The following is a 139,850-nucleotide window of genomic DNA, read 5'->3' as shown; positions in this document are numbered from 1 at the left end:
GGTAGACAGGCGTGGCACTGGAGCAGTAGCTGAGAGGTTTACAACTTCATCCACAGAGAGACAGGGGGAGAGGGGGAGAGAGGGAGGGACCTGGCATGAACTTCTGAAACCTCAAGCCCACCCACAGTAACACACCTTCTCCAACAAGGCCACACCTTCCGTACAAACTTCAGCACTTTCCCAGCATGGGATTCCTGAGGAAATTCCAGTTTCCTGGAGCCAGCATTTCAATCATCAGATGATCAAAGGGGCCCAAGTGTCCCTGTTAGTGTCCCTTCCCTACTGCCAGGCCACATACACATCTGGTAGCTAACAGGCCCAGATCTTGACACCCACCCATTCTTCTCCAGACCATGACTTTTGTTTGTTTTTTGGCTCTTAGCTCTTTACTGTTTACTCTTTGGGAACCCACCACTCTGCTTCCAAATAAATCCACACAGAGGCTTATTCTTACTTATAAATGTCCAGCCTCAGCTTGGCTTGTTGCTTGCCAGCTTTTCTTAACCTTAAATTAACCCTTGGGGTTGGGGATTTAGCTCAGTGGTAGAGCGCTTGCCTAGCAAGCACAAGGCCCTGGGTTCTGTCCTCAGCTCCGGAAAAGGGAAAAAAAAAAAAAACCCTTAAATTAACCCATCTGTCTTTTGCTTCTGGGCATTTACCTTTCTCTATTTTTGTATATCTTTCTTTCTTACTCCATTGCTGGCTGTGTAGCTGGGTGGTTAGCCCCTAATGTCCTCCTCTTTCTTTCACTCCTAGATCTCTTTCCTCCTAGATTTCTCCTTCTATATATCCTCTCTACCTGCCAGCCCCACCTATCCTTTCTCCTGCCTCGCTATTGGCCGTTCAGGCTCTCTATTAGACCATCAGGTGTTTTAGACAGGCACAGTAACACAGCTTCACAGAGTTAAACAAATGCAACGTAAACAAAAGTAACACACCTTAAAATAATATTCCCCAACAGATTTTGCTGAATGTGGAAGTGACATTTGTTGGTGTATTTTTACACAGCAGAAGAAAACATGCTTCAGTAAAAAGTTTTAGATTCTGGTGGGTTTTGTTTGTTTCCTTATTTTTTTTAAACTTCTCAAACCATCATAGTTTTATAGATTAGTTGGAAAATCAGTACAGAGAATTTCTGTAGAGCCTTCACCCAGCTTCCCTGAATGTCGGCTTACATAACTGCCAAGTATTTATCCAAACTCAAAAATTAGCATGGGTCCAACAATATTACCTAAGCGACACACTTCACTGGGATATCACAATCCCTACCAAGGCCCATTTTCTGTCCCAGAATTTCTCATATATGTGTAGGTGTTGGGCTTTTTAGTCAGCTCTAGTCTGGCTATGATTTCTCAGTCTTTCTTTGTTAAGCATGAAAAACACTTTGGAAAAGTACTGGCCAAGAGGCCCAGAAAGACAACACAGTATTCTCACTTGCATTTGGATTCAAAACAATCAGATTCACAGAAGCAGAGAGAAGAATGGTGTTTACCAGAGGGGTGTGAGTGTGTGTGTGCATGTAAGAATGTTGGTACAATGCTTCAGTGAGACCAAAGGGATGAATTTTAGTCCTTGGTGGCACAGCATGGTGATCATGATGGTATTTTGCATGTTTTATATTGTTGAGGGTAAGTTGCAAATGCTCTAACTACAAAAATAGTATTTGAGGTGACAGATGTATTAATTTGACTTAATCATTTCATTTTTTGTGTTTACATATGTATATATATTTATATATATTTTGTGTTTACATATTTGCATATATATAATTACTTAGCACCTCAATATATGTATTAAATTTATTTATTTATTTATTTATTTTAGTTTTTTGAGACAGGGTTTCTCTGTGTAACTTTGCACCTTTCTTGGATCTCGCTCTATAGACCAGGTTGGCCTTGAACTCACAAAGATCCGCCTGCCTCTGCCTCCCAAGTGCTAGGATTAAAGGCTTGCACCACCACTGCCCTGCTTTTTTTTATGTATTAAATTTATTTTGGCCCATTTGCTATATTTAATATTACTGTGTGTGTAGTCAAAGGACAATTTGTTGACATCAGTTTTCTCCTTCAACCTTTAAGTGGGTTCTAGAGATGAACTCGAGTCACAAGCCTTTCAGGCAGGTGATGAAGCATGAATCTAATTAATATTATCAATTAAAAACCCGGAGTCAGTTATTAGGGTGAAAGCTGAAAGATCAGAGAATCAGAGCAGCTAGCCAACAGAACCTTTTTACCTCTACGAAATCTTGGACTGAAATGGGGGGAATCCTGTCTCTACAAATCCTTTGACTGAATGGGTCAAGATCTTGTCTCCACTCACCTTATATTCCTGTCTCCACCTCCTCATTGTGCTGGGATTAAAGGTGTGAGCCTCCACTGCCTGGCACTGCTTCTCTTTTAGACGAGCTCAATCTCATGTAGCCCATGGTGGCCTTGAACTCTTGATCTTCCTGCTTCCTCCTCCCAAGTGCTACCATTGCCTGGTCTCTATGGTTAGCTGGTAGCTAGCTCTGCCCTCTGATCTCAGGTAAGCTTTATTGGTCAGAACACAAACAAAATATCATACAATAAGGTGCCTTTTCCTGAGAAACCATCCTATAGGCCCCCTTCTCCCATTTACTATAAAAGACTTAGTCCCTCAACTGCCAAAGCTACTTTAGTTTTATATATATATATATATATTTCAATTTTGAAAGGAATGAGCTATTGTAGAATTTGAGGACATGTCCTGAAAAGAAAGAAAGAAAGAGAGGAAGGAAGGAAGGAAGGAAGGAAGGAAGGAAGGAAGGAAGAAAAGGAGGGTGTGGAGGCAGAGGCAAGTGGACCTCTGGGAATTCAAAGTCAACCTGGTATACATGTAAAGTTCCAGGCCAGCCAAGGTTACATAGTGAGACCCTGTTCCCCACCCAACCCCAATCCAAAACAAACAAAAAGAAAAGTACTGTTCAGGTATTTTGTAGAAAGTTCCTTAATTTGGGTTCATCTGATGATGATTTCTCATGACTACACAGAGGTTGTGAATTTTTCTTTCTTTTTTCCTTAAGATTTATTTTATTGTTATTGTACATGTTATTGTTTGTTTTGGCTCTTTGTGGTCCTGGTCTTTTGGGGGTCCTGCCACCCAGCTCCCAAATAAATCACACACAGAGACTTATTCTTAATTATAAATGCCCAGCCTTAGCTTGGCTTGTTTCTTGTCAGCTTTCCTTAACTTTAATTATCCCGTCTACCCTTTGCCTCTGGGCTTCTGCCTTTCTTGCTTCTGTATATCTTACTTTCACTCTTACTCCATGGCTGGCTGTGTAGCTGGGTGGCTGGCCCCTAGTGTTTGCTCCTCCTTTTCTTGCTCCTTCTTCTCTTTCTCCCAGATTTCTTCTATGTATTCTCTTTGCCTGCCAGCCCCACCTATCCTTTCACCTGCTTCGCTATTGGCCGTTCAGCTCTTTACTAGACCATCAGATGTTTTAGACAGGCACAGTAACACGACTCACAGAGTTAAACAAGTGCAACATAAAAGTATGAAACACATCTTTGCATCATTAAACAGTGTTCCACTTTGTAAACGAATGTAACACATCTTAAAATATTATTCTACAACATTGATGTGTGTGCCTATGTGAGTTTTTTTTTTTCTGGTTTTTTGAGACAGGGTTTCTCTGTGTAGTATTGGTGCCTGTCCTGGATCTCACTCTGTAGACCAGCCTGGCCTTACAGAGATCCGCCTACCTCTGCCTCCCAAGTGCTGGGATATAGGTGTGTGCCACCACCGCCTATGTGAGTTTTTATGTGCACCATGAGCGTGTAGGTGGCCACAGAAGCCAGAGAGTATGGGATCTCCTGGAACTGGAGTTACAAAATAGTTGTGAGTCACCTGAGGTGAATGCTGGAATTTGAACCTTAGGCTGTTTACAAGTGCAGCTCATAACCGCTAAGCCATCTCTTTATTTGCCTGGAGTTGTGAATGATGGGAAAGGAAATCATATAGGCAATATGCGGTGCCAGAGGCATCATGCTAAGTGCATATGTGATCTGCACAGGACTTTCCGTAACACTTGGTTTTGTCTTAAGTTGCCATCTCCATGTTTATCTTAGTTAGGTTCTATTGCTGGGATAAACACCACCGCCCAAAAGCAACTAGGGGAGGAAAGGGTTTATTTTGCTTACGGTTCCATAGTACAGTCCACCATCTAGAGAAGTCAGGGCAGAAACTCAGGGCAGGAACCTGCAGGCAGGAGCTGATGCAGAGGCCATGGAGGGGTGCTACTTACTGGCTTGCTCCCCGTGGCTTGCTCAACCTGTTTTCTAATTTTTTTTTTGTTCCTCAAACAATGATAATTTTATTCTACCATTTCCGCCTTGTCATGTGCCCTTTTCCCACCACTTCTTGTAGGTTGTTTTGCTGAGCATGGCATACACTTGAACTCTTCAACACACTTGGCAAGTGTGCTGAAAGATTTACATTCTGATGCTCTAGCAAAAGTGCCCACAATGCCCAAATCACTCTGCATGGTACTATAAGCCTGAAGGAATGAGGTTAAATCCAAGAGGTTTACTAGGTCATTGATTTGTGAATGGGAATAAAATTTTCACTTGGGTCAACCTGTTTTCTTATAGAACCCAGGACCACCAGCCCAGGGGTGGCACCACCCACCATGGGCTGATTCCTCTCATACCAAGCATCAGTCAAAACAATAAGTACCAGGATTGTGGCAGGAATGTGACAATGAGCTGTGTACCCCAAGGAGGACAAGGGGGGCCATAACTGCCGTGTGCATGCCTGAGCTGCAAACACCAACAGAAAGTCAACAACAGCTGTATCTACATCAACAAAATCAACACAGGAAATGGATGAGAGGACCATCCATGCCAGAAGCGGGGCCACAAGCAGGTGGTGTTCTTCCATATAGTGCCCAGGCTCAGGATGCCAGGAGCCTGTACCATGTAGACACTGTCACCGCACACTGTGGCCACAGCCTGGGGAGTGACCTCTTTCTCCACCTATAATAAATGCTAGTTTCTGGAGAGAGAGAGAGAGAGAGAGAGAGAGAGAGAGAGAGAGAGAGAGAGAGAGAAAATGCAAATATACCACAGGCTTGCCCACGGGCCGATCTGGTGAGACATATTCTCAACTGAGGTTCCCCTTTCCAAAATGACTCTAGCTTGTGCCAAGTTGACATACAATCGAGGCAGCACAATGGTAAAGGCACAGTTTACCCCCTTCTAACCTGGATCACTTGAGGAGAGTTCTTTTTCCACCAGAGAGTTACAAAGGAATCATCCGTGCTGTCTGGGCATGCTGGCAGGGGAGGAACTGTACTGTACATCTGAAGGAGGAACCTGTGGGCTACCCCGGGATTAATCAGCACTCAGGAAGGAGGTACAGAAGGCTTTAAAAGATCACATTTTTCTCTAAAATCTTTACTAGTGACTTCAGTGTTAACCAACCTAAGCCATAGCCATGGTTCTACTTCCCTCCCTCCCTCCCTCCCTCCCTCCCTTCATATTCCTTTTTTCCCCTCCCGGTCCCCCTCGTCCTCCTCTCCCCTCCTCTCTCTCCTCCACTATGCACACTCTTCTTTCTTTCTATCCTCTTTGCCCACTGTCTTCTAAAGATCTGTTTTCACCACTCCAGCTAACTCTCCGCACCTCCTCTTGAAGCTGGTGGATTCCCACCTCCATTTGCTACATTCATTTCTGGTTGTAGTGTGACTTTTTTTCTTGGGAGCTGGGGAAAAAATAAGTCTGTTCACTCAAGATAGGGCAATGATGACAGACGAATGCTATGAGTCCCCCAAGTCTAGCTTGGGGATGATTTTACATGGGAGCATGGGAGAGGGGTCACTTCCAGCAGCGTGGGGGACTCAAAGACAGCTGTGGTCACAAAAATGCTGAGCACATCAGTGGTGACCCAGGCAAGGCGTGTCCCTGGAGCTCGCTGCTCAATCTGGAGGCAGCCACTAGGAAGCTTTGTCTCCCCAACGATTGTTACTTGCTGCTTCTGGAACTGTGGGGAGGACGCTGAATCTTGTAACTTCCTAGGGTTCCTGAGTGGCTAGGTTGCATGTTTACTTTCATTTCCAGCAGACGGTTGCATGTTTACTTTCATTTCCAGCAGACGATGTTTCAGTTCAGGAAGAAAGGGCTACACATCCCTAGTTTAGTGAGATTCATTGTTTCTGAGTCTCTGGAAGCCTACACAGAAAGCTTGGCCGTGGGGGCCACCTGTTCATTGATCAGTCCAGATGCATGTTATTGATGACCTTCAAGCGACAAAGAAAATCTGGATTCAACTTCCGCCAGGGGAAACATGGACTGATGTCGCAGGTCATGTAGAAGGCTCAGAGTACCACAGTCGGAAAAGATCAGGCCTTCAGGGAACAAGGAGATACACAGTCTCTGTTGGTGATGGCATTTCTGTAAGATCATTCAGATTGACAAGTTTCTGTATGCAAAACAGAGTGGACCTGCTGTGTTGGACACTGAGAGGTGCAGGTAGAGAGTGCTTCAGAGGTGGCAGAGGAACTATTGAAATGGCCCAAGTAGCCCCACAGCCTGTCTGTACTAACTACCTTTGGGAGACTCTTAGGTGGGACACACACTGCTGTGTGCAATGATTCAGCTAAAGATAGTTACCCTCCCGAAACCACAAGGTTCTGAAGGAGGGATTATTTCTGTTGGCTTACCACTGTGAGCCTAGCACAATGTCAGGCACATGAAAGATATCATATAATAGTCGTTGGATAAGTAAACTCATAAGTATGATGGAAGTAGGGAGGTCCACGCTTTCCTTACAAAAGTCTTCACTTCTTATAATTTCAGTCACTGAAGTCTTACATATATTGGTTAGATTTAATTGTCAACTTGATACACTGTAGGATCACCTGGGAGGAGAGTCTCAGTGAGGTATTGCTAGATCAGATTGTCTTGTGGGCTCCTCTGTGGAGACTGTCTTAATTTATGTGGGAAGTGATCAGTTGGAGCCTCTGGCTCACCCCTGCACAGCCTGGGAATCCCCACTTCTGTCTCTCTCTCTTTCTAAGCTCCACCTGCTCGGAGTCTCTGAACAAAGGGAAGGCACCCAAAAGCCCAGGTCTGCATTTTTGGCGGCTACTGCAGCAGCTCCTCCCCTGAGTCATCAGCTGCTCAAGTCCCCACCTAAGCACCCAGCTTCTGACCACAATTGGGCACAAACCTAACTTGTGGCAGACACATCATCACCCCTCGCCTACAACCTATATAATCTCCCTGCTTTAGTTCGATCATGTGGCTTCTCCGACCTCGATCTCTGGGGCTGGAGAACCCACCCAGGCGTTGCTTTGCTCAAATAAACCTGTTATTATTCTTTTACAGTTTGGCTTAATCTGGTTTACTGCATCAGTGGAGAAACCTATTATTGGGGGAAGAGGGGGGGTTGTCAGAAAACCTATTAGGAAGACCCAGCCCACAGTGGGCAGCACCATTCCCTAGGCCTAGGGTCCTGACCCCAATAAGAAGGGGGAAGTGGAGCTAAGCACACTCAATCAAGCAACAGTATGCATGCACTCATATCGCTCTGCCTTTGACTGTGGATGTGACCAGCTGACTTCCCTGAGATGGACTGCGACGTGGAATTGGGAGCGTTAATAAACTCTTCCTTCCCAAAAGTTTTTTTTTGGGGGTGTGGTGGTGGTGGCGTCAGGGCATTTTATCTCAGCAACACAAATGGAAATAGGGCAATTATCCTCCGTTGTGTCCTTAGAATGCCATTGTGCTTCCTTTACATTTTCAAATAAAAGAGACACTTGTGACTAGACTAGAGGTTGAACCCAGCTGTAGAAACTGGGGGGCATTGTTGCTGTTGTCTGTGGTGCTGGTGAGGGGACCCAAGGCCTCGAGCATGCTAAGCAAGCTCTCTACCACCAAGCTTCATTCCCAGCCCTAGAACACAGTGAAGGTTAAATTGACTTCAAAGTCTGTGTTTGGGGTTTTCAGTGGCTGTACTGAGGTAAAAGAAGCTGGAGGCGTCAGTCTTGGAAAGCAGCCCAGGGACAGCCCTCCTAGTTGTCATTGTGGAAGGCATCACGGCAGGAATTCATTCGAAAGGGAGATCCAGTAGCCAGACGCTAGAGTGACTGAGTCAGTAGACACAGTCCCTTATAACTATCACCCTCCTGAGAACTCTGTCGGGGAACCTCGAGAGCTATTTTAGTTCCTTCTGAAGGCACCACCACCCCACCTCCGTGACCTACCTTTCTTCTGTTACGTCTGGGTTCTTTCTACCACCTCTAGATATCACCACACTGGGGGGGCCAAGCTTCTAACATATGCATTTGGGGGCTGCCAAACCACATCCAAACTATAACAAGGCCTCCAAGGGCATTGTAGGAAAAATACAGATTGCAGAATCAGATTCGGGTTCAAATCTCCACTTCGTGTTTTATTAGCTATGGAGGTTGTAGAATTTGTCTATCACCCTTAGACTCAGTTCTCCTGAGTAATAAAGATGTGTCATTTTCTTTGCGTTTGCTATGGGGACTAAGTGAAATTTTATACCTAAAGTACGTATATAGGGGTAAGTTTAGTAAGAAATAAGGAGCTGGGCATGGTGGCAGTCACATTTAATCACAGTACACAGGAGGCAGAAGGCAGGCAGAACTCTGCAAGTTCAAGGCCACCCTGGTCTACAGAGTGAATTCCAGGACGGTAAAAGGTATCTAGTGATACCTTGTCTCAAGAAACAAACAAAGAAAATAAAGAAAAATTTCACACAGAGTTCACAGCAAGGCATATTTCAAAGGCTGCCTGAGAGAAAACACTGCAGTGACTTTGGACTGCTGCTCTGTGGGAGCCCACAGAGGCGACCTGTTAGGAACTTACTCAGGGTCAGAGAATCTGAGCTTGCTTTACCCACCAGGGCTGCATGAGGAGATGATTTGGCCACAGGCATGTTTACCAGGTGTTTGGAAGGGTCTACACTTGGCCGTACAGGGGTGGGGTGGGGTGGGGCTTTTGCCTCTCCCTTTGGCATGTTATAGAAAACCCTTTTGAATAAACTTTGGGGATGTTGGGTATTGACCCAGGCCCTCCTGAAGCTGTCCTGTGTCTGTCTTTCTCCTCATCGTCTAAGTCTTTCTATCTGATATTTTCTCATTCTCTCCTCCAACCAAGAAGCCTTCAATAGGTGGGAGCAGGTCGGGGCTGGAGTGTGAGTATTTACCATCTCTCAGAAGACTGAGCGCCTTCTGCCTATGTTGGGCTGTATTTGAAGAGGAAGGAAATGGATCTTGGTCTTTGTTCTTTGTGTGGTGTCTTGGATGAGGGTGGTCCCCAAAGGCTTCTATGTTTGAGTACCTCATCTCTAGTTGATGGAACTGTTTGGGGATGATTAGGTGGTGTGTCTTGTGAAGTAGGTGTGTCACTGGGGTCTGGCTTTGAGGTTTCCAAGGCTGGCCCGCTCTGTTTTCTCTCTCCCTTCTTCGCGGTTGTGTCTCACGATGTGAGCTCTTGCTACTGCTCCAGTGCCATGCCTGCCTGCTGCTGCCATGCTTCCCACCATGACGGTCACAAACTCTAACCCTATGAAACTGTAAGCCCCCAATAAGCATTTTTTTTGTAAGTTACCTCGGTCAGGGTATCTTATCACAGCAATAGAAAAGTAACTAAGACAGTCTTCCTCTAGATATGTATCTATTTTTATTTTGTGGCATGTCACCTCCCCCTCCCAACTCCCCCCAAGACAGGGTTCCTCTGTGTAACAGCTTTGGCTGTCCTGGAACTCACTCTGTAGACCAGGCTGTCCTGGAACTCAGAGAGATCCACCTGCTTCTGCCTCTTGAGTGCTGGGATTAAAAGTGTGCGCCTTTACTGCCCAGCTGCACGTAGTCATTTTATCAGTCAGAGTCCACATTAAGTATTATAACAGAAAGTTTGATTTTTAAAAGATGAAGTGTTTACACTAGGGATTAGGGAATTTTAATCAAAGAGAGAACTGGAGTAATCCCTGTTGGAAGCAGCTATCGTGTTTGGGGTCTGGCTACAAAGGCAAGATGTTGGAGCTATTGCAATCTGGAAGCTTGAGGGGGCAGCCCTGCCTGCTCAGGGAAGAATGCCTGGAGGCAGGGGCTGGTGCCTCTGGGGGTGGGGAGGGGAGAGGACACACAATGAAGCTGGTTCTGGGCGTGCCAAAAAAAAAAAAAAAAAAAAAAAAAAAAAAAAAAAAAAGGGCAGCCAGAGACTGGTACCAAAGGCTTCAGGGATGAAAGCCGAGACTGGAGCCATCAAAGGGCTTGTCTTCCGACTCCAGGCTTGCAGCCTCCCTTGTACTGCTCACTGTGGGCAGAGCCCAGGGCGCTGGCAGCAGGTACAGGGAACTGGCATCCCCCATCGCTGCCTGGCATCACTGCGTGCGTGCGTGGAAAAAGAATACCGGAGCAGCGAGACACAATAGCTTCGCCATCGGCAGGATCCTGCGGCTTCCTTTATCCACTCACACTTTACACGGCCGCCTGGAATTCAGTCATTTAATCCACGTCTCCGTTTTCACGGTGCTGGATAGTCATGTGGTTTCCAAATTTTATTATCTGAAAGGATGCTGCACCGAACAAGCTTTTCTTTTTCTTTGGACCCTAAACTGTAGTCGGGGCTACTTCCTACGGTCATGACTCATGTATTTGAGGAGAAAATGTTCATAGTTTTTATTTTTCTGGGCCTTACTTAGTGTTTCCTTCAACATCAAATAGTTCTCACACATATTGTGCAAACTGGAGTGTTCTAAGCAAAATGTGCCCTGTGTTCACTCTCCTGGAAGGAGGATTGATTCCTACCAAAACAAAGGTGAGCCCCTAGCAGGCACGGGACAGTGTTCAGGGAAGCTTTGGTGGTGGTGGTGACGCCGAAGCAGGAACTTCACCACACCGCCAACATCCCTTTCCTTCCCCTTCAAATACAGCCGATGCAGGAAGCAGGCGCTCGTTCTTCGGGGAGCTGGTAAACACCAAGTCGTGGCAGTCCACAGCCCTGCATTATTTTCTTTCAGGTGGCCTTTGAGCTATCCTGTGCGAGAGCCTGGGCGTGCTTTTGGAATGCAAGGGTGCCACCTTGTGGAACTTTTGTATTGAGTTCTTTTTCTTTGAAAGCGACTGTAGTGATAACCGCAAGCGCTTCATGTCATCACTGTTTTCTCTTCTAGTCTCATTCACTCTGGGACACTGAAGTGGTGGTACCGTGAATTTGCACTCCACATTTTGAGAACATGCATTCTTTCTTACGATGAACCTTAACGTGCCAAAATTAAAGAAGAATTTTAATTAAAAACGTTTTAATTTACTTTGTATGTGGGTGGGAGAGCCAATCTGGAGGTTACAAGGTAACTTTTGGGAGTCAAGTTCTTTCTTTCCACCCTGTGGGTCCCGAGGATTGAACTCAGGTCATCAGCCTTGGTAGCAAGTGTCTTTAGCCACTGAGCCATCTCATAGGCCCCTGAATATTTATTTATTCTTGAGACAGGGTCTCTTTATGTAGTCCTGGCTGTCCTGGAGCTCTCTACATAGATCAGGTGGCTTTGAATTCAAAGAGATCCTCCTGCCTCTGTCTCCCCAGTCCTGGGATTAAAGGCATGTGCTCCCACACCTGGCATCCCTCAATTTTTAAAAGAGTTACAATTTATTTTATTTTGCAGTGCTGGGCTGCAAAAATCAAACTGAGCTCTGGACACATCCGATTCCCTCATGTGTCCTGTGCTGCCCTCTCTAAGGAGCTGTGTGCTTATCTGCAGTTTACAAAGCCAGGAGTCGTTTGAAGTTTCAGAGACAAAGCATCGACACATGTACCTGCTGTTGTGTTGTGGAATTACATTGGACAAACAGTATCATCAGACAAAAAATACATTTTCACACTTTCAGGTGATGATGCAGGGCCGGAGACTGGGCTGAGCGATCTTTTTTTTTTTTTTTTTTTTTTTTTCACATTCATTCACGTTTTTTTTTTTTTTTTTTTCATATATGTGTGTGGCACCCACATGTCATAGTGAACACATATGTGAGGTTATAGGACAACTTGTGGCTCTAATTTCTGACTTACATAAATTGTGGTTGCTTATTATATTGCCTTAAGCTTATTATATTGGATGCATATTCCTGCTAACTCAGGCCACAGTTCTAACCAAGCACTGTCTTCCTTGGCTCATTTTATTTCTGCCTTTCCTTGGTGGTGAACACTGGTGTGGGCAGTCCTGGCAAGAAAGCCTTGGAGCCACCCTCGAGCACATTAGTATGCTCCCGTGGGTGCATCTGTCCAGGAGGCAGGCTTCTTCTAGGTTTCCTTAAGACTGCCTGTAGCCAGCAGGCACAGGGATCTTGTTTCCTAAATCCATGCTAACCTTTGCAGGATCACACTTCTACTTTTTGCCAATCTGACAAGTATGGATTGGTATCTTGTCTTAATTTGTGCTCTGCTTATTAGTGAGCGCAGCTCTCTTAGGGACTTGATCAAGCTGTGCGCTCTCACACCTCACGGTGAATGCAGTCATCAGCTCCCTTCACTGTTTTCTGACATAACATCTCACTGTTGCCCAGGTTTGCCTCAAAACCGTAAACTCACGTGACCCTCTCCTCAGCCTCCCAAAAAGCTGGGATTACAGGAGCACCCAACTGTGTCCAGCCTCTTCGCTTGTTCTCTACCCAGTTGCTAGATATTCTAGAGGCCATTGACTCAGGCTGTTCCAGAAATGTGAATTTATTTAGGGAAACTATTCCAATATAATTGTGCCTGAACTCCTGGTTACACGTTATTTTATTTTATCTATAACTCATGTGTGCTACAGCTTTACAGGTGGGCCCAAATTCAAGGTTGGCCTGCTTTACAGAGTGAGTTCCAGGACAGCCAGGGCTACTCGGAGAAATACTGTCTCAAAAACAACAAAAAACAAAAATTCCCCCCAAAAAAGGAAAAAAAAAAAGAAAAGCAATAATGGAAACAAACAAACAAAATAAATGTGTAGAAAGATTAATAAGGACTGCTATAGTTGGGATATTTTTATATTTAACCCTTTTATCATTTATTTAATTCATGTGTGTGTGTATATGTGTGCATTCATGGGCTACTATATAACTGTGGGAGCCAGTTCTCTCTTTCACTTTGTTTTGAGGCAAGATCTCTCGTCTCTCTGTTGTAGAATATTAAGATATATTACATTTGTTTATGCTGTGGAACATTTCTTTAATGATGCAAAGATATGTTGCATTCTTTTATGTTGCACTTGTTTGATTCTGTGTTACTGTGCCTGTCTAAAACACCTGATTGGTCTAATAAAGAGCTGAACAGCCAATGGCAAGGCAGGAGAAAGGATAGGTGGGACTGGCAGGCAGAGAGAAAAAATAGAAGGAGAAATCTGGGAGGAAAAGAAGCAGGAGCAAGAGAACAAGAAGAGGAGGATGCCAGGGGCCAGCCACCCAGCCACCCAGCCAGCCATGGAGTAAGAGCGAAAGCAAGATTTACAGAAGTAAGAGAAAGATAAAAGCCCGGAGGCAAAGGGTAGATGGGATTATTTAAAGTTAGAAAAGCTGGCTAGAAACAAGCCAAGCTTAGGCTGGGCATTTATAATTAAGGACAAGCCTCAGTGTGTAATTTATTTGGGAGCTGAGTAGTGGGCCCCAAAAAACATAGAGCCAAAAGTTTGTTGTTAAGAAAAACAACAAACAACATTTTGGCATACTAACATGGGGCTTGAATATCCCTCGGGTCTGAGAAAGCTGAAGACAAAAAAACAGAAAAAAAAAAGAAAGAAAGAAAAGAAGAAAAAAATATGGATACCACTCTTAAGAAGTTCTGCTGTACAGAAACAGCCTTTTTCACATTAAATAGAAACAAAAAACTAAGTGAAAACACCTGCCACTGTGCAGGGCACTGGCATTCCAGAGTTGGGGGGTGAATGCAATTCTGGTCCAATGCACCTCTGACCAGGCCATGAACTTTAGGCTTGGCTCTCAGACTTGAGAAGTGGGTGCAGCCAGCGGATAGAGCAGCGAGGAGGATCCAGCTGTAGCTTAGCGGTTTAAAGTTTGATCACACAGTCAAAAAAGACTAGAGATGCACAGTAAAATAGGTCCAGATTTAAAAAGAAAAAAACAAAACAAACCTCTAAACAGGTTTCCAGTGTGTTTTACAATGTATGTAGGCTCAAGAAAGAAATAAAAAGAGTATGGACAGTCATAGAAAGAAATAGTTTGAAATAATAAAGTCTTTAAAGAGAGCAGTAAAGTAAAAAAAACAAAATCCACACAATGATGGAAAATACACCGGGAGTCTGGATCCTGTATGTTATTGTGTTGATTTTGAACTTTTTGAATGCTGATGAGCAAAAGACAGCTGCTAGAAAACATGGGATTGTGAAGAGTACTGCAAAATTGAACTAACCTAGATACTTTAGGGCTATTTTAACTTAAAGCAGAAGTTGAAAAATGTATTTGTAAAATGGAACTTAAAATATGCATTGCTTTGGAGAGGTGGTTTTGCTTTTGTTTCTACAGGAAACAAGAGGCTGTGGATTTGTTCCAGGTTAATATGGATCAAGTTTGATCAAGGGAGACCTCCTGAACCTTGACAGGTGATATCTATCAGCAAAGGTTATAGCTGGTCTTCCAGGACTTGGCCATTATCTTTAATTTTCTAAGGGACCCTAAAGATGCCTTTGCCCACAGACAGAACATGATGCCCACATTCCCAAGAGGGGTGTGGGAGACTTTTGGCTATTTGGTAGGCTATGGATGTTTGCTATATTTAGGGGAAGATAGGAATATAGGATAAAAAGACAACTAGTAATCTCAGATACTTTGCATTGGCATGGATTTTGGTATATTGATATAAATTTAACGTTAATTTTGTTCCGCTGTATATATATTTCTACTTTTGTTTTGGGTATTGTACTTATGCAGTTTATTTAAAAATGCAATGTATAAGTAAGAAATGTGGTTAGTTAATGTATAATAATTAAACTTGTAGTAATTAGGTATGCTTTCAAGGTTAAATAGATATATTTTAGATTAAATGGTCTTCAAATACTTTAAAGACCTATAGAATATGGCATTTACAATGTTTTGTTAACATAAGGTTTTCATGACAATGAGACACATCTGCTCCTGGCACCACCAATTTATTTCAGAGATGATGCTCATTGAAGAAACTCCTTGTGGAGTTTGCTTTCATTGTGGCAAGGTTAGACACTAGGCAAAGAAACTGCTCTTGCCTTTGACTGCTGACAATGTGCTCTGTAGGACATGCAGGACACACAGGAAAAAGACTTTTGAACATTGACAAAACAAGGCAGGACAGTCCTTCAAAATTCCTGCTTCACAGAAGAGTCTGCCAGATATTCTGCAGGATACAGAGGAAAGCAACTGACGAACTTTACAAATACAAAGTGGGATAGTGCTTCAAATTTCCTGCTTCACTGAAAAGTCTGACAAATACACTAGGCCTGTAGGCTGAAGATGGATGCTCCAAAGTTGCAGAGGAACTTTGGGTGACTGTCTAGGCAGCCAGATGTCTCTGTTGTTAGGTAATATTACATCCTTCTGGATATTTGATGGAGTTAAAGACTAAATTAGTTATATTTTCCTTAGTTATGATAGAAAGTAAGTTAGGTATAAAATTTTGGACTAAGATAAGATATATAATGGAGTAGTTTAAATATGGTAAATATAAATGGACTGAATATTGTAAATTAATTCTTGATAACTGTTTTTATTTATGTAGTTCTATTATTTTAAAGTTAAAACCTTTCATTTTTATTTAGACTAAAAGGGGGAAATGTGGAATATTATTTTAAGGTGTGTTACATTTGTTTATCCTGGGGAACATTTGTTTAGTGATGCAAAGATGTGTTTCGTTCTTTTATGTTGCCATTTGTTTAACTTTGTGAAGTGTTACTTTGTGTTATTTTGCCTGTCTAAAACACCTGATTGGTCTAATAAAGAGCTGAATGGTCAATAGCGAAGCAGGAGGAAGGATATGCAGGGCTGGCAGACAGAAAGAATAAATAGGAGAAATCTGGGAGGAAAAGAAGCAGGAACAAGAGAACAAGGATGTCAAGGGCCAGCCACCCAGTCACACTGCCAGCCACAGAGTAAGAGTAAGATTTACAGAAGTAAGAGAAAGGTAAAAGTCCAAAGGCAAAAGGTAGACATGATAATTTAAAGTTAAGAAAAGCTGGCTAGCAACAAGCCAAGCTAAGGCTGGGCATTTATAATTAAGAACAAGCCTCAGTGTGTAATTTATTTGGGAGCTGGGTGGCATGCCCCCCCCCCAAGAGAGTAAAGAGAAAAAGCAATAACATCTCTCACTATGCTACAGGTGTGAAATCATCCTGTCTTTTCCTCCCATCTCTTGTAGGAATGCTGAGATTAGAGATGAGCCACCATATCCAGTCCTTTCTGTGGGTTAGAGAGACTAAACTCATGTCATCAAGCCTATGCAGCAAATGCTTTTATCTGCTAAGCTACCTCACTGGAGAGATCTTAAATGTCCTCCAAAGACCCATCTTTAAAAGTTTGGTCATCATCTTGGTGCTACTAGGATGCAGTGAAGCCTTTAGAAGGAACCTAGTGGGGAGGGCTTTGTGTCATCAGGAATATGCCCCCCAGGGGAGTGAGAGACCTTTCTGGCTAAGAGGTAAGTGTCTTTGTCCTACCATGCACTTCCCATCATTGCCATCTTGGACCCACAACAGAAGCCTGCAAGCAATGGGTCTCTACCTACCTGATCATGAACTGGAAATTCTAAACCCATGAGCCAAAAGACCTTTCTCTTTTTACCAGTTGATTACTTCAGGTATTTGTTACTGGGATAGATAACTGAGTCATAAACGGACATTATAAATATCTGTTAAAGATGGTGGTGGTGACCAGCAAGATGGCCCAGGGTGTAAAGGCAGTTGCTGACAAGACTGACGATGTGAGTTTGATCTCTGGGACCCACATGGTGGAAGGACAGACTTCCTCAAGTTGTCTTCTGACCTCCACGTGCATGCCATGTCACATGTGTGTGCCCCCCCCAAATATATGTAATTGAATTTTTAAAAAAAGTATTAGTGGTTGTGGCGAGGAAAGTAGGAAGGATGAGAATTCCAATTCCAATGTCAATCATTTGTTTTTTCTTGCTATTTCCAAATACTTCTCTCCAATCTATTGATTAATATTTACAGATATATTAAGATATAATTCACATCTTATATTGCTCACTCATTTCAAGTACACATTTAATGGGTTTTGCTATATTACACTGCTAATCTAAAAAGTTGTGATAAAATATATACCACACAAAAGTGTAAACTTTCAGTATTTTCAAATGTGTGACTGACATCACTCACACTGTTATGTAACCATTACCAATACGTGTTCATAAACTTTTTCATGAACTTGAACCTTCAGCTACAAGTGACTGCCCAATCCCCTTCCCCCACTCAACTCTCAGCTCTAGGTACATGACCACAGTACATCAGTCCTTTCTGCTGGCTTTCATTTTGCATACATAATCTTTTCAAGGTCAATCTGTGGTACAGCATGTGCCAGAACCTCATCCCTATATGTGGTGGGGTAACACTGCACTGTATGTATACAAAACATTTTGTGTTTCTCCTTATGTTTTGATGGACACTAGAGTGTTTACATATATTGCCTAAATGTACGATGATTATCAGCATGTAATTGTTTATTTAAATTCCTAGGAGTATGCTGGTTTTTGTTTTTTTGCTCAACGTGACACAAACTAGGATTATCTGAGGAGAGGGAACCTCAATTGAGAAAGTGCTGGGATAAGATTGGTCTGCAGGCGAGTCTGTGGCGGCATTTTCTTGATTAAGATCAGTGTGGGCGGGCCCAGCCCACTGGGGGGGAGTGCCACCCTTGGGCAGGTGGTCTCAGGTGGTATAAGAAAGCAGACCCAGTAAACAGCACGCCTCCATGGCCACTGTCTCCGTTTCTGCCTCCAGGTTCCTGCCCTAACTTTCTTCATGATGGACTGTGATCAGGAGATGTAGGCTGAAGTAACGCTTTCCCTCCCAAGTTGATTTTAGTCATGATGTCTGTCATAGCAACAGAAAACAAACCAGAACAAAAATTGGTACCAGGATCATGGGGGACTGCTCTGACAGACCTCACTAAGATCACGGGGTATTGCTCTGACAGACCTGACCATGTTGTTTTGAGGAGGACTGTGAAAGGAATTTGGAATTCTGGGCTAGAAAATAATTCAGCGTCCAGAGCTCAGTGAGCTGTCCTGGGAGCATTGAAGATAGGAGTATGTGGATATGTAGTTTCCCTAGCATATTTTGTTGAAAACCAAGTTCTTTTACTTAATGTTCTGGGTGCCTTGTGGAAAGCCGTCTCGTCACATCTGTGAGGCGTCTGCTGTCGTCCGTTGGTCTGGCAGGTGTGTACAATCTTTAGGTTGAGACACATCATTGTCACCACGTCCTTTGGTCCCACCACACAGGAGGCAGAGGCAGGTGGATCTCTAAATCAGGGGCATCCTGGACTACGTATCAAGGTCTAGGACAGGCAGGGTAACATAGGAAGACCCTTTCTCAAAACAACCCAAGTGCCCAACTACAACAAGCCCACAAAAAACTCGTAACATTTTGTGATCTTTGTGTTGTGGTGACACCGTTTTTGGTGAGACACGGACAAATGTGCTCACCGGACAAAGGACAGGGTGCTGGAGAGATGACTCAAAAGTTAAAGCACCTGTGTTCTTGCCGAGGACCTGGGTTTTGGTTCCCAGCACCCACATGGTGGCTGGCAACATCCACAGGTATACAAGGTGCACACAGTGTAGGTAAAACATCTACACACATGAAATAAATAAATAAAAAAACAGACCACAGTAACAGTATCATACCAGTCCAGCTTGGTGAAGTAATGGGTTTATTGGGGTTGTACTTCAGGAACATGGGGGAGAAGTTACAGGAGCAGGGGCTTCCACATACATGTACATGCCCACCTGTACACACATACATAAACATGTACATACATCTCCCCTTACCATGATTTCATATTGATTTTATTGCCTACTATTTTATAGTGCCATCTTGAATGTTTCCCACAACCCAATATATCTTATAAGACCTTGATCTTGTGTGTGTGTGTGTGTGGTTAGGAAAGTGTGGTACTCAGCTGTGTCCTATGCAGGCTGAGCCCCCAAACCCATGTGTTTGGGAGAGGGTAATGAATTTATATCTCAAAAGCATGGACAATTTAAAAGAAAGCATATTTTTCTTGTATCAATGTACATACTTTATCCTGCTTCCAGACAAGACACTGTCACATGTTATTTTCAAGGCAGGGAACACACTGCTAAGGAACAGTCACACAGGACAGGACACGGCGAAGAGAAACTGGAGCAAGCGTTTGACTGCATTTACTCCCCGGGAACCCACAGCTTCTGGCATCCATCCCTGTCTTGAGAATGAAGTCCCTTTCCCTGGGGCACCTGATTAGCCTTCTAGAGAGCATTTCACATCCTCATGTCCAAGAGCTCCCTGACGACCTAGAGCGTCCAGCCTACAAAGCATCGCTCTGCATGCAGGCCTCTGACAATGCAGTGTGTGTTTGGAGAGGAACCCTTTGTTCTTTTTACCAAGAACTGACTGAGTCAGAGCTGGTGACTTGGCGTATCTGGTGAGAGCACTTGACGCCCAAGTTCAATCTCCGGGACTCCCATGTAGAAGGAGAGAATGGCTCCCACAGGCTAGCCTCTGGCTTCCACATGCACACCGTGGCACACACTTATTCCCCCGCCCTCCCAATTTCCTGAATCAGAAAATGAGTACATGGCATCTTTACAAAGCAACTCAATGAAGACTTAGAGAAAAACAGTTCATTCTTTGAGAAAATATCACAAATTCTGGCACCTCAAACGATGTAATTGCTACCCATCTCTTCCTTAAAAGGGGCCCTTTCCAGCTTGTTTCCAGGCTTCCTTGACGCCCTTGATGCTTTCCTTCTTCACGCATTTCCAGTATTCTTGCACGCTCTGCTGCTGCGGCACCTGTTAGGCGAGAGAAAGACCAGCAGTCACTGGAATCAGGCTAGACAAGTTCTCCTGTCTTATGGTCCCGCTCATTGCCTTTCCAAACTTCTTAAAAAAAGCTGAGAATGGGCATGGCCTCCTGTCTTTTTTTTTTTCAAGACAAGGTTTCTCTGTGTAGCTTTGGTGCCTGTCCTGGATCTTGCTCTGTAGCCCAGGCTGGCCTTGAACTCACAGAGATCCGCCTGGCTGGGATTAAAGGCGTGTGCCACCACCGCCCGGCATGGTCTCCTGTCTTATGGTTCTGCTCACTGCCTTTCCACACTTCTTAAAGAAAGGTGAGGGTGGGCTATGTTGCCAAATGCATGTAATGAAGACCATATTTATTAATTTCCCCCAGATTACATGTGCTGTGGGAATCGGGATCTCTTTTCTAAGTTGTAAATGAATAATCTTTTTTTTTTTTTTTGGTTTTTTGAGACAGGGTTTCTCTGTGTAGCTTTGCGCCTTTCCTGGAGCTCACTTGGTAGCCCAGGCTGACCTCGAACTCACAGAGATCCGCCTGTCTCTGCCTCCCAAGTGCTGGGATTAAAGGCGTGCGCCACCACCGCCCGGTGTAAATGAATAATCTTATGCTATGAACACAAGCATCAATTCTCTACTATCCCTCTTTCCTGGCTTTCTTCCTAACTGTGTACTTACTGTCTGTGGAGACGCTTAAGACCCAAGTTATAATGCAAATTTCTTTCACGACAGTACATCTTGTAGATGCTAATGCAAACAAAATTCTGGGCTTTATTTGTCCCCTAGTCAGAGCCCAGCACATGACTATGAGCAGCCACAACAAGTATTGAGAGTTCTGTGTGCTTTATATTTAGTCCCTAGTATAGCTATTGTTGGTAAGTCTATTAGTTTTCTTACTTATATAGATGAGGTATCTGAGGCACAGAAAAACTAAGTGGCTTTTCAAGATTCATCAGTTAATACACGACAGAGCAGGATTTGAACCTAACGATCCAAGGTCAGTTCCAAAGTCAGATCTAAGGTCAGATCCAAAGTCAGACTCCAGGTTAGATCTAAGGCTGTGATTTCTGAAGAGTGGTTTTTCTACTAGATTCAGATTTGTGTGTGTGTGCGCATGTGCACATTCAAATATACAAGTGTGTGTGCAAGCATGTACTATGACCGAGGTCTGAGGATAGCCTTGGGTGTTATTCACTGGCCTGAAGCTCAAAAAGTAGGCTAGTTTGGCTAGCTAGCAAAACCCTCAGACCCGCCTACCTCTGCCTCCCCAGAAATGAGATTACAAGCACATGCCACTGTGCCTGGCATTTATATGGTTTCTGGGGACTGAACCCAGGTACTTACTAACTGAACCATTTCCCTAGACTCAGGTTATTTTTAAAGCAAAGAAAATGCTAAATATCATTCTTTGTAAAAAACAGCTCAGTGTTTTGGTTGTAGTTTATAGTTTCTGTATAAATGATTAAGATTCCACTTAACGTATTACATTTGTCCTAAATCCTAGGTTTAATACCATTGTCACTAACATATAAAAACACAGGTTTAAAAAAAGAAAACAAGAAATGAACTAAAAATCTGTTACCCATAAACCTCGATGCATCCTGTTTTTCAATACTCCAAGAAACTCCCCATGGCTTAGGCACTCATCACCATCCAAGTCAAAGATCTTGAAGACGGTGTCCAGAATATTGTTTGAGAGTTCTTGTCCAGTTGCTACTTTCACAGCTCTCTTAAACTCCGCTGAAAAGCAAAACAAGAGACTGCCAACCAACCAGGTAAATTAGTTTAAGTGACGTAACCCACAGTGCCATGATTTGAGAGGTGTATTCAAATCATGCGTTTGGTTGAGAAATGCCATGAGAGTAAAGCAGGCCATTTCCAGTTAATCGAGGCTCCTAGTAACACAGTCAATTCCACTTCCTTCCCTCTTCCCCCTTCTTGAGAGTAAGAAAATAAAAGCAAATAAAGTAACTCTTGAGTAAGTGTGCTGGTGCTATGAACTGAGAATAACCAAGATGCATTATTTTACTGCGGGCTAATCATCTCCTTATTGGTATCATCTACTGAATGGTGAAACTACTTACAGACAATAAAAATTAAATGATCCACATCTTACCCAGTCTCACAGGGCGATGAGCTAAGCTAAACATTTGCATGGCGATAGCAAAGTCTTCCAAATGCGTTGTAAAATGGCAAAATGACTTGAACTCATCCAAACTAATGCTCTAATAAAAAGAAAGTTTTTTAAATTATAATTTTGTATATACATCAAAATCTTATTGATGTTAAGTCTTCTATCCTAAAGCTTGTTGAACTTCGATCTCTCCAAGCAAGTTGATGAAATGTTAAACAGGATAAGAACGGATACTAGATTCTCAGCTGAGAAAGGTCCATGAGAGCAAGGGTACCACGTGCTGTGTGGACGGCGTCCTCTTGACCAGCCCTGGTTTCCTCCTTAGGCTCATTCTGAAGTTCTAACCCCCTGGTAAGGAGGCTGCGGTCACGGGAGGGTTGCAGCCTGCAAGGCTGATGTCTGAGGGAATACTCATTAGTGCCCATTGCCTCTCTGCTTCCCCTTCTCCCTACGTACATGTGCACACACTCCCAAAGAGCAGTTGTGACGACACAGACGACACTGTGTGGAAGCTGAGAGGAATTTCACCACGAAACCAGTTCAAACCCAGCCTTGCTGGCATTTGATCTTAGACGCCACATCTCCAGAACACAGAGAAGACAGGTTTCTGTATTCTGTGACCACGGCCAAGGAGACTATCACAGCCTGTTCAGTGGGCCACTCCTACTTAACCGGTGTACAGGCACTGAGCAAGGTGGCCTATGCTGAAACTTCAATCAACCATCCTTCAATTGCCATCCATGATGTGTGTGACCTTAGCCTAAATCTCAGGCAGGCGCCTCTTAGGTTCCTTTGTCCAAAGTCTATGGATTAGAACAATGAGATAAGAACCCTGGTCTATCTGATTTCAGTATCTATGTACTTAAAAACAAACAAAACCTAAGTTAAAAAGCTACTTTTTCCAGTAAAATGAAATCAGAGAGGGGCTGGAGAGATGGCCCTTCCAGAGGTCCCGAGTTCAATTCCCAGCACCCACATGGCGGCTCACAACCATCTATAGTGGGATCTGATGCCCTCTTCTGTTATAAAGCCATACACTAGATAGAGCACTCATACATAAAATAAATAAATCTTAAATAAAAAAAAAAAAAAAAAAACCTCAGAAAACTCTTCTCCTCCTTCAACTGATGATGCCTGGATTGATCTCAAACTCATTATCCCCCTTGCCTTGATCTCCAGAGTAGCTGGATTATAGGTCACGCCGGCCGAGTCACAGTGTGAAAGTTCTCAATCTTAAAGAAAATTCTTCCAGATCTTATCTCTGCAGGGCCTTTTAGGACCCGCCCTCTGTCCACACATGATCTATGCAATCTCACTGCTTTCAGCTTTTGTGGGCCTTTGTGGAATAATTAAAGTTTTATTTGTAAAAACTACAACAAATTAGAAAGTTTATTGTTTTTCTTGTGTGTATGGGTGTGGTCTGTGTACCACGTACACGCCTGCTGCCCATGGAGGCCAGAGAAAGCTCAAGCTCCCTAGATGGAGTTACAGTTGTGAGCCACCATGTAGGGGCTAGAATCAAACTGGGTCCTCTGCAAGAGCAGTCAGTGCTCTTAACCACTGAGCCACCTCTCCAGTTCCAACAACAACAACAAACTGTGAAGAATATATGACCAAGGTTAAAAAACGTCAGCAGTGTGAAGGATCAGGAGCCTTCCTCCTCCGTCCGACCCCTCTTCTGACCTCACCGCAAAGGCATGGGCAGCACCTGTATACTTCCAGAACTACACAGCTCATACAAAAGCAGCTGTGCACTCCACAACACAGACTGCCTGTCCGACTCGGGAACCACCTTCTCACGCGTTTCTGCACTCCACCTTTTTCTTTTTCACAGTGAATTTGTCAGCACAGTTGTGAACAGGGACCATTTCTCTGTATATCTTATCAGGATCTTAAAACAGGCATGGAGTGCAGCCATTCCAATGCCCACTTCTCTTTCCATCATGCTGAGGCCTGTACTCAGGACCCTGTGCCTGCAAGGCTTTTCCACAGGGGGAAATGGCACCTCATTCCCATCTGTTTTATACTGTTCATATGAGATTTTTCTTCTCGTGACTTTATGTCCTGTCCTGGTGACGGTTATCATTGCTGTGATGAAACACCATGACCAAAACAACTTGGAGAGGAAAGGGCTTATTTGGCTTACACATTTATATCACTGTTCATCACTGAGGGAAATCAGGTCAGGAACTCAAGTAGGGCAGGACCCTGGAAGCAGAAGCTGATGCAGAGGCCATGGAGGGGTGCTTCTTACTGACTTGCTCAGCCTGCTTTCTTATGGAACCCAAGGCCACCTGCTCAGGAGTGTCCCCACCCGCACGGGTACCCTAACTACACAGTGTTTTCCTCAGACAGAGGACTACTTTGCTTATTGCCAGTATAATAACAACCAGGTCTCCTTCTGCAGAGAGGTCAGGAAACCTTGCTTCCAGCCTCTTCTGAAGGACTGATGTGTTTGACTGTGGATGATCTCCTGCACGGTAGCTTTCCTCAGGGACTCTCCCAATCACTGTTAGGGCTTTGGGTAGTAAGGGTAAATTAACACAAACAAGATGCTCACCCTCGTGCTGTGAGTAATGGTTGTTTTGTTTTATTTATTTTTATTTTTTTTGTTCTTTGACCCAATAATCTTGTATCTTCTGTAAGCATCCATTAAATTGTGCAGGGTAATTTGGAAACATAAAGATTTCAGATACTTTGTAGTAGTTGACAGACTGATCTTTTAAATTCTCAAATAAACAGAGAAGTCTCAGATCCTTCTGAGTGTTTGAGAGTCATGGGTTTTAAGAATCCACTATGTGCTAATTAGCTTCAGCTGTCAACCTGACAGGGCCCAGGAGGAGCATTTCTAAGTAAAACACTTGTTTCCTATTCAATACCAGTGGCAGCTCTAAAACCAGCTGTTTCCTTGTATCTAATCAGGTTGTAAACATTTCTCTCCTTTTTTAAATTTTTTTTAATTTGGGGGTTTTTTGAGACAGAGTTTCTCCTTGTAGACCAGGCTGGCCTCAAACTCAAGATCTATCTGCCTCGGCTCTGGAGTACTGGAACTAAAGGTGCGTGTCACCATTGTAAATGTTTCTTCATTTTAAAAATTAAATTCTTTTGTAATTATGTATTTCCATTTCAATTATTAATGTATTGCCCATGTAGGCATGGTGGCATACAGGAGGCTGAGGCAGGAGAATTACAAATACTGGATAACCTTGAGAGAGGGAGAAAAGGGGTCACTTGTATGTTTTTTTTTTTTTAATGACAGGGTTTTTCTGTTTAGTCCTGGCTATGCTGGAACTTGATTGTAAACCAAGCTGGCCTGGAACATGCTCTGTAGACCAGGCTGATCTGGAACCCACAGAGATCCACCTGCCTCTGCCCTCGGAGTACTAAGATTAAAGTTGTGTGCCACCATGCCTGGATCACACATATTTTATCTTTTCCCCTTTGTTAGAAGTAGCTCTAAAGGCTGGAGAGATGGCCTAGCAGGTACTACTATTGGCTGCTCTTACACAGGGCCAGAATTCCATTCCCAACACCTAGAGTGGGTTGCAAACTCCTGTAACTCCAGTTCCAGAGGATCTGACACCTTCTTCTGGCCTCCATGAGCACCACATATATACAAACACACATGGACACACATTAAAAAAAAAAAGGGGGGGTTCATAATTTAAAAAATAGAAATAGTTTTTAAGACCTTATATAAAAATACTTGTTCACGCCAAAACCATTTTGCTTACATAAAACTACAAAGGAAGAAAAAACTGTGTTGACAAACGCCTGGGGTTGCAGCTCCTGGGGAAGCAGAGGTGAAAGACCATCTGAGCTTCCAAGTTTAAGGTCAGTCCCTGCAATATGGCTAGGCACAGATTCAAAACAAACAGAAATAAAACAAGCAAACAAACAATCCCTTGAAATTTCACTACTGGACAGAGGTCTGAACAAGAAGGGCGTCCATGGCTCACAGCTTACATGCTTGACTACCTGGTCCCCAGCTGGTAGAACTGTGTGAGAAGCATTAGGAGGTATGGCCTTGTCGGAGGGCGTATGTCACACTTTGAGGTTTCAAAAGACTTATGTCGTTCCCAGCGTGTGTCTCTCTCTCTCTCTCTCTCTCTCTCTCTCTCTCTCTCTCTCTCTCTCTGCCTCTAACTTGTGGCTTAAGATGTGAGCTCTCAGCTGTTCCGGCCACCATACCTTTGCTATGTCACCATGGACTCCAACCCTGAAACCGGGAGCCCAAGTTAAATGTTCTCTTTTGGAAGTTGCGTTTAGTCATGGCATTTTATCACAGCAACAGGAAGTAACTCAGACACATGTAAAAGCCATGATTGCTAGTTTGGTGATTATCATTTTGTATCTCACACATACATCACACTTTCTCACTTAAAATGTGTACACAGGACAGCCACTTCTACTATACTGACGACACAAGAGGCACTTCACTGAATTCATATTGTTCCTAGTGGTTTTCAAGTGGGTTCTGCTGGGCTTGCTGGCTACAGAGTCAAAGCCAAAGCCTATGTAAACAGAGACAACCACGGCCCCCTTTCAAAGTTTTACCATCTTTACCAACAAACAACCTTGCTCCTTTTCACTGGCTAGGCTCTCCAGAGCAGCAGTCAGCACTGAGGAGAGCCTTGTCTCATGGCGGAGCTGCAGGCTCACAGAGGCTATCCTCTGTGTCTGAGGCAGCTCACGACGGGGAGATCATACACGGAAGAAGTCCCTGACCGGTTTCATGCTTCAGTAACAGGAGCACTGTCTCAAGTAATTCAGAAGTTACTTTCCTCGGTTATAGGAACTTTCTAGTTTCATTTCTATCCCGTGTATAAGAATAAGGCATACCGACCTCTCCTACGGACAGCTTTTCTCTCACGTTTTTCCAGTAGATGTCTTTGTTTTCAGTGTTAGTGAAGAAAAGGAGCCACTCTGCAAAGTCTTCCTTTCTCATGAAATTCAGACCCTTAGAAAACTGAAGGAATTCCATTTCTTGAACTTCTGTTTGTAAATTTTCCATAAATCTAGATATTAAAATACAAAATTGGTATAATCAGCTAGTGGCATCCCACCCAATATTGTAAGTGGGGCTTCAAGGCATCTCTCCCCCCACCAAGTGGCTGGCCTCTGGCAGGAGAGCATAAGGAAGCATCGGGGCTGTGTCGGGGTGCGGAGAGAGCAGCCAGAGAAGCTGGTGAAGTTCAACAGTCCAGAATGTCGGTGCACATTACACCTGGCAACCTAAGCTGGGATCAATGTGAAGGCATAAAAGTTATGCAAAATGTTGCTTTAATAGATCCACAGAAACTAACATCCTGTGGAAAGCATTTTTTCTAATGTAGAAACATCAATAACTGGAAAAATTAAAGTTTAAGAGAGGACATTCCTTTTAGCTTAATAATGAATGGACACCAACACAGGGACAATGACTTTGTATCAGAAGCTTAGGTCTACATTATCTGAGTTATCAGGGCAAAAGTGTGAAGGTCTACAACTCCATAAGCCTTTTCTTTTCTTTTTCATAAAAACAGCCTGGCACTTTGAGCAAAGTCACACCAACAGCTTCCTAGGAAGGTACAGGTTGAATAGATCAAACTTTTACTTTATTGAACAAGAACCTAGAAGAGTTGCACTAGGGATTATTACCCAAGTCAAGTGAAAGCCATTCTGAGCATCCTATGTTTTCATGTGTTGCAATCTCCTTTAAAATAATTTTTATTTGTGTGTGTGTCATACCACAGTTTGAAATGGAATAGATACATGGGATAAAAAAAGACACCTTCAGTCCAGTGGGAGAAAGCACCATTGTTAAGAGCTGGCTTTAGGGTCTGCATTTCTCCTGTAAACTTCCAAGTGTGGAGGGAGCATGGGTGTAGGAGTCTACCTCTGTGATGAGCACCTGTCACCTACAACATTAGCTGAATGTACCAGAAGCACAGATTTTTTTGATACTATGCTTCTTTATGGGTCAAAGCAGAATTCTGCCTAAAACTGAATGCGTTCTGGGTTGAACTTACGGGTTAGAGATATTTTACTGATATAATTTGCATCCTGTTTTACTGAGTTTTATTGTATTGTATACTATGATAATATTCAATTCTTTTTTTGTGTTATTGTGTGCATGTACTTTATTGTGTGTGTATGGATGCATTTGTGGTAGTGTGTGTGTTGGTGTGTGTATGTGTATGGGTGCATGTATGAGTGTTGTATGTGTTAGTGTGCATGTATGGGTGCATGTGTGATACTGTGTGTGTGTGTGTGTGTTTCAATGTTTGTGAAGGTTATAGATTGAAGCCTATCATCTTCCTCCATCACTTTTCCACCTTCTTTTTTGAGACAGGGTCTGTCACTGCTGATTGGTGGATGCGCTGGCCAGCAAGCTCCAGGGAGCCTTCTGTTTCTGCCTCCCCAGCCCTCAGGTTACAGGCATGTGCAGTCGCGCCTGTTTCTTCATCAGGTCCTTGTGTTTACAGAACAAGCACTTCACGGACTGACCTGCCTTGGGATCATTACAGAATCTCTACTTGGAGATGAGTGAGTGTGTAGCAAACGAAGAGATGTGCACACAGAGCTGTGCTGTTCTTCTCACCGTCTGTCTTCTGACATAGGAGGAAGGCGCTAAGAGATGGGTAGGCTGACTGAAGAAACAGAGCAAGAGGCAAAGAACTGTGCTGGGTTGCCGCAGCACTGCAGGAAGTGAGGAACCAAGAGGTCATGAGAAGGGAATTAATGGTATTTGGTGACCAACTGGACAGAGAAGGAGGAGAAAGCAGAGGTGCCGCCTCGTCTGAATGGCACCGACTACGGTTAGGAAAGGGAAGAACACGTATCTCTTCTCACTTCAGCTTCCTTGCAATGCCAAGGGCCTTTTAAAAGAAAACCCTCTGATAAACATACATGAGAACCCGTATAACTTTATGGGCCACACACCTTCACGGGGGTCTCCCCTTATCTACTCCCAACTTCCCACACGGGGTAAAATCACCTCTTCACTGACAGAAGCACTTAGTGCAATGCATCTGAATGGTGTGCGTGTTGTCACATAGCTGGCAAAAGGGACTAGCGTTTGAGACACGGCCTGACATACAACAGCATGTACACATACACACATACACACACACACACACACACACACACACACTAAATCGTAGAAGAAATGCAGTGAACTGAATAAGGTGCAGGCCCTCTGCCTTCCAGATCAGTATTTTTCTGGTGTTCTGATCTGCTGCTTTCTAGTACCCGCTGAGAGACTATTCCAGAGAGCACTACAGGGAGGCCCTGGGAGGAGGTAAGCGGGGCTCCACTGTGTTAATGTCAGCAGAAACCAGATACTCTATTGGCCCAATTTTACAAAGAAATGAATTCAGGGAAGTTAAGTGAACTGCTTAAAGTCAGTGTTAGCATAAAGCTTTATCCGAGACATGGAGCTGCCTGCTTCCTAATGCACTGTTCCAGCTGCTTGCATAATACAGCTGTTGGGTTATACAGATTATGCTGGGCCTCTACAGAAGAGGCCTGTGTAGACCAGAGCTGAGTCCCCACATCTCAGAACAGCTTCAGTGCACAGTAACTCCGGCTGAGATCAGTCAGTGCTGGCCACAGCAGAGCTGCACTCAGGAACACAGCGCATGGACTTGTTTTACCTTCAATGTGGCTGGTTGTTTTTTGTGTTAAGAACAAAATTGCTGGGCAGTGGTGGAGCATGCCTTTAATCCCAGCACTTGTGAGGAAGAGTCAGGCAGATCTCTGTGAGTTCAAGGCCAGCCTGATCTATAGAGTGACAGCCAGGAGTGTAGGGAAAAGGGACTGGCTAAAGAAACCCACCCTGACCCTGGAGCCCAGAACTAGGGAAAGATGGCTCAGATAAGGCCAGTGGAAGAAACACAGTTTGGCTCAAATCAGAGCCATCTCTGCCACTGGCTAACTGACTTGTGAAATCAACCAATCACAGAACAGGACAGTAGAACCCTGGCCCTGGGGCCCAGGACCAGGGAAAGAATACAGCCTGGGTTTGGGACCTGAGCCACAGAAATTAACACTTTATCTCCAAACCCAGAGCCAAGGAAACATGCCCTGACTCTTAAACTAGTGCCAAAGAAACACTCCTGGTCCCCAGAGTCAGAGTCAGTGAAAGAAATGTACCCTGGCCTTAGAATTAGTGTCAAAAACCTAAGTAAGGACAGTGAAAGAAACACAGTTTGGCTCAGTTCAGAGCCATCTCTGCCCCTGGCCAACTGACTTGTGAAACCAACCAATCACAGAGCAGGACAGTAGAACCCTGGGCCTTGACCCCGCCCCCAAGGCATCCTATACAAACTTCCCCCCCCCCTGTCTGATCAGTTAAAAAGAGCTATTCTCTCCACCCTGGTAGAGGCAGCTACTCTCCTGGACTCCTCCTTCCCAAATAAACCTCTTTCTCAAAAGAGTTTTGGGTGTAAAGATCTTCATTCACTGGCATAGAGAAGATCCTCACTGAGATGCCTCTTAGTGGATAAAACAAGGAAGAGCTGAACAGAAGATCCTTGCTGAGATGTTCCCTCAGTGGATAGAGCAAGAAAGAGCTGAAAAAGTAACACTTTTCTCTAGAGCCGGAGGAGATCTTTTTGCAGAGTGAAGCAAAAGAAGCAACATCTTAGGCCAGAGAAGCAGAGCTCTGCTAGGAAGTCCCCTTAAGGGAGGGCTGAGCAAAGCTCAGCTGTAGTGGCTCTCCAGGAGAGGAACAGGACTGCTATATCCTGTGGGGAGACCATCCCCCATCACACCAGGTATAGCTTGACTCTCCTGAACAGTTAGGATACCCCTCCATGCAGAGCTCTTGGCAGCTCCACGCCTGACTCTCTTAAACAGTCAGAAAAACTTCCCTTCCAGGGCTGAGCTGTCTCCTTGCAGCTCCAGCCATCAGAGCTGTCCTAAGCAGCTCCAGGTGTTCAGGACACCTTCAGAGCACAGCTGTCCTGAGCAGCTCGAGGTGTCCGGGATACCTCGCTTTCCAAGGTTGAGCTGTCTCTTTTGCAGCTCCAGCTGTCAGAGCTGTCCTAAGCAGCTCAAGGTGTTGCCTGACTCCCCAAGTAGTCAGGATATCTTTCCCCAGAGTTGGAAAACTCACATTTTGGTGCCAAAACGTGGGGCCAAACCCACAGAGTTGCAACACATTTACTTACAAGGAGCACACAAAGAAACCCTGTCTCAAAAAACCAAAACACCAAAACAAAACAAAAAACCCCTGAAGTAATGCTAGGGGTATGTCTCTTAGTTGCCAGTATCAAGTAACCAAAAAGAACTATTACGTTTTATAAATGACATTATTTTTTAAATAGGCTAGAATACTTGAGAATAGTGTTTTATAGGTTAAGTTCTCAGTGATAAATACTTTAAAGAACCATAAATAGAATCTTGGTCTAGAGCAGTGCTTCTTAGCCTTCCTAACACTGCGACCCTTTAATACAGCTCCTCATGCTGTGCTGACCCCAACCATAAAGTTATTTCAATGATAGTTCATAACTGTAATTTTGTTACTGTTAGGAATTGTAATGTAAATATTTTTGGAGACAGAGGTTTGCCAATGGGGTCATGACTCTGAAGCTGAGAACCACTGCTTTATAGTCTGCAGTTCCAGGAAATGAGGATATTTAGTTTCTTCATTTTTTTCTCTTTTCTTTTCTTTTTTGGCTTTTTGAGCTCTGACTGTCCTGGAACTCATTTTGTAGACTAGGCTGGCCTTGAACTCATAGAGCTCTGCCTGCCTCTACCTCCTGAGTGCTGGGATTAAAGGTGTGTGCCACCACTGCTTGGCCAGTTTCTTCATTTCTTACATATAAACATTTCCCAAATTTTATGTTTACCTTCGAAATTCTTTATAATGAAGTTTTTTTTCTCCTCTTTTCCCAAAGAAACGCACTTGAAGGGTTGTGTTAATTCCAGGCTCTTTCACTGTTGGTTCCTATAAAAAAGGACAAAAAGGAACCTGTGGGTGGGAGCTTGGGGAAATATTCACAAGTGTGTCCTGTAGGACAAGAAGGGAGTGAGGGCAGTCATTCCTGCTTATTCCTTAACTAACTCCCCCCACCCCCCGACATCCTTTTGTGATAAAAGCCCTACAGAAACTAGTACAGAAGGGACATGTTCTAACAGGACAAATCTACAGTCGAAATTATACTAAATGGGGGAAAGTAAAAAATCTAGAAAGAGTCCAGGGTGCTTACTCCTCACCCTCATTCATACAGGTGGGATTACAGGTGTGTGTTACCACACCTGGACTAGTGGTGTAAGCTCCTTCTAATGCTCCTTGAAATGCTTTTGACACTGCTACCCAGAAGGCTCTCTGCAGCCCACACCACACTGGTCTGGAGTCTAGTACCCTATGCTCCTGTCTTCAGTGCTGACTTCTCTCTGTATAGAGCAGCAGTTCAGTCAGGGGCTGTCTAACTCGAATAACTGAAGGACTGGAGGGAGCTCTTTGGCACCTCTTAGCAAAGGCCTGTGTCTGCCCAGGGCCTACAGACAAAATTAGCTGAGAAAGTGTCTTTATTCTCTCTCCCACTGTTTGGCTATGAACTAGAAATTTTTATTTTTAGATTGAAATTTCCACAGTACTAAGGTTCTACATATCTAATGAAGTTAAGGGTATCTGCCTCAGGATTACAGAATCAGAGGACAAATCAATTAAATAGCCAAATCTCCCCAAATTTAAGCTCAGAAAAAAACTGTTTTATTCCCAAAACACTACATAGTATTTATTGGTGGGCTGGCTATTTAATAGTAGCTGACTATTATGAATGTGCCAGTAATCTGAGTAACATTCAACTTCATAAAAATATGATTCTTGTTAATTCTGTGGGGTGTAAGCTATGTGTTTAGACAGAACATTACACTTCCACATTCCCTTCAGAAGGATAGCTTCTACTTTTGACATTTACCAAACATCAGACCAAATGTCAAAGCATGAATAAAAGTTTATGGTAGCTAAAATATTTTTATTAATTCTTTGAGAATTTCATACAATGTATTTTGATCATATTTACCAATTCTTCCCCTTAATTCCCTGGTAATTTTGTTTTTCTAGTTAGATTTAGATTAAGTCTTGCTCAATATAAAATTAAATGAAGTGACAGTCTCACATTACATCTGCTTTAAAGTCAAGTCCCTATTTATGAGTTGCTGATTTTACTTTACAAGTCTATTTTAACTTCTGTTCTTTTGAGACAGAGTTTCTTGTAGCAAGGATGACCTTGACCTCCTGGATATGGGACTGCACCTCTATGCTTTATTTATGTGGTGCTGGGGACTGACCTTGGATTCTGTACATGCTCTGTAAGCCCCTACACCGAGCTGCATTTTCAGTCTCCTTGCCCATTTCCCCTTTTTAAAGATCTGTCTACATGTAGGTCTGCACATCAGAAGAGGGCAATGGATCCTATAGGCTTAGAGTTATAGACAGTTGTGAGCTGCCATGTGGGTGCTGGGAATTGAACTCAGGACCTCTGGAAGTGCAGCCAATGCGCTTAACTACTGAGCCATCTCTCAAGCCCCATCTTTTTTTTTTTTTGAGTTAAGGATCTCACCAAAGCCCAACTTGGCCTTGAAGTTGCAATTCTACCTTAGAGGTCCGGATTCTGAGATTCAAGAAGTACAGCACTGTTTTAACAATGTCAACATACTTTGCTCTAAGCAAACAAATATTTCTAAGTTTTCATTTGTTTCAAGGAGTTTCTCATTCATGTATTATACATATCTGCCTTTGTGTATGTGTGGTGCATGTGTGTAGATGCTCAAGGCTGACAGAGGAGCTCCTTTGGATTACTTCCAACTGCACTGAGGCGGGGTCTAACTGGGTCCTGACTGTCAGAAGCCCTGTATCTGCAAAGCTGTGATCACCGTATGTGTATATGAGTTCAGTTCTTATGTTTCCACACAAGTGCTTTAGACACTGGGCCATTTCCCCAGCTCTTAATTATTGTTATTTTTAACAGTGTTTGTATGTGTGTAGGCCAGAGGACAACCCTAGGTGTTACCCTCAGGAATACATCTACTTCTTTGGAAACCAGGTCTCTCACTGGCCTAGAGTTCACCACTAGGTTAGGTTAGATGAGCTTGCCAGGGAACCCCGAGGATACTCCTGCCTGCCTTCCTAGTGTTGGGATTACAAGTGTGCACTACTAAATAGCTTTTACGTCGGTTCTGGGGATTGAGTTCATGTCCTTGGGCTTCCAATGCAAGTGCTTACCAACCGAGCAATTTCCCAGCCTAGACTAACTGAAGTAAAGTATTTTTTTCTTCCTAAAAAGACAACTTTGGCATCAGGATTAAATCCTCCCTGCTGTGCTGTCAGTGGAGGGGAAGCTGTTTTGGTTTTTGACAGGGTCTCACTGTATCCCAGGCTGGTCTTGAATTCACAGAGCTCTGTCTGCCTCTGCCTCCCAAGTGCTGTGATACAGATGTGCTCCTGGCAGAGGCTGTGATTTTTAAAAAATTTACACATTTTGAAATAGACATGTTCTAAAGATGGAGTGATTCAGAAGTTTAAGAAAATCTCACAGGATGGAGTTATATTTAATAGAACATTGTCAGTCAAAATGTATTGGTATACACCACTGGTGGAAATGAAAATTCATGTTCCACAGGACATACTGGTTAATATTCATCAAAGTCTGTTAACCTTATCAACAGTCACACTCTTGATCCAGCAATTGAATTTGTGGTAAGTTATCCCTAAGATACAGTCACATGCCTATAAAACAGTGTAATCCTAAGATTATTCCTTGCAGCTTTATGAACTATGAAAGAGATATATGCCAAATACTCCACAAAAGGAAATGGCAGCATAAATATTATAGCCATACAACAGTGTACTTTGAAGCCACAGTGAGATGAGATATTGAGCTATGGGGACAGTTTCGTGTGTAGAGTACTGAGCACACAGGGGTGGGGACTGAGTTCAGGTCCTCAGACCCTCCGTGCTGTCAGCACATCAGCACCAGTTCATGATCCCAGCACTCCTGTGCGGAGATGGGAGGTGCAGAGGCGAGAGTCCTAAACAAGGCAGGCAAGGACAGACATTGGAAGTTGGGGTCTGACTTCCACACCTGTGCTGTGGTACACACATACTCCCCACAAATTAAGAAAAAAGTGTGTGTGTGTGTGTGTGTGTGTGTGTGTGTGTGTGATATACAGTATACTACTGCTTATATAAAAATGAAAATCAAACTAGGCATTTTGCACTAGGGAGGCTGATGGAAGATTGCTAGAAGTTCAAGGCCAGTCTGAGCTATGGAGTGAGACTGTGTCTCCCAGAAAAACAAAAGAAAAAAAGCCCCTGGCCACACATAGGAACCTCACTTGCTGCCCAGGGCAGGGCCTGGCACTGGCTGGACAGCACTGTGCATCTGCACATACCTGTGTAGCTTGGTGGTGTATGGGCTAGACACCAAGTCCTTCATGAATCCCACAATGACCTAAGATGACAGCTGTTACTGACCCGTGTATTTGGAAGGGTTTCCTTACATACCTGGTATTCTGTCTCATTAGTCTTCACTGTCTTGAAGTCATCTTGCTTACTTATGATCTTCTGCAGCTGAAAAGATTACAGAAATGAGCTCACAAGTCTGTCTAATGAAGGTTTTGCAGTAACCTGGAAACATGCTGAACTGTCAGAGGGCATCTAGCTGTCTGCGGCTGACTGCTTGCCATGTAAGACTGTAGGAGGAAGCAGGTAGACAGGCCACGCTGGCCACAGTTCTCTGCTTAGCTGCAGCTCCTCCAACAGATTGAACTCTAACGGCTGCAGTCTGCAAGGCTTCTACCTCATCTTCCTTCTGGGCCATTTTTATTCAGGCATGTTTCTTAAACCACTGATAGTTTACAGCCACATTTTCAGATCCATACCACATACAAGGCCATTCCTCTATATATGCGCTTCCTTTTATTTATTTGTAACATGTTGAAATACTTACATTTTTGTTAATTATAAAACTAACAGTTTCTTAAAACCGAGTATGTTAAGTAACCTACCTACCTTTCAGAGTCATTTGTACCAGTCTTCATATGGAAAGCAAATTAAAAGAAAAGGATTAAAGAGAAATGAGATGTACACACAATCTCAAACTATGGTTTAAATCAACTAGGAAAAATCATCAGGACTTTTTTTAAAAATGTGACTTGTTGGTAATTACAAACTGCTAACATTAAATCACAACTTATCAATCTAAACTTGGCACCCCGTTCTATGTTTGGTTAGACAAATGGCTTGTGCTGGGTTCTCTAGAGCCCTCCCTCCCCTGTGCCCAACACCTCTGTGACTTCAGGGAAACAACTGAAAGCTTGACACTGGTTTCACCTTGTGTTGAAAACCCAATCTTGCATTCTGTATCCCTCCCTTTGCCTGACACCTTCACTTCTTTCACGCAGACATGAACATAATCCACTGGACTACCACGTAAGGAGCACTCAGCCTCAGGCAGGAGCACTCTGCCATGCTCGGCTCAGCTGGGCTTCACCTGGTGCTCCCTGCTTGGTTACTATGGACAATGCATCAGAGAAAATTACACACATTAAAACCCAGATCCTAGCCTTGCATACTTGGAAAGTTTTCTCTCTGTAGTCTGTCTGTCCTTCCTGAAGGTCCAATGGAGGCAATTCTGTTTTTTTGCCTCTAAATTAACTTCATCTAGTTTTCAAGCAGAACTGAACACTGCACATTGTTCTCTCTGTGTGTGCCTTTTTTCCTTTCAGCATGGTTGTCTTGAGATTAATCCCTGTGGCTTGTTTCTGTAGACTGCGGAGCTTTGTTGTACTGTCTGACCACAACACATTCAACTTATTCATCTGCCGGTGATCCATGGCTGCAGTTTTGGCTATCTATGAATCAAACTGTCATGGCCATTTTTGTAGAGCTCAATTTTATGGACGATGGTTTAATTTTTCCTTGGCTAGATATGCAACAGGGTAACTGCACTGTTTAACTTTATTTAAAACAAAACCAAACCAAACCTGTTAAACATTTCCAAAGCGAACTGAAGCCTTGGCTGTCCTGGAACTTGCTATGTAGACCAGGCTCTGATTCACAGAGATACACCTGCCTCTGCCTCCCAAGTGTGGGATTAAAGGCATGTGTGCCCAGCCATTAAATGAAGTTCCTCCTCTTTCTCCTTCCTCCTTTTTTTTTTCCCCCCCCTGAGACAGGGTTTCTATGTGTAGTCTTGGCTGTCCTGAAACTCTTTGTAGACCAGGCTGGCCTCAAACTCACAGATATCTGCCTGACTCTGCCTCCCAAGTGCTGGGATTAAAGGCGTGCGCCACCAAGCTGGGCCAATGAATTGAAGTTCTTCCACCCTCCCCACATTTGCTATCATGGACCTCTTTAATTTCAGCTGTTCTCTTGGGAGTGAGGTATGTGTCACCATGGCTTGCATTTCCTTAATGTAAGGAACACTTACATTCCCACATGCTTATCACTCATCCATGTACTTTTTTCTTGTAAAATGTCTATTATAGTCTTGCCATTAAAAAAAGAATTACTAAAGCCGGGCGGTGGTGGTGCACGCCTTTTATCTCAGCACTCAGGAGGCAGAGGCAGGTGGGTCTCAGTGAGTTCAAGGCCAGCCTAGTCTACAGGGCGAGATCCAGGACAGCCCGGACTACACAGAGAAACCCTGTCCCGAAAAACAAAACAAAATTTACTAAGCTATAAACTTATATATATATATATATATATATATATATATATATATATATATATATATATATATATAATATAGTCTATCCCAATCTCTACCATGTCTATTTTCTCACCATGTAGTCCAGGCTGGCCTTGGATTTGAGATCCTCTTGCCTCAGCCTCTAAAACATCAGTATTACAAGTATGTACTCATGTGTGGCCACAGTCATTTACCCTTGGTGTTTTCCAGCAGAAATTTTTCACTGTGAAGACACGTCATCACATGAAGACAAGTCATCATGGCTGTCTTTTGTGGATGCTGCCTTCAGTGCCCTAAGAGACTGCCTTGGGCTGGGGATGAAGTTCAGTGGTAGAGCATTTACCTAATATGTGAGAGACCTTGGGGTTGCATTTCCCCAAATTGTAAACAAAATAAAAGAACCATAACATGCCACACCAAACCAAATTACTCGGCCTCCCCTAGATTCTGAAGATATCTGATGATACTTTCAAACCAGAGGTTTTATTTTTAATTTTCTTTTTATATATTCTTTGTCTCTTTCACATCATGCATCTTGATTCCATTCATTTACCTGTCCCTTTGAATCTGCCTTCTGCCCTTGCAACCCCCCACCCCAAATAAAATAAAATTTAAGAAAAAAAATATCTTGTCATGGAAGCTGCAGTGTGACACAGTGAGTCATGAAGTAAACCCCTTGTCCATATATCTTTACTTGCAAGTGTTCATTGCAAAGTCATTGGTCTGGTTCCAGGCCTCTGATTTCTGCCACCCTATTGATGCTGGTCCCTCACTGGGACTCCTCTTGGATATCCTGTTGTCCTGTGTCATGGAGATCCTGAAGCTTTGGGTCTGCAGGACTGGCTCCTTCATGTGCTCCTACTGATTATGGATGGGGTGGGCCAACTCATAGCTCTGGTTCTGTCAATCCAGAAGTTTATTTTTGTGTATGGCTAATTTTCCTTTCATATATCTCAATTATTCTAGCACAATTTGTCAATTAAAATATTCTTTCCCTATTTACTGACTTGGTGCCTTTACTGAAAACCAAGTGAGCACAAAGTCATTTTGTCATTTGACAAAGTCAACTTTGTCATTTTCTACTGACTGACCTCCACGTCAGTACCGCAGAGCCACAGAGCCCTGTCTGAGTCTGTCAGCTGCTGCCTCAGCCAGCTTTGCTTCTGTTTCTCAAGACTCATGTCTCAGCCTTCTATTCTGACATGTACACTTAATTCTTCTTCTTACTTTATTATTTATTTATTTATATTTTTAAAATAACAATTTATTAAGAGTTACTTATTTTATGCATATGGAGCTCTATCTGCATGTACACCTGCACGCCAGAAGAGGGCATCAGATTTCATTATAGGTGGCTGTCACCCACCATGTGGTTGCTGGGAATCGAACTCAGGACCTTTCGAAGAGCTGCCAATGCTCTTAACCACTGAGCCATCTCTTCAGCCCTATTTTTTATTTTTTTTCCGAGTCAAGGTTTCTCTGTATAGCTTTGGAGCCTATCCTGGAACTTGCTCTGTAGACCAGGGTGGCCTCGAACTCACCGTCCAGCTTAATTATTTTTAACTTTTTAAACTAAGCCTTCTATTGCAGACCTGGGGATGAGAACCCAGAGCTTTGTACATGCTAGGTAACCCACATGTTTCAAAACCACTTTGCCAACGTCTATAAAAGCACCTGCTTTTCATTTGCTTGGGAAGCTGAGTCATCCGACAAGCTCGGGGAGGCAACAGCTCTGCTTACTTTTGCCTCTGATGTTCACACCAGCAACTGGGCAGCACTTTCTTTGCTTGAAGACTGATTTACTTTCGGAGAGTCTGGCCTGTATGAATGTGTGTGTACCACGCAGCTGCCTGGTGCCCATGAGGTCAGAAGGAGGGACTGGATCCTCTGGAACTGGAGTTATGGATGGTTGTGAACCATTACCTGAGTGCTGCAAGCTGAACCTGGGTCCTCTGCAAGAGCCACAAGTACTCCTAGGGCTGAGTCATCTTTCCAGGTCACTGAAGCAACACTTGAAGTTTCAGTGCAAGTTTTCTGTTAACTTACTTGTAACTACGTTCTGTTAGTTCATATTGTCCTAAGTGGAGCTGACTGTAGCTTTACTTTCCAAACATTTCTACCCTAGGAACAGATTTCACTTCTGCACACTAGTTCATTTTAAACGCGCTTGTTCGAGTGGGCTGCACGTCTGTTGTTGGTTCCTCGTGTCAGCTGGAGAGAAGCCACATTTGACTCATTCCATTCCAACCTTTTCACCTGTTTTATTTTTCTCTTCTTGAATGGCTGCTATCACTGGAATGTCTATCAAAACATTGAACATAAGAGTTAAAAACAAACTTCTCTGCTTTGCTCCTGATGCGGTGTGGAAGACATCCAGGATTCCCCACCCTTCAAGCAACATGCTGGGTTTGCTTTTTAGTTTCTTGGTGCTGGGGACTGAACTCAGGGTCTGATGCAATTTAGCATGTGAGCTACTGAGCTATCCCCAGACCCTGTAAGCTTTGGTAAATGCTCCTTATCAGAACGAAGACACTGTTTTCCTACGTCACTGACTTTTCACAATGATTCATTTGGTTAAGTGCCTTGCATATACTGATATGATTAGCTGGGCATGATGGTGCTTGCACAGACCTGCAGAACTTGGAGGTGGAGGCAGGAGGATCAGGAGTTCATGGCCAGCCTGGGTGTTACCTAAGAGCTGTCTCAAAAGGCCAAAGGTCAACAAAGAAACAGCACGTGCATACATGGCCTCACTGCTGTTACTCTGTCAGGATGGTGGCCTGCACCCACTGAGTTCTTCCTGTGGAGCTCATGGTGTTTCTATCTGGACCTCATCTGCACTTCACACAGGGACGACCGGTTTGCTTTTTCTGGGGAAGTGCAGAATTCTGTATTTTGGTTCGTGAGGACAGGACTAGAAATAACTTCTTGGCAGGTCTTTCCCTACATCCTGGGCTTCTTTCCTTTGTCTTGTGTTTCTGGAGGGTTTGTAGAAGTTTGGCATCACCGCCTTCTTAATCCCAGTGAACCCCTCTGCTCTTCAACGCCTCTTTGTGGGAAGATTCTGGGACAGTGATTTCTAGGCTTCTGATAGAGTTGTTCATATTAAGAGACCATGTCTTGTTAGCTGTGTTTAAGACATGAGTCCATTTCTCTGAGCACACATGAATTGGCTGCCACAACACTCCATTTCTGCACTTGGCTATCAGTAGCATCTGTGACACTGTCTCCTTTGATTCAAAGTACTGTTAATGTATTCTTCCTTTCCAGATTATTTATTAATATGAAATTTGTCACATAAGGGGCCAGAGATGGTTCAGGGTTAAGAACACTTGTTGTTCTTGTAGATTCTACAAGAGCAGCGCTTCTCAACCTTCCCAATGCTGCGTGTGACCCTTAAATACAGTTCCTGTTGTGGTGACCTCCAACCATGCAATTATTGTGTTGCTACTTCACGACTGTCATTTTGCTACTGTTATGGATTGTAGTGTAAACATCTGATACGCAGGATATGCAGTCCCTAGGTTGAGAACTGCAGTGAGGATCTGGATTTGGTTCTGAGCACCCACAAGGTTCTAAGGAATCTGGTGCTCTCTTCTGGCCTTCATGGGCACTGCATGCATGTGGTGCACAGAAAATATGCAGACAGAACACCCATACGCATAAAACAGAAATAAATAAATCTCTAAAAAGTTATTGTGTAAATAAGTAAAATTGAAAAAACCACACATGGATGTTTGGCCTAAACATATATATGAGTGCACACCACATGCACTGCTGCCACATACAGAGCCCGGAAGAGGGTGCTGGATGCCCTAAGCTAGAGTTACAGACAGTTGTGAGCTGTCAGTGGGTGCTGGGAATTGATCCGGGGCCTTTGCAAGAGTAGCTAGTGCTCTTAACCTCTGAGTCATCTCTCCAGCCCATAAATAAAAATTTTAAATAAACATTTTAAGATGGATGTAATCAATAAAATGGCTAATTATAAATTTTCTAGAAAGCTTAAAACTTGTTTTCATTATGAAACATTAAGTACAGTTAAATTTAATCTTCATATAGTCTTTCTTCAAAAAGTTACAAAACAAAGAAACCAAAAAACTATGTGATTAGTTAATTAAAGTAAGAGTTTCTTAGGAGGCTTATTATAACAGTGTGAACTTTAGAACAGCAAGGGTTTGTGCTAGCTAAGTCTTCTCGTGTCGGGCTTCACCTAAAGCACTTCAGTTTGGACTCAGAACACTGAAGACTGCGGCGGGGAAAGTGCGCGCTGCCGAGCCGCAGAGCCTGACTTCAATTCCCAGACCCCCAATGGGAAAAGAGGGAACCGACTCTCACAAGTGGTCCTCCGACTTCCACACATAGGTCGTGTGTGTGTGTGTGTGTGTGTGTGTGTGTGTGTGTGTGTGTGTGTGTGTGTGTGAGAGAGAGAGAGAGAGAGAGAGAGAGAGAGAGAGAGAGAGAGAGAGAGAGAGAGAATGAGACTTAAAAAGGATTATATAGGATTATTCAGCTTTGTACTAGCATTTCCATTTGAGAGTATGACTGTAAACATCTCAGTCTGACACTCAGGCCAGAGGGTCTTCTCTTCCCCGAAGACACTGACATGGTAGCGTAGGACCCGGCTCACGTCACAGCCGCATGTGCCTGCTCTGTGGGAGTGCACTGCTGGAGCTGGGGAGACAGCAGTGAGGGACAGAAAGCCCCCGTGCTGTCACTGAACTTCCGTTCTAATGAGCTGAAGAGAGCAGACAAGTAGAGCGATTGCAGGTGCTGAGCACTGTGAATCAAACATTGAAGCGGGGACAGGAGAGACTGCTGGGTGCAGGAAGCTTCCTCCAGGTGGTCCTGCATAATTGAAAGTGCCTGAAGGAGTGTGGCAAGGACATCCAAGCAGAGGGAAGAACAAGGATTTGGGCACAGGGGTGCCAGGTCACAGAAACAGAGAGGTAGAGTTAAGAGTAAATTAGCTGTGGAAGATCCTCAAGGTACCCCTTTGCTAGACAAATTCTGAAGGACTGAGGACATACTGAATCTGAATCTCTGTTGATCAACACTTTCAATTTCAGGCAGAAAATGAATTAGGCAGAGTCAATTTTACTCCTCTTTGCTTCCAAGACAGTTTACATTCGGGAATGGGAGAATCATTACAAAACCAGAGGATAAATTCTACCAAAGGCTTTTCTATGTATTTAGCAGCAACTCTAGCAGGTGCATTTAGTTTGATCAACTCCTAACACTCCTATATTAAGAGCACAGTCCTTTCCACCAATATGAAAGCAGCTCGGAATGAAGGGACCACCTAAGGAGCCGTTTCCCCGGTGAATAGCCTGGTCATTAATCTACTGTCTAGAGAAGCTGCTTAAAACCCTGGCACTCGGCCCACAAGCAGATGCACCATCTATCAAGGTGAAGATTACATGGATCAACTCTCACTGGCTTTGATCACTGTCCACACTGTTTATCACACCTGACAGAGAGCAACTCACGGAGATGGCGAATCTTTCACCAGTTCTCAGACTGAAGAAGTAAGCACCCTGCTTCCTGACACGGCATTTTCATCTGGATGTTAATAAAGCACAAATGCTCACAAGTACTGAAGTTACAAACCGGGGCAATTGTGTGTTAGGACACTTTCACAAGACAGTACAGCAAGGTATCTTATCACTGCACTCCACACCTGGCTCTTTCAAGAATATGAATATGTATGTATGTATGTGTGTGGGTATGCATGGATATGTATGTACGTATGTGTGTATATATATACTACATACTTAGGTTTATTAAAATAAGGACCATGGAGGTGAAACAATTAACACAATTAATATAAATGGAGTTTTCTTCCTTGAAATCTTTCTTCAGAAACTGGCCCATCTATCAATTCCCATCTATCAAGTTCCATTTCTATAGCCAGCACTAAGAACCCACTAGAGGCATCTAAGGTTGGCTTTGTATCTTTAGCCTTCAAACAATCAGTGATGCGACCTAATAGTTTTCTGTTTTCTTTCTATATGTGGTGCCTGTGCACGTGGAGGTCAGAGATCAACCTTGGGAATTCTGCCATTTGTCACCACTGTCTGGAAGTCATCTTGAGTACTTACCGTCTTCTGTAGCTGACAAGATTTCAGACAAGCTTCCATGCCTGACTACCAGCTTTGTGATTTTTGCCTCATGTCAACCCCCCCCCCCCCAAACATCACTAAAGTGAAACATAACTCTGGGCTCTGGAATTGTGATGGTGATGCCACAGTGGAGGCAGAGAATTGACTCCTGTAAGCTGTCCTATGACACATGCCCCATGGCATGTGTGTGCTCCATATATATACCATGCATGTGTATATGTATACATACACAAGTAAAAAAAATCTCAAAGAACTTTCCTAAATTTATTGATAGCAATTTTGCATTTCCTATTTATTTTCCAGTCTCTACCTCTCTTGAAAAAATTTTAAATGATTTTGTTTATGTGTATGAATGTTTTGTCTGCATGTATGTATGTGTACTATGTGTGTGCCTTGTGCCTGTGAATGTCAGAAGAGGGCATAGGATTCCTTGGAACTGGAGTTACAGATGGTTGTGAGCTACCATTAGGTTCTGGGAGCTGAACCTGGGTCCTCTGCCAGAGCAAAAAAAAAAAAAAAAAAAAAAAGCTCTCAACTGCTGAGCTATCTATCCAGGCCACTTACCTTCTTTTGAAATGTTTCTGTAATAATTCTGCTGACCCACAAAACCTCAGATGTCTCCACTCAGCCCGTCCATTCGACCACTAGAAGGAACGGTGTTAAACATTCCCTATACCCCTCCTTTCTTTCCAAGATTTCCTGTCTTTCTCTTGGGCTTTCTGGATTCTCCAGGACTCAGCTTACTGCTCTTGGCAATCCAATACTTCCACCACTGGAAATGAGACTGAGGAGAACTATTTCTAGAAGGCTTCTGAGCTGTGATAAATGCATACTGCTGATAAATCTGCTCCTAGTTCCTAAGGATAAACTTGTAATGGCTGGAAAAAATCATAAAAATCTATAAGGATTCCTTATTTAGATTGCTTTGCCAAGTGTCTTTACATATTTGCTGCACTTTACAGTGAAACATTTTTTCTGGACAGGGTCTTGCTTGTGCTGGTGTGAACTTCCGTGATCTTTTGGCCTTAGCCTCCTGAGTGCTCTTTGCTGCACTTCAAAGCAAAGGACACTGGCAGCTGCAGAAACTACATACATACATCCACCTAGATCTAGGCAAGAAAAGTAACAAGGAGTGTCAATTAATCTATCCAACTAAAAAGCCTTCATTCTAGATCAGACATTTAACTTAATCATGTGTTTGATACAGAGGTATTTTTATTTACTGTGGCAGGTATATGTGGTATATGCATGTATATTTGCAGGTATGTGTGTGCGCCTGTGTTTGTACAGAGGCCAGAGCACCATGATGGATGTCCTTTTCTGTCACTCTGTCTATTCCCTAAAGACAGAGTCTCTCACTGGTTTCTGTTAGCCTGGCTGGCCAGCAAGTTCCCAGGATCCACCTAGCTTCATCCCCCAACACTGGTGTCACAGACATGCATGGCCGTATATGGGTCCTGGTGATCTGAATCCAGGTCCTCAGGCTTGTGCAGCCAGTACTCTCAGGCACTGAACCATCTCCCTAGCCTAGGGCCTTAATTTCTAAAAAGTGACATGCACCGCCCCCTGCACATTTATCAAACTTTTAAAATGAACAGAAGAGCCACTCCTGGTCACTTCTGGTAACGTGGTGTCTGCACTTTAACCCCGGGGAGCCGCCAGCCACGCTGCAGCCTCCTCAGCTTTCTACCGTCTGCCCTTGTTTCCCCACTTGCTAGGATGGACACATCTACTCTGGGTCATTCCTACAGATGGGAAGCACTGGCAAGCCTACTTTTTGAGGGGCTCCACTCTTTTATAGTTCATTCTCTACCTCAGTCTTTTTCTGCTCTTCCTCTGTTCCAAGACTTTGCAATAGTTTCTTGTACAAAACAAACCATTTTCAAAGTTATGGTATGGAACTGTGTCAAAAAATTTTACGAGGTGTAATTTACACAGAACAAAATACACCTTACGTAGCCACACAAGCACCAGTGATCAAGACTTGAAGTATGTTCAGCATTTCTTCTCTCTCCCTTTCCTCTTGGAGGCAATCGATCGACCCTTACTCCTTCCTGGCTGAGTCAACCGGGGGTCTGCTTTCTTTGAGTATAGACATGAAGAACTGTATACACACAGAACCGGAAGTTTGGACTTTTTCTTTCATTTGAATTCATCCGTATTGTTGATTACTTAATACTCTGTCCCTTTTTGCTGCTGGGTAGAATTCTACTACATAAACATTTATTTGTTTAGTCACTTGACAAACATTTTGGTTGCTCCCAGATTGGGGTTATTATGAATAAAGCTGCTATGTGTATTCATATTCAGGTCCTGGGGGAACATATGCTTTCTATCTTTACTATTTTTTGAGACAAGGTTTTACTACATAGCTTTAGCTGGCCTGGAACTTGGTATATAGACCAGGCTGGCCTTCATCTTACAGAGATTCACTTGCTAGGTATTTTGTGTTTTTGAGACAGGTCTCTCACTGTAGCCCAGACTGGTTTAGAATTTCCTCTATAGCCTTGGTTGGCCCAGAACTCATGGCAATCTTCCTAAATTTACTAAAGACTGGGGTCGCAGGCTTGAGCTACCACACTCACCGATGTATTCTCTTTTCTTTGACTACAGATCTAGGAATAAAATTCTCAAGTAATGTGCTACGCATGTATTTAACTTTGAAAGCAGGCGGTAATTTTGTTTTTCAACCCGAGCATCATCTTGTTTCTAGCAGCGCGCGCGCACACACACACACACACACACACACACACACACACACACACAAAATAAATAAATAAATAAATAAATAAATAAATAAATAAATAAATAGAGTGCTATTTGCTTTACATCTCCTCAGCTGGGCATAGTGGCCCATACCTTTAACACCAGTACTAGGGAGGCAAAGGCCAGCCTGGTCTACAGAGTGAGTTCAGGACAGCTAGAGCTACATACAGACACCTTTTCTTGGGGGAAAAAACAAAACAAAACAAAAAAACAACCCACCAAAACCCCAAACCTCTAAACCCAACCAACCAACCAACCAACCAACCAACCAACCAACACCCCACAAATCAAAATGCCACAAATCAGTCATGTATGTACACACATAATTTGTCATTCACATATCCTCACTGGTTTATCATTGATGCCTATAATCTACTAAATTCGTAAATGTAGGTATCCATACACATTTTCTCCCTCTGCATTTAACGACAGAGCACACCTAACAGTTTGCACTGAGGTATTTCTTTCACATCAGCACCAGCTTTTAGGAAACAGAGTGGAATTCACTGTTTGGAGGTTCAGAACTATGTCCTCAGAAAAAATATTATTAAGGGGCTGGAGAGATGGCTCAGAGGTTAAGAGCACTGACTGCTCTTCCAGAGGTCCTGAGTTCAATTCCCAGCAACCACATGGTGGCTCACAACCATCTATAATGAGATCTGGTGCCCTCTTCTGGCCTTCAGGCAAACATGTTATTTACATAATCAATCAATCAATCAATCTTAAAACTGAAAAAAGAAAAACAGAAAAAAATATTATTAAATACTTAGCTGTACTTACAGCCTTTCAAATATTAGCTGTACCCAGTTTCTAAAAAACTTGTGCTAATTCATATTTTTTGGGATATTATTCTTCACAAAGGCTTCCTTTTCTATCATTTGTTTTTGATATGAGAATAATTTAAAACACATCTCTAACATGTATTCTTTAAAGCATATATATGGTCTATAAAGCCCTTTTTACTGTATAATTATGTACTGAGTCCTGAAACTATAGATGCTCAAAGGTCATTTCTCCTTTTAGAACCTTATGTTCTAGTCACTTGTCAATTTTTCCAAGACTGTATTTCAGAAAGTGTTTTTAATACACACACACACACACACACACACACACACACACACACACACACACGAGTGTTTTGCCCGCGTGCATGTTTGTGTGTCATGTGTGTCTGGTGCCTGCAGAGGTCAGAAGAGGGCATCAGATCTAGAACTGGAGTGACAGTCAAAACCTGTCACATGGGTGCTGGGAATGGAAGCCAGGTCCTCTGCAAGAGCCGCGAGTGCTGAGCCATCAGAGAACAGTTTTTAACATGCAAAGGTCTGATAGTTCACATGCAGACGGTGACTACTGTTCTGACTTGGAAGGAAAAGCATAATCACCGCACAAGCATCAGCTGTTCCGACAACCCCGATCAAGCATGTGCTCACCTTGACAAACTCCTTTCTTTCAATCATCTCATTGCCATCTGCATCCAGCATTTTAAAAGCAACATGGAACCCAGTGTGAGGTTCTGCAAGGAAGTGAACAATGGACAATTACTTAGTTGTTGGCAGAATGCTAAGCATTTGTAGCTAAGAAAAACTTCAAATTTGAAATAAATAACCAAAAAGTATATAAGCAAGAGCTAGACAGAAAGAAGAAGGATCTGTTTCATATTTTCCTTCTTATTACTTTTTTCTTTCTTTCTTTTTTCAGACAGGGTTTCTCTGTGTGGCCCTGGCTGTACTGGAACTTGCTCTGTAGACCAGGCTGGCCTTGAACTCAGAGATCCACCTGCCTCTGCCTTCAAGTGCTGGGATTAAAGGAGTGTGTCACCACCACCTGGCTAAGAAGGTTCTTTTTCTTTTTCTTTCTTTCTTTTTTTTTTTTTGTTTTTTTGAGACAGGATTTCTCTGTGAAACAGTCCTGGCTGTCCTGGAACTCACTCTGTAGCCCAGGCTGGCCTTGAACTCACAGAGATCTGCCTGCCTCTGCCTCCCGAGTGCTGGGATTAAAGGCGTGCACCACCACTGCCCGGCAAGAAGGTTCTCTTTCAAGCAGTACTTGAAGTTGAAGCTCCTGCCTCTCAACATCTCCCGGGGGCTGTGGCTGGCCTGCTCGCCCTCTGCAATAGATTACCGTGAGAACTTGTTGATTCACCTTACCTCTGGCTTTCGTGTATTCTCATAGCACTCCTGCTATTTTCAGAGCAGTTATTATTACTATCCTTTTTTACTTCCCTTCCTAGTTGTAACTTTTTATTTTGTCACTTTTTGACAACTACAATAATGTATGCCCACATAGTCTTTAGCCAGCTTCCTCTAGGGGTTAACACTTTACATATCCACAGCACACTTATCGAGACTAAGATATTAACATTGGCACAGCATTATGAACCACGAGCAGCAGGTTTTGTAATCTTCACTAGTGCTGTGTTTTGTTTTAGAATCAATGTAAAGTATTCTGCATTTAGTTACAATGTCTGCTTAGTCTCATCCATATACGAGAGTTCCTTAATCATTTCTTAGTTTCCACCACTGGAATACTTTTGAAGGTCAAGAATCCTGTTCAATGTCAAAGTTGTATTTTAAAAACATCTCTAAGAGGCCAAACATGGTGGCCCATGCCTTTAATCCTGGAGGCAGAGGCAGGAGGATCTCTTTGAGTTCAAGAGAGTTCCAGGCCAGGTCACACTGTGAGACTCTTCACAAAACAAAACCAACCTCCCCAAATAAAACACAAAATTCTCCCTCTCTCTCTCTCTGTGAAAGTTAACTATGATTTTTCTCTTTCTTTTTCAGAGAATACTAACCATGACTTTTTTCTTTCTCTTAGACAACACTGACCATGATTTTTCTGTTCAGTAAATGTTCTGTGTCAGAAACATAAAGTTACAGGGTGCCATAGTGCATGGGGTAGAAGAACACACTCTAATTTATGTGTTCGCTTTCGAGACAGGCTTTCTCTGTGTAGCTCTGCGCCTGTCCTGGAGCTCGCTCTGTAAACCAGGCTGGCCTCGAACTCACAAAAATCTGCCTGCCTCTGCCTCCCAAGTGCTGGGATTAAAGGCATGTGCCACCACTGCCTGGCCACACTCTAACTTAACATTATCATTTTGTAGATGTAGAGATGAAGGTTCATGTGTACGTGGTGTGTACATTTGAGCCTGTGCATGTATGTGTGTGGAAGTCAGAGGCTGATGTGGACAGCTTGGGTTACTGCTCTCACTGAAGCTGGAGCTCTTCCCACTATTGTACTAGACTGGCTAGCCAGTGAGCCCCACTCCCCAGCACTGGGGCAACAGGTACATACGCCCAGGCCTGCTTTTTCTGAATGCTAGGGGTCTCAACTCAGGTTGTCATGTCTGTACAGTAATCACTTTAACCTACAAACGCCACATTTCAAGTCCTGTTTGTTCAGGATGCAAATGCCACATGACTGCTGTAAAGAGAACTAGTATACTTACTTGTGAGGATTGTAAGTAAGAAAAGATACTCGGTGTATGAAATTACCCCTGAAGGAGAAAAAATAAGAACAAGTCAGGAGATAAATTTTAGATGAGAACCATGGAAATAACCAGTCTTGAAACTTCACCTTTTACTTTTTACAAACATTGTAAAAATCGATGTTTTTTTACTCTCTCTCTGGTATAGTAGAAAGCACTGTATAACAAGAGTTGAAATACAGCCAGTGTTTAAAAAGAAAGACACCATGCTTCAAGTTTTACCTCCAGCAAGGAGGTCATGATAGTGAATCTTATGTGCCAGTTTGACTGGGCAAGGATTGGACATTTTTTGGGTGTATCTATGAGGTTCTCCAGCTGAAGTTAGCCTATGAGCTGGTAGACTCAGTAGAGGAGACTGAGCTCTCAACGTCTGGTGATCACCTAGTCTGTCCAGCAAGTGCTGAGGAAAGAAGAATTCGGGCCTGCCTTCCCCTTTCCTTACCTGCTGGACATCCTCTACCCTGAGACTGGGACTTGAATTCCTGCCTCTCCTGCCTCTCCTGACTCTGGGTCGAGACTGAATCCCACCCTGGCTCTTGGGTCTCCAGCTTACAGAGGTCACACAAACCTGTAAGTGGGCTCTGCTTCCTTGGACAACACTGACAGATGCTGCTTATCAAGTAACAGAAATTCACTAGCATCTCATCTGTAGGTTGTACCATTTAGACTCAGTTTTCCGGTAATACCTCACTTGACCGAGGGAAATTTAAAATTACAATAGTACAACTCTGGAGATACAGAAACTAAATTGTATTAGTTAAAATGTTACAATTCAATCTTTGTTGCAGTAACTTCCTTTCTCTTTGAGAAACCATTCTTTTTTGTTCTCAAACATGCAGTTTGGGTGAAATGCTTTGCTTTTCCTTCCATTTCCATGAGGCTGAAGGAGAGATGCTATCTTAGTTAGGTTTCTATTGCTGTGATACAACGTCGTGACCAAAAGCACCTTGGTTGGGGAGGGAACAGTTTACTTTCCTTTACAGTTCTATACAACAATCTCACATATGAGGAAGTCAGGGCAGGAAGCAGAGACAGGAACCTGGAAGCCATGGACAGGTGCTGCTTACTGGCTTGCTGCTCCCTATGGCTTGCTCAGCCTGTTTTCTTATATCACTCAGGGGTGCCACCACCCACAGTGAGCTGGGTTCTCCCTTATCAATCATCAATAAAGAAAATGCTCCACAGACTTGCCATAGCAGCATTTTCTCAATTAAGATTGCCTCTTCCTGAATGACCCTGGCTGGTGAACAGGTCGCAGGAGTGTGGTTCTAGGGGACTGGTTCAGGGATAATTCATGACTGAAGTTGGGCTACTTTGAGCAGTATTGCATGATTTCTACGGAGGATGCTGGATGACTGACTTCTTTTGTGGAGAGGATGGTGCGTGTTCTCGATGATGTGAGAGTTATACTCAGGACTCTGAGGCTATGGGTAAAGTGACTGGAACTGACTGACACAAGGCAGTATTCAGAGCCCAAGAGCCCATATTTAACCAGGAGGCTTGAAAGATGGGTACTGGGTATGTCTAAGCTCCAAATTAAGGAAGTTTTAGGGCAAGCTCTGTATTTGATCACTAAATAAAACTGTTGTCTCTGGATCAGAAGCACAATTTACAACTGAACACACTTTATCATGAACAACTCAACGACAGATAAAATTACATGGAATGATAGTTATATATTATTATATTAGATAATGATATAACGAAACCCAGACCTAATAATTATCAATTTGTGAGCCTTATTTTGTCTTTTAGTCCCCACCTCTCACTAGATTATTCTGAAACAAACCCTACATATCATATCATTTCAAAGCCTCACAGGTAAATACTCAAATGCTCTCTATTTACTTGATCTCACAGAGTGAGGACATGTAGTCAGTCCTCGGACACTTCTTTCTGAAGGCCGTTCCATGTTTACATGAAGGGAGAATACATCCTATGTGTTTGTCATATCTTGCTCCTGGCAGAAGTGCTCTAATGTTAGTTTGAGGATCAAAGCATTTCATCCCTTGGCAGCCTGAAAAAAGGTGGAAAATAGTGTTTTTCTGTATTTCAAAGGAATAGAGCAAAGGGGGAAAAAGGCCAACGTGTAGACTGTCCTGGGCTTGGCGCCAAAGGAGACCTCTCTTGTCTTTAAACACAGGTAAATGTCCTTTAAGGATAGATGACTTTTGAGAAGGAAAATCTCAGCGACATTTTCTGAAACGCTGACTTCAGTAAGAGGTTTAAACAAGCACAGTTGAGGAAGGGTAAAAAGAGCAGCTTGTGCTCAAGATGCAGGACAAGCAACAGCACCCCTGTAGCACCCCTGCAGCGGCCTCAGAATGCACTTCCAGAGACACATCTGAGGGCACACGCAGGAAAACAGCTCAGCGCCTATCTGTTACTCGGAATGGGAAACCCAATGCTCTAAGTGGCAGTTTCAAAGCTGCACGGTAAACAGGGAAATTTTTATTTATGTGTATTGGTGTTCTGCCTGTATGTCAGTGCACCATACGCATGGGTTACAGACAGCTGTGAGCAGCCAGGGGGTGCCAGCAATTGAACCTGTGTTCTCTGGAAGAGGAGTCAGTGTTCTCAACCACCAACCATCTCTCCAGCCCAAACAGGAATGTCTCTAAAGCTTACCTTTGATAAAGAATCTTTAAGGGCCACAGGAACGATGAGTGAACAGTTCCTACACTTTCAGAAATATTTTAAAGTTGGAACCACACTCAAACATGGTCTGTTCAGTAGCAGCATTCTGAGAACAGTATTTCCCAAGGTGGCTGGGTTATCTCTCTTCCATGGGGATCTTACATCAATGTGTCTTGTAACTTATGGTCAGAACATCCTTGAGGCAAGTGTGATATTGAGACTGTAGCTCAGTTTAAAAATTCAGAATAAGCAAAACTTAAAATATACTTTTCTTTCCAATGCATAATAAATTATTTCTCTTCTATCTCAAGAGCATTCCACCTTTTGTTGGTTATGTTATAAATTGTGACAGATCTTATATGGGGTGAAATGCAGTATCTTAAATTGCTCTTTACACATTTTTATTAACATTAGCAGTGAGGTACGGATGAGCCTTTCCTTCTTCCTTGGAAATAGAGATTTCAACAGAAAACTACAACAAGCAAGCAAAATCCCCGTTTAATCCCTCCTCAACTTTTTTCTATCTGTGATGACTAGACTTCATTATTGGTTAATGCACCAGACTCTGGAATCTCTGCTGAGATAACGGAAACTGGAGAGAGCTTGAGTGCCAGAGTTTATCTATCCCTGCTTCCTCCTGGTCACAAATACAGGAGAACTGACTGTGCTGACTCAGAACATATATCCCTACAAATTCCCAATATGAAAACTGTAGGAGGTATTACCTCTAAGCTCATAGGTTTATTCTGGTGCTGTGATTGGGAGGGATCCAACTGGGAGGCAGTGGTTCTCAACCTTCCTAATACTGCGACCCTTTAATCCAGTTCTCATCTGTAGTAACCTCAACCATAAAATTATTTTGTTGCTACTTCATAACTGTAATCTTGCTACTATTATGAATTGCAATGTAAATATCTGGTATGTGACCTTTTCACAACCCACAGGTAGAGAGCTGCTGCAATAGGGGTTACTACAGTGCAAAAGTCATTGGGTAATTCAGTATAAGCAACATAATGAAATCTGTGCTGCCTGCTACATACTGACACACCGAGGAATGAACAGAAATGGACACAAGCAGCTATCAATTACTGTTTACTAAAATGCACAGTGGTATGCACACAAGTTTTTATTTTGTGGACTTGGGGATAAAACACGGGGCCTCACACATTAGCCAGGAGCTCCGCACTCAGCCATAGCTCTAGAGCTATTTTGAAGATTTCCAAATGTTTATTTCTCAAACCAACTACTCTTTCCCCACGATGTATGCTTTCCAACTTCCCTGGCAGCTTTCTCTTGACTTTTTAACTTTCCCCTCTTCATCTCCTTTCCTCTCTGACTTCCTTTTCTACTGTCCTGTTTAGGGTCTGTGGATAATTAGTCAAACTTTCTCTAGTAGTCAGTATTCTCAATGGCTTCCTCCAGGACTGTCCTCTACTTGCCCAACATGACCCTAACTCAATTCAAGTGCAGCATTCTACTGCTCCACGAGAGATGCAGGATAATCACGCAGCTGACCAGTGGCTCTAATCTTCATGAACTACATCTCTGCTTACAGCTTTTCACAATAATTTGTTTCTCTATAGTTCACTCCACTATTCTGTCTTGTCCAGGCTGCTCCCCAGTACTCGATACCAACACAGTACATCAGATGGGCATCATCTATTCTCTCTTCTCTCCTGGGACAATAGAAAAGCTAGCAGCCAGTGGCACGATGGTCTTTCCCTCTGGCTTTCAAAGAATCCCTCTTCTCCTTCTTTCTAGGATTTCATCATGTTCAAACTTCCCCCTTTTCTCTCATCAATAAGAAATGTGCTCGTGTTTCCTCTCCATCATGACTAACGAACATGCCCTCACTAATGTCTCTCCATCATGACTAACGAACATGCCCTCACTAATGTCTCTCCATCATGACTAACGAACATGCCCTCACTAATGTCTCTCCATCATGACTAACGAACATGCCCTCACTAATGTCTCTCCATCATGACTAACGAACATGCCCTCACTCTCTGTCTTCACCTCCATCTCCCTCCTTCTAACTCCCTGCTCATGCCCAGGTCCCTCAACTATTTCTCAAAAATCTGCAACATGGCTTCCTACGTCACCGCTCACTGACCTGTACCCCTCTAAGTATCAAGCCCTCAGGACAAAATGGGCTAGCAGCTAGTTTATGTGAAAGATGGAGGGGAGGAGGAGCCAGGATCAAAGAGAGCAGACTGGATTCCAGAGGGAGAAGGGGACAGCACAGGAAACCACCAAGGGTGACAGGATAGCTTGGAGAAAGCATGGTTGACTCAGCCACACAGAGTTCCAGCGGTACAGCTCCCGTGTGGGGGTGGGGAGCAGAAGCCTATCTGGAAGGAAATGCAGGAGGCCATGGCGAGGGACTGGCAATGTTGCTCACAGCACAAGCCCACAGTTCTCAGAACCCTCCGTGCAGTGTAGGTTTTGGTGAGAAAGCGTGGCCCACAGTGGTGAGCAGTTCCACAATGTCACCCCTCACAGGAATTGTAGAGGGCTGTGGCTGGGTGCCATCTTGACCAGGAACCTACTGTTTAAGACTGATACTTTGAGGCCTGAGCACAAGGGATAATTACACAGCAAAGACTCTGTGGCTGGAGGCCGGGGTCGGGTAAGATACAGGAGGAAGTCCTGCTGCTCTTGGCGGCTGGGGCAGATCTCATCAAATGAGAAAACCCTGGAGTCCAACAGCCCTAAGCTCGAGGTCAGTGGGTAGGTCAGCCTCAAGAGCCATCTAATTGCCACAAGGATCCTGTTGTAGAGACTAAGAGTTCTGAAGCTACAGGGAACTGCCTGTCCACAGCTGCAGCCCTCCAGCAGGGTGTTCCATACTTAGTGGGTTTGAAGGTGAAGGGGACGGGTCTGCCTGGGAAGATCTCGGTGCTGTGTTTTCTTCCTTTACTCCCAACACACTTGGGAGATGCCCTCCAGTAGGAGGCTCCTTGGGATAACAGCGAAGTCTCAGGAGGATGGGAAAACCTGCCTGGCCCACAGTCTGCAAAGCTAACTGGGACCAGCAGAGGGCCCCTATACTCAAAGGGAAGCTACCTAAGTGAAGACTGCCCTGGCTGACTTCTAACCCTTGTCCAGTCCAGCCTCACAGCAGTGTGAATCACAGCATGACAGAAGTCTCCAAGTTCAACTGACCCCACTGCAGACTCTGGTCCTACAGTACTCAGAGCCTCTCTGACACTTCATCTTTTGTTACTGTATTTTCCTTTCTCCCCTCTATACTATTCTTTTTATTAGTATTTTGTCTTTTTCTAGTATTTTAAAAACTGTATGTGTATGAGTGTTTTATCTGCATTTATGAATGCATATGTACCACGTGCATTCCTGGGGCCTCCAGAAGGCACTGGATCCCCTGGAACTGGAGCTATGGATGGGTGTTGGGAACTGAAACCTGGCTGCTTGCAAGAGCAAATTAACTGAAGATTCTTCATTCAATTTCAAGCATCATAGATCAAATGGACCAATGAGACAGTTACACAGTACTCTATCCAACATTCTTCTGAGTACTTCTCTAAAATAGATGACATCATAGGCCGTAAAGCAAGTCTTAACAAATATAAGAGAAGTGAAATAATTCCTTGTATCTCTTCAGATCATAGTACAGTAAGAGTAGACAGCAAAAGAATCTATTGAAGCTATATAAGTATTTCTGTACTGTACAGTGTACTCTTAGGTAACAAATCACTGGGTCACCGAAGAAACCAGGATGGAAAATGTCAACCTCCTCAAATCAAATCAGAGTGGAAGCACACTTATCAGAATACAGGTAAGGTATCTGCAATGTCTGTAACTATGACGGCTGTCAGGAAACCACAGTGGGGCTCACCATCAACCACATAACCCCAGGGCAGAGGAGCATGCTGTAATGGCAGCACTGAGGAGGCGGTGACAAGAAGACCTCCTGGGTTGGCTGGCTAGTCTAGACACATTGGTGAGCTCCAGGCCAATGGGAAATCGTGGCTCAAAAAGGTAGACAGTGTTCTTGAGGATGACACCACAGGTTATCTTCAGGCTCCATGTGCAGCTTCACACATGAGCACGTGAATATACACTGAGAAACAGTCATCTTATATCTGAGTGACTTAAAGGAGCATCTGAAAGTGTTTGAAAAACAAGAACGAGACAAATCCCAAAGCAGTAGATAGCAAGAAATACGAGGGAAGAATTAATGAGCTGGACTAAAAGAACAATACAAAGACTTAACGAATCAAAGTAAGTTTTTAGAAAATAGACAAGACAGAAAAAACTATTGGTCAAATTAAAAGAGAGGGAGAATGCAATCAATCAATTAAACATGAAACAGCAACATTTCAACAGATACCAATGGAACCCAAAGGATCATTAGAAGGACTACCTTGAAAATCCATATTCCAAAACCACTAGAAGCGAAGCCACAGCACAGGTACCCATCAAAGTCAATCAGAAGGACAAAATTCGTTTAGGCAGAGCTCTACCAAGCAAGGAGACTGAAGCATGAGGCTCTCACAGCAGCACACAGACTCCTTCCCTCGCTTCACTAACCCTACCCAGGAAGAGGCAACACTAATACTCTTCAAACTACTCACAAAGCAGAAAGCTAAGGAAACTGCAAACCTCACTGTGAGAAGCTGGTCTTAACCCTGGTACTAAAACCACATAAGCACACAGCAGCAACAGAAAACTGAAGACTGATTTTCCTGATAAACAGACATAAAAATTCTCAGTATTTTGACATTAAATTTAAGAACGTATTAAGGAGCACAAACATTATGACCATGTTGGTTCTATTTCAGGATTCAAGGATGGTTCAATATATGTAAACCAAGAGATGTCATACAGACTCAAAGACTGAAATCACATCATCATTTCAATCAGTGCAGGACAATCTTTTGACAAACTTAGGCGTCAGGGCACTCCAGGTGTGCATTTGCATGCCTGGCCTAACTCTCCTCTTTACCATGTTCTCTCAGCCTCTGTGAAACACTCTCAGTGTTTTCCTCTGGCCATTCTGCCTGGCCTTTTTATGGCCTCTTTGCACAGTACTCCTCAGGGTTCTCTGAGGCCGTCTTTTGATTTCCACACTGGCCTCATCCCCTACTCTCCACTTTCCCTCATTCCTTCTCTAGGACTTACTCACTGATGTTCTAATAATTTATCTTTAATTGCTTAAAAAATTTGAAAAAGTTATCTCTTCATCATTTATTATGCCATGAAACATCAGTTAAATTGCATGGTATAAATATCCCAGTTTAATTATCTAATACTACTTAATTAAATAAAACTTATACATAGAAATTTAGCAATGATTAAAAATTACCTTTATCACCCAGGTCTCTAAAAAAAGTTGATCCACAGCGTGCTGTTTGGATTCCTGATAGTACATCCTCGATATCCTTTGAATACACAAGTTAAAAACTTTCAATTTAAGGTGTATTAGTTCATTTTCGAGGTCACCCCAAACAAATAAAAGCCCCAGCAATGCTTACCTTTCTTGCCAGCTTCTTGACTAGTGTTTTACCTACAACAAAGAAGAACCATGACTTAGCACTCACATTTCTTCCCCAAACTCAGACTGCATTAAGGAAGAAAATGATCTTTAAAACAAACACCCTACGTAAGAAATAAAGCTGGCGGTTTTAGTCAATATCTCTAATGTAAAATCAGGAGCCAAAGAATTCTGAATCTGAACACAAAGATAGTATAGCTTTCTGCAATTTTCAGTCTCACACATTGAAATCTCAGAGTCTTTATTCCTTGTAGACACTGTGCATTGATTTGTGCCACACAAGTCCTTTCTTGACTTGTTTTTTAAAATCAGTCTTTTGGTCTCACTGATTCAAAGAAGTCTTATCAATAGGGTAGTGTTGGAGAGATCCCCTGTTCTGTCCGGATCCTAGGATGCACTCTCAAGTGTACCATTTTCCAGCCCAGTTTGAGAGCTGACCAAGACTGTCCTAGTGCCGGGCGGTGGTGGCGCACGCCTTTAATCCCAGCACTCGGGAGGCAGAGCCAGGCGGATCTCTGTGAGTTCGAGGCCAGCCTGGGCTACTAAGTGAGCTCCAGGAAAGGCGCAAAGCTACACAGAGAAACCCTGTCTCGAAAAAACAAAACAAAACAAGACTGTCCTAGTTGCTTTTCATAATGTCAATTAGACAACAGAGACCTAAAGTTCTTTCACGTTTTCAGACTCCTTCTTAACAACTTTAGTATTACCTGGGCGGTGGTGGTGCACAGCTTTAATCCCAGCACTTTCCAGGCAGAGGCAGGGGATTTCTGTGTGTTCAAGGCCAGCCTGGTCTACAGAGTGAGTTCTAAGACAGGTTCCAAAGCTACACAGAGAAACCCTGTCTCAAGCCCGCCTCCAAAAACCCCTTTATTATTATTATTATTATTATTATTATTATTTTGTGAGTGTTGGCGTGTGCATGCCACAGCATTTGCAGGGCGATCAGTGGACAACTTTCAAGAGCCCCTTTTCACCACCTTGCTAAGGAGGCAGGTCTCTCATGTTTTGGCTTCGGTGTGTACTCTAGGCTAGCTGGCCTGCAAGTTTTTGGGCGGCTCTCTGGTCTCCATCTCTCATCTCACTGTAGAAGTGCTAGAATTACAGATGTGTGCATTTGACTCCTCATATGGGTTCCCCAAACCCAGAAAAGACAATAAATATCAATGAGAGGGAAAAAAAAAACCCTAGAAATAATAAATAGTATCTACCTCAAAATTAGTGATGAATATTACTGTGCAGTTGTAGAAACATCTATGATCATATCTGTGAGGTTACATGCTACTATCCCAGTATAATTTTTTTTTGCTGAGCATTATGCACCTGTGAGTGAAAGTTCTTGATTGTCAGGTGCCATCATAGCATCTTACTAGCTAGGTAAATTACTATCTAATCTACATTTCAAGTGACTGTAATACAGTGTGTATAAGATGTAGTAATATAATGCTGATTACTTGCTCTAGAAAATGGTGCAATATATATTATATATAATATGTTAAATAATATATATATATATATATATATATATATATATATATATATATATATATGTTAACTTTTTGTTTGCTTTTGAGACAGGTGATGTTATATAGTCCAGACTGTCCTGGAACTTGCTTTGTAGTACAGGTACACCTGAAATCAGCCACCCTTCTGCCTTATTTCATGAGTTTGTATGGCAACATGCCCAGGAGTATTTTAACTCTTAATCTAACAGCTTAATTATGCATATAATCATGGAGGTAGTTTTATGACTTAATTAAAATTCAAAATATTTACTTAAGATAAATTGATCATAATTCAAATTTATCATAATGCTTTTCTTTTTTATTTCTTGAAGGGTAGCCTTGCTATATAGCTCAGGCTGGTCTAGACTGGTGACCTCCTGCCTTGGTGTGCGTCATCATCTTGAGTTCCTAACGTTTTTTCTTAAAGTTTATGTGACAAAATTCTTTCCCATGCCTGTTTTATTTTCAGTCCTACCAGTTCTTGAAAGAGACCGCACTCTATTCAGGAAGCACGCGAGGCAGCAATAACTGGCAGTGTGACGGCAGAAGAGGATCAGGAGTCTGAGGTGGCTTTTATGTGATAGTGAGATCCCTTTTTGGACTTTGAACAATAAAGTCATGAGTGATAATATAAAAGCTCCTGCAGAAGGGAGACCTCATACCTGCTTAGTTGTGTAGGTGGAGTGCTCAGCATGGAAGTGTGGAATTAATAACTGAACAAAAAAAGTTAAATTTCATAACATTTCTTCTAGATCCTGGGCTTCTGGATATAGTGTTATCCTTGTCTTACATAGGAAACAAACGAGCAAGAGGACTTAGGTCATAATACTGGCACTGGAATTTTGTATTCTCAACCAGATTTTTGAAAAATCGGGTACTGGCCAACTTGAGCCAAGTGAAGACAGTAATGGAACTATGGACTCTTCCTCACAGAACTGATTCATCAGTTTTGTTGTTGTGAATAAAAATTAAAATAGAAACACTAGTTATTTCAAATTAATTACAAGGTCTGTTGATTTGTATAGAGGAATCGGATCATGAAACAGAGGAGTGGGTGTTATAAGCACCAGGATGGTCTGTGGCCTGATGTGCCACCACACCACTTCTCAGTCACAGGAGCATGGAGGCAGGACCTGGGACCAGCCTCTGCTTTATGAACACGGTAGAATTAACGTGGGACCTCAATGAAATGCTTCAACTGCCAAAGGGGAGGGGTTGCTGTGTTCTGGGCACTACGTACGTCTTCTGGGCTAACACTTCCTTGCCGTCATATTCCCAAACAGTACAATCTGATGCTGAGAAATGAGCTTTGAAAGATGAACAGTGGAACTCCTATCAGTTTCCCATTGAAATAAACACAAAAGTACAACAGAAGCAGTGTGTCTGATAGCTGTTTTTGCAGTGTGAGGCAGCAGTGAGTGCAACAATGAGTATAACAACGAGCAAAAGAAACGTCTGCAGAACTTAGGAGAGAAGGGTGGTAACACCCCCGCATTGGAGGGGAGATGCAGTCTGTCCCAAAGATTACAAAGGACACCTGTTCTTCAGGCAGGAAATGTAGCCATCCCCCATTTGGGGACGTGATGATGATGTACCAGGGGACAAGTAAGTTTCAAATTATTTGCCACCTTGCAAATAATATCCTTGTTGGGCTCCATCTCAAGGGTGTACGCGTGTGCTCCTGTGTTTTCAAAAAGCCCAGTGAAGCTGGGTACTCTTGTACCAGCCTCAAGTGCCCTGAGAATAATGATTTTCTGTTCAGCAGGAGTAAGGGGGTACAAGACTCCTTAGAGTCCTTGCAAGTCTTCACAGCTGATACAGTTTTGAACACTGACTTTATAAAGCACTCTCCTATGCTTTGAAAGCTTTTCAATTTCCACGTTCACCACTGCATTACAGTACAGAACCAGCTTAGGTGTTCACACCAGATAAAAGGGAAAAGATGTCCCCATCACCAGAAAGGGGGTGATGTCCTCTGTCCATCTTTATTACTCTAGGGTCAAACTGTGCTCTTGAAATCTAAAAGTAGTGCTTCTTGATAAATGTAATGAAATCAAACAATTTATTATTGAAAAGTTGATGAGAAAATTTCCAGTTAGGCAGGAAACAGAATCATTAGATTCTTTGTTTTAGTGGACAATTTGATAATACTCTTAAAAAGTCTCAGTATTTGTATTTCATAATTACAAGTTCAGAAAATTATTTTACAACCAGTTAAGCAAAGACTTATAAAATAACTATAGTTACTATGAAATTATTCATATTAGTAAAATAACTGTAGAAAATTTAAATGCTCCAATATTAGGGAACCAATTAAATTATAGCATACAATGAAACAGTCAAACTTTTTCCAAACAACACTGACAAAGGGAAACTACTCATTATGGATTAAACAGACAATGTTAGGTTGTAAAGCACACGGTAGATAATGCATGGTCTTACATTTGTAAGTAAAAGAGTATGTTTTAAAGGGTAAACCTCATGGCATGTAAACTATATCTCTTCCAAAAAGTTTACAGGCCAAAAAAGGTGTGCGCTAATAACGCTGGTAACTACTAGGTGGCGGGTGTCTGGTTCTGGCTGACTGTATTTTCTACTCTACAGACTGTAAAGCTTCAGTTTTAAATGGACAGACTTTATTTTTCATGCTCTCTAACTTCATCGTCCCTACAGCACTCTGTACTGCTATTCTGTGGCTCTAGAAACAGTCAGGAGAGGCTCTGGTGCTAACCCAGCGACTCAATGGGATTGACCCCAGGTCCCTGCGACTGCCATGCACTACCCTCTGCCCTAGCATAGCAACACATCCCGTGGTAAGTCGCCTCACATATGTCCAAATACTTCTCAAACTTAACTGATCGGAGTAATACCTCCAGGGTGCTTGACAAAGATACAGGAGCACAGTGAGACTGGCCCCAGAGGCAAGGGATGACGGGTCACTTTTGTGCCTCTAGCTCAGATCTCTTGAGAGACTGCTATCTGGCCCCACATGAAACTTTAATAAGGCTCCTGACAGTCAATCCCACTGTCTTTCTTAATCCATTATGTCTTACTGCTGAGGTTACTTCTGCAAGCCCTTTGACATGCCTCCTTTTCCTTCAACTTGTAACTGCTTTCTCATTCACCGAGAACATAGAAACAGAGGGATAGAGGGATGGTATCTATCCCTCTCCTGATGTTATAAAGGGCCTTTCTAAGGTCCTCGTTAATTCCAGCTTCCACCATGCTCCCTCACCCTTGTCCTCTCAGGGCCCTTTTCCTAAAAAAATCCTCCCTTCTACCCTTTTGTGCCTCAAATCATCCCCCTCAGTCCAATGTTAACGATCTTCTGGACAGGTGTGGTGGCTCACGCCTTTGATCTCAGCACTCGGGAGGCAGAGGCAGGCACATATCTGTGAGTTTGAGGCCAGCCTGGGCAACAGAGTAGAGTTCCAGGGCACTCAGGGAAGTTATACAGAGAAACCTGTGTCGAAAAACAAAACAAAACGAAACAAACAGCCCCCCGCCCCCAACTCTTGTGTTGGTCACATTTCCACCAGCTGAAGGGGAGATGCAGCCTCCTGGTGAACAGGGAGGGAGGTGAGCCCTTTCAGGTAAACAAGATGGGGGAGGTAAAAGGCTCTGGTTAAGGCAGCATGAGAGAGAGGCTGACTTCCAGCCTTCGTCTGCTCAGTTAAAAATAGGTAAAATCTTATCGTAAAAGAGAAGGAAGGATGTGACAAACGGTGAGAAGTTGAGCAGTTTGGGAGAGCCGAGGAAGAAGGGAGAGAACGGGAACTGGACTAGGTCACATGACCGGGAGGATCTCGGGGAGGCTGAATTTAGTGGCTCCGATCTGTGTGTGGCTTCCCAGGAGTTTCAATAAAAGGGAGAAAAGGGATATTATCAAGTAGTTATCAGAGCGACAAAATCACAAACCTGTGGCTGCAGGGAAAGAGGAGAAAGAGACCTTGGAATGACAGAACAGTGGACATGAGACACTTCTATGAGGTCAGAGAACAGACATACTGGTTATCAGGTGAAGTGGAAGATAACTAATTAGTTGTTGCCAGAGTTGCAAATTCTGAAATTTGACTGTAATACTGGGACAATTCCAATAGTAGCATGGGATGTGAACAGTGAAGACAAACGTCACTGGGAAGGAGAGCAACAGGAGAGAATTAAGGAGGGGAGATGGGGTCCTGGCAGGGTAGCCTGTGCTGCAAGGAGAGCACACGGCAGACACCCAAGCATACAGGAGCCCAGTAAAGGGACCTGCCAGTGTCCATTTGGAAGTGCTGTGCAGAGTGCTTACATAAGCCTCATCAATTGTATTAATAAAGCATATTATTAACAAAAGGCCAAAAAGATAAATGCCAGGTAAATGAGTTTAAAATCTAATAAATCTTAGATTGTTTTGTATCATTTCATTTACCCAGAGACCACGGGTCAGTGGTTTGGCTGAGGTTTTCTTTGTTTTGCTGTTCATTGTGATCCGTAGGAATGTAACCGAGATTATCTTATCCACGATGAAAAATGAAGATGAAACATCATATGCATAAAGGATGTATTATCTGGCCTGCAAAATTACTAAAGTCTTGATTTGGCTCAGTGCCTTCTGATGGTTTAACTGCATTCCAATGAATAATAAAAGTAAAAATGTCACAGTCTTTAATCATAGTTTACTTTAGTTCTTTGAACATATTTTAGGGGCTATTTTGATGTCTTTTTCTGTTAAATCTGTTATCTGGTTGCTTCACAAGCAATTCCTGTTGCTCACTTCTGTCCAGCGATGCTACACGTTCTTGTTTCTTTGTAGTTTCATGCTTTTGCTGTCGGGCCCTGGACATTTCAGATGACTTACTATGGGGAATCTGGGTACCAGCTCCTTCCCCATGGCTCGTTTACTGCTGGTGAATGTGCACAGTGTCTGGCTGGACAGTTTTTAGTAAAGACCGTGTCTCATCCTGCCCTCTAACAGAGCTAAGCACTTGAGGGAATCCCCTAGCAAGGCACAGGGTGGTTTTGGAGTTCCTTCCTGACCTCACTAGGGTGCTGAGTCCAGACAATTTGGCCCTGTTGACTTGATGAGACTCCTAGACACATACTGCTCTAGAGATCATCTTTCAAACTCAGGCTCCCATGAAGGAGTAATTCCCATTGTCAGTGATTAATATTTGTTATGATCCCTGGAAAGCCCCCCAGTTTTGTCTCCTTCCTAAGGGTTCCTATGCAAAACAGCCAGCACATAGGTTGGCCTGTTATCATCACTGAATCTATCCCTGACAGCTCAACTACCTCTCACCACAACCTACACCTATTTGTTTGTTTGTTTAATTTATCTTAATTTTTTTTTTTTCCAAGACAGGGTTTCTCTGTGTAGTTTTGGTGCCTGTCCTAGATCTTGCTCTGTAGACCAGGCTGGCCTCGAACTCACAGAGATCCGCCTGGTTCTGCCTCCCAAGTGCTGGGATTAAAGGCATGAGCCACCACTGCTTGCTGTGGATATTGCTCTATATAAATAAAACACTGATGGCCAGTGACCAGGCAGGAAGTAGGTGGGACAAGGAGAGAGGAGAATTCTGGGAAGCAGAAGGCTGGGGAGGGACACTGCAGCCACCGCCAGGACAAGCAGCATGTAAAGACTCTGGTAAGCCACCAGCCATGTGGCAAGGTATAGATTTATAAAAATGGGTTAATTTAAGATAAAAGAACAGTTAGCAAGAAGCCTGCCACGGCCATACAGTTTATAAGTGATATAAGCGTCTGAGTGATTATTTTATATGTGGATTGTGGGACTGCGGGGCTTGGGGAACCTGGAGAGAAGCCCTCCAGCAACAACTGCTAGCATTTATTTATTTATTGTGGAGTTCAGCTGGCCTCACATTAGCAATCTTTCAGCCTCAACTTCCAGAATGTTATAATTAGAGGCATTTGCTTGTGTGCCTAGCTAACCTGTACCTGTTTCTGAGAGTGCCTGAAAGTCCCCATCTTATATTATGAGGAGACGGGAAGCTACTTATTTAACCTATTTCCATCACCCAGGCCGGAGTTCTGCAACCAGACAGAAGGACAATGGTCCTGCTCTTTCTGAGTAATGTCTGGTACAGGAAGTGGAGCCCAGGGCTTCATCTCCTTTTCTGGATACCCTCTCTGCCTTTCAGGTCAGAACAAGGGCAGCCAGGTCTCTAGTGGAAGAGCATGCAAGGCAGAGACTCCACTCCACAAATAAGGAATGGGTGGAAGAGGGTGCTCCCACCTTCAGCTGCCCCACAGCACTCCGCCTGCAGGAGCGGGGCAGGAGTAAAGTCCTAAAGTCAAGTCTAAAGTACTGCTCCTCCCAACAGCACTCAGAGCTGGCTCCTGCTGCTGAAGTTTAGAATGAGCTTCCATCTCACTGAGCTGCAACTGGTAGGGAGAGTGCTCGTCTTGGTTAAAATGCTCTACACTCGAACATTTTCTTAACAATTTTAGGAGCTTAACTTGAATAGGTATTTTTTAATTTCCTATAAAACCCCAGACTCATTTCCAGAGACTTTAAATGTGGTTCTTCATTTATTTTTTTTATTTTTTTTATTAGTTTCAGTGAGCATTGGATCTATGGGTTCTTTATGCTGCCATAACAGATATTAAGTTTATTCACTCTTATGGATTAGAATTCCCTGGTGTGAACACACCCTGCTTTATTCATTCTCTCACCAGTGGACGGGTGGCCAGTTTCTAGCTTTTCTGCTAACCTAACATTGCTGCTATCAACATTGTTTTGCATGTATCCTATGGCACACCAGCAAGTGTTCCTATTGGGTATAGAGTATATACATCTAGGAATGTGAATGTTGGTTAAAAAAAAAATTCTGTAATATTTAATTTTGCAAGGCAACAAGTTGTTTTCCAAAGCAGCTGGAGCTGTCCACTTCCATTTCCAATTAAGAGTGTGTAAAAGTCCTTGGAGCTGTCCACCTCTGATCTACAGCCTCCTCAATCTTTGTTGTGAGACTTGCCAAGATAACAGGTGTAAAATTTTATCCCACCACAATTACAAAGGAGGGAAGAATTTATGTTCATTTTCTTGTTTTCTCTTCTGTGCATATCTATTTCTTCCAGTTTTTACTAGCTGTCCAGAGGAGGGAGGGGTCAAGGAAAAGATCAGGAGAGGAGAGCAGCCTTCCCTCCTTAGTCTTCTTGTGGCAGGCAGGTCTAGGGATGGAAGTCAGGGCCTCACATAGCCCAGGTAGCACCTCAGCCCTCAGGAGGGTTCTCCGGTCGGATCGAATGAGTCGATTAAGGAGTCTGCCTCATTAAATTGACATGTATGTGGAGAGCCTCACAAGAAAGGGGAGCCTGAAGAAACAACCAAAGCAAGATGCTTTGATATTAGACAACAATCAATTTAGGAGGGACAGACAGGACAAATGGATCTTCGACTAAAGGTAAATCCTAGGGATGTCACTGAGAGATGGGGGGAGGGTAGAAGCTAATGGAAGCTAAAGGTTACTTCAAAGAACTTGTTCATTGGGGTTGTGATGAATTACTGCAGTCACCAGTCTGGTGATCAAGGCTGTTTTTCTGGCTTTGCTCTGTGAAAGAGTCTCTCTCAAGAGAATCTTTATGGCTTGCTGCATGTAGGAAAGGACAGGTCAGATGGCCCTTTCTGTAGTGACAGTCTCTCCAGTGATGTCACGGTGAAGTAATCACCATGTCACTTGGCATACCGTGAGATGACCGATGATTTTCACTCTTCCATGGCATAGCCTTTTATAAAATTGTAGTTTCATATGTAAATATTAACTCTTGTCCATTCTGTGTATTATAAATAAATTCTGCCAGTTTGGGGCTTGTTTTAATTTCTTTAAGGCAACTTTTGATGAATAAAGTTCTATTTTAATATGGCTGAATCTTGTTCTTTTGGTTAGTACTCTGTCTTGTTTAAGAAATGTTTCTCTATCTCAGGGAGACACACACACACACACACACACACACACACACACACACACACTGCCAAAAGGAGAAACGATGTACACGTGAACCACTGGAGACTCAAATACACATATTGCTAACTGACAGATGGCCAAGCAGGGGGCAGCTGAGCAGAATGGCACCCTCAGTGAAATCTATCAACTCTCATAAGATACTCATTTTTTAAAAAGATTTATTTATGTATTATGTATACAATGTTCTGTCTGCATGTATCCCTACCCAGCAGAAGAGGGCACCAGATCTCATTATTGATGGTTGTAAGCCACCATGTGGTTGCTGGGAATTGAACTCAGGACCTCTGGAAGAGCAGCCAGTGCTCTTAACCACTGGCTGGAAAAATACTCATCTTTTGTGAGAGCAAACTGTTTGTCTAGAGACAACTTTGTTTTGTTGGTTCTCTTCTTCTACCCCACGTGGCTTTGAAGGATTGGAGAACTGAGTGCTCCTCCTATCTTCCCAGCCATGTTACCTGCTCCTCTCCAGGAGTTCTCACTCTCTCAAGTTGGTCCGTATTCTGTTATTGGTTAGTTTTTTTCTTTTTTGGGGGGCTTGCCAACCAGCTTCCAAATAAATCACACAGGAAGCCTTAATTAGGAATGCCCAGCCTTAGCTTGGCTTGTTTCTAGCCAGCTTTTCTTATCTCAAATTATCCCATCTACCTTTTGCCCCTGGGCTTTCCCATTCTCTTCTGTAAATCTTGCTCTTACTCCGTGGCTTGCTGTGTAGCTGGGTGACTTGGCCCCTGGAGTCCTCTTCCTTCTCTGGCTTGTTCCTTCTTTTTTCTTCCTCCCAGATTTCTCCTTCTACATATTCTCTCTGCCTGCCAGCCCTGTCAGTCCTTTCTCCTGCCTTGTTATTGGCTGTTCAGTTCTTTATTAGACCATCAGGTGTTTTAGACAGGTACAGTAACACAGCTTCACAGTTAAACAAACGCAACATAAACAAAAGTAACACACCTTAAAATAATATTCTACAACAATACTCAGATTCTAGCAGCTTATCAATCATTCTTTAAATACTTCTGACATAAGGTCCTGGGAGATTCTGGGTAACCTTTGATCTGAGCAAGCCCTGACCGACCCTCTGGATCTACCTGTCTCCAGTTTTTAGGCCAGGGTGCCCTGTGACCTTAATTCTGTTGTGACCTTTGATGGACCTGAGTTGCAGATTTTATATTTTTCACCTTTTTTTCTTTTTTTGCTATGAGGACAGGAGTGATAATGTCCAAGTTCTCTTCATGTCAGAGGTTAAACTACTTTATTATTTATTTATTTGTTTGTTTTTTGAGACAGGGTCTCAACTATGTAGTCCTAGGTATCCTGGAACTCACTCTGTAGACCAGGCCAGACTTGAATTCACAGAGATTCGCCTGGCTCTGCCTCCTGAGTACTGGGATTAAAGGCGTGCGCCACCACATTTGGCCCAAACTTCTTTTTAAATCCTTGTTTAGTATCTTACTGTATCAATGTAGGTCAACATTTTAAAAGTTTTGACATATACTGCTAAATTTCTATCCACGGGGCTTTATTAAAATAATCTAAGCACATTTTTATTACTTTATTTTCTGATTTCCAAATCGTCATTGTTCCCTCAAGATGAAGTCCACACAGCCCTGCCAAGCATGCATTCCTTGGGTGGGTGAGCCGTCACTGAGATCTTTTGTACAATTTAGCCCTCATTTGTTCTTCACTGTGATCACCAAGAACTGCCTCGCCCTGTCTACAGTGACTGCTGGGCTTCCTGTCCCCAGGATGCGGATAGTGTTCACTCTGCTTCTGCCCTGCTCCGCCTTTCCAGGGCACCCTGTCCTGCTGCCTGCTGGCTCACCTTGTCCTCAGACTTCTGCTGTCTAGGAGCTTACTCCCAGAGAGCCCAGCATTTTGTTCCGTGTCAGCAGCAGGTCTACAGCACCGTGGTGCACACACAGCCTGCTGCAGCGAGAGGGCTGGTTCAGGCCATAACCTAGGGCTTCTGCCATCATGGGGCAATGTGAGTCTGCTCTTTATAGAGTCCTTGTACTGTTATTTTAATTGTCGCTTATGTGTTTTGCTTCAGGATTTTTCTACTTACAACATAAAAACATAGTAACTCTGATAAAGGCTCTCCTTAATAGTTAATCTTTTTATAAATATAAAAATAGTTTACTTTTTCCTCTCAATTTAAAACCTCAATTCCACCAAAAACTAATATCTAGTCAAATTATTAAATAGTCTTTTTAGTGGAATCTTAAAAACACAGTTTCTTTTTTTAAATTTAGAAAAACCCATACAAAACAACTAAGATATATATGAAAGTTTTTTCGAGACAGGGTTTCTCTGTATAGCTTTGCACCTGTCCTGGAACTCACTCTGTAGCCCAGGCTGGCCTCGAACTCACAGAGATCTGCCTAGCTCTGCACCACCACCCGGCTGATATGAAAGTTTACAACTGTCACGTTGTAACAGAACGCACAAAACTCAAGAATGGTGATAATTCAAATGCAAAAAAGCTGTCACCAATTTTGAAAACAGGTTTTTCAATGCTCATGGTTAAGCTTTTAAAAGAACAAAAAACCACTCACGCTCCACTTGCTCAAACATTACTGAGAAGAGGAAGTCTCGGGGTGTCATGTAATATTCTCCTTCATGCTCCAGGGATGAAAACTGCATGAACCGCTGCTTACGTAGAGAAAGTTTCTCTATTGGTCCCAAGTCATTTTTCTAAAAGAAAAAGAAATAATAATTAAAAAAATTTTTCAGTATGATTGCCAAACTCAGCTACCCCCAGAATTACATTTAAAGAGTAAGTTAGGTCTCACAGTCCCCAACGTTTACACTAGTCATACAACAAATATCAACTAAGTCCCTCCGTTTCAGGCGCTGAAGGTAAAATACCAATTGAGACTAATTGGAGGGCAGTTACTTTCAAGTGGGAGAATGGCGCTGGCAGGCGTGTAAAGTCACCGAGATGGGACAGCGGTAGCAGGTCTCTTAGTTAGACAAGGCTATCTTTTGAAGGAATCTCGGCACTTACAGAGACTGTGCACATGAGGTGAGTGAGTCCTGTTCTCCTGAGGAACAATGTCTTAAGGAGGAGCAGAAGGCACTGTCACCACGGCGACAGGACGAGAGTGGCGAAGTCACACCAGACAGATGTGCTCCCATGAGGGGCTCTGTCCACACAACTATGAATAGCAAAGTGCAGACAGGATGCACACGGGTCAGACACTGTTGATGCTGCAGTCTCAGGTCTTAGGGCTGGGCCTTCCCACAGCTGAGGGCAGCGCTGAAATACCCCAAGCTTTCTGTTCCACTCAAGGCCTTCGGCCTCTGGTTTCCACGTTATCCTCGCCCACGTGGATGAGCCTGGTGCTGGACAGACTGACATGTGGTTGACAACACTGGAGCCGATGTGGAGCCTCGACGTGAGACTGCGCTGCTCACCCTGCTTTCCTACAGCGCCATTTTCATGGGACTACGTGTCCTCCCAGGACACACCTACTTCTCCTACTCCACACGGATCCGGGAATTTACCCTGACCTACAGGCCATACACAGTGACTGCCGACTCAAACCAAAATGTAAGAACTAGGAATTCTGGCCGCTTAACCCTCCTCACATTCAAGGCCACCAGAGGCCTCTTTTTGCTGATGTGAGTCCCTAACTAGTTCTGTCCCCTGAAGTAGACAACAGGCTTGCTGAGCGTTCAGTTTTGCTCTTTTTGCATTCTATTCAGTGTACTAACAGCCTACAGAGTACTAACAACATACACAATGCACACCAATGCTAGTGTCTCTATGTACTTTCTGTTCTTTGCCCACACATTGTTACTATAAAACTACCAAAAGGTGAGGCGGGAACTCAGTACCTCGCACAAGCTGGGAAAGCGCTACCCTGACCTATAACTCAACCCAAGGGCAAGTTTTATTCACAGACTTCATACTCATCCTCACAACCAGGAAGTGGAATCACAGTAACGCTTTCTGAATGTTATATATGAAGCACACACACACAGACACATATGGTGGTATTCTAATTGTACTGAAATGTGATTTTCATTGTATGTTAATAAATAAAGTTGCCCAGGGGTCAGAGCTATTAGAGCCATAGCAAGAGTGTGGTGGTGGTGGTGGTGGCGCACGCCTTTAATCCCAGCACTTGGTAGAAGAGCTAGGTAGATCTCTGTGTGTTCAGGGATACAGCCAGCATTGGAGACATACGCCTTTAAGACCTAGAGGGCTGTACTTACAGGCAGAGACAAGGTAGTCATGTGTTTGGGTTTACAACCAATGAGAAGGCAGAACAGAAAAAGTATTTAAAGACAGACACACAGGAAGTAGCTCTCTTTCAGGGAGGTAGGAGCACCGCAGGAGGTAAGATTTTAGCTCTGAGCTCTGACCTTTCGACTTTCTCTTTTACATTGGTTCTGTGTTTTTTATTTTAATAAGACGGTTGGTTACATCTACACACACACACACACACACACACACACACACACACACACACACAGTAAAACATAGCAATATATGTATCATTTTGCTTAACAAAAGAAAAAGCAATGGTAAGTCAGACAAACACTAATTTCCGAGGAAGTCTCTTATGCTTTGACAGTGAATTTATAAAATCTATGGCCAGGAAAGGGAGGGTGGGTTGGAGCAAAACCAGGAACCTAACTGCATTTGCAAGCCCTAGGGATCAGAACAGAAAAAGGCCAAGCATGAGTATGTGTCGTAACTATATGGAAGAATTTTAAAGGCATAAAGTTAACTTACAGTCTATTAAGAAAATAGCAGCTGGGCAGTGGTGGTACATGCCTTTAATCCCAGCACTCTCCAGGCAGAGGCAGGAGCATCTCTGTGAGTTTAAGACCAACCAGCCTGGTCTACAGAGTGAGTTCCAGGACAGGCTCCAAAGCTACACAGAGAAACCCTGTCTCAAAACAAACAAAAAAAAAAAAAAAAAAAAAAAAAGGCAAAATGAATAATCACAACAGAGAATGCACACACTCAAACCCTGAAATACTATTGGTGCCTTTCTAATTTCTGTGTCAAAGTTGTTAAAATTTCCTTTTTTTGATATTTCTTTTTGTTTAAATTCTTTTCACACCTCAACCTATTATACAGTCCAATACTGTACTCAACCCTCTGTCTACAGGTCTCCTAACCAGAGGGCGATTTACTGTGTGTCTGCTCTGGTTTCAGGTTGTCTTCTTCCTTGTGACAATCTTACTTTTCCTGGGCTTAACTGACTTGTAGGAAAGAAACACACAAATTACTGCTCTCTCACAGCAAGTGGTGTAAAAGTTACCATATTTCTTTCTTCTAGAAGGTTTGGTCCTAAAAGTTCCTCTACCTTGTGGTTATCGTTTTTTTTTATTAAAATACTTATTTAATTAAAAACAATGTGAATATGTGCATATGCCACATGTGTGGGTGTCCACAGAGGCCAGAAGATGGTGTCAGATCCCCTCAACTGTTGAGATGCTTGATGTGGGTGCTGGAATCAAGCTCCAGTCCTCCCCAAGAGCGTCAAGTGCTCCTAACCATGGTTATCATTTTCCATGTGCCTCTAAGAACCTTTCACTCACAGACTCATGTTTCTGAAGAGCCAACCCCTCAGGAAGTAATATTTTATAGAGTTGGATAGTTGACTGGGTTGTTTGCATCTGGTTACATTTTGGCTAAATATACTTTCTAGTGAACAATAAAAGAGAGGAAATAAGAATCCTTTTTACTAGCTAATTTCTAAGCTTGAAGTTTGCATAGAACTGTAGGTCATGTCGACACAACTTCCCAATGCGACCTGCAACCATGACTCTCTCCATTAGCAAATGGCTGAAACTCTACAATACCGTCTGCCAGCACCCTTCCAATTTAATTTGGTATGGTAGCTAGCTTTCTGAATTTGTTACTCCCTAGTATAAACAAACCCATTCTACTAGCCCAAAGCCTTTCCATCCCCATTATCAGCATCAAAACCCTGCATATCCTCACCAGTGGTACTCTCCACTGCCTCTCTCACTGAGATTGAGTACTTTGCTACCCAGTCAACAGTACCCTTCTATTTCCTTTATGAAGTATACAGTGGATGCTCCCAGCGCACACCTTACTACCAATCTTCCCTTTCTTTATCATAGCTTTACCCTCTTGGGTTTAAACACTTAATTGAGCATCTACTAATTTCAGAAACACACTAGGAGCCAGGATGCAAATGAACCAAAGAGGGTAACTGTAGAGCAGAAAATGTCAGCAGCAATGAAGTAGATAATTAAGTGAACAGGATGTACAAGGCAGGCTGGTAGCATCTTTATAAGCATGTTCTTTCAAAACACCCAGTTGCAACCAAAGTTTTTTAAAATCACCCCTCTTTTATAAAAGAAGGGATGTAGGCTTGTTAAGGTCAGCCAGCTTGCCTAGTTTAACACAGTAGTTAACTGATGGCACAGGCCATATGGCACCAACTTCAGTCTCTACCAAGTTCCCAGAGCAGCTCCTATGAGAGAAGATGCAGTGTAGTAAGATCTCATGTAAATAAGGGGAGGCTATAAACTAGAGTCTAGAGATTAACAACGAAAAGGTGGAGAATTAGCCATTCTTCAAGTCCCAGGCTAAATGTTGCCCATTTCCTAACTAGTATTTACTACTACCCTGGTTATATCAAATCGAAGTTGAGTAGAATGTCCTGAATAGATCTGTTTGCTACTACAAAGTTTAAGTGGAGTGGGAGGTGGTGGGAGGGTGGGGAAGGACTTTGTGAAATTATCACTTTACAAATGAATGAACCAACACAGTTTTGCTTGGGCTGTTACTATTATTTTTTAATCAATCAGTACTCAAATTTTAAAAGTAAATTCTGAAGGCTCACAAGTGCAGTTAAGTGTACACTGTACCTTTATGGCTATTTTATATAATTTGGATTGACTTGCTAATGCCAGTTTTATTGCTTTAGTCTTTCATCTGTTAGGCTTTATTTTGCTTTACTTTATATTCATAACTATTTTGATCAAATCTCAAATCTACTAGATGGTTCCAATGGTCAATAAAGTCAACAGTCAGCCATGATACTACTAAGAGAAAGATGCTTTACTGTGTGATTTCCTGAGGATGTTCTATTATAACACCCAAATTCTTTCTGCCTGGTTTTCAAGTAGACCGCCAAGCCTGGAGTGATGCCTCAGCTTGTCTTACTCTAATGCATAGCAGCACACTGAGCTGCTGCTTCGTACACAATGGAAGTACAGTTGTTATTTACAACCCCCAATTTATAAAGGAATTTATTTATTTTTATTTTGGGTGCACTGGTGTTTTGCCTGCACAGATGTCTGGGTTTTGGATTCTCTGGAACTGGAGTTACAGACAGTTGTGAGTTGCCATGTGAGTGCTGGGAATTGAACCTGGGTCCTCTGGAAGAGCAGCCAGTGCTTTCAACTGCTGAGCCGTCTCTCCAGCCCCAGATTTCTTTACAGATTAAAAACCCTTGTTCTTTACAGTTCCGTACATGTATATTATGGCTCCTCACACCCCACGATATTCTCCTATTGATCCCTCTGCTCCCTACAAGTCTCCCTTTCTCACATGCAGTTTTTTTTTTCTTTGCTTTTTTTCTTTTTTTGGGGGTGGGGTGGGGTGGGGACTTGCTACATACTGGGTTTAACTAGGGCCATCTGTGTGACCAGGGGGTTCAAATGTTCCATTTTATCCTGGTGGGCCCACCTGTGGGCACAGAGCTGAAGACAATGACTGCCTTTCCCCAGAACTGACTAGTAGCCGAAAGTTCAGTGAACATTCTCCATCCATGACTGACTGACGACAGGCTCAGTCTTGTACAGGCCTAGCACAGATAACCTCTGCTGGTTTTTTTTTTTTTAAATTTTTTATATTATTATTATTATTTTTATTTTTGAGACAGGGTTTCTCTGTGTAACCCTGGCTGTCCTGGAACTCACTCTGTAGACCAGGTTGGCCTCCAACTCAGAGATCCCCCTGCATCTGCCTCTGAGTGCTGGGATTAAGGTTGAGTGCCATCACCACCCGGCTTAACCTCTGCTGTTAAGGGATCCTATTTGCAATAGCTGCGTCATGCCCAGAAGACAGCATTTTGCAGCCCTTTTTATGTTCTTTCCAAAACTTCTTTCTTGTTCTCTGAGCTGTGGAGGTAGTAGTAGAGATGCTCTGTTAATAGTAAGTGATGACTTATTCTATGGACTTGTGCAGCCATGAATCTCTACGTTCACCACAGTCCTTTGCAAAGAGAAGCTTCTCTGATTGAGGTTGAGTGTAGAATTCGTCTATGGGTATAAATAAAAGATTTATAAGGGAATTTGATGCCATACCAATTTATGTAAGCAACTGCAGTTAAATTCTCTAAGAACTTGTAGCCACTGGATCTTGACTGTGTTCACAGTACCAGGAATAAAGTCCCTCTTGTGAGGCAGGCCTCAGATCCAGTCAGAGAGCAAATGGTTACCACCGTAATGTTGTGCCAATAATACCTGTGGGCATGTATTGCCTTGCAAGTTGGTACTGTAGCTTGCAGGGTTCATAGACCATTGATGGATGCCTTTTCACCCCCAGTAGCATGCATAGCTCCTTCTGGCAACATGAAAGCTTGCAAGCAGGGAGGAAGTTTCTGGCACAGTTCTAGCTTAATTTCTTATCTTGCAACAAAGATATGTTGTATCTTCAGCAAAGGTACAGCCCGGAATTTTAGGAGTTAAAAGGACCTAGGCAGCATCTAGTTCTAGCTCTGTGCAAACACCAGCACCACAGCTTCTGAGTTCCAGACCATGTTTGGTTATACAGGGTACGGCACAGGACCAGATGCCGAATTCTGCTCTAATGCCTTGAAGAGTTTTGCAGAATGCTTTGGCGGGCCCTCACTCTTGCCTGTCTGGTTCTTTTGTTCCTTCCCTCTTGTCTGTTTTTGGCTTATCCCATGTGCCCGAGCTCTCTTCACCATTCTCCTTTGTCCCTCTTCCTCACATACACACACGAGGTGGCTTTGTTGTGCTCTTTTCAGTGCTACCAACCAGCCATACTGTTTTGGGTGCTGACTTCCTTCCTCTCTGTCTTCTCTCTCACTGACTGTGTGCATTTGTGGCAGGCTGGAGTTCACAAGTGAGTGAAGCAAAGGAAGCGGCTTGCAGACTCAGTGAGCACAGTCAGCTCAGTCAGGATGGAGAAGAGGAGGTGTAACAGATGTCAAGATGTCAAAACTGCCCCCGAGAAACCAGGTGCCTAGTGGAGTGGTGTTATACAGTAGGCAGATGCAGATGTGTCCACGAATCCACGCTCAGGGAGCTATTTCAGAGCCCGCTGTTGTACTGTTCTGAGGACACGACAAAAATGTACACAAGAGAACAGTGGCATACTATAAAGATCACAGTTGTTTCCCTCTGTGTGGATGTGTGGAAGCATAATTGTGTGTGGATGCCAGGAAACCTTCAATACTGTTCCTCAGGAGCTGTCTACCTTGGTTTTTTGAGAAAGGGCATTTTACTGGCCTGGGGATCACTAATTTGGCTAGGCAGACTGGCCAGAAAGCCCCAGGGTTCAGTCTCTGCCTTCCCAGTGCTGGGATTAGAAGTAGATGCTATCATGCCCAGCTTTTAAAATGTGGGTTCTGGGAACTGACCTCAGTCCATTCTTAGGCAGCTTGCAGCTTGTCAACCGAGTTATCTCTCCAGTACCAAAGATCATAGATTTTGACCCCCCTCCCCCGCCAAATGTATACAATAGTCATCACATATAAAGATACTAGGGCTTATAAAGAAATGCAGAAGTAGGATTTTCATACCATGACTGAGCACTTACACTTAATCTACATATTCAATAAACTTGGTTATTTAGTTTACTACAAACACTATTGTAAATGCATGTTTTACACTGAGTTCCATGTAAATATTAACATCCACAGACTCACACTCATGGGGACTGGAATATGCTATGACACCTGAACCAAGTCAGGGTTCTAGTAAGCCCATCACTAATAAAAGGCAAGGTAGACAAAACTTACACGTGCCTTAAGGAAATAACAATTCTGTTTTTTTTGCTTTTCTGGATGTAATAGAAACAATATTACTATTCTCTTATTTTATATTTGAGATTATAGTATATTTCCTTCCTCTAAACCCTCCCATAGGCCCCTCCCCTTGGGTTCTGTGAAGGAAAAAGGAGATAGGACAAATGTTTTAAGTGTCCTGTCACTGATACTCAGGGCCAGAATCTCACAAGAAGTTCGTCCTCAAGACTGAAAGGCTAGCTGCAAAAACAAAAGCAAACAAAACCAAACCAACAAATTTGTAAGCAGTTATGATTTCTTCCTTTCACTTCTTGTTCATCTGAGGTCTGCTTTGGCTGGTTTAAAAAGCCTTTCTCAAGCAAGAAATGGTGGCATATGCCTGTAATCCCTGCTGTAGGGAGGCTGACACAGGCTACGAGTTCTGTCTTAGGGATAAGAAGCCATGCACGAACACAAATGCTTGCAACTGTGCATATAAATATCAAGAATGGTCAGGTACAGTGCATTCAGCTATGCTCGCTCGCTCGCTCGCTCGCTCCCTCCCTCGCTCCCTCTCTCTCAAATCCCATGGGGGAGCAGGTCCATAGTTTCGGAGCCACACAAAGCTCTCCACAATGATTTTCCAAAGTGGTAAGCAAAATTATTGATAAACAGTTGGCATTCCATCTGCCTGTTTGTTCTTTGGCCACTACCTCAGTCAAGCTCATGTGCGTGCGTGCGTGCGTGCGTGCGTGCGTGCGTGCGTGCGTGTGTGTGTAGTAATGGGAAAAAGTAAATTCTTACCATTAAGTCTGTATTGATTAAAATTGCTCCAAATTTCTAGTTTTGTGCTATTCTGAATTCAGGTTGTTTATATATATACGTGTGTGTGTGTGTGTGTGTGTGTGTGTGTGTGTGTGTGTGTGTGTACTTGGACAAATATTCAGTCTTTACGAAGCTCCCAGAAATGGGGAGCTAAAAGGCAGAGTGGTATTGAGACACTTTTAATTTTACAAACAGAAAATGGACTAACCCAGAGTGATGGTATGACATATCTGTGGTAGATAAGGAGCCAGTGGAAATTCTTAATTGTTCAGATTTTATACAAAGTCCAACTCCACACTTTTATTTTGATAAGGGTGTGACATGGTTATAAATTTCTTTGAACTTCTGAATCCAAACTAGAAGTGTAGAATACTTAAATTTTTTACACACTACGTCTGAACTATCTGTAAAGCATTTCTCATTAATGTTTTCTATCACATACTCCATTTTAATCTTTTGCCAATTTTGTTTTTAAATTTTATTATAAAAACACTGCAAATAAAAAACCCACATACTGAAATTAACCAGTCCCAAAGACTAAACAATGTATGTGTAAACACCACACAAATATCTACTGGGTCACAGCCTTCACTATCTGCATGATACAGTTCATTTTTACTGAGCACAATGTGTCTTTGAATGGATCATCCTAAATGTTTGTTTTTTAAATAATGAACCGTGTATTTCACACTGAAAAACTATACAAATGCTGGAGTCTAATCCACTAAATAGCTGCAGGGAGGCAGTGAGACAGGGGAGAATAAAAACACATGGCTGCAAAGGTTTGGGCCAGCCAAGGTTACCACAGTCAACCAACGGCCCCAGTGCACATACACGAGTAACCCTCAGAAGCCACTCACACACAGAAAATGCTGCTCAAAATGTAGGAAGATGAGAAGTATAGCTTAAAAGCATTTAATGTAAATCTTTTATGAGAAAAATACCTTCTAACAAATGAGCTGGAATTATCTGGAAGATTCACTGACATGACAGACCTCACACTCTACTGTGCTGTATGAAGTCAGCATTACTCCCTGCCTCCCCAGACGGCCACAGTACTCTATAGAGTGCATGCTATAGACAAAGCAGGGCTTTGCTTATATAAACTGCAAATGATTAGAGCTATGAGTGAAAACAGAACGTCTTTCGGAAAAGTACAAGTAGACAGAGTTCTACACTGTCATGAATAACTGTTACACGTCAAATAAAACTAAATCACAAGGCACACATGCTTTCATCTTCCCAATAATGTCAACACACACTTTTTAAGAGCTCACTATTAGTTCATTCTTTGTCATAACGAGGCACCAGGAAAAGAACCTTTGTGAGCAAAAATTCAGTGTGCTGACACACAGATTTGGGATTTCAGGAAACCAAGAAAAATGTGACTGAAATTATATCCTAGGGTTAAATCAACTGCTTACAAAAATAGTGACTATCAGAAAGCAAACTCTTAACTTTAAGCACTGTACTTTGTATATAAATTTCAGTACTGATGTTGCTGCTCATGCCTAAAATCCTTGTACTGGCCCCTGATCTGCATCTGGAGGGAGTGGGAAGCTCCAGGTGTTTCTGGCTCCCTTTCCTATGCATTCGGCCTTCGTGATTTGCTCTCATTTTATAGACAAATCCAGGAAATACAATCTGGGGCCATTAGATCTATATGCTAGCTTTCTTCAACCCAAACAAAACCCAGCACAATGTATCTTTCTGATGACAACTCTTTCTTTTTTTTTTTCTTTTTTTTTTGGTTTTTCGAGACAGGGTTTCTCTTATGTAGCTTTGCGCCTTTCCTGGAACTCACTTGGTAGCCCAGGCTGGCCTCGAACTCACAGAGATCCGCCTGGCTCTGCCTCCCGAGTGCTGGGATTAAAGGCGTGCGCCACCACCGCCCAGCGACAACTCTTTCTTAAAGCAAAAGGTCATTTAAAAAATTTACAAACTAATGAGATCAGTAAGTACTTGACTGTTACCAAAACACCAAAAAAACCCAAAAGTAAACAACGACACTAAAATTAAAGATTTTAAACTTGACTTAAAGGGCCTTCCAGACAGTAAAAATGTGTCTGAAACTCCAGGACAACCCAGGCAGAAGCAGTGTCTTCTTCCAGGGAGAACAATGCAGTGTGTCTGCTCCAGTGAACTCCTGAGCCACCTCAGGTGGTGGGGCTGCCAGGCACAGGCCATTAACTGCATGACTCCAAGGGCACCCCACTGCAGCTCGGGTTTGTGGGCAGTAAGGTGCAGACGAAGGAGTGTCTGCTTCTGGTGTGTGTGTGTGTGTGTGTGTACAAAGGCCGCCTATGGGCCGGCACCATTGTTGTCAGGGCTGGGCAAAGGCAAGAAAAGAGCAGAACTCCTACTTCACATCCCCATGACTCTGTGCCCAGTGAAGGCCCGATGTCAGCCCTTTCCTCCCATGTCCTGTCCAGGGAAGGCCCAGCATCATGAAGTTGTGACTTTGTTGGGAGAGGAACATGCTATATTTGTGGAACTGATCTAGGAACTATGAAGCTCAACTGGCAGGTACCCCAAAATGAGAGAACAAATGAAATTGAAAGGCACACCCCCACTGGATATGATCCGCTCCAACCGGAGCACCAGGAGAACTTCCAAGCACATTCAGGTCACAGGTATGTCCCTAGCTCAGTCAGCCACCTCTCAAATCTTCTACTGCTCAAGTACTGTATCGCAGAGGCTACTAGGACCATTGTGTTCTTCAGCTGATATTTTAATGCAAAGATAAAAGAACCTTAGATCAAGATGGACAGGATCAGGAAATGTATTCACATAATTTTTGCAAATGGCATAATAGCTAGAATGTCTCCTTAAAATCTAAGGTAGTACCTATGCAAAATCCTGTGGGAACAATGAAGGCAAGAGCAGCAGCAGGAGATAATGGAACCATGTTCTGAAAGGGAACGGGGAGATCAGGAAGTCAGCGAGGCAACAGACTGTCAGGAGAGCACAGGGAAGACACGGTACTCCCTGAAAAGGGATCTAGCTAAGTAAAAACACAGAAAAAGACCGTTACAAATCAAAAAAGAAAACACCATTTTTCACTGCCCCGTATATGTGCATTCTATGTTTCAATAATTTTACAATACCTCAAAAAAGACTGATCAATTTCCATCTTCTAAAATAGGCTTTCAAATATGGTATCTTTACTGCAGGATTCAATCTTTTAAAGCTTGTTTAAACACACACACACACACACACACACACACACACTCACTCAAAAAACTACAGTGTGGGGGTAGAATTAGCTCTAAGATGATTCTTCAAATGGCCAGCAATATGACTCAGCAGGCAAAAGTGCTTGCTGCCAACTCTCTAACCTGAATTAGAGCTGCAGATCATACATGGAGAGGGAGGAAGCTGACTCCTACTAGCTGTCCTCTGGCTTCCATGAGAGTATGTCCTTCCCAAGTCCATAAAACAAAATGTTAAAACAAAACAAAACAAAACCCCCAACCAAAAAACCCAAACCAGAGCCGTGTGTCCTCGAACTGTAACGTGGAGAAATGATGGCAGCAGCAGATGTAGGCTATGTTAACACATCCACCTATGTATCAGCACTGAACTTAATTAACCTGGGAGTCTGGAATTTTTTGTCCCTTCTTACTTCAACCTGTTTGTTATAAACAGAACTATTCCAGAGGAATGGAATCAACACTACTAATCTTACTCTTTATCTGCACGAGATTTCATAAGGTACTTGTACAAATCGACTCTGTTGGCCAGTGTATACAGTTACATATAAATAAGGAGGGCTCGACTGCAAAGCAGCTGCCTGAGGAGCCAACTCCTAGGGAAGAGGGAGGGCTAGAATGCTGGGCTGAGATCAAAGGCTCAGGCCTGCTGGAGGCTCTGTTACCCTAAACCTGGGGAGACTGTTCAGAGACTTGCTAGGTGGAAGCTGGGGAGTGGGGGTGGAATTCCTCCCATTACCCCATGACTGCTCCTCAAACCTGCATCTAAGACTAAATATGCAGGAAAGGAGGAACAGAAAAAAAACTGCTGGGATTTGGGGCTATATGAGCATGTGAGAACCATCCACATGGTTCTAGTTATATATAAAATGCTCCATGGATTTCAAGGATTACTTGTAATGCAGTAAAAAATGTGACAAAGGAATTAAGAGCAGTGAGTGATGGGAACTGGATAAAAGAGATCTTTGAAAGCTGATGACTTCTGTTAAAACATTTCACTCATTTATTGCCTTTAAAGCAACAGGTGCTTCACCCTTCTGTCTCTACTTTTTATCCATGAAGTGACAAATTACAAAAAGTAAGTTCTCTGTTCTTTGTTGAACATTCCTTGGTGTCCGCATTTCTCAAGAATAAAGTGGGAACAGAAAGGGCCTTTCTTACAGTATTACAGCTTTCAGAACGTCTAATACACACACATTGCATTAGACAAAATATAGTAAGTAAGACCTAGTCATCTGGGGCCTTTATTTTGGAATTGGTAATAATCTGGATGAAATAAATTGCTTTGCTTCTGAACATTCTGTGCCATGACTGAATGCTTTCTCTTAAAGAAAACTTTATGATTGGAAATTTTCACTCATTACACATTTTCTACTTTGTTCCGGATGAAGGAGATTTTATTGTATATGAAACCAAACACCCCAGACTAAATTAGAAATCTTCACTGGGTAAGCGAAGTCTCATGATAAGTTCTCCAGAATGACGGAGCCTTAGCCAAGGAGACAAAAGCTATTCCCAGAAAACCTGGGCCCTGGGAACACCTCCCTGGCCTTTCAGTACTGTTTCTCTAGTGATGATACTCCAGCCTTCTTCTGAAGTTGTCATGCTTTATTTCTATTTAACACACAGACCCTGACGCATTTCACCCCCACCAAACAACTGGTGTCTAGGGCAGAAAGGCTGTCAGGAAGTGAAACACACACCTTCTCTTTTATTGTTTTTTTCTTCCTAACTAGATTACTTAGCACAATATTCATTTTTCCTTCTCCACTACTGCCTTCTAAGAACCACATCATAACTTCTGTGATCTAAACAAGTTTAACTTAGAACTCAAGTGATCTCTCTCGCTCTCATCTTCAGCTGAAAGCTTAACATCATCCTAAAATAGCACCAGTCTCCGCCCCTCCACTTTAATTAAATAGTGTTTACTTTGGCTTTCCCCACATAGTAGAAGGTAGACAGCACTGTGTGAACTTTTTCAACAATTACTAACATCAGTACTTAACAAACAGTACACACCTCCTATGACAAAGCACCAAGCAGAGATAGAAAGACTATCTGCTTCCCAGTGGAGGGACATTCCAGAAGGTGGTGCTGGACCAGACAGGAAAGAAGTGAGCAGCAGTTAGCCAGTATGCATGTTCTATAAGAGTAACAGTTAAGCTCCCACCATTATTTTTGAAGGGTATAAATCATGGCATTTTGGTTTTCTATTTTTCAAGGATTTTTCTTTTTCTCCCCCCACCCCCAAAGACAGGTTTCTCTGTGTAGCCCTGGCTGTCCTGGAACTCACTATGTAGACCAGGCTGGTTTTGAACTCAAGAGATCCTCCTGCCTCTGCCTCCCAAGTGCTGGGATTAAAGGTGTGTACTACTACCACCACCTGGCAGATTTCTATTTTTTATGAGATATGCACCAGACTAGTATCTTTAAAGATTTTGTAATTAAACTTATGCATAAACTAGTAAGAGCTTTGGTACCAGACTGTTCATTTGGGGTGTGAATGCTCCTTCCCAGGCAGTTGAGATGCTGAGCAGTTAAGAGGGAACTTCTGTGACAGACATTCTGATCTGATGGAGGGACCAAAGGCACCCATGCAAAACAGCTCTTGAGAAACGGAGTTTCAGAGAAGCCTGGAATACTGTGGGGGCGGAGTCCTGAACAGAAGCTGCCGCAGGGACCCGGCACCCAGGATAGTGTCCTGCAGTGTGTGACAGAGTGGAGCAGGAAGGGCTGGATTAAGGGATCCCCTTCCTCCCCCACCCCTTCCTGAGAACAGCTGCAGTCCAGCTATGAAGGAGAGGGAGTCATTCGGAGAGGACTCTGCCACACTTCCCCGTGCCCCCACAGTGGTGGTGCTCCCTCACCCTCCGTACCCACCCTTGGCACACAGCTTCAGTTGCTCCCTCAGGTTAAGTGGAGAACAGTGAGGCAGCTTTCCAAAGCTCACTGCTGACTAGTGACAGCCGTCTCTCAGTCCCCACATCTTAAGTCTATAAAAACATGAAATTCTTAAAATAAACACCTGGCATGTATGCCGACCGCGTATAAATGAGGACTTATCCAGAACAAAGAAAGAACATAAGTTTTAGAAAACTCTTAGGCAAATGGCAAGATTATGAAAGCTTAAATGTATCTGGTCATAAGTTTCACTAAAGAAGTACACACATGAACAAAACTAAAGAAAACCAAGGAGCAGATTAGCAATTTCTCATCAAAAACTATATTTGCATTGATAGTATTGTTCTTTAATGAATGGCCTCTGTAAGGAGCAAACCCATTAACTTAAACTGTCAATCATAGTTCTTATGATTGCTGTCAGGACTGTTTTATAATTCATTTGGGCCGCTGGGGTGTCCTTCCCTTTAGCACTCATTCTGCTGCCTCTGATCGACTTCAGTGAACCTGTCCAGAAGACAGATCGACCACTTATTTGATCAACTTCAGTGAACCTTTCCAGAAGACAAATCAACCACTTATTTGATCGACTTCAGTGAACTTTTCCAGAAGACGGATCGACCACTTATTTGATCGACTTCAGTGAACCTTTCCAGAAGACGGATCGACCACTTATTTGCTTCTGGTTGCAAAGAAACAACGGGACCAAGCTAAGTGTGCTTACAACGAGAAACAACACGGTCAGGTGTTTCTCCTCCTCCTCCTCCTCCTCACCGGGCAGCTTATTTGTTAAGAGTTAATTTACCTTCTCCAAGAGCCCTTCCTGGAGCAGCCATGTGGGTTAGGTGTCCTCCCTGTGAGAACACTTGTCAGAGCTCCATGCCCTATATTGGGACCTGACTGGAGTACTCAACAACAGGAAATGTACCCCAGTGCCCTGCACACAGTAACACTGTTAGTGCTTTGAAGATACATACCATGAACCAATGGAACCAGTAAAACTTAAGGTGTGCTATTATAAAAAAACTTAAAAGAAAGAGTTTAGTCTTAGATTCAATATACAAAAATCTGCTTTAGACATATATCTCAAAGCATTAACAATGTATTAAAAGTTTTAGATATCTTGGTGTGTGCTCTGGGACATGTAATTTCACAAAAGAGCCACACACACGACCAGAAAGAAAAGCCCTTTGTACTCATTATATTACAAACGCAAATTATGCATAGCAAATTATGCATATTTATTACTATATATAGATTTTCAAATGCTCTCCTAAAGGGAAAAGAAGAAACGAAGCCATTGGTGGGTGCTGGCTGTGTTAACTACACCAGAGGGTACTGCTTTGGTTCTGCTCAGCACAGAAGCCAGGGAATCTCTCAGAAACAGGATGCTCTGAACCTGGATTACACCAGCTAGCTGTCTCATGCTCCCATAAATCTCAATGAATGATCTGATGGATTTCAGGCTTTCTACACAGTTGGTTTATGTCTCAATGGATTTTTCCCTGTGCTTCATCTTTGACTCCATCTTTGACAGCCTGAAAAACTGTATTTCTGAAACAGTTCTGCTATTAGAATGTATCTGCAGGAAACGAGCAGAAAGCCAATGGACAGGCAGTAGCACCAGTGAGGGCACCGAGATGCTGTCCACATTTTGCAGGCTCATAACAAGTCACCAGCAACTCAAATAATACATGAACCACAGGCTGTAAGCATGCAATACAAAGAGCGAACACAGGATTTCATAGTTCAGGCAAAGACTGCTCAGGATCCGCTGTGCACAAAGGTAGTAAAATCATCCTAGACCTGGGGTTTGCCAACACTTCCATTCCACTTTTACATCATTCTTTTCAACAGAGTTCATGATGATCTATGTATGCTCTGATTAAGTTTTGAAGATACTTTGATAATGATTTTTTTTTTAAAGTCTGTACTGGATTTGATGTGTAATTCCTGAAAAACCAAAAATAAAAATAAAACAACTGGTAAGAAAGTGAACCAGTTTCTTTAACAGGTGCTACCACTACTAGTATCCAGCATTATCTTTTTTAGTTTCTGCAGCTTTTATGGCAAGTGGGGACAAATGGGGAATGTGAGTTCTTTACCTTAATCTCAAGTACAAGAAAGCAGCAGTGTAAAACTGCCAGAGAAGCCAGGTGGGTGTGTTTGCTCACACCTGCAATTCTAGTACTTGGAATACTGAGGCAGCAAGGTCAGCCATGAATTCCATACCAGCCTGGGCCACAGAGAGACCCTGTTTCAAACAATTAAACCAAACCAACCCAAAATGTGGTGATATATTGTGTACCCTAATAAAATTTGTCTGAAGATCAGAGGACAGAACAAGCCACTAGATTAGACATAGAGGCCAGGCAGTGGTGGCACACACCTTTAATCCTAACACTCGAGAGGCAGAGATCTGTCTGGATCTCTGTGAGTTCAAAGCCACCCTGGACTCCATGAGATTGTCTCAGTCTAGGAGAGAAACAGAGCCAGGCAGTGATGGCACACACCTTTAATCACAGCACTTGAGATTTCACACCTTTAATCCCAGTATTTGGGAAGCACACACATCTTTAATCCCAGCACTAAGAAGGAAGTGATATGGCTGGGTGGAGAAAGGTATGTAAGGTGTGAGGAGACAGAAACTAAGGCCCTTTCGGCTACAGCTTTTTCAGGCTGAGGAGTCCTAGAGGTAAGACATGGCAGTGGCTTGTTCCTTTGTCTCCCTGATCTTTCAGCATTTACCCCAATATTTGGCTCCGGGTTTTTAATCAAAAGAACATTTAGCAATTCGAACTACACCCGAACAACACACACACACACACACACACACACACACACACACACACACACACACCCCAAAACAACCTGCCAGTGAGTCAAGTGTGCAGAGCTGGTAACATGAGTCAGGCAGCCTGTACCCAATGATGCTCTTCAGAGGTATGTAAAGCAAAGAAAGAAACAACAAAAACAAACCCTGGAAATGCCAGCGAATTTAAAATTATTTAAAAAAAAAAAACTATTGTTTTTTACAATTTATTTTTAACTACATGTATGCATGTGTGTCTCTGTGTGGGTGTGTGGGTAGATGTAACTTGAATACCCCTAAAAATCTTCTATAAGGAACCAAACCAGTGGGGCGGAAAGATGGCTCAATGGTTAAGAGCTCTCATGACTAATCCAGAGGACCCGGGGTTAGTTCCTAGAGCCATGCCGGTCACCTCCCATCCACCTGTAATCCAGCTCAAGGGGATCAGGTGCCCTCTTCTGGTCTCCACAGGCACTGAAATGTTTGTGGTCCACATAAACCATGTAGACAGACAGACAGACAGACAGACAGAGACACCGTAGCTCAAAAAATGACCATCACCACCACCACCACCAGAAAGAAACAAAACCCAGAGAAAATATGCAATTTTGTAAGTTGTTACAAACTCTGAGGGTAGAATGTGGATGGAGCCAGCATTTGGGTCATCTTTCACTTAGTTTTCCTATTTATTTATTTATTTATTTATTTATTTATACTTGTGTTTGAGTGAGAGTGTGTGAGTGCACACCCCTGCACATGATGCAGTGGTATGTGTGTGGAGGTCAAAGGTCAATTTTCAAGAGTCATGTTTTTCCTGCCATAGTCTGGGTCTCAGGGTCTGAACTCTGGTTGTTCTTGCTGGCCCAATCTTTCTCTTTCAAAATGTGCCTGGTAAATCTACTCCTATACTGGTGATAATTAATAGAAAATGCTAGGCTTGGGGAGAGAGTGGAACACACACTTGCAGCCCCAAGTAGACAGAGCCTGAAGCTCTGAAATGGTTTAGGCACCAGATCTGCCCAGACTCGCTCTTCCTGCCTTGCTAGTAAAGTAGCAAAGAGTAACTTCGAGTTTTTGAAAATTTGGGTAGATTTTGGAACTTTGTTAAATTAGTTTCTGAATATTTATAGGCTATTTATTTATTTATTTATTTATTTATTTTTATTTATTTTTTTTTTTTGGTTTTTTCGAGACAGGGTTTCTCTGTGTAGCTTTGCGCCTTTCCTGGAACTCACTTGGTAGCCCAGGCTGGCCTCGAACTCACAGAGATCCACCTGGCTCTGCCTCCCGAGTGCTGGGATTAAAGGCGTGCGCCACCACGCCCGGCTTAGGCTATTTATTGTTTGTATAGTCTCGCAATTTAAATTTTTGTAAGCTCTTCTTTAAGAATTCATATATGTTCATCACTGATAAACATATAAATATATACAAGAAACAGTAATTTTTATATTTTACTAGTATTAATAATGTACCTATAAATTTATAAGTAGACCCGCTAGGCTGTGAAAACTTGAATTACTCAACTCACTCACAGGCTGGGGAGGGGACAGAATAATCTTCAAGTTCCATAGACAATGAACAACAGACAAAGGTGTCTGTTCCCATTTGTGAAGTTGTAAAGGGTAAGATAGTGAAGCGGGGATCACAGAGCATACTGGAACAGAAATAAAGGCCCAAAGCACTACGTGTGAGGGACGAGAGGAAAGGCCATAAAGCACACGACCTCACGGCAATCCCACCGTGCACTTGGAGTAGAGAAGCATTCTTTCTTGCAGACATTGGAGACATACTGTGAAGACTTCCAAATGTTAAGAACCAGAAAGGCACAAAGACAGATCCTAAAAACTGGAAACATAGTCCTTTTACTTTACCCTGTATGGAAAAAAATCCTGAGTTCTCATCCACGAAGCCTAATGGGAAATGTGCCTTTTCAGAGACGGCACCTAAGAAAGAGAGATCCACCCAAAGCTTGTCTTGATGTAGTCTCACATGGATATCTGTAGAATTCTGATTTTGTTTTCACTCTGTTGTTTCCTTAACACTGTGACAAAGCCACTGTGGATGTCTTCCTTCGTGGATGTCGTCTTCCTCACTGCTCTACACACAAGCAGATGTCTGAATAAGCAAAAAAATCCACCTTTACCAGGACACAGGGAAAGGTGCTTTTCCAGAAGGGCCGAAGCACCTCACTTTGCTACGGTCAGAGTGTTTGGAACCACCATAATGATTACCTTCAGAGCTAAAAGGTTTAGTTTTATAACAGAACTTGTGTGTGTGTGTGTGTGCGCGCGCGCACGCGCACAGAGCTATATGTTGCTTGAGTTGGCCTTCAATTTGGTACGTAATGAAGGATGGATGATCTTGAATTATTGGTCTGTTTCCCTACTGCTGGGAGTACAGGGCGACACCACTATGTCTGGCTTTCTTCTACAATGTGAATGGGCAATAATTCATTTACTGCCAACTTTCGTCATCTTTTGACTATTTGTTAAGTCTCTGAAAAAAATGCACAGACACTTCCTATATAATTTCATGAACTTAGAACATGGTCCAGTCTGTGGTGTCCAGTAACATATTAGAAGTTCAAGGTCTCTGACCTAAAGCTTTAGGATATATCTTTGTCCCTTCCTGGGTCTTAAAGCCTTGTAAAGTTTTAAGTAAGTTTAAAGAAAACTTTCTATTTAAGGTATAGCTTCCAAAGTTCAAGAGTAACTAGTTTTTTTCAAGTTATGCTAGGGGGCAGAATTTTTTACATTTCTTTTTTTACTTCACCCTAAACTTTCTATAATACTATAATATATAAATACTCCAATAAGAGGAAATAGGAGCCAGGTGGAGGTGGTACACACCTTTAATACCAGTACTTGGGAGGCAGAGGTAGGTGAATCTCTGTGAGTTCAAGGCCAGCCTGGTTTACAGAGTGAGTTCCAGGACAGCCAGAGCTATACAGAGAAACCCTGTCTCAAAAAACAAACAAACAAACAAACAAACAAAAAAAAGAAAAAAGAGGAAATAAAAGTAATTTTTAAGAAACAGCCGGGCGGTGGTGGCGCACGCCTTTAATCCCAGCACTCGGGAGGCAGAGGCAGGCGGATCTCTGTGAGTTCGAGGCCAGCCTGGTCTCCAAAGCGAGTTCCAGGAAAGGCGCAAAGCTACACAGAGAAACCCTGTCTCAAAAAACCAAAAAAAAAAAAAAAAAAAAAAAAAAAAAAAAAAAAAAAAAAAAAAGAAACAAACATCTCCAGATCTTTTCCTAACATATTTCAAGGAGTTTCAGTAATTATATATTATTTTAGTGTTTCAAGAAATAATTGTCATGGCTATAACATAAATGTACCTAATTACTGCTGATATCAAATCTACTGGCAAAACATGAAGTCCTAATTTAAAAAGAAAAAAAGCTGGAGTGTTAAATATGCAAGTTTCAATCACTGATAAGACATGAATAATCAGTAAGGAATTTTTGAGAAAGTGTCTTTCTAGAAAATACTACTATACTGATTGCTTTTGTCATCTCCGCCCCATGTTGTTTATTTTATGGGTAAGAGTGTCTGTGTGGACATACGTCTACCTGTGCATGCTTGGTGCCCTGGGAGGCCAGGAGGAAGGCCTGTGTCTACTGGAACTGGAGTTACAGGCAGCTATGAGCGGCCATGTGGGTGCTGGGAACCAAGCCCAGGCCTCTGTTACAGCAGTGAATGCTCTAAAGCGCTAAGCCACTACCCCAGCCCCTTGACTGTTCTCCTTGATCATAGTGGTTGGTGGCCAAATTCCAAAGCTTCCTTCTTACTTTTTCTGGTTGTCAGTAACCTATCTTTTATACTTAGTACATTGGAGTGAGAACTAGCAGAAGGGCTAAGCAAGCTTGCCTTTCCATGCAGGCAGGACGCTGGCTCAGCTAACCGTGTCATGATCAGATGAGCCTTCAGACACTCAGCAGTTTACTGCTTTCCCTCGGCGGTATGGCAGTCACAGCTCCACCTTTGGGGCACCTACTAAGCCACATACAGACAAAGGAGCGCTGCCACACAACCACAGTGGTGCTCTGGCCTGGACTTCCATCTTGGAGCAATTCCTCGTATCCCGCAAACTCCAGGACTGTGGGTTTAAACAGGCAGAGAAGCCTTCCTAGGGGTCTGCTTTTGATTTAAGCTGGTTTCTTAATTGGGTGATTATAGCTAAATGAAACCGAAAAAGACTGTTTCAAAAACACAAGGATGTGATTTAATCTCTTGACATCCATACTGCATACACAAACCACAGAGAGCAACTCATGTACAGCTTCTTGTACATAACCCCAGTAGACAGCCAAGCCCTTTACATCAAGCCTGCCATACCTGGAGCAGTTTGGTGACATATGCCTGTGTTTTCAAAAATTTCATTCTACCTAACTTAAAAAGCGATTTTCATTTCCCAGGTGCATAGCAGCTAAGAAACTGAGGACAAAGATACCTGGGATCGCTGGGCGGTGGTGGCACATGCCTGTAATCCCAGCACTTGGGAGGCAGAGACAGGCGGATCTCTGTGAGTTCGAGGCCAGCCTGGTCTACAGAGCAAGATCCAGGACTACATGGAGAGACCCTATCTTGAAAAACCAAAAAAAAAAAAAAAAAAACCCAGATACCTGGGATCTTAAGGTATGAGGCTTCTAGTATACCGCATATGGAACACTGAGTGTGGGTAAAGCTAAGATCGGATAAGGCCTCATTCACAGTAATTACAACTTTTACTCTACTTAGCATACGTTCATGGAACTTTCATGGATGTACATTTTGTTTGTCACCAGACATACTAAAATATGATTCATGAAATATTACTTTAGATTTAAATTGCATTAAAATCCAGAGACATTAAATAATATGGTTATCTGTGAATTAGGTTATTACAGATTTGTTACTCCTATTATAGCATGCACTTGATCTTTAAGCTCATACATTGTTACCAAGAGTGGTTCAGAATATGTACTGGTGTCACTCTCAAAACCTTAAAAGGGCCAAGCCACAGCAGCCTCACAGACACAGCACAGGCCACAGCAGCCTCACAGACACAGCACAGGCCACAGCAGCCTCACAGACACAGCACAGGCCACAGCAGCCTCACAGACACAGCACAGGCCACAGCAGCCTCACAGACACAGCACAGGCCACAGCAGCCTCACACACACAGGGCAGGCCACGGCAGCCTCACACACACAGCACAGGCCACAGCAGCCTCACAGACACAGGGCAGGCCACAGCAGCCTCACACACACAGCGCAGGCCACATCAGCCCTCACAGACACAGGGCAGGCCACGGCAGCCTCACACACACAGCACAGTTCACAGCAGCCCTCCCAGACACAGCACAGGCCACAGCAGCCCTCACACACACAGCACAGGCCACAGTAGCCTCACACACACAGCACAGGCCACAGCAGCCTCACACACACAGTGCAGGCCACAGCAGCCCTCATACACACAGCGCAGGCCACAGCAGCCCTCATACACACAGTGCAGGCAGGAGCGACTTCTTATTTGGGCTCAGTGAACTAACTAGAGCTGGGAAAGGAGAGATGAACTACCTCCTGCTTTTCTTACTGTCAGTGGTTTTTCTTTTGTCTCTGGCCCTGCAGGAAATCTCCTCCCCAGATGTACAGTAAGACAGACAAAGTATGTTCTGTTACCAGGACGGGAAGACAGGCTCTTATTCCCGTCCTATAAATAGCTACGCCAAATCACAAATTATCTCTAATTACAGGGGATAGCTGTGGCATCTTTCTTGTCATAATCTAGCCATTTATACACTTTGATTTTTTTTTTGACTTCCATTTGGGTTTATTAACATCAAAGTTTGTCAGCATTTATCTGTTTTCAGGCATTTTTACCTGAGGCAGTAAGATTAAAAATGAAAAAAAAACAAAAAATGCCCCAACCTTCTTTGCATTCTATAAGAAAGCTTTACATTTGCATTGGTCTTACAGAGTTTCATGGTTATCACACTTTCTTTTATATGTTGCTGTGAAGTTCATTACCTGGGCATATCAATTTAAATGAACACAAATACACTCAGTAGAGGCCGGCAAGTCTTTTTACTCACTGGTAGTATGTTGCCATCTTTTTACTCCTTTGCCCCCATACACACCACAGATATAAAAGCACCCTTCACTCCTAACGCCGTCCTGTGACTCTGCTGACGTGCACACACACGTCTGCTGTCACTTACCCAACACTTCCTGGTTAGACAAGCATTCTGCTTTAGAGGATGGGAAACGGCCACACAGAGGACTTTGCTATATTTTTTTACTACAGGAACCCAACAGGAAACTCCAGGAAACACTATTTCCGTCACAGGATCAGTTATGCTTCTGCATGAAGCATGTAACGGGCCTGCTCCTCTCCAAACTCGCCGAGTCGCAGTCGAAGAGCAATGCGGACCTCACGGCACTTTCACCGCCATGGCCTGTACGACCTGTTACCATTCCCTCTCCACTAGAAGCCGGGACCCAGCAACAGCACTTTTCCAAGGCATCACAGATCTTTCCAGTCTCTGGTCAGCATAAACAAACATCTGCACTCAGCAGAAGGGCAGCAGCAGTACCAGCGGGGTGAGGCTTACTTTCATCTTCCCAGATATCCTGGAACATTTTGTTTATGACAGAAAGAAATTGAACTTTCTCTTATTTGAATGCCCAATGAAGCCTTGAAGTAGCTCCCCACAGAACTTTTACTATCCAGCGATGACATAATACTTTTTAAGTCTACAGTGAAGAAACCTGACAAACACTCCCTCACCATATGATAAACTATTACCAGGAGGAAACTCTGTCCCCTACCTCACCTTCTGATCTAATGCACTGCAAGGACACAGTGTGGCTAGTAGTATTCCTAACAAAAGTACATAAACCACAAGGAAACAGCAACCCATTCTTTTAAGGGACAGTCTACAAAGCAACTAGCCGCCACTCAGTGACAGCAGACATGCTTGGAGAGTGGAGATGGACTGACGCTAAGAGGAAAGGCCCACTGATTTTGAATCACATGTAGCCATTTTGTTCTTTTTCTTTCTTTTTTCCTCCCCCGCGCCCCACGCCCTCAACCCCTTTGATTTTTTGAGACAGGGTTTGTGTGTGTAGCCCTGACTCTCCTGGAACTCACTTTGTAGACCAGGCTGACCTTGAACTCACAGAGATCCAATTCTCCAATTCCCCAGTGCTGGAAATAAAGGTATGTACCACATACACATTTTTTTTTTTTTTAAAAAAAAAAAAAAAACAGGGCTTCTCTGTGTAGCCTTGGCTATCACAGAACTCATCCTGTAGACTAGGCTGGCTTCAAATTTAGAGATCTGCCTGCTTCTACCTCCTAGTGCTAGGATTAAAGGCACACACATTTTTTAAAAAAAGATTTATTTACTGATTAGGTATACAGTGTTCTGCCCGCATTTATGCCTGCACACTAGAAGAGGGCACTAGATCTCATTATTGATGGTTGTGAGCCACTATATGGTTGCTGGGAATTGAACTCAGGACCTCTGGAAGAGCAGCCAGGGCTCTTAACCTCTGAGCCATCTCTCCAGTCTGGCACATACATTTTTGAGATGAAGTCTTCCTGTGCAGTACAGGCTGGCCTCCTTGAATTCAGAGACACTTGCTTCTGTCTTCCAATAACATGTTTTTGTTTTAAGAGTCTTTTCTGTACTCATGATTTCCTTTTTCCTAAGGATGAAAATCTGTTAAACAATGAACATATCTTAACTGAAGTGAAGAAGTCATGTCTGAGTTCTCAAATTCTTATGCAATGATAAGCCATGTCTGCCACCAGGCCAAAACAAAGGTTTTGTAAAGCACAGTGGGTTTATTCTAAGATGTATACAGGTTTAGGCATGTTAAAATGTGTGTTGGTAGGTGTTCTTGAATAGGTTAAAATATAAGTATAGAGGCGCTAGGATACTCAAATCTATTCTTAAAGTGGTATTTTTAAAAAGTTATTTGGTATTCTGATAAGTAGTATTTAAACAGTGAGCTAGATCACACTATAAAAACAGTCTTAGCTTCACAACTAGTAATATTGTTATAGACATTAGATTCTTATAAGAAAATGCAAATGCTAATAGCATGAATAGCATCTCTGTGGATACAATCAGGAAGAGCAGGAGATAGACAGTGAGAAAAACTGATACCAACAGAAACTAAGTGTCACTGTGGGTGTCAACATTTTAAAACTGAAGAGTATTCCTAGCTTCCTAATACTTCTGCAGTCTGTCTTGATGTCCCTAAAATGCTCAATCATAGTAAAAAAAATGAGATGATATTGAAAGGCAAAATATATGTCTAAAGAAAGATATGGGTCATGGAGGTGATTATAGGGGACATAGATGCAAAAATCATACTAATGCATTATTTCTAAAGTATGTTGACATTTATTATTAATTTTATTATGCCTACCAAATATTTATCAAGATCTACCTTAAAAGCATTTGTTGCAGGACATAAGAGGGCAAGTGTACATATGAACTTACAGCAACTGCTACAGTGTGCACAAGAGCCGTGCAAGCTCAAGTTAGAAGAAATCCCAGCATGGAGGGAAAGAGGCATGGAGGGAGCTAGGCATCTGACTGCTGCTGGAAGAGGGAGAGTCAGTTTTCTTTTCTTTCTCCTCCTTCCTTCCTTCCTTCCTTCCTTCCTTCCTTCCTTCCTTCCTTCCTTCCTTCCTCCTCCTCCTCTTCTCTTCTCTTTTCTTCTTCTTCTTCTTCTCCTCCTCCTTCCCCTCCCTCCCTCCCTCCCTCCCTCCCTCCCTCCCTCCTTCCCTCTCTCTCTCTCTCTCTCTCTCTCCCTCCCTCCCTCTCTCTCTCTCTCTCTCTCTCTCTCTCTCTCTCTCTCTCTCTCTGTTTTTGAGACAGAGTCTTTCTACACAGCCTTGGCTATCCTGGAACTTACTATGTGTTTCATCTTGTCCCAGAACTCACAGAGATCCACCTGCCTCTGCCTCCTGAGTGCTGGGATTAAAGGTGTGTGCCAACCATTCCTGGCAACTATCAGTTTTCTTTAATGGTGTGTGTGGTAATCTGAATGTAACTGGCACTCTTAGAGGTATGGCCTGGTTGGAGGAAGGGTCACTGTGGGGGAGGACTTTGAGGTCTCCTATGCTCAAGACACTGCCCAGTGTCTCTGTTCACTTCCTGTTGTCTATGCAAGATGTAGAATTCTCAGTTTCTTCTCCAGCACCATGTCTGCCTGTAAGCTGCCATGTTCCACCATGATGATAATGGACCGAATCTCTGAACTGTAAGCCACCCAATTAAATGTTTCTCATTATAAGAGTTGCCATGGTCATGGTGTCTTCACAGAAACAGAAACCCTAAGACTGCATGACACCTGGTCTATCAACTACACTTCCAGTACAGGCCCCACAGTTCAGCCACTGCCATCTTAAGCAGCTGTGACGACCTGCCAGAGGCCCTCATAAGATTGGGTCTGTTGAGTTCTCTCACAGGAAAGGAAGACCACCAGACCCTCCTCTAAGACTTCAGCCACTCCCTCCCACCTACGCCCCACACTCTCAGCTATGTGTGATTGGGTCCCTGCTGTACCTGGCCTTGCAAGATGCTAGAGTATATGTAGGAGGCAGGAAGTTAATGAAGTGGGAGGCTCCATCTTTGCAGTTTGTGGGAGGTTGACACCCATGCCAAGGTTGGACATTTCAGTGACATAGCTGTTTTGTTATCACCCATGCTCCTGCAACTAAGCAAAACAAACTTACTAGTTCACTAGGCTGCTGGTGAACTCTTCCTTTGGTCTACCAGTGCTCCATCTAGGGTGACTGGGTACTTGTTCACATCTCTTCAAAGTCCACATATCAAATCCTTGCTATCACTAGTCAACTAAGAGTTTCCTTCCCTTGAAACCTGGTGGAATTGTCTTCACTCTATACCAGTTATCCGTGTATTGTTTCTCAACTCCTCAGCCACTGTTCTCAGGTCTGTTCTATGACACTGGGGCTGGAATTTGTTAATTCTTCTCCTTTGCCAGCTGGAACAACTTTAGCCTGACAACAGAGGACAGTGGACTGATATTTGTAAGACACCAGAAATAGAAAGGCATTTGTTCCTATGTCCTAGTCTGTCTTATTTATTCAGAGATGGACCCCAAAGACCCGCATCAAAGGTTAAGGCCACTTCCAACCAGTAGGTACAATGGTTTTGGCTGCACCTTCAGGAAAAGATCCTTCACACCATGGCATTTCCAAGAAGCTCTACCAAGCAGCTTCCATGGCAATTCCAGAGGGGTCTTGAGTCTCACACAATTCAGCATGTACTGATTAGGAAATGCTGTGGAGTTGAATGACTGTACAGACCAGATTTAGCCCATTCACCCTTGCCAACAATGGCATACTCCTTCTGGCAGGTTTCTTCACCAGCATAATACACTTGTTGAGCACAGAAGAAAAGAGTATAGTCTCATCTCCACTTTCATCTACTGGGAACATGGCATGACATGTCTCTAGGGTTCCGAGAGTATCAGAGTTGATTTGGGACAATGGGGAATTGCTCTATGCTTCTGTCTAACCTTTCTACAAATGCCAGCTAAACCAAAGCCACTTTATTAAGCAGTGCAGTTCAGTTTATTCCATCACTGTTCTATGCACAAAATGCAGAGATAAAACAGACAGACAAATGCCCATTCCACCAGAAGGCAAAATAAGTAAATAAAATAATTCCAAAAGAGAAGAAAAGAAGAACCTGATTAGTGTAGCAGAAGTTTTTAAGAATTTATAAATACAAATGCAACTAAACCTATTAAGGGGAATAAAATATGAATGAATTTATATAATAAGTGTGAACTCCTTACTTTTACTTAGAATAGAGAAATGCAGTAATGTCTACTGTTAGGCCAAATAATTTTACTATTTAAATAGTAGAAAACAAATCTGTCACTGAGAAGCAAAGAAAATAAATCTGAAATGAAGCCAGGGAAACTGCTAGTATCCAATATTCTATAACTTGACAAAATTTAGAAGCAATTCACTTACTAATGAACCATAAAACAGTTCTACTACAAACTCTGGCAGGAGGCAGTATTGTGTTACCATTGTACTCATTATACGTTCTGAAACAGTACAGTCACATTTACATAAGACATGTGCAATTCAGATCTGTACAGCTTATCTTGTAAACCAGTCCCCTGATAAGGTGCCACCATTTCCTGATTACTGTGACAACTCTGTAACTTGTTTTTAATTCACTCATTTTTCTAAGGCCTTGACATTTTCCCACAGAGCAAAGCAAATATTATATAGTTTGATAAAATGCCAGGCTTCTCAGGGATTGCAGAATGATACTGAGATGCTGTAATAATTATAATAGGAAAGTAACATTTCTATTCAAGACAGAATTCAAAACGCTAGTGCAAGGCTTCTTAAATTTTCCTGTCCCGATCCCTTTTTCACTGAACTTTTTTGATAAGACCCTAGGAATAGAGATATGCAAAATAGGTATACAAACCATCTACTGACAGTAAACTACCAAGCTATCTGACAACCACTGCTTTTTATACATACATTTTTACCATTTATTAAAGAGGAAAACACATTTTGGGGTAGGGATGGGAAGATGGCTCAGCTGTTACAAGAACTTGCAGCAAGTTAGGGGACCACAGTTCAGATCCCAGGGCTCATGCAGATGCCATAAATGCCAGGTCAGCTGGGTGTGGTTGTTGGCCTGCCTGCAGTTCCAGTTAGGAAAGAAAGCAGACTTGGGTTTCTCAGAGCCATCTGACTACAAGACCGCCCAGAATCTGCAAGCTCTAGGAGATTCCTGACATCACCTCACTTGTACCCATACCCATATTTACACACAAGCACACACTCTACACACATACACACATTTAAAAAAAAAAAGAATTTAAAAAAAAAAAAACCCACAAAAAACCAAAAACTTGGGTCTGCGAGGTGGCTGGGTGGGTAGAGGAACTTGCTGCTCAGACTGAAGCCCTGAGTGTGATCACTAAGATCTACAGGGTGAAGGAGAGAACAGACTCCAACAGTTAAGATGCCTCTGACCTCCACATGCAGAGCACTTGAGCCCACACAAAATACACTTAAATACACTTAATAACAATTTTAAAAGAACTTAATAAGACAGATTGCTTCTTAAATTCTGGCTGGACATCTGACAGTGCAGGATGTGGAGCATTCAATTTTTTTTGTTTTTTGTTTTTTTTTTTGGACTTGACTGACACTGCTTTTCTAGTTATCAATGCAAACACACAATATGCATAACGACACATGAGCATTTAGGAGCACTTCAGAAATTGTTGGAAGTTATGTCTTAATCCCAAATCAAAATTCATGTAATGACTTTTTAAAATCAGTAACCTACATTTTTCAAAGCAAATATTTACACACAATACAATTACATATATAATAATTTGATACACACAGGATGATGGTAGAAACATACTGAATGTCTCTTTTCTGTTATTAAACCACTATGTTTCTGTAAGAGTAGAAAACTGTACATACAGCAAAAAATACTGCAGTTCATAACACACAATAGTCTGGAATCTGAGCCAAAGTTGTGTGTTCAGAACAAGGCTCATGTGAAGTCACATGTTCTAACATTGGCAAGCACTGCTAGAAACACCTGAGATTCACTGTATATGTTTGAATTTTTTTGGTCATGGGTACTTAGAAACCTTTTATTCTTGGCAGGCTTTTTTTTTTTTTTTTTTTTTAAACAATCCCTCAGCCAGTTATGGCTCCATATGCAAGCCTGTATGAGGGTGTCACCCAGAGTTAAGTGGTTGGTCCAGTGTGCCTTGTTTGCATTCCTAATTAGACAAGTTTAAATCACAGGCCACTGAAAACAAAGTAACCTCTTCACCTAAAGATGCTTTCTGTGGGGTAGGAGTGAGTGAGTAAGTGAGTGAGTGAGTGTGTGTCCATGAGACTTTAGAACTCTTACAATGGCTTCCTACAGTCCTTAAGATAAAGTCCTGCCACATGGCTTGCGTGACTTGATGACATTCCAGGCCACTGCACACACACACCCATCTCATAGCTCACTCTTTTGCTGAGTCCAACTTTTCTTGTAGCTCCCTGAGCAGGTGTTTCCTTTACCTACATCCCGCCCCCCCCCCCTTTTTTTTTTTGCCAAATGAATTCCCAAGCAGCTGCAGGACGACCATTTATTTATCATCCCTTCAGGAAACCAGGAGTGTGCTGGGTGCTCTTCTGGGACTCTGCAATGGGCAGCCAGCATTTACAACACTGCATTGGCCCCTGCTGTCATACTTTAAGGATGTAAGCTCTCTTCTAACCCGACTGCTCGCACACATCCTTGGTACAAAGGATTTCAATAGTTATGAGAGGAAAGAAAGAAGGGTTCCAAACTGTCTGTTGCTTCATGACCTGGACATCTACACTTATTCCTGTTGATCCCACACAAACCACAAGCTGTTGGTCACCATGGGAAACAGAAAAGAGTAGGATGCCACTAACACGATTTCTCCATTTTTACTGGAAAAATCATTCCGTGTCATGAACGAGAATGAAGGCTATTCTCGATATTAACCCAGATCCACATGTGGTACTGAGTAAAAGAAACAAAATAAAACTGTGTGCACACATGTGCCCCAAATGGTGGAGGGGGATTAACAGGTCCCTTTATAGGAAAAGGCACGCAAATCCCTACCTTAGGGGAGAGTTTTCAAGCCCCAGCTACACTGAACACACTAGTTTTCAGCCACTGTTGAGGAAGGAATGTCCACTGTGGGAGTAAAAGCATAAAAACCCATTTTCAGTTCGTCCAAAAAGCAGACCAAGCCGACTTGTGTCAACAGATCTTAGAAAGCCACTGATAAGAGTCTGTGTTACTTTAGCTAGGCTGAAGGTTACGGAATGGCAGAGAATGAGGAGGATAAGAGTTGGAGAAAGAATCTAAAATACTACACTGATGTGAACTATAAGGTGAAGTTAGTAATTAAAAGTGGAAATAGGATAGAAGGGAGCCAGAAAACAAACAAAACCAGAAAAAAAAAAAAAAACAACCTTAAAATTCAAAGGAGGTTGAAATGAAATCATCTTACAAATTGCTGAAGGCTTGTGGGTGGGAATCAAACTTGGTTCCTAGACAGTGAGTGAGTCACTAGCTGGAAGTGTTTTGAGTTAATACCAGGTCAGGGAATGTGACTACAAGGGCTGTGAATTACAAAGTTTGAAAGTGTTGAGGGCTGGGATGTAGTTCAGTAGTAGAGCACTTGCACAGTATATGGCAAACTCAGCAACAGGAAAAAAGAGGTAAATTTATTATTCAAGACACTAGTAGCTTCTAAGTTAAAACAATACCATGTGGGGAATTAACCTAAGGTTCTGAATAGGACGGAATCGAATATGCAAGCAGAAAAACCAATAGTGAAAAATAAATTTGTTTGACATAAGATTAACAAAAATGTCAGGGCTGCAGAGATGGCTCAGTGGGTTAAGAGCACTGGCTGCTCTCGAAAGGGGCCTGGGCTCAGTTCCCAGCACTCCTGTGGTGGTTTACAACAGCCTGTCACTCCAGTTCCAGGGGCCCAACGCCCTCTTCTGGCAACTGGGCACCGTGCCCGCCATATGCATTCAGGCAAAATATTCATACACATAAAATAAAAATAAATCTTAGAAAAACTTAACAAAAAGGCTATATAGCATAAGAAGTTTTCTCCACCTCAAATCAGATGTGGTGCGAGGCTGGAGTCAATGCATGTATAAGCTATATTGTATCTTCATACTAACAACATTTACCAACCTTTAATTTGTAAGGTTTGCTGTTCTTTTTGTTGTATTTTAATGTTCCTTGAGTTTTTCATTAGAACTAGATAACAGAAACCTAACAAATAAAGAAATAAAATAGTACCTTTAATTCTAAGAAAACTAAAACAAAACAAAACACTGAAATGCCTCTATTTTAGGTAGTAACATTCAAACTTCCCAATGTTTTTACACGGCGATATTCATCTTGAAGTAAGATAATTAAAATTTGCACCCTAACAGCCCAGGCGTTAAGGAAAATTGGTCTTGCTGAGTAGGCGGATGACCCCCTAAAACATTAAGGCTTAAGACTTAGTCATAGTCGTCATTAGAACATATAAAATCGGTAACTACCAACTGTTCCAAGTTTTACAGTTGGTATTTTCATGACTGGAGAAAGTCATATAGTAGGACGGCTCCACCGGTCCACACGAAGGGGCGATCGGGGAAACCTTTAGCTATTAAAGGTTAACGAGGGAGGGTCCCTCCTGGGGTCGCCCAGCAGCCGCACAGCAGAACGTCCCTTCTCCACCAGGTGAGCAGGGGCGTGGCGAGGCCAAGGCCCGCCCGGAGCCACGCCCACACGCTCCCCGGCGGGGGCGGAGGGGAGGGGGGAGAGGCTGCCACCCTCCTCCCGGGGCCCTCCGGGCAGGCGCAGCGCTCTGGGGTCTCCGGGGCCTCCCGCCCAGGGGCGCCTGAGGGCGGAGCTGTGCCGAGCCCGTCCCGTACCTGCGCCAGCACCTGAAGGCCGCCCTCGCGCGCGGCCGCTTGCACGCGGCCGTGGTGCCACACTGCTCCTGCCCCTGCCAGGGCCACGCCGGCCACAGCCGCTGCCAGAGGGCCGGGACTCGGGACGGCTCGTCGGCCGGCCGCGAGCCCGCGCCGCAGCCTTCCGCCCCAAGCCGCCAGCCGAGCGCTTCTCCCCGCCGCCGCCGCCATCTTTGCGGAAGCGCCCGCGCGCCGCGCCCCGCCCCCTCCCACCTCCTGTGGCCTGGGAATTCACGAGTGGCTTGGCTCTCGCGAGATTTTAACACTTCTCCCCCCCCCTCCGCCCCGGACCCTTCCGCGTGTGAGCTAGGTGTGGTTGCCACCTCGACGTCTAAGCGTGGTGGGAGGTGACCCTCCTGTTCGGGTGACAGGTTCCCAGGCGAAGGACACGAGTTAACTGGAAGGTTGTACAAACCAGTCGGGAGCACCATTCCAATCCAAGACAAGGCTGGAGGGATGGGTCGGAGGTGAGAGGACTTGCTGCCCTTCCAGAGGACCAGAGTTCGATTCCAGAGACTTAAAGCCACATGTAACCCCAGCTCCAGGGGATCCAGCGTCCTCTTCTGGCCTCTTAACTCCCCGCCCCCCCCATAAAAATAAAATTAAAATTAAAAAAGAAGAAAGGGAAGTAGGTACTGGGCGGAAGACTATGACTATATATCAGACAAGCTAGATTTTGAACGAGGGGAAATAAAAGGGAATAAGTCGGAAGGGTGTTTGATGATAAATACGGAGTCCAATTCGTTTTAGCATGACTTTTCATTTGCCAGACTTCTCCGGAAAGTGGATGTCATTGTTAAGTGGGTACTTTGGGGGCTGTAGAGGGAAACACTTCTAACAATAAGCGGTAGGGAGTGTTAATAAGCTTCACTGTGAGCATGATCGTGACAGTAGAATCCCATCCTCAAAAGTGCCTGGGATATGGGCTGAAAAGTTCTGCATTTTCTACATTATGTTTGCCCTAAATGGCACATGTCTGGCTATATTAAGAGTTACTTGAGCCAGAAAGTTGATTCAGTGGGTAAAGGCACATCATGCTAAGCCTGACTACCTGAGTTGGATCCTCAGGACATACATGGTGGAAGAAGACAAGAGACTCCTACAAGTTAGTTTTCCAACTTTCTGGTCTACGCACAGTTCCAGGCCACCCATGGCTACATAGTGAAATCCTGTGTCAAAAGAAAATAATGTGTGTGCATGTTCACTCTTACAGATTTCCATTTTTGCAGCTAAGCAAACTTTAAATTTTATTTTTCAAGACTTACTTTATGCATGTGTGGTATGTATGGCACATATGGGTGGGTGCCCTCAGAGTCCAGAAGAGGGTGTTGGATCCCCTGTAACTGGAGATAGAGGCAGTTGTGTTTTTTATTTTTTTATTTTTATTTTTTTTGGTTTTTCGAGACAGGGTTTCTCTGTGTAGCTTTGTGCCTTTCCTGGAGCTCACTTGGTAGCCCAGGCTGGCCTCGAACTCACAGAGATCCGCCTGGCTCTGCCTCCCGAGTGCTGGGATTAAAGGTGTGCGCCCCCAACGCCCGGCCAAGAGGCAGTTGTAATCAACCTGATGTTGTAAATGGAACCCTGGTTCCCTGAAAGAGCAGCAAGAACTCTTAACTGATGATCCTCAGTCTCCAAAATTTGGTTTTTAATTGCAGTTAAATGTACATGATGCTAGTATTTTACACATTTGAGTGTAAAGGTCAGTGGCATTAAGTCTTATACACATGTTATACAAAATCTATCATCCATCTCTGGAATTTTTTTACATCTTGCAAAACTGGCTAACACTTTTCAAGGGTCTCCCCGTTTGTCCCCTCCTCACGAGTTCCTGGTCTTTCATTTCTATTAATATCTGATTCAGACTTGTGACAAGGATTTTCTTCAGAACTCCCAGACAAAGCCACTTTATTTTAAACAATTGCTATTTACTGAATGTTCCATTTAAATTTTGTTCTTACAAAACATTGATGGATAGCTGTGATCCCACCTGGGACTAACAGCAGGTGCACACTACGCCATGGCCTGTCACCAGGGCCCACTTGTCTTCCCTAGGGCAGATGTAGACCAGGACTTCAGTCCTGGTTGTTCTTTTGTGGTAGAAAGGTTTCATCCTTGAAGAAAATTATGGCTTAATTTTGTAGCCTGGGCTCCTCTGTTCTTCACCACTGAGTAAACTTAATATGTTCTTGTTCAACGTCTGAAATGGCCCCAGTCATTAAAATCTTTATGTGGGTGTGTAGCAAGTGTGGTGTAGCAAGGCTGTGATGCCCAAGTCAGAGGTGCCAGAATTCCTGATGTATAACTGCCATTTTGAAGTGCTCCAAGATAATAAAGACAACAGCGAAAGCTGCCATTCCAAATTTAACTTGACAAGTTCATGGAAGCCCACTTGAGTTATTATCCATGCCTAATCTTCACCCCCTTTACCCTAGCCAGTTTGTTCTAATCTGCAACTATAGCTTCCTCAATTCCTCCCAGGTGCCGAAACCCTTTCCACGTGCCTTCCTAACATGGAAGTAAGTAGACTCACTCTGTATAGCCTCGTAAGCCAAGCCTCAGTGTTTGCGTTCCGGCTCTACCGGGAACATCACTGTGATTAAGGGCACCAAGTCTCAATTTTCTCATCTATAAACAACCCTCTCACAGTTTCAGATGGGAAATGAAATGGGATAATTTATAGGAAGTGATTAGCCAAATGCCTGGCACATGGTGCACTCATGACAGATGGGAGTTAGTCTCAAGATCTGGTGGGAGCTCTCTCATCACACATGAGCTTGACTGGATGTCCATGATTCCAGATCCTAACCCACATTAACCCGCCTCTTCGTGTCTCACCTGATGTACGTCCTCAGGTTTATTTACCTCTCTGCTAGATTTCCTAATTCTCGACATGTATCCTGTTCTTCTGAATTACTGATGCATGGCTTGTTTCTGACTCTTGGTGATTCAGTGGATTTCTAGGACATGCTGAGACACAATGGATATCTTATCTTGTAGTTTACCCTCAGTTTCCAGAAACCACCTCTTTATCGGCTCCAAGTGGTCTAACTTGCACAGCTCCATCACCTACTTAGTGGAGTTAACACCTACTACTCAGTCATGGCCCTGAGCCCAAGAGAGGTGCAGAATCTCACCACATCACTCAGCATATTTAAAACACTGTTTCCTCCACATTTTGACATCCTCATGGGTGAGAATGTCTTCTTTATTGTCTTTGTTTTCTCAGCACCGAGCAAACACAGTGTCCAGCACACACTAGACATTCAATTAACAGACATAGGCATAAGTGAACGAATCCATGGCACTGATGAAGCACTGGGACACCCCATGTCTGGGGTGACAGACATGCTTTGCTACAATTACTCTTCAGAACAAAAGCCTCATGTTAGATTTGCAATTTTTTTTTAAAGGTGGAAATCTTTGACCTTGCTTGGAAAACTGCTTTGTAATTTGCTTGTTTCCATGTTCCGTGTCCAGCCCCCTCGAGCACTCAGTTAAGAATTAATGTATTCAAACTTTTCTTTTGCAGAGGAAACAAAGTCTTTTAATAGAACCAATCTCTAGCCAGCTAACCATGCTAAGTATGAAATTGTCCCTGGCAGCTGCCGACTATATTGGTCTTTTGGGGCCCTGGCTTTGTTCATTCCTTCCTTCATCCCCAGCTATAGAAAAAGCCCTGAGCTGGGATGTATTTTCAACCATGCAGTTTATAAACCAATCCCCAAATAAGGAACTGCTGCTTCTTCAGCTGTAACACCCAGTCTGTTTTAAATGGTAATTGGAGAGAAACAGAATGGTACCATGGATGGTTTCAAAACATTGTTCTTAATTCACTTACTCGGGGCTCTTTCTCTGGAGGAGGGACAAACGTGATATGGCAGAAAAAATGATTGGGGGGGCGGGGGAGGCCTTTCCCCCCTACTGGTGGCAAGACTAGGCTAGATTCAGCAACAGTGCCAGGTGGTTCTTCACCATTGGGCTGCACAGAAGGGGAAGGATGCAGTGGGCTGGAGCAGTGGGTGAAAAGCGTACAGGGAAGAGAAGCGGGCAGAGGAAGGGTCAGGGGTAGAATGTAGAGATGACTGTATGCAATGCGTGTTTATGAGGCTTGGAGCAGAAATGCTGGGTTGGAGTTGACCTTGAATGTCTTAGTGGCTGGGGTGGGGTGGGAGGATGTCTTTCACAGTATGTGCATTCATGTGCTGCTTAAAAAGTTGACACATCTGGGGACTGGAGAGAGAGCGCAGTGATTAAGAGCTCTGGATACTCTTGCAAAGGGACTGGGGTTTCGATTTGCAGCACCTACATGATGATTCACACCTTTCTATAATGACAGTTCCAAGGTATCTGATTCCCTCTTCTGGCCTCGTCGTACACAGACAGACATACAGGCAAAACACCCATAAACATAAAAACAAAAAACAAAAACATTAAAAATATGACACATCCCAAAAGACAATCCTACTGTCTCAACCTCCAGAATACTGGGATTATTATAATTGTGCTACCATGCTCTATGTCATTATAAGTTTATAGGACCATGGCTGTATATGTGGCCTGTTACTGTCTGCAATGTCCTCTTGCTGGCTGTCTAGGGAACAGTTGTCAGCCCCCTTGACTTTCCACACAGTTCCCTGTGGCTTCATGTCTCATCTCCTGCATTCTCCTTTGCTCTGAAGCTGACCTCTGCACCTCACACTTTCTACCCCATGCCTGTCTTTTGCCTGCCCAGACCACTTTGACTTTTCTCACCAATGGCTTTCTGCAAATTATCCTAACTCCTGACATACAGTAATATAGTTTCTTATGAATTGCTGGTCTTGAACAAAGAAATCAACCAGTTCTTCTAACTGAGGAGGACATTGTACTTCTGTAACATCTTAAAAGATGCTATGAAGTCAAATGCTACTTTGATCTTAGCATGCGTGGGATAAATAAAGATTGTGATCTGATTCTGCAAGGCTGTTTACTGTTACATTACAGAAGAATGTGCATTAAGATTGATTATCTTTGGTGGAGGAGAAAAATACGGGGGATTCTTAAAAGATAAGTTAAAGAGGTTGGGCTTAGTCCAATGTTAATGGAGAAACCAGCCCTTGAACGGACGTTATAAAGGACCATTGCTTAGAATAGTTGGAGGTTGAACTATGTTTATGGTAGATAATTGGGTGGTGGAGGGTATGATTCACTCTCAGAGGCCTTAGATGAGTCAAAAGGATTGCTAATTATGTCTTTCTGTGCAGTTTGGGGCATGGGTAAAAATATCTGGGGATCATGATTGATACCAGCATGTGTAGAAATAGGTCAAGATGAAATCTCACTGACAGCAAGACAGCCCTGCCAAGAGGAGCCTTTTCTCTGTCTTTCAGGTCCTCCCCTGGTTCTCATTCCATCCCCATCATCCCAGCTTACACTCTCATTACCTCGCGCTGTGATGATTGCAAGCATCTCTTAACGCATGCCTTTGCTTCCCGTCTTTTCCTCCTCCCCAGCATTCCATAGCTGGATGTCAGCTCAGTCTTCCTAAAACATTTCTTTCAGCACGCATCCATTAGCCGGGTGCTTTAACCTCCTAGGCCCCCGTCTCCTTGTCAGAAAATGAGAAGATGGGTTTCAGTTTATTTTCCCAGTTCTAAAATTTGTGTTCGGTGCTACTCCAAAGTGGTATTTGTTTTTCATTTGACAAGTTGTATGGAGGGTGAAGTATGTGCCAGGCATGGTACCATGCCCCTGGGGGTGTGTGTGAAAAGAGAATTCAGATTGAGCTCCCTGTGTGGTGCCCAGGCCTCTCACAGTAGTCCGCGCCTTCTGGGCTTAAGGCTTTACAACATGTGATCCCCATCTATGTGTGTTTATTTATTTCTTAACTCTACACATTTAACGTTTAAAAATACATACTAAAAATTTAAATTTGGGTGCCGAGGGAGGACACTGAACTGGGACAGTGCCTGCTGAACAAGCACGAGGACTTGAGTTTGGTACCCAGAACCTCTATTTTCACTGTGGCATGCAACTGTGCCAGCACAATAGGCTTTAGGGAGCAGAGCCCTGAGGCTTATTGGCCAGCCAGCCTAGCCAGTCAGTGACCTCTGGGTCCAGTGAGACACACTGTCTGAAGTGTTTATCTAATTATTCTTTATAAATAAAAACTCGGGAGTCAGATATTGGGGTAAGAATTTTGGTCAGCTAGTGGCTAGCTCTGCCCTCTGATTCAAAGTAAACTTTATTGTCTGTCTCTGGAGTGTCAGAGTGCAATCAAAATATCACACAACATTCTCCCCTTTTTGTCTTAATAAAAAGGGGAGGTTTTAACTCTAACACAGTAAAGCTACATATAATAAGAACAATTATTAGGTAAGAATTACATTCACAATGTCCAATCCATTTGCATTTGGCAAATTCAGAGAACATACTCCATTATCTATGTTATCTTGGTGAGTTCAAAGTTTTGTACCTAATTTACTTTCTATCCTAACTTGTATTACCAACCCCAAACTATGTTTTTAGACCTCAAAACATTTTCTTAGATAAACAATTTAAGCTTTCATGTCTCTCAACCTTATACATTTTACACCTCTTTTGTGAGTTTCTTTTCTGAATTTGGTAACAAGGAAAGCTATAACTATCTCATCTTCAGCTTCATCAGAGACCTGAGAATGATATGTTATACAGGAAGTGTAGAGCAAACAACTCCCAAAACTATAGAAAACAACAGAGATATCTGGCTGCCTAGACAGTCATCCAAGGTTCCTCTGCAATGTTGAGACATCGTCTTTGACCTACTGGCCTAGAATACCTGACAGACTTTTCAGTGAAGCAGGAATTTTGAAGGACTGTCCTACATTGTCTTGGCAAAGTTCGGCAGTCACTTTCTTTTGTGTCCTGCTTGTCCAGTTTGGATAGCATACTGACAGCAGTCGAGGCAAGGGCAGTTTCTTGCCCAGTGGCTAACTTCATCACAAAGAAAACTCCATATGGAGGGTCTTTGATGCCCATCATCCTTTTTTGAAGTGAATTGATGCTGCCAGGAGCAGATATGTCTCACTGTCATAAAAAGCCTTATGTTATTAAAACATCTTAAATGACATATTCAGTAGGTCTCTGAAGTGTTTGAAGACCATCTATCTAAAATATATCTTTATTTGACATGAAAAACATACCTAACATGGCCACAAATTTCATTGTTATAGATGACCGACTACTAACCTACAGTTCTTAATTATCTTAAACAGTTTATAATAATAGACTTTAAGGACTAGAACTTTAAACTACATTTTAAAATGAGCTGCATAGGTATAATACCTTAAACAAGAGTAGAAACATATATATATATATATATATATATATATATATATACAGTATAACAAAAATACCTTAAATTTGTATCATTATACAAAAATCCATACCAATGTAAAATGTTTAAGACTAGTAGTTGTTTTTTAGTTTAAAAGTAGATTCAATAATTGACTCTTTTATCCTATCATTCCTGTACCCCCCCCCCTTTTCTTTTTGGAACTAGATAATCTGAATCTAATCTTCTTTGCTTAGTTTCCTCCCTGACTATGACCAATAACAACCTGCAACTAACCCCTGCTAAATGAAGATAAATATCCATAATCCACCAAATGACCAAAAACCACCCACCCCACCTCTTGGGAATATGGGTGTTGTGTTCTAAAAATTACTTCCTGTTGTCTGGGGGCAACAGTATCCTTAGCAGTCCATGAGAAAATTGAGATAATGGTCAAGTCCTAGGAAAACTAGCTGTAACATTTGTTGTCCAGTCTCTGTGTGATGAGAAAGTGCAGAGATTATCTGAAGTCCTGACTAGAGTAGTCTGTGAGGCTGGACCATCTCAGATAGCAGCTTTGAAGTTGTTCTAGATACAGAATTTTGAGGAAACTGCAACAGAGGTGCTCTGAGAGGCTGGATCACCTGGGCTACTTGTCTTTATTGGTGTCTGTCCTTTTCTGAAAACACTCAAACTTTTAAAGGTAACATGTATTTGCATTAACACAAGTATGGAATGTGCAGCGTGTACAAGTCAGTTAAAGATGATTTTTGTGTTTCACGTTTGAACAGGAAAAGGCATCTGTCAACTTTATAAGTTCGTTTTGACTTTATAACCAAACCTCTACCCATGCCATATGAAAATATGACATGTAATAATGAGTCATGAGGATTCTGTAGCCAACAAGATTTATCATGTGTCATCCAGTCTCAGAGCTGCTCCCATGTTGAGGAATCATCACCTAACTTGTAGTCTTTCCTGGCTTTCCCCCTCATGTCTGTAGCCAAGAGCCTCAGGAGGTCTCCCCTGGTCAAATCTGATCTTGTTTAACTTTGAAAGAATCCATAACTTTTCATTTCCTATGGAAAAGCACAACCTCTCCCCCGACACAACATATTTTCTGATTTCCATTCTGAAGCCAAGATATCCCTAAAGTATATAGGCTGGTTTAACTCAGAAGTCCCTTCCACAATCCACTATGTCTTAGCAGCTGCTGTTTGCTCATCAACATTTAAAAAATCCAAAGTTAACAAAACACCATACAGGATCTAGATCCCTTGTGTATTTCCCATCCTTATGTGGCTCATCGTTTTTATATTACTTTACTCTTTTTTTTAAAAAAGACTATTATTTTTAAACTATTTTTTCTATGCCTGTCTACACCTATTTTCTTTTCTTCAGCACCTAAGCACCTTTTTAAGCATACTGTACTTTTTTAGAGGTCTTCTGTGTCTGAACCTGGCCTTACTAAGTTCCTGCAGCATTCTCTGACTGTGTGAGACAAATCTTAAACTGTTAGGCAGCGGCAGGGCACTCTGCAGCACTGCTCTGGTGGCTGGCTATGCCCCACTTGGTTCTGGAGAGCCAACTCTTTACGCCCACAGGCAGTGGCTGGGAGCTGTGCCTCTCTTTGCAGCGAGCATCAGCCAGCCTGAGAGACTGTGGGACCAGGAAGCCATGTCCAGCTACTTGTCCTGAACTTTTCTTAGCTTTCTCAGACCCCATGTTTGGATATTTGAGACTCAACAATGGACGCTCTATGTGGCAAGCTTTGTTATCAGCTCACAAATAACAACACAGAGACTTATTAATTATGAAAGCTTGGCTATTAGCTTAGGCTTGTTCCACTAGCTCTTATAACTTAAATTAACCCATATTTTATTAATTTTATTAATCTATGTTCTATCACAGGCTTTCACCTCTCTCCCATTTTGTGTGTCTGACTCCTTTAGCATCTTGATCTTCCTCTCTCTGCCTGGAAGTCCCGCCTATCTCTCCTGCCTAGCTATTGGCCATTCAGCTTTTTATTACACCAATCACAGCAACTCGTCTTCACACAGTGTACACAGTGTACAAGTATTCTTCAAAGGGTAAAGTGCAGGGGGACTGAGGAAGACACTCATTGCCAACCTTCAGCCTCCACATTCATGAACACACATACATACATGCCCCTATACACATGTGTGCACACTCATACATATCACACATGTTAAAAGATTAAAATTTAAAATTTTGGCATAAAGATGAAATAATTTTAACAAAATAAAGTTTAAAATTTATTCAGAGATGCAACAAAAACTTGCTTTCTCTAAAAATGTTAATACTATTTAGTAAAATGAAATTGGCTTGGGGATTTGTGTGTGTGTGTGTGTGTGTGTGTGTGTGTGTGTGTGTGTGTGTGTGTGTGTATGTGTACAGTGTATGTGCATGTTTACATGTGTTAGTGCAGGTGCATTCATGCCACAGTGCATATGTTTTGGAGGTCAGAGGAAAACTTTAGGTTCATGATTTTCACCTTCTTTATGCCAGGTGTGGTGAATTGAATGAAAATGACTCATATGAAAAATAAGCTCATCTGCTTGAATACGTGGTCCTCAGTTTGTGGAACTGTTTGGGAAGGATTAGGAGGTGTGGCCTTGGTGGAGGAGGTGTGTCACTGCAGGTAGGCTTGGAGGTTTCAAAAGACTTGTGCCATTCCCAGTTCTGTCTCTGCCTCCTGCTTGTGGATCAAGGTGTGAGGTCTCAGCTCTTCCTGCTGCCATGTGTTTGCTCTGCCATCATGGACTCTAACTTTTTGTAACCATGAGCCCAATTAAATGCTTTCTTTTATAAGTTGTCTTGGTCATGGCACTTTTGTCACAGCAATGGAAAAGTAAGACACCAGACTAGCTGATCAGGAACTTTCTAAGGATTCTCTTGTCTCTCCTCCCACCTCACTGGAGGAGTGCTGGGGTTACAGACACATGGAACTGTGCCTGGCTTTACATGGCTTTTGGGGATCTGAACTCAGGTCTTCATATTTGTTCAGCAAGTGCTTTAAGACTGAGCCATCATTGCAGCCCAACTTGGAAGTTTTTTGGTTTGAGTTATCTGTCATAAAGACACAAAGTCTGATACAATGCTCAGTTAGACATTAACTTTTGAATCAGTGTCACAGCTCAAGAGAATATCACACAGAGATACATAAATTCCAGAGGAAGGAGTGACTATCGTTAGCCAAAGTAGCAAAGTCGTGATATTGTGTCTTTTCAGCCTTTTATAGTGGAATGGAATATACATATGGACAAAAATTAGAGATAATAAAATATTGAGTATCTGTGTATAATGCACCTAGCCTGCCTCCCTCAATTTTCAACTCATTGTCAATGCTGTTTTGTCTTCTTTTTCTTGGACTAGATTATATTTGCATAATTGTCAGATTCACTGTATTCATTATTTGTCTTGTTGTTGCAACAAAATGCCCTACAGAAGCAACTGAAGGAATGATTTAATTTGCCTCATGGTTTGAGTGGTGGGATAAAAGGCATGCACCACCACCACCACCACCACCACCACCACCACCACCTGCCTCTTTTGTGTTTCTTAACAGTACTCTGTAATTCAATGGACACATACAACTTCTCTTGGGAAAAAGTTGTATAAATTGTATTAAATGCTAGAAATGTGGGGAGACACCAAATGTTAAAGAGCCCATTGTGGGGTGTGGTAGTCTGAATGTAATTGCCCCCCCCCCATAATCTCATAGGGAGTGGCACTATTAGGAGGTATGGCTTTGGTGGAGTAGGTATGGCCATGTTGGAGGAAGTGTGTCACTGTGGGGGCGGGCTTTGAGGTTTCCTATGCTCAGGATACCGCCCAGTGTGTCAGTTGACTTCCTGTTGCCTGCAAGATGTAGGACTCTCAGCTCCAGCACCACCTCTGCCTGCATGCTGCCATGCTTCCTGCTATGATGATAATGGACTGAACCTCTGAAACTGTAAGAAAGCCCCCCCATTAAATGTATTATTTATAAGAATTGCTAAAACCAAAAAAAAAAAAAAAAAAAAAAAAAAAGGCCGGGCGGTGGTGGCGCACGCCTTTAATCCCAGCACTCGGGAGGCAGAGCCAGGCGGATCGCTGTGAGTTCAAGGCCAGCCTGGGCTACCAAGTGAGCTCCAGGAAAGGCACAAAACTACGCAGAGAAACCCTGTCTCAAAAAACCAAAAAAAAAAAAAGAATTGCTGTGGTCATGATATTGCTTCAAAACATTAAAAACCCCACCTAAGATACAGAAGGCTGGAGAGGTGGCCCAGTGATTATGAACACTTATTCACTGCTGCTCTTTCAGAGGACCCAGGTTTGATTTCCAGAACTCACACAGTGGCTCACAGCCCTCCATGATTCCAGTTTCAATGATCCAGGGCCGCCTTCAGATCTCTCCTCTCCTCTGCTCATCTCTTCTTTTCTTCCCTTCTCTACCCCTCCCCTTTTCTCTGCTCTCTTTGTTTTCTTCTCCTTTCCCCTCTTCATCACTCCCATCTTGTTTCCATGTCTTCTCCCTTTCCTTTTCTCCCATTATGTTCCCTCTCCTTTTCTTTTTTCAATTCACTCTTCTCTCCTTCACTCCTTCCTTTCCTTTCTGGTTTCCTTTTATTAAGCTGTCTGCTACTGCAGTATGATTAGCAGAATTCATGACTTTTACATTATAGATACTCAGGCATAATAGTAAGCCACCTTACTCTGGCTGTGAAAAGCAAAAATATCTCCCAATTGTTACAGAATGGCCCTCAGGGATGGAACCACTGCCCTTGAATGCCAGATCCTTGAGGGCAGAGAATTTTGCCTATTTTGTGCACTCCTAAATCTCTATCTCTGTTTCATATAACAATGCCTAACTCATAGTAGGTATTCAACTGCTTTTTTCCTCCTCCTCCTCCTCCTTGGTTTTTTGAGATAGGGTTTCTCTGTATAGCCTTGGCTGTCCTGGAATTTGCTTTGTAGACCAGGGTTGTGTCAAACTCAGAATTCTGCCTGTCTTTACCTCCCAAGTACTGGGATTAAAGGTGTGTGCCAGTACCACCTGGCTCAATAGCTACTTCTGAAATGAATAAGCAAACAGATGAGCAAGCAGAGGAGCATCATCTTCGTAATTTTTATTATGACAAGAAAGAGCAAGGGGTTGAAGCTTTCTCTTTGTGATTTGGTCGCACACCTCAGAGGAGATGGTGACGTTGTCACGAAGTTCATCACAGGCATGCAATACCAGCTCAGCTAAAACATTTGTTTCTCAAATAAACTTCTTGAAAATTATTATTATAGTGTCCTTGGAGGTCAGAAGTATTGGATCATGGTACTGGAGTGACAGATGTTTGTGAGCCACCATGTGGGCGCCGGGAACCAGACCTGGGTCCCCTGTAAGAGTAATGAGTGCTCTTAACCACTGAGCCAGCTCTCTAGCCCCTTCTTTAAAACTTTGTTTACAATCAGATTCATTCATTTTATTTTATGTGTGACTGTTTGGCCAGAAGCACTCTTTTTCAAAAACAAGTTTCCACTCTGTTGTCCAGGCTGGCTTCTAACTTCTGGGCTCAAGTAATTCTCTAGCCTCGGCCTTGCAGGCAACTGGGACTATAGGCATGCATTACTACATTCGGCTATTATCAAATGACAAGAAGATTTTGGTTTTCATTTAAATGTAGATATGGAGAAATAGAACAACTGATTATTTAGGCAGAACACAATTAGTGCTCTCTGTCTTGGTTCTGAATATATATCTATATATATCTATAGCATATTACGTACACACACACACACACACACACACACACACACGTCCAAAATATTTGAGGAGCTGGGGAATTGGCTCATTCAGTAAATCATTTAATGTGCAAGTATGAGGACCCAGGTTTGCACTATGCAAGTACCTATGTAAGAAGCCAGATGTGGAGGTGCAGGCTTGGAATATTAATGCTGGGGAGACAGAGAGGAAGACTCTGGACCATCCGGCTTGTCCTGTGAGTGAGCCCCAGGTTCACTGAGAGACCCTGTGTCTAAAACCAAGGTAGAGAGCTATTAAATAAGTCACCTGATGTTGACTTCTGGCCCTCACATGCATACACACATATCTCCACACACACGTGTATATACACATATACATACACACCTCGAGAAAATATTTGGAAAAAGTTGTATCTGTACTGAGCATGTACAGACTTTTGGGGGATATTATTCCTTAATGCTACAATATGATTATCATGTATAGAGAGAATTTATATTGTGTCAAGCATTATACGTAATTCAGAGATAATTTAAAGTATATGGGAGGATGTGTACAGATTCTATGAAAATACTGTTCCATTTTTACAGGAGACTTAGCAGCTCCAGAGTGTGGTACCCATGGTGAAATGAAGACCTGGAACCACTCCATTGCTGCATGATTGTAGAGTGTTTATTAATTTCAGTGAAAGTTTTACAATGAATTTAAAATAAAAAAAAAATCAGTGAGATAGCACCTAAGACCTAAAAAATAAATATAAGAATATTTGTCTGGGGTCTGAGGAGATGGCTTAGTGGGCAAGCTTGAGGGCTTCACTTAGCATTTCTAGCACCCATGTAAAAAGCTGGCCATAGATGCACGTACCTGTAACCTCAGCATTGAGAGGTAGATTGACAGGTGGATCTCGGGAGCTCGCTGGCCAGCCAGCCTAGTCAAAACAGTCTCCTGACATCCTCCCCTGGCTTCTGCATGCATGCACAGGGCACACGCACCTACATATCCACATTCATGTATCACTCACAGAGTCAGAATTATTTATTTTTCTCTAATGAAGATACCAAGATTATCAAGGCTGCAGAAAAAGATCCCACATTCTATATTGTAATTTTCTTCAGAGGTGATGGCAGTGATGAATCACACCTCACCAGAAGTGCAGATAAAACTGTGGCGTTAGCCCTACATGAAGCTTTCTTGTCGTAGAAGGGAAGGCAGGTGTGTGTCCTATGGACCATCGGAATAGACATGCAGCTCTGCAGAATGGACTATTTGCATATGCCTGTGGCTACCTGTGATGGAATGGACCTAAAGTCACTGTGACACTGGGTCCTGATTAGCTAACACATCAAAGGGGTGGATGCAACTTGAGAAAGATACACTGAGTTTACAAACCTGGCTATTATGAGTGACTAGTCAGAAAACACAAATATATATGACCAAGTATATCCATATGTGTAATATTTACTTATATGTGAGAAAAACAGAAGCGTTCACTTGAGTCTGTATAAGGTTTCTTTTTGTCTGTGGTAATATGATGTGCCTGGGAGAATGTAGGAAGAAAATGCTGCTAATCCAGATAGATATGCAAAATAGACTGCATACTGTAGATCTAAAGCATTCTTAAGGGGGTCGCCCTTTGTTGAAATTTCACAATGTTTCCTGTTTGTTGATGCTTTATCAAAGTTTTAAGTCCCCCACCCCACCCCCCCCTTTAAAAAAAAAAAGCAGGTGTGAGACTCTTCCAAAATATACTTTCTAAATGCTTTCTTCAGAGATCAAAATTCTAAATTTCAGATTGGGTTAAATACATTTTATAATTCATCCCACAGCTGTTGGAGTTATCATGGAGTAAAATGAGAATTGCTTTGTAGGGCCTATGTCTCCACGGAGCAGTTTTGAAAATGAAACCAAATCTTCACGCTCCACTTGACATGGGGATTTCAAGTCATTTTTACAGGCTTCACTGTAGTTACCATGTGTAACACTGAAAGAGTATTAGAATGCAGTGAGTTCACGGTTAAAACAGAAACAAATAAATGATAACGCAGATTGTACTTCGTCATCTCCTTTTGTGGATTTCATATCTGTACTTTAACCAAAGAACACATTTCTTGTATAAAGTGTCTCCTTGGTTAATTGCAGCCAGGTCTGCTTCCGTGGCTAGGAGAGCTTTTCTAATACACAAACGACTGTTTGGTGTAAGTAGGGCATGTGGGGACGAGCTCTTAAAGAGGAATCAGATTTTCCCTAAGACACGGTGTGGTACTTAAATAGTCTTTACTAAGTCCCCAGGATGCTCAGAGACTGGAAAATTCTCAGGTGTCCCTCGTAAGGACGGATTTGCTCCTGATTTTTACAAAGCGGTGACTGTCTGAAGTCTCTCAAGGCAAACAGAAAATGAAGCTGGGGGCTGGGGTGATACAGGGTCGAACTTAAGACCTGGAGTTCAGTTTCCAGAAATGAAAAAAGCGCGAGCGCCATCTTCTTAGCGGACCCAAAGAAGGAAGCTGAATAGAAATGCACGCACAGCAGCCACCTTTTTTCTGCTTCTGACGGGAAAGGCCTTGGGCCCTAGACTGGGAGGCGGGTCACCTTTGAAATTATGCTTCCTTCTTGACTCCATTCCGCTGCCGGCACATTCCTGGGGCGACTTTGCCCGCCAATCTGTGTGGAGTCTACAGACAAATCTCTTTTCAGCAAACGGTGACTTGCTGTCCTTAAGCCCCCAGACTATGAGGGCTTAGGTTCGAACTACAGCCTAAAGATGGAGGATTTAGGTTCATTTTTCAGTGAAGACTGCTAAGTATCAGTTCCACGTTAATTCCGGAAGTTATGGGAAGACTTTCTCGATGCTTGAGACAGTTTAGTCTTCCACTTTAATCTGGGGACAAAACGAAGACACAGTAGCTAAAGAGAACATTCTGTGTAGTATTTTTGTGGTTAAGTGGATAATTCAGGTTGTTTAGGTGGAAACAATAGTAGAAAATGCAGGTTTTTAATTTCAATGTTTTTCTGAAATACTAAAGAATTCCTTAAATGTAAACCACTGGAGAACGGGAAAGTCACCTTGGTCTTCTAAGGAGGTAGCCTAAGATTGTGGATGCCTCTCCTTGAAAAAGGGGAGGGGGGAGGTGGCAAACCTGCAACAACAAACAAACAAACAAACAAACACAAACAGGAAAAAAAAATAGGCTCATGGAGTCCTTGTCTACTAAAGCTTTTATTGAGGTTGGAGTGAAAATTGCATTTTGCTTGGGATGATGTGAGCCTGGGTACAGGCTTGTCCTCTGTCTCCTTGGGCCAACTGAGGGGAATGAACCCCATTTATTTCTGATGGTTTAACTCTGCAGTCACTCTGTTTTGTGTTTCTCCCAAACCCAAGATGGACATTTGAGATAGGAGGCAGCTAACCTGAATGTAATATTGTGAGCTTACTTTTTGTTAGCTTTGGGCCAGGAAAACAGATAATTATAACTGTCATAAGTTTACCCTTTAGATTTGTGGCCAGTTTAGGGCCGCAAACTGCTCTTCTGGCTCATTATCTCACCAAGTAGTGACAAGCAATTTGGGGACCGCTTCCTAAAATGTTAACATATGAAAGATTTGAGTATCCTCCTCTCACGGCCCTTCTCATCCCTTTGCTTCTTGTAGACCCTAACAGTTAATTAGATAATTGGTGAGCTTCCTGCAAATAATCTAAATATCCCATAAAAATATAACATCAGTCAAAGACCAGTCTACTATATCTTTCACTGAAGTTAGCATGGACAACTCTATTTAGATTAGTGCTTTTTAACACTATGAGCATGTAAACACACGACCAGGGAAGCTTGTTCAAAGACAAGTTCAGGTTTGGTAGGAACTAGGTGGGGACTGTTTCTAAGATTTCCCAAGAGTCCCTGATGTAACTCAGTGAGAACCACATTAAGTAGCAAGAATTCAGACTGAGATGGAAGAGTCTTTGTGCCCTAGAAAAGGCACAGTATCTTCCTGTAAGAAGCCTCACCAGGCACTTACATAGTACATGAATGCTTAAGTGAGTTGTGAGTGCACACACACACACTGAGGGGGGTGGGTGGGTGAAAAACACCCAAACATATAAAATAAAAAGAGGAATCTTTCAACAACAACAAAAAGAAGTGTTCACTTTGCACTAGGACATGAAATAAATAAGCAAAAGTTAGACATCAGACACATGTATCCTGAATATCTCATTTTAATATGAATTTTATTTCACTATGAATGATGGGTTTTCCCCAGTTAGAGGGAAGCCCCTCCTGAGCAGTGTTACTCTCTAGAAAGTCACTCCATCCACAGTGGCTGTTAAGAAATGCCAAGTGGCTGACATACAGGCCACTTGAACCACCGGATGGAAATCCAAATAGAGCTGGGTTAATTCATTCCTGTGATGAAATTCCTTTCAGTGATGGGTTATCCAAGTGGCTGGATGGTGGGGTCCTTTGCAACTTCACCAGCCCCCTAAATATTTGTCACTCCACAGGCGGAACAGGGGCAGGGTGCTCATGAGCTGTCTCTGGTCACTTAGAGTCAGGGGTTAGGAGGTAGATGAAGAGAGATGCAATGAAAATTGCTAGTATCCTTAAAAATTGGCTAACACTGGCTTATCGATACAGTAGGTACCAACCATGAACAACTGTTTAAATTTAAATTAATCAAAAGTTTAAAGCAAGTCCTGCAATTACAGTCACTACAGTTCAAGAAAGTAGATGTCTGGACAGCTAGAATACCTCACCATTTCAGAAGCTCAGTTGGGCAGCGCCACTCGAAGAACACAGAACAAATGAAAGCTTGGTTCCTGGGTGGCTGGAAGTTTTCAAGACGGACAGAGCCCGACAGCAGTTGCTCTGAGGATTGCATTTGAACTGAAGGGAAGGGATGCAGGATGCTGGTGCAGCCGGGGTGCTGTGGGTCCTTGGGTGCTGTGGAAGGAGAGAGTCCCGTGGACTGTTAGGGACGGGAAACATGAAATGCTGATCTCACGCAGAGCTTTTTGACAACGGCTCCTGCTTTCTTCAAGAGACAATACGTAGATGCTGAGGAGGAAACTGTGGTAACAAAGAAAGATGAAGCATTCGTTGCTTGCATCATGATCAATTATTTTGCCTCACTACATGTTTTATGAGCCATGAGTACATGCTCCATTACCTCTCAGATCCATCCTAGAATCCATCCATCCATTCTCTTTACCTGATTCTACAGCTCTTCCTGCAATGCTTCAGCATATTGCTTTATACACATTTTATGCCAGGCTCTTGAACTTTGGGGCTCCCCTGAGGCTCTTGAGTTTCTCAGCTCAGACCATGGAAGCTCCATCTTCTGGGGTTCAAGATTAGAAATTCTGCTTTTATGTCTTATGATATTTTCTGATAATTCCATTTCCATGTATTCATTCAACAAGTATTTATTAAACAACTACTGGATGCCAAGAGTTAGCCGACTCTCGTGTTTTCTCTTCAGTGGCAGCTTCTTTGTTCTGGTTGAGATTTCAAACCTTAATAAAATGAAATTGTCCGGCCAGAACTTAATGTTACAAAATATTTTTTAAGTAGTGCAGACCTCATTGTTTGGTGCCGTGAGCCAAACGGATTAGCTTCCGCCTCGGGAGGGGAGAACTTTCATAGCTTTCTTCTTGCTCTGAGGTCTCTGATTACTCAATATCCTTAGTCGCTGTATCAGTTTCGTAGGGGTGCTGTGCAAATGCCCACAAGCTGGATGGCTCAAAACAACAGAAGCACATTCTCTCACAGACATGGGGGGCCCAGCAGAGCCCTGCTTGTTCTGAGGGCTCCGGGGAGAATCCCTCCTTGCCTCTTCTAGCTTCTGGTGGGAGCTGGTGTCCCTGTTCCATTGCTCTCTACTGCACTGTTCTGGTCCCTGTTTCCACTGACACATAGCTGCTGTTGCTGCTGTTGGCACATATGCGCTCATGTGTGTGTGCGTGCGTGCGTGCGTGTGTGTGTGTGTGTGTGTGTGTGTGTGTGTGATGTTGCAATCATCTCCCTTTTCTTTTAAAGGTACTGTGGGATTGGATCTTACTTTATTCTAGTATGACCTATGCTCACTTAATTACATCTGCAAACTCAATGATATCTGACCCATTTTCACACAGGGTCACACTTATTGGTATCTTGGGGGCCGTTATTCAGACATATCATTTTGGGGAACATAATTTGACCCACAGTAATGCCCCTCCAATCTAGTCCAGAGCCTGGGGCTTTGTTCATGCCGGGCAAGTGCTCTGACATTAAGCTCGAGGCCTAGCTGAGTCCCTTCAAATCTAGATACATGTCTGTCTCTATTCCAGCCACATGGAAGCAAGACGGCGGATGGAGCCTGTCGTTCAGCAGAGGAAGGAGTAGCAGCATCCCCACTCTTGGTCCTCCCAACCAGGAGGCAGATGGGATGAGCTGAGAGGAAGATCAAAGAGCAGCGGGGGCCGCGGGCAGAGTGAGGTACCAGTCAGACACCCCGAAGGTTATCAATCACCTCTGGCCCTTTTCACTTGCTCCTTGGACCTTTCCTCATTTTTCTTGAACCACTCTTTTCTGCCACTTGCTTCTTCTCTGTCTTCTCTGTCACCCTCCTTCTCTGAGCCCCAAAGCAAGGAAGAAATATATTCATGTGATCAAAGGATTTCCAAAGGCCATTGGCCTGTTCCCATTAGGTTATCAGTACTTTATGAAATGTTATTGTTCATGATCAGGACAACATCCATGCAGCACTCTCAACACCAGCGGTGGGGCAGGGTCTGCAAAGTCCCTTCTGTTCAATGTCCTCAGATCCCTCCATCCTGTCTCATCCATTCCCATAGCACATAGTAGACCGTCCAACATGTTTCTATCAGCGAGCAGAGATAAAGCAAGCGAGGAGAGCAGGAGGGCAGCTCAGTATCCTACAGAGTTTCCTCACACTGTGGGTTAACCCATTTTGACTTTAAGGAAATGTTTGGTCATTTCTATCACAAGTATTTATAAAGTGGCCACTGGGAATGAAGGGTCTTGCTAGAATGTGTAGAAGTGATTCAGACTCATAGGTCTTGCTTTTAGAAGCTTATAATTTAGGGGGAGAAAGACTGTATACACTGACTATGATATATGCTACAAATGCCGCAGAAGAGGTTTACTGTGTTTGGTTGGAGTAGCAGTCATGATGGGAGTGTTGTTAGAAGAGGTGGACCAGTTCTGGGAATTCAGGAATGGAAACTATACTCACTAGCAGCTTTCCCGTGAAGGATTCACCACCCAGGTACTTGAACCAAAGTATTGTCATTTGCTACAGGGAGGCACAATCGGGAAGAATGCCCATATAGGCAGGACATGGGGAATATGGTGGAAGATGAAGCAGGGAAGCTTATGAATCCGAGAAAATGGGGTTCACTTCAGCTTCTAGGTGGTAATGTTTGGTCTTCATCTTGTGTTTAATAGGGGAGTCATCAGCATTTCTAACTGTAGGGACAGCAGAAGACTAGCTCAAAAACTCTTGGAATGGCCCAGTACTTGGGAAATAAGAAAAAGAAGCAGAGAGCCGGGGGCTTGAAGTTCAAGGTAGACTCAAAAAGAATCTGGCAGACGAGAGACCGCTGCTGCTGGTAAGGAGGGAGCAACTAAAATCTTGGCATCATCATGAACAGGGCAAGACAGGCCAAACAGGGAGGGAGATCTGCAGGGAGATGAGCTGGAGGGCAGAATGGGGCTTGTGGTCTCTACAGTCCAGCAGAAAGTGGAGGTACATGTATAGAATTAGAGAGCAGGCAGGCCTAAGTTATTGAGCTCAGATAAAATGAAGATTATTAATTACAGCGTGAATTCAAGAGAGGAAAGGGTACTTAGCTCTTTTTAGGTAACAGAAATATTATTTTGTCCACCTTTAAAGTAAATGCATCAGCCGGGCAGTGGTGGTGCACGCCTTTAATCCCAGCACTCGGGAGGCAGAGGCAGGCATATCTCTGTGAGTTCCAGGCCAGCCTGGACTACAGAGTGAGTTCCAGGAAAGGCACAAAGCTACACAGAGAAACCCTGTCTCAAAAACAAAACAAACAAACAAAACAAACAAACAAACAAACAACAAAAGTAAATGCATCATGATTGGAAAACTAGATACAAAAGTATCATTTCCTAAAGGTAACTGGGTATAAACAGAAAGAACAATAGGTTAAGAAAAGGCTTAATCATTCTAGGAAAAGGAGAATATGTCTCCCTTAGAACTGATTACTTTAAAGAATTACACAGCTCTCCATATCAGTGGACTCCCCACTAGTGAATCAAAGCTATTGAAAATTACTGTGTCAGAACTGAAAGTTTACAGACTCACACTGTCATGATTCCCAGCAGTACAGATAACTGTCTACAGAGCATTTACATTCTATTAGATATTCTGTCATTGAAAGGCAACTGAGGGTACCTGAGAATCCATAGGTTTTAGACTCCAAGGATTGGGAGATGTGTGTTGTGGATATCGCTCTATATAAATAAAACACTGATGGCCAGTGACTAGACAGGAAGTATAGGCAGGACAAGGAGAGAGGAGAATTGGGGAAACAGGAAGAAGGAGGGGGAGACACTGCAGCCACCGCCAGGATAAGCAGCATGTAAAGACGCCGGTAAGCCACCAGCCACGTGGCAAGGTATAGATTTATAGAAATGGATTAATTTAAGCTATAAGAACAGTTATCAAGAAGCCTGCCACGGCCATACAGTTTGTAAGCAATATAAGTCTCTGTGTTTACTTGGTTGAGTCTGAGCGGCTGTGGGACTGGCAGGTGACAAAGATTTGTCCTGATTGTGGGCAAGGCAGGAGAACTGTAACAACAGATGTGTGTTTCCAGGAAGCAATCCCTGTGGCTATGGAGGAGAGCTATGTTTGTTGGTTAGAAGAAGTCTTGTTGGGTGACTGAGGGGGCTGCAGAGATGGCTCAGCAGTGAGGAGAGCCTTCTGCTCTTCCAGAGAACTCAAATTTGGCTCCTAGCAAATCTGGCTGCTCACAAGCCTCTGTAACTCCAGCTTCAGGAGATCCAGTGCCCTCTTCTGGCTGCCGTAAGCCCTTGCATTCTTGTGCACAAACCCACATTACAGACACACAGACACACACCAAAAATCAAATAAATCTTTTTTTAAAAAATTGAAGATGATTTATAAATGACCAACACTAGGGTAGACAAGATGGCTCAGCAGCCGAGCGCCTGCCCAGAAAGGCTGGCCACCTGAGTTCTATCCCCAGAGCTCACAAAGATGTGGAAAGAGAAAACAAACTCCATAAAGTTGTCTTCTGACCTCCATGTGCACACACATACACACATACCACACACAAGTTTATTAATGATTGGTAATCGCATCCTTTAGAGCAGTGGTTCTCAACCTGTGAGTTGTGACCCCTCTGGGCGTCACCTAAGACCATGGAAACAAAGACATTTACATTATGATTTAAAACAGTAGGAAGATTACACTTATGAAGTAGCAATGAAATAATTTAATGGTTGGGTGGTCACCACAACACGAGGAACTGCATTGAAGGGTCACAGCATTAGGAAGGTTGAGAACCGCTGCTATAAGTTTTTCTTCATAGTTGAACTTGATACCCTTTGACCAACATCTTTCCATTTCTCCCATCTCCTCAGTTCTGGCAACCACTGTTCTCTCTGATTCTGTGAGCCTGGCTCTTTTAGATCCCACATTAATTTAAAAGTTTATTTTCAACCGAATGGGTTGAAAATGGGTACCGTATAATGCTTCCATATGTGTACATGTGCATCCTCATTTTGTGTGTGCTTTGAGATAGGGGCTCATGTTGTCCAGGCTCTTCTTAACTTACTGTGTAGCTGAGCATGACCTTGAACTCTTGATCCTTCAGCCTCCACCTCCCAAGTGCTGGGATTACAAATGCATGACCACACCCAACTTTATATCTTAAACTTTTGAATTGAAAGAACTGACAATTTTGTCTGTATTTTTGGAACCATTCACTAGTTAACGTCCCTCTAACATTTGAACGTCAGTCTCTCTGTGTTTGGAACTTGTCTTGATGCTCACCTTTTTTTTTTTCCCCCATAAGATTAGTCCAGTGGGATAGCACAAAAGTGAAAATAGTCTTTGTAAATCATAAATAAAATTGAAGGAAAAGTACAACTGCTTGGCATGTCTTAGCGCCATGGTGCTTCTGCTGTAGGTGAAAACAAAATGGTAGTTCCATCATTTGATAGTCTTAAAGCCAACACCGGTCAGTCCCATTTGTCCTCTCCAGTCCCAGTCATGTCAGCTGTTCAACAACAGGTGGCGCTAGCACACAGCCTCTCATCCCCATGGATACATCAGCAGTGCTCCCAGGTGGCAGGGAGGTGGCAGAAACTCAAGTTGATTGAACTCAGGGAATTTGTTCTGATGCGTAGATGTGTGGGGGAGCCATGTGACATGAAGGTTGTTCTGGGGGCAACGATCCATGTGCTTACACTACTAAGATACACACACATAGCTTGTTGTAGTCAGCAGTAAAAGAATACTAGATAGTGCCTGTGAAGTCGGCTGCAATCCCTTGGCAGAAGGCGATGTGGAAGTGTCGGGGAAGGAATAAGAGGGGGTTTGGACAATAATTGAATGGCTTAGACATTTGAAACATCAGTAAAAGGTGCCTGACACTCCCTATTTCTCTCTAAGAAGTATAGAAAGTGAGATGTTCACATTAGATGTCTAAGAAAATGTCCTCTGGGGAGAACACCACCCATAAAGATGAAGAATGGGTGATATTACCATATGATACTGGCAGTCGCTCACAGCTCCCAGTCTGCAAAGCTCGCACAGGTGGAAAGTTCCTCTCATTAAAGTCTATTTAAGGAGCACTGCAAATTGCGTGTTTGTCCCCAGATTGGTGCCAATTACAATCAAACAAAGACTTCTTTCTAAATAAGCCAAGTCTAATTTTATACCACCACATAAAAATCTAATTGCTGTTAAGTGTTCTCTTTAAACTGGAAACCTTTATTAGAAGAGCAGAAGGCTGAAGAAAGGGCTCAGGGGGTAAAGCATTTGCTGCGTAAGCGTGAGGAATTGAGCTCAGACCCCCAGGACCCACGTAGAGCTGAGGACACCTGTAGCCCCCGCGTTCCTATGGGAGATGGGAGGTGGAGACAGGAGAACACCCCAGAGTTTGCGGGCAGGCTAGTCTACTGCACACTGGAAAACCACTGGAAACCTTGTCTCAAACAAGACAGAGAGCAGGGACCGGGGCCTGTTGTCTGACCTCCGTATGTACACCCACATGTACATGTATGCCTATGCCCATAGATGGACAAAAAGGAAAAGCCCAATTTAATGTATTAATTTAGTATCACTGATTCTCCTTTACCTTGTTTACAAAATGCAAAAGGTAGACTATTCAAAATATCCCTATATTGTTCTAGAACATTTAAAGAACCCCAAATGCTTTGAATTATAACTATCTTATTGTTTTAAAGGCAATTGTTTTAAATTTCCTTTCTACTTTTGACTCTGTCCTAATATCAAACATCTACTGGAGGCTAGGTTATAGATCAAGTGTTTCTGGACTTCATGGTCTTTGGAGTAAAACTATATTCCTTTGAACACACACACACACACACACACACACACACACACACACACACACACACTTTTAAATATCTTTTCTAGTGAAATTTATGGTTATCCGTCTCCTCCTCCTCCATTTTCTTCACGGGGATCAAACCCAGGGCTTTGAGCATGCTAGGCAAGTACTCACCAACTGAGCTACAACTCTATCCAGTTGCCCATTTCTGTTTGCCCACTGAAGCTATAGATATATGTAAAATGCTATTTTTTTTTAAAAAAACCAGGCACTTAAAATTAGTAATTCCCCTTAGCAATTTAATAGGCTTGGTAATGGCTTAACCCCTATGGATAATGCAAAATGCATTGGAAGAGAAAGCATTAAAAAATAGCTTAAAGAAACACATACAATGCTCATAACATGTGTCTGTTTAAAGGACTAGGTCAAATTCTACTTCTTTTGTAGAATCCCTCTCGCCATCCCTGATCATCCATTTTGACTGAGCTTGATACTTAGGTCTTTGTATAGTTATCTCCTAGAGGTCCTGAGGACACTTGAAGCCAAGTTGTTTTCTTGTGTATTTTGCTGATAACTTTTTGCTGCTTTTTCTTTTTCTTCTTCATTAATTTCCTCTAGTCTTCTATGAACACATCCTTTATTGGCCTCGATCCTGTGTGGGTTCTATCAACAGAAATCCAGTACCCTTCTAGTCTTGAAGAAAGCTGTGTTTGTCCTTCACCTTGTCGGCTGCTACCTTAGTCCCATGGCTTTCTTCCAAAGCTTTATCATAGTATTCACCTGCTGATGGATATCCTCCAGTTTTTTTTGTTTTTACATAGGTTTACATTCATGGGTGTAAGAAAGGAATGAAGATATATGCACACATGTACTCTGCTTTCTGCAACTTGAAGTAAAAAGGGCCTCCATGATTATTTTGGTTAGAATTTTAAAACATTAACTTAGATTAGTGATTCTTAAAGTTTGGTCCTGAGACTACCACCAGCAGCAGTAGCACCCAGGGGTGAGTTATAAATGCAAAACCTTAGGTACACCCTACATCTACTGAACCAGAGACTTTCGGGGTAGAGGCAGCCAGCCCACACTTTACTCCCTCCAGGTGCTTCTCTGAAAAAGAAAGCTTAACTGACCTGTGTGGCAAAATGTGCCCACTGGTGCAGTAGTGGCATGACAGTTAAGGGCAACCAACCATTCCCTGATGGGCTCTGAGGCCTGCTTCACAGGAGCGATTTCATGCCTAATACTATAAACCTGGCAAAAAGCCCATGATTGGGGAGATCATAGACTTCAGTGGGGAGAACATGTCGTTGTTATATGAAATGGTCATGTTATCAAGCCGCCTTCTAAATATTTACACCCACAGATTTGTGTGACTTTCAACTTTTGTCAGACGAGCTTCTTTTTGCAGCAGACAGCGGTTAATGCAGAAACCTGTAGCTGGTCAAGGTGTCAAGTACAATTAATGGTGAGTGCGGATGAATCCTGCCATCCAAAGCTGAGGGAACACGATGGAAGAGCAGGCAGAAGGGATGTAGGAGCTGGTGAACTGGAAAGAGGGCTATGAAATGCTGACTTCTGGACATGACATGGCTGTCTGGCACACCGACCCACACTAGCTGTGGTTTTGCATGCGGAAGACCTGTACAAGATCAAGCCAGTCAAAGTTCCAGCATGAATGGGGGAGGGAACCCCAAGGCCTCACCCTTGGTGGAGGAGCTATTGGCAATTGCTGGTCGAAGGAGGGAGAGTCGCTATCCTTTGGGGACATGGACACTAGTTGATTACCAATGCCGCACTGGGTGAAACAACACCTATGTGCATATGGGAAGCAGTCATTAGAGTCAGGTTTATTAACAACAACAAAGAAGACATGGAGTTGGGAGGGAGACAGGGTGGGGGGCACTAGAGGGAGCTGGAGGGAGGAATGGTGGATGGAGATGATCAAATACATTGTATAAATATGCAATCTTCAACAAATCAGTAGAAATATTTTTTTAAAAAAGATGAAGGTTAAGAGTTATCAGCTTAGATAACTGAACAACCTCAGAACACCATCTCCTTTGTTTCCTCTTTGTCTTTGTGGTAATTTATATCCTACCATTTATTCTTTCCCTCTTACAATTCTTTGTTTTCCTTTCTCGTATTAACTTCTTAAATATAAAATTAAATCATCATCTTAATTTTTTCCCTTTTCTATGAAGTAAAATTGGATTTCACAGTCAGAAGAGAGAAGAGTCAGTCTAAGGAAAAAAATCTTTGACAACTGTGTATGTGACAAGGAATTAATATCTACAACCTATAAGTAACTAAAAAATTAAACCAACCCCCTTAAATCATCCAGGCAGTAAGTGGGAAAATGAATTGGATACAAAGTTCTCAAAAGGAACAATACAAATGGCCAATGAATATTTTTTAAAATGCTCAATATCCTTAGCCATTAGGAAAATGTGAACTAAAAGTACATTGGGAGTCAGTCTACTTCACACCATTCAGAATGGCTTGTCAAGAGAACAAACAATAAATGCCAGCAAGAATGTAGGTAGAGGAGGAGCCCTGTGGAAATGCAAACCGGTACAGTAATACAGAAATCAGAATGGCAGTTTCCAGAAAGTCAAATGGGAGCCACCCCTTGACCCAGCTCTGACTTTCCAGGGTATTCCTTGAAGGGCAAGAGAAGTAACCCAGACTTGTAAAGATAAATAGTCCATGTCTTCTCACATTTGTAGGAACTGAGATATAGATTTATATATACGTGTATATAAGTTATATGAAAGTCCAAAAGGGTCTAAAACAGGGGATGTCTAAAGGGAGGGGATGGGGAAACCACGGAGGGAAAACATGTGACGTGAAGGACAAAGGGCAAGTGGAGGTGAGTGGCCAGAGAAGGGAAATGGAGCATGGGGTAGATGGGAACCATGGCTTCCTCACCATGATGGAGAGAAGGGAAATGGAGCATGGGGTAGGTGGGAATCATGGCTTCCCCGTTATGATGGAGAGAAGGAAAATGGAGCATGGGGTAGGTGGGAATCATGGCTTCCCTGTTATGATGGACGGAAACCCTCTGAAATTATGAGTGAAAATAAACCCTTACTCCCTTGGTTGTTCCTGTCAGGCACTGAGGTTACCACGCAGCAAAACAGAGACGTGACTCATAATACCGTTGCTGGTTTGTGATCTGTCTTTTAAGTTTCAACAATCTTCTTAAAAATTATAAACAGCAGTTTAAAATACATCTAGATGTGCACTTGGGAAGTAAAGCATCCTTTACATTTTAAAAAACCAATGAATTGGGCTGGAGAGATGGCTCAGAGGTTAAGAGCACTGACTGCTCTTCCAGAGGTCCTGAGTTCAATTCCCAGCACCCACATGGTGGCTCACAACCATCTGTAATGAGATCTGGTGCCCTCTTCTGTGTACGTAATAAGTAAATAAATAAATCTTTAAAAAAACCAATTAATTGTTTACACTTAATAAATAAACAAATAAATAAATAAATTTAGTGTGCGCGGTTGCGTGCGTGCATGCGTGTGTGTGTGTGTGTGTGTGTGTGTGTGTGTGTGTGTGTCAGTTTTACACATTCCATAACACACTTGTGGAGGCCAGAGGACAACTGGGAGTCACCTCTTGCCTTCTACTATGTAGGTCCTGGGGCTCAGACACAGGTCATCAAACCTAGCCGAAGTGCTTTACCTACAAGCCATCTCACCAACCCTGATTAATGCATATTCGTAATACCTATTGGTTCTAGAATCTAGTACAGCTTCAGAACTGCCTAAGAGCTTCTGACTGAGCAAATGATGAACTAGATAGGTCCTCTCACTCTGGAACAACTGAATTTTTCATAAGGCAATGTCAAAGATTGCCTGCCCCAATAATGTGCTGCATCTAATATCTGAGAATTGTCACTATCTTTTCAACTGTTGCCTCCCATCCATTTCATTTTAGAGGTTTCATTTGTTTGTGTTTGAGACAGGGTCTCACTATGTAACTCTGGCGGTCCTGGAACTCACTCTGTAGACCACACTGGCCTTGACCTCCCAGAGATCCACCAGCCTCTTCACCTTGAGTGCTGGGATTAAAGGCGTGCGCCACCACTCTTGGCCTATTATTATGAGTTGTACTTCCTACTATATTTACCAGTTAATCTTTTAGTTTTCTTCTTGTCCCTCTTTTCTGAATATTGAGTAATTTCCTCAGATTAGACTTCCAACATGCCGATTTTAATTTTACCCCTGTTTTCTGATTTTCATTCTTTGGCCTTTAATTTATGAATTGCTACTTTTCATTTATAGATTATGTGTGTTTTACTTTTGATAATTTCCTGTTGACTGCTAATTTTTTTGCGATTCAGTTTATACATGATACACGAGTATTTTGTAGGCTGTAGGCAGAAATGTAAATATTTGAGAAATCTGAGTGTCCAGTTCTGTTTGTTTCTGCTGTCTCTTGCTCATGGCCATTTTTCTGTTTTGATTTTGTAAGTTTTGATTGGAACCTCATATTTGGTTGATCTTAATGTCTGGAAAACCTGGAGAACTATTAACTAAAGGTATTTGTGGATGTAGGAACCCATAGTTTTCACTGCACTTTTGTAGTCTCTGGTCAACTTCTTGCCTCTTAGCTTAACACCCATTCCTTAGTCCTGGCTAGATTGATGTTGACATTTATCTCCAGAGCAACGCCTCCCCTCTCACCTGCACTGAGAGCTTGCGGCTTATTTTTCCTCCTTGAGGGTTTCCACCATGAACCAATTAGAATAGGCCAAGTCCCACGATTTTAGTCTGAGTGGTCTAAAATAGTAGAAGTTGGAATCTCACCCCGTGCAAGGCCTTGCTCTAGGCCACAGCAACTACACACACCAGCGGTCCATCTACGGCTAAGCTTCTAGTATGTCAATATTTAGGAGAGTGTGGTGGAAAGCACACTCAATCCTTACTCTCCCCACTCCAGCCTGATCCTTGTCATCCTGTTTACTAACTGGCCAGAAGTATTCTTGACCTCTGCAGCTGTGAGAAAGCTGGGACATTCAGCCTTCTATATTCCCAGGAGGAGAGGAGAAGCAGGCTTTGGTGAATCCTAGTAATGCCCAGCACGGCTGACTACCAAAAGCCCAGTGCCAAGGCCAACTGTCTAGTGTGTACTGCTGCACCAGAAGGTTCCAGATAACTACCTAATATTGCACTGGGATTTGAGACCCAATAAATGTCACACAGGCTGCTTGGAGTCCTTAAAGACTTAAGCGACTACTTTTTATGCGCTCTTGGGAGTAAGGAGGTAATCGCAAGTGTTTTTACTTTCTTCGAGTTTAATGGGCTAGAATAGAGTGGACATGAACAGAGACAGCACACCACAGTGTGTATGACATGAGGGAAGCTATTTGAGATCAGTACAGTCAGATAAGATCGGGGACGGGAACAATGTTGGGGATATGGCACAAGCATACCCACTGTCACTCACCACTTGTCCTTCGAAGTAGCTGAACCTCCTCAGATTCTTCTCCGAGAAATATCCATAGTCATACGTGGATGAAGTTATTACTTCTGCATAATTTAGGATGTGTAACATCAGTGGAATTAGCTCTCCTAAGTTCTGACTAAAATGATTCTTATTTTTTAACTTCTTTTATTGGTTTTGAAATTCCAGTTGCATTTACTTATTACTACTTATTAGTGTGTGTTAACACACACACTTGTCATATCACCCTTGTGGCGGTCAGAGTCAACACACTTCCACTGTGTGAGTCCTGGGGATCAAACTCAGGTTCCCAGGCTTGACAGTGAGCACATTTACCCATGGAGTCACCTCGCCAGCTCGAGATGAAGATAGTCAATCAGTTGTTTTCCTCCAGACCCTGGCGAAGTTTATATGGTTTTGTCTCTGTTGAATGGATGTTCCAGGGGTGTGAAGAGCTGTTACCTGTGCAGCTGGAAGGAACAGGTTCAATAAGAAGGAGTCTTTTATGTCACAACACTACTAAGGAAACAACTATAGAGTTACTTGTGTTTAAATCTATTTTCAGGATTTTAAAATTATATGTTGCATGAAAACCTTAAACTTGAACAGGCTTATTGAACCTCTCATTCCTCTGTCTGAGCAGCTGCCAGAGGCTGATGATTATAATTAGTGTTATTATTGTTAATAATAATAATTAATAAGAAAGCCTGTTTTAAGATGTGATGCTTTTAAAAATACTACTGAAGATGACAGAGCGTATATCATTTTTTCCCCCTCAATAAAGTTTCAGGTTGTAAAAAAAAAACATCATAATTATTATTTCCTACAAAACACAACTTATTTTAACTGGTATTATTTCCTCTAGCCAAGATAGTTAAAGAAAATAGCTCTGAAAAAAAATACACCCCAACCTTAGGGATAAGTGTTACCTGAGTAGAGGGCTCTTCTTGCTGTTCTAATGCTGGTATTGTTAACAAACAAACAAGCAAGCCTGCCTGCCCATCTCATGCCTCAGGATGAATCTTTGCCTTCACTAGGAGTTCATTTTACTTTGGAATGACTAGTTGAACTCAGAATTTTAAAATACTTTTTCGGTCATAAATTTTGGCATAGTATTCTGCAAAGTTCTGAAATACTGACCAAGAAAAAGAAACTCCCCCCCCCCCCCCCTTAGCACTTAACTATGTAATAAAAACAGGAGAGCTAACTTAAGCGATGCCACACACATGCCCAGCACTGGTACTGTATGGTGAGCGATGCATGGGGCTCATTCAGTCTCCCCAACATTCATGCCAGGGAGTCATCTTGTTTAACTACAGGGGTTCAGAAGAGTTATGGAAATGGCATTCCAATGACACACACGTGTGTTGCTATGTGTGCTCAGACTCGCTTCTATGTACCTGTGTGTATGTGTGTGTTGCTGGGGGTTCGAAACCAGGGCATCATTCATACCACCTAGCCACTCCTCCATGGACTTCAAGCCCAGACCCTGCTCTTGATCATAGTGTTGTTGCTTCTCAGGGAGGGAATCACAGAGTCGTATTTTAATCTATGTTTCTGTTAAAAAGCCAGACCCCAGTTGGGCAGTGGTGATATGTGCCTTTAATCCCAACACTTAGGAGGCAGAGGCAGGTGGATATCTGTGAGTTCGAGGCCAGCCTGGTCTACAGAGTAAGTTTCAGGACAGTTAGGTCTACACAGAGAAACCCTGTATTGAAAAAACAAAAAACAAAACAAAATAAACAAACAAGAAAGAAAGAAAGAAAAAAGCCAGACCCCAAAATCCAACTAATGAATTTTCAGTAGGATAAAATATATAATTTGTAATTTATTTTTCAACTCAATTCCTTTCCAGAAAAAAAAATCTTTATAATTGTAGGTCTGGAAGAAACCTTTGAAGTTATTTGCTAACTCTGAGTTTAAGAAGGAAATAAAATAAATCTAGAGACTCGCATTGAATCCAGCAGAACTGAGTCAAGTATTTTCTTCTAGAGACTTTATTTTTCAAAAAATTTTATTTTTATTAAATTTTTTTAAATGTGTATGAGTGTGTGGTGGTTTGAAAGAAAATGGCCCCAAAAGGGAGTGGCACTATTAGGAGGTGTGGCTTGTTGAAGGAAGTGTGTCACTGTGGAGGCGGGCTTTGAGTTCTCTTTTGGTCAAACTTCCCTCAGTGGGACAGTCAGTTGACTTCTTGTTGCCTGAAAGGTGTAGGACACTCAGCTATTTCTCCAGCACCATGTGTGCCTGCATGCTGCCATGCTCCTGGACATGATGGACTGACCTCAGAACTATAAGGGAGCCACCACAATTAAATGTTTCCTTGGTAAGAGTTACCGTGGACATGGTGTCTCTTCACAACCATAGTAACCCTAACTAAGACAGTGTGTTTTGCCTTTACCACATGCCTGTGGAGGCTGGATAAGGATGTCGGATCCCCCAAAATTGGAGTTACACATGGTTATGGGCTTCCATGTGGGTGCTGGGAATTGAACCCGGGTCCCTTGAAAGAGCAGCCAGTGCTCTTAACCACCAAGCCATCTTTCTAGCTGTCCCTGCTCCCTGCCCTGGTTATTGGGCCTCAAGAATTTTGCTTGCTATCAAATAGTCCTATAAGAAACAAATTCTGCCATACTAGGGTGTTGATGAAGTCTTGCTAACTTCTTACCGCGGCATCACAAACTGATACTTTGTACTTTTCTTTTTCCTTACCTAGCCCTCCCCCATCTCCTCCTCTCTCATGCTTTTGTAGTTCTGGGAGTGGAACCAAAGACCCCACACATGCTATCGTGTGCTCTCTCCCTAACTATAGGCCCCATCCTCATTTTACTTTTAAAAAGTGCCTACGTTTATTATTACTGTGTGTGTGTGTGTGCAGACAGATGCACATGGGGCCCATGAGGCACATCGCAATGGTGGAGGTCAGAGGTTAACTTTTGGGAGTCTGTTCTTCCCTTCCGCCATTACATCCAGGGTCCAGCTCAGGCCACCAGGGTCGCCCAGCAAGCACTTTTATCCGCCGAGCTATCTCACTAACCGTTTCTTTTGACTTTTTTAATTTTGAGACAGGGTTTTGCTAAGTTACCCAGGCTGTTTTTGAACTCACCCTGTAGCCCAGGCTGGCCTTGAACTTGTGATTCACTTGCTTCAGCCTCACTAGTAGCTGGGATTGCAGGTTGGTGCCACCAGATCCGACTAATTCTTTTCTCTTCCTCCTTTCTGTTGTATTTTTTCTCTTAATAGATTAACTCTTGTATGAGATGCATCTGGTTTCTTTTAATTGGAGGTGATCAGAGGATGAATATACTGTTTCTGATTGAGTATAAAAAATAATGATGTAAAAACAAAACCAAAACCAAACAAGCAAAACGCTCCACATATATCTGAAAACACCCTGGGAAAATGTTTTACCTTTTCCACATTCTGCTGGAAGCCAGAAACTGCCGGATCCTACAGCATATGGTCACCACCCCGATGACACTCTGTTTTGGGGGCCTGTTGGCCCCTCACACCTCTATGTCAACATCTACATCAGTGGCATTGCATTTGTGCAACAGGCTCTGCACTGACCAATGCTCACCCGAGCAAATGCTGTCCCTAGGATCTGATCTTGTCTTTAGCAACGGCAGCAGCAAGGCCTCATGGGAAAAGGCCTAGCCCTGGTCATGGGAGTGGTGGCATTGCTAATGCATGGATCCATCATTTCCTGGGATTTTTATCACTTCTAGGATAGTGAGAAGGCCATATTGCTTGAGAGCGGAGAACCAGAGACAAGAAGGAACGAGTGTTTGTGAGGTGCTTACTCAACGCAATGACAATCAGAGTCTGGAAATATCACCTTACTCAGCCACTGAATTCAAACCTGTGATTTCCATTTGCTAGACTGGAACGTTCCATTTGTAAGAAGTGGGCTGATTTGCCTAAGGTTACTCAGCTTACACAGACAGGTCCAGGATGCACTCCATGCGGTTGGTTTTCGATCTTTATGTTGTTTTCCAATTCCCACTGTGCCGCTGAGCTGTGCAAATCCCCAAGCTCTCAGGTCACGTGGCTTCTGCATTGGTTGGGCCAGAAGAAGGCTCTGGTTGGATCTTGCTGGGAAGAGAAGACAGGATCTCTCTCTCTCTCTCTCTCTCTCTCTCTCTCTCTCTCTCTCTCTCTCTCTCTCTCCTTCTTATGCCTTCCATCTCTTGTTTACCTCTCCCTTCTTTCCTCCTCCTCCCTGTCTCCTACCACCCTCCTCTGCCTTGCCCTTCTCCATGGCCAAGCCCACGGTTCACCATAGCTTCTACCACAATTCAGTTGGACCCTGGCTCCAGGAACACTGCCTCCCTTTTAGTTCTGGGTGGTGGCAGCTTTCTGTTGCTGCCAACCTTCAGGTTATTCATGCTACTCTGCTGTGGCTTCTATCACCAGGTGATCCATTTTGTTTTTCAAGATGTCTCTGCTTTTCCGATTGAATCTTGCATCTATTCCATGTTTTACTTAAAAGCTGATATTGACCCCCCCAAAAAAAATCTGACTTAAGCTCACACTTGATGCATGACTTCTCTCTCTCTCTCTCTCTCTCTCTCTCTCTCTCTCTCTCTCTCTCTCTCTCTCTCTTAAAAGGAAGCTTCCTTTTTCTTCTTTTTCTTCCTCTTAGGATTGTTTGAGGATCCATGGAGTCAAGAAGGGAACTCCTTGTAGTCAGAGGCATGCATTTTAGTGCATGTTTCTGTCACTTACAAAGTCATGCGTGGCCCATACCTTGTCAAAGTTCTTCTTCATGCAGGTCTTCTGCCTGGGAGACCTTTCAAGGCTGCTGCTAGGATCTCACTGATTTTGGTTGTATTGGGTGTGTTCTGGAAAACCCAACATTTCTGAGCCTTCTGGTGGTTTCTGAATGTAGTCTGTATGAGAATTAAACCATTGCTTCGCATCAACTGCTTCCAAAGTGTGACCCTCGACCAACAGCCTCAACATTGCTTGGCGGCATGGGAGAGGTACAAGCCCCGGGGCTCCAGAGCCCCAGGCTCAGAGTCTCCACTGTGGATCCCAGAAACCAGCATTTCACAACCACCCTGGGCGAATCTGATGCCTGCTGAAGCCTGGGCAAAGGTGCATCAGACAGATGAGAATTCTGTGCCTAAGTGGTTTGGTTGCCCTGATCTTCCCTCTCTGTCTTTCCCTCTTCCTGCTCTCACCCACCTGGCAAAAGGGAGCTGCTTTTACCACCACAGCCACAATTCCCCTTGCCACCTCCTGCTCCAACATGCACATTAATACTTGTATATCTATCGTGGTTGCTACTTCTAACAAGTCGTATGTGTGGGTAGAATTGATATGTATGCAAACCCTTGTTATAAAGCGTGTCAGAAACGGCAAGATGCCACAGCTGAGGGGACTGTCCCCAGCCTCCCAGCGCTGAGAGCGGAAGAAGGCTCAGATGAGGCAGGAGCAGTTCAGATGCATCACATTGGTTGCTGTGGAGGAGTTCTTGCCCTGGCCTGTCTTCAAGACTTAAGAAAAGCAGTATGGCTGCTCCGAGGAGCACATGGTCACAGACTGTTGCTTTCCCATAAGCTGACATTCACGGAGTGTTGAAAAAGGCAGGAAGTAATTCATTAGATGTGGATGAATAAGGCTATGGTGGCTTCAGTATCTTCCCAAAGGGTCAGGTCCCAAAGGGAGCTGACTTGGCATCTCTATAACCCACAGAGGTCCCGATGCAGGAAATTGCTACAACGGTAACCTGCAGATGGGTCTGCCTAGCTAGCCCAGGAACTTGAAATTTGGAGAAAGGACCTCTGACTATAGGCTGAAAGAAATCATCACGCTACTGTCTAGAAGGACATACACTCACTTGAGCAATAGCAACCTTAAACACATTCACAGGATTTGGGACACAGGTTCAGAGAAAGATGGCAATTTAGGACGGGTAGTACCGGCTCCTTCCACACGAGGGAGCCTAGATTCCTCATTTGTGTTTTCTGTCTGAGAACACAAATTGTATTTTCATTCTGCCACAAATTAAACATGTGTGACTTCTGTTTTATCATTGCAGGTTTTATTTCATGTAGTTTTGATGGTTCAACGATGTTCCAAACAGTTACATCTTTTTCCTTTGGGATTTTAGGATGCCAGCTTAAGATGCTAGAAAAACACGGGCGGTGTTTCTGCTAACAGTCTCCTTTTACGAGCCTGATGCTATTTGGATTATCTGCAAAAACATCTTCTTCATTAGTGCCTACGAACAAGATCTGTCAGTGAAACCGTCTCCAAAATATGCCTCTGCATATTTGGAAGAATATTTACATAACACAGAAAACAACTCCTTGATTCATTTAAAGTCATGAAACAATCGTGCGGTAAGTTTTCTTATTACAGCACTTTGGAGACCTCGCTGGCAACAAGCTGGGACCTGAGAAAACTTGGCTCCTTTTCTTCAGATGTCACTTCGGAGTAAGAGAGGGGCTGTCTATCCAAGAGGAGGGCCTATGTGGATGGGGGTGGGTATGCTAAGAGTGGGAGAAGGAAGTGGAAACTCCCTGAAACGGTGGCTTCTGGGTTTGGTGTAAAATTGCAAAATAAATAATGAACGAGGCCGAAGAGCAAAGAAGAGGAGAAACTCTAATGTCATTGGATTAAAGTCATCAAAAGTGGGGCCCCGAGGCCAGGACTCTGTGATGCTTGAGGGTGAAATACACTGGTGCACAA

At 43.0% G+C, this 139,850-nt stretch overlaps 1 protein-coding gene across 1 annotated transcript; it reads right to left on the bottom strand.

Annotated features, from left to right (window-relative positions):
• Window positions 1-18,877: 18,877 nt before the first annotated feature.
• Micu2 (mitochondrial calcium uptake 2) lies at window positions 18,878-103,257 on the bottom strand. Its single transcript, XM_028870396.2, has 12 exons — window positions 103,044-103,257; window positions 70,387-70,525; window positions 58,349-58,380; window positions 58,180-58,255; window positions 50,175-50,222; window positions 48,157-48,239; window positions 35,654-35,719; window positions 31,992-32,089; window positions 27,002-27,173; window positions 22,138-22,246; window positions 21,604-21,761; window positions 18,878-20,018 (listed from the first exon to the last, which is right to left on the bottom strand). Exons 1-12 carry the CDS (start codon window positions 103,251-103,253, stop codon window positions 19,914-19,916), a joined length of 1,296 nt encoding a protein of 431 aa, XP_028726229.1. The 5' UTR covers window positions 103,254-103,257; the 3' UTR covers window positions 18,878-19,913.
• Between the last annotated feature and the right edge of the window lie 36,593 nt (window positions 103,258-139,850).

Source organism: Peromyscus leucopus, chromosome 9 (genome assembly GCF_004664715.2).
Source record: "Peromyscus leucopus breed LL Stock chromosome 9, UCI_PerLeu_2.1, whole genome shotgun sequence".
In the NCBI taxonomy this organism is placed as follows: Eukaryota; Metazoa; Chordata; class Mammalia; order Rodentia; family Cricetidae; genus Peromyscus; species Peromyscus leucopus.
This window is presented reverse-complemented; position numbering and strand designations above follow the sequence as displayed.

Excerpts from the sequence above, each read along its gene's own strand:
- Micu2 (XM_028870396.2), bottom strand. The coding sequence starts at position 103,253 with ATGGCGGCGGCGGCGGGGAGAAGCGCTCGGCTGGCGGCTTGGGGCGGA. Across the intron at positions 48,240-50,174 it reads CTTACTTACAATCCTCACAA|AACCTCACACTGGGTTCCAT; the intron begins GTAAGTATACTA and ends ACTTCCTTGCAG. Across the intron at positions 21,762-22,137 it reads TCATCGCCCTGTGAGACTGG|CGGAGTTTAAGAGAGCTGTG; the intron begins GTAAGATGTGGA and ends TTTGCTTTTCAG.